At 51.4% G+C, this 141700-nt stretch overlaps 1 protein-coding gene across 5 annotated transcripts; it reads left to right on the top strand.

The window, feature by feature from the left end:
• The first annotated feature begins 61737 nt into the window (after positions 1-61737).
• Positions 61738-140351, top strand: CHST15 (carbohydrate sulfotransferase 15). Of its 5 annotated transcripts, none has more exons than XM_054508449.2 (8): positions 61738-61888; positions 105490-106568; positions 107262-107601; positions 109631-109777; positions 112835-112991; positions 127890-128046; positions 135720-135867; positions 137488-140351. In XM_054508449.2, the coding sequence occupies exons 2-8, from the start codon at positions 106023-106025 to the stop codon at positions 137676-137678; spliced, it is 1686 nt and encodes a 561-aa protein (XP_054364424.1). In that variant the 5' UTR covers positions 61738-61888; positions 105490-106022; the 3' UTR covers positions 137679-140351. The 5 variants fall into 5 exon arrangements, with proteins under 5 accessions (XP_054364424.1, XP_064451480.1, XP_054364425.1 ...); XM_064595410.1 differs by lacking the exon at positions 61738-61888 and adding an exon at positions 61966-62127; XM_054508450.2 differs by lacking the exon at positions 61738-61888 and adding an exon at positions 62477-62629.
• Positions 140352-141700: the final 1349 nt, after the last annotated feature.

Raw genomic sequence — 141700 nt, 5'->3', positions numbered from 1 at the left:
CCAAAGGACAGGTTCCCCCCGGGGATTGCTGCACAGAGAAAACACTCTGCTATAGCAACTCCAGCTGAGAGTGGAGAGAATGGGCAAAGGCTATTTGGAGGTGGGGTAGGGCTCCTGGAAGGCCGCACGGAAGCAGATGAAGGGAAGAAAACTGGGCAAGTTTGGATGTCTTGGCCCCTAAACTCCCACCCCCCCATCTTTCCCTTGTGGTGCAAAGAGAAGCCTTTGTAATGTCAACAGAGCCCTTTCTCTGCTCCATGTTTCCTTATTCCTTAAAACACCTCAAGGTCAACTGTTTCCAGATTGAAATTTGGACACCACTGGCGGACGCCAGCAGAATCCTGATTCTCCTGTCTTCCCTACCCCCCAGCATTGACCTTCACAGGCCTAGATGGTGTTAAGATTCTGGGGCTTCTCTCTGCTCTGCTACCAGGTGCGAAGAGCCCTCATTTGCTTATATCTTTTAAAAAGGGAGAAAAATGTTGCAGGACCATTTTAGAATTTCGTATGTAATCAAAATCTGCCTAATTGCATTTTCTCCTGGAAAAAGGAGAATTTCAGGGCTATTGAGTTACCTCCCTGCCGCATGTAAAGGTGGGTTTAATTTCCATAATATGGCCCTGCCTGGGTTTCCTGTCTGAGAGGTCACGATTGAGATACTGTCTGCCTCTTCTTCCGGGAGGGGTATCTTAGCTTGCCAGGAATTTGCCAGCTTAAATGTCATCGGGTTGACAGAAATGTATTTCACCAAGCGTCCAGAGGTGGCTTCTAGAAGATTAAAAGTTTGCAGGGCTGTTCCCCCAACAGAAGGTGAGACCTGGAAAGACAAGGGGGTTCCTTTCTCTCAGGTAGATAAACACTCCTCCCAGAGGGAGAGGACCGTGGAGATCCAACAACCGGGCTCCAGGTCTGGGGATCCAGAAAAGGCATCTCAGAAAGCGTTAAAAAAAAAAAAAAAAAAATTGTTCGCCAATTGTCAAAAAGCCAGGAGGGGCAAGAAACCTGTACACCAGGAGAGGGACAAAGAACACCTTCTGCCCTAAGCAAGGAGCAGGGTCCTGTGCTCAGTCCCACCCGGTTCTGTGCAGCAGCTAGAACAGGAGCACGAGAACCAGAGCGAGAGAAGCACTGAGAACGCAGGCCCCGGCCTCCTGCACTGTCTGGGAATTCAGAATTCACGTACAAACCTGGGTGCCAGGAAATGACTGCTCTGCCATGAGATGCGTGGGACACAGTAGGGTGGGATCTAGAAAATCATCCATAAAAGGACGCAAAGAAGCATCTGAACCAGCTTATGACCAAGAGGCTCCTTGAGGCCAGGCCTCCGGCAACGGGGCGGGGCATCTGTATCTCAAGGTCGCTGGGGGTTTCCAGGTGAGGGAATTCTCGGGAGACACTCTTGGCACATTCCAAGTCTGACTTGGTGGTCACCAGGCTAGGGAGTTTGCCAGCTCCGCTCCCCCCAAGCCATGCGGCCTCTCACCTCGCCGCGGAGCCTCACCCAGAAATGGGGGACATGGGGGCGCCTACCAGCGGCTGTGAGCACGACCTTAGATAAGGTGCGTTACCTGACTATGTGAGTGTGTGGTGTGTGATGGTGCCCTGAGAATCGCATCCCTTCTTCCTTGTTGTCACCAGCATCATCGGTGTTGTTGCTTTGAACTAATCCTTTGGTTGGTTTTATGAGGATCTGGTTAAAGAACCCCTTTGGGTGTTGTTAAGGAGAACTTTCTCCCTGTGATCCCCAACTGTGTTATTCGGAGCCCGCAGGTCCCCCGGGGAGTGAAGATGGTCCCAGTCCTGCAGCGCACCGCATTCCCGAAGTGGGTGTTTCTGGCCCCTTGATTCCAGACTCTCTCTTCCTCTGGGAAGGGAACACTCTGGCAAGCCCCCGCTCCTGGCTCACACGTAGCACAGAGCAGTGCGCTGCCGTGACATAGAACATGGGAACTATAAATGGGAGGCTGGCTCTATTTTTAGAAATGGCATTCACAAGTGTGCAGTGTTGTGAAGGGTCTGTAATTTCTCCTGGGTTGAGAAGAGTGTGGCTTGCACCAGCGCTGGGGGAACGTGCATCTAAAATGAAATTTGAGGGGGGTTAGAAAATAAGACGAAATCAGAGAGGGAGACAAACCATAAAAGACTCTTAACTCTAGGAAATAAACTGAGGGCTGCTGGAGGGGAGGTGGGGGGGGATGGGGCATTCAGGAGGGCACGTGATGTAATGAGCACTGGGTGTTATATACAACCCGATGAATCACTAAGCTCTACCTCTGAAGCTAATAATACACTACGTGTTAATTAACTGAATTTAAATAAAAAGAAAAAAAGAAAATGGAATTTGAGGCGACACGGTTGTCCAACTTCTTTGGTCTGTGACTAACCTCCCCGGGCAGTGGGGGCCCAGGGTGCCTGGGTCAGAGAATTGGACTCTGCTGGCCCCCAAGGTTTAGCCTGGGGGGCCTCTGGGTTGGCAGAGACATGGACACCACCAACATGGAGCCTCCCGGGTGTTGGGATTGAGGACCCTCCCGTGGGCAGCTTGGCAGGGGTAAAGGCACCCAGCATGCCTGGAACAGTCTTGTCCTCGGGGATGCTCAGGGAATGCCAGCTCTAAGTATGATGAGATTTTAGTTCGTTCCCATTCTGGCCCCTGCTGCCCGCCCCCCCCATCTGAATGTGCTCCTGGTTGTCATCGTCCCTCTTACGGGCAGCACCAGAACTGATCAGGAGGCCATGCGTGGGACACCATGCCTTGGGCTGTCATCACAGCCTGCGGCCCAGGTGAGGTGGCCAGCCACACAGGGCTGGGTGGGAATGTGAGCCTTTGGCCGTCAGGGACAGAACACGTGGCCCTCCATGGCCAGACACTGTGGGCTAGAAGGTCAGCACTCCGGCCTGGGTGGGGAACCTGGGATGCGGCTGGGGGCAGTGGGGTGAGGCAGAGAGAGGGCCCCCATCAGGCAGGAGGACTTAGAGCGCACCCGGTGTTATTCAAGCTGCCAGTTCATTCCTCTTAGCCCCAATTTCCTCTTCTGTAAAATGGGTGACTCTTTCTTCTGATGTGGTATCAATGGGCCTTCCCCGAGGGGCTGTGCTTTGTGGCAGAGGGGCTCAAACCTAAGTACCCCCGACATCGGAACCTTTCCTTAAACCCTCCAGGCACCTGTGAATCAGAGCCACCGAGCAGACACGGGCACAGAAGAAATTAAATGTAGGCCTGGGTTCCCCCCACAAACAGAAATAAGAAGTGTTGACCGAATGTCTCTTGCAGCTGTCCTGGTTTTCAGACTGCTGAGTTGGACATTTGGTTTCTAACCCATGTCAAAAATCCCACAGCAGGGGCGCCTGGGTGGCTCAGATGGTTAACTGTCTGCCTTCGGCTCAGGTCATGATCCCAGGGTCCTGGGATCGAGTCCCGCATCAGGCTCCCTGCTCCTTGGGAGCCTGCTTTTCCCTCTGCTTCTCTCTCTCTCTCTCTCTCTGTCTTTCATGAATAAATAAATAAAATCTTAAAAAAAAAAAAAAAATCCCACAGCAAACACACCAGGCTAGGGCCCAGGGAGTCGGGTGTCGGGGAAGTGTTCTGTTCTGGAAAGTCCAAGTTTGAGGCAAGAAAACTGGGGCAAAGGTGACAAGTCTGCAGGTGAGGCTCAGCCTGGCCAGGGCTGCTGGGACTGCACTCACCCCAAGACTATGGAGGGGAGACAGGGCCCCTCACGCTGGCTCCCTTCTAATCTGCCTGCCGCTTTACCCAGGCTCCCAGAGCAGGAGTAGGGGCCAGACTGGGTTTGGGGATCCCTCTTGAAATCAAAGCTCGGGAGGAGGAAAAAAGGAGAGAGAGGGAAAGCAGCAGACGCTGAGCAGAGCCGAGTGGCCACATGCATCGGCGTGCTCTGCATTCCACAGGTGCCGTGGCTCCACGGCCACGCTTCCCGGCAGTGGCCTGGCCAGCGCCTCCAACACAGGCCCCGTGGGTGTCCCTGGCTGGAGTGGAGGCCTTGGCACAGACACGCCCTGGGAGGCCCGCCCCTCCCTCTGTGGCTCTGGGAGAAGGAGGCTGCCACTCTCAGGGTGGTGAGTGCGCATGGAAGCGTGTGTATATGTGTGAGTGTGTATGTCATTGTGCATGAGTGTGTGTGCATGTGAGTAGTGTGTGTGTATGAGTATGTGCATGTGAATATGTGTGTATGAGTGTGTGCATATGAGTATGAGTGTGTGTGCGTGAAGACTTCCTACAGCACGGGTCCAGCTCTCTCCATCAACACCCTTCGTGGCTCCCCTGCTGAACTGCATTCCAGCCCACCTGCCTTCTGGTCCTTCCTGGTGTCCCCACCTCTCCTTTCTTCCTCATCTCCCTCAACCTGGGCATGTGCTCTGGCTCCCACCTCCGGTTCCCATCATGCTCCGGGGCTTGCCAGCTGTTTTACCCAGGCTCTACCCTTGGCCAATAATTCCCATTCCCTGCCTGTATGCAGCCATTGAGATGCTTTCCTATCCATCAATGCTACCTCCTCCAGGAAGCCTTCCCTGACTGGCTGAATCATTTCTCCTCTGAACCACTGCTGCACTTAGCACACTCCTCCTGCGTTGGGCACACCGAGGGCCACCTGTTCCGTACTGGGAAGGAGGTGGTGACAAGAGGGTGCCTTTGGAGTAGAATCCTGGTGCTGCCATGTTCCAGCTGGGTGACCTCAGGCAGATTACTCTGATGCCCTGAGCCTCAGGTAGAGACAGTAATTCTGCCCTCAGGCTGTGGGAAGGATTAGGGGAGAGAATGCCCACAGCACAGGGATGGGGAAGGCACTGAATGCTGGCTCCTTGCTCCTTCTGACCTTGAGGGCAGGAGCCACGACACTCATCTCCGGACCCGGCACCTGGCCCTCTGTGGGCGCTGGTGAACACATGAACCACTGAACTTAATTCACAGTCTGGGGGGGTCTCTCTGGGTGTCAGGGGTTCGGGGCAGGGAGCTGAGCAGGGTCAGGACTGGGCTTGAGTGTGGCTTCGCCTCTGACTGGCAGGGGCCTTGAGGCCCTTCTGTGGGGTAACCGTGCTGGCCTCGCAGTGACCGGGTAATGCCGTGCTGTGCCTGGCCTCACGCGAGGTGGACACTGAATGGATTCCCACCTAGGCCTCGTTTTCTGCCTTCACCCCACTTTCGTTGTGTTTCCTCTACTTTCGGCAAAGCAGTATGAGCTGTGAGGCCTTGGGAAGGACGCTCTGGGTCTTCCCAACATAAGACAAGGAGAGATGGCATTTTGGCAACGGGGGTGCCCCGGTTTGTGTTTCCGCTGGCGAGACCTCAGGGTGCCTCTCAAGGTCAGTCAGACTTCCTCCACCGTTAGCAACAGAAGTTCCAACTCGCATAAGCAGAGAAGGAATGTTCTGGAAGGATACCAGATAGCTTGCAGATGGGATGGCATAGCGGGAACGCTGCCCAGGCTCCCAAATCCGGGAAGAAAGCTCAGAGTGCCCTGGCTCAGGTCACCTGGCCACCCTTGACTGGCGGCCCCCACCGAGGCAGGGTCTCACTGGGAGGGCTGTTTCCCCCAGTCAGAGTCTGCCAGGCTCCTCACAAGGAAGGGCAGGCGAGTCACAGCGCCTGGGGCAGGACACTCACTGGCCCCGGGAAGGCAGGGCTGGGTGCTGACGTCCGGTTTCCTCAGGTCTGGGGCCAGTCATGGGAGAGAAGTCCAGCGTGCGCCCACAAGGCTGGCTTGGGGGTCACAAAGAGGCAGCCATGTCAGGAGATGGAAGCTCCCGGGCGTGGGGGGCTGAGGGCAGCTCTGGAGCCCTGGGTTCCTGAGAGGGTCTGTCCGTCCGGCTGTGAGCCTCCTCCAGGCACCTGAGCTCACGTTTCCAGGGACAGGCCCGGGAAGCCACCTCTCCTCCCTCTGCCTCGCCCTCATCCTTTCTGGGCCGTGAGGCCTGGGCTGCCCTCTGGTCCCTCCGGCCGCGAAGCGAGCGGAGCCGTCCCCAGTCGTGTCCTCGTTTCCACAGCTGCTCACACGGGGCTGGCTTATCAACAAGAGCATTTATCTCTCAGTCGATAAGCTCTGCTTTGCCGCAGTCCCACCTGCTCCGTGTTCGGCCAGAGCACCTGCAGGACTTCGGCAGCCGATTTCCCGACCTCGTGGAGCTGTGGGGTTGCTGAAGCTATTTCCCAGGCATATTGTGGGGATTTCAGGAGAAATGTCCGCATGACTCCAATGTAGCTGGACCCCTGTGAGCCCCTTGCCGGCTCGCTGGTCTGCAGAGAGCACCCCAGTGCACGTGAGACCCCAGAAGTGCTGAGAAAACGTTTACAAGGGGTTATTGGGGTTGCACATGATTACACAAGGGGAAGTTGGTCCAGTAGGACAGAGCTTCCCCAAATTCCCACTTGAGCCATTCTCTCTGCAAACCCCCCACCTGCCCTCTCCAGGCATCTGCCCATTAAGCTAAGCAATCTTTTTCTTTTTTTTAAGGAGATTTTATTTATTTTTTTGAGAGAGAGAGCGCACGAGCTTGGGGGAGCGTCAGGCAGAGGGAGAAGCAGACTCCCCGCTGAGCAGGGAGCCCAATGCAAGCTCGATCCAAGGATCCCGGGATCATGACCTGAGCAAAGGCAGACGCTTAACCGACTGAGCCACCCAGGCGCCCCTATAATTTGTTCAGTTCTAAACATGTGCAGAAATGAAGCGGTCAGGATATTGGAAGCAGAATCTTACTGCTCCATCTTGACCCATGTTCTTTTCTTTTGTTAAGCATACAAAATACAATAATAATAATAGCAATAAATTCCTATAAATGAGGAAGGGTGACTCCAGAATATGAAAGGGTTTACCCACAAGGTGAGGCCCCCTCTCACCCTGGGTCGCCAGTCCCCCTCTGCAGAGGTAATGCCCATCAAGAGTGTCTTATGTCCCTCAAGAGACACCATGCACATATAGATGCACCCCTTCTTCTACGAATCTTTCCTTTTGCAGACCACAACCTAGAGTTTCTCTGAGTGTGAAGAGACTATTGGGGCCACACAAAACCAACTACAAGATCCCAGTTCTTGCAGAGGAGCTTATAGAAAATGCTTCTTGAGCTTACTTCTGTTTTGAAGTTTAAATACAGAACGACAGGACCATCAGACGATTGCTCAACAGGAGGGCTTTGAGAATTTGGCTTTTATAACCTTGAATTACAGCAAAAGGCAGAGGTCGCCACTCCAACTTAGGCAGAGATTCATTTTCCTGGTTTGCTCAGCTCAGAGCTGTCAAACGGTTCTTGGGTCTCATGCAGGACATGCTTGGCCAGCCCCAGGTGGGTCCTCAGGGTGCCAGACCCTGCCCTGGGTATTTTCATATGCCATTTCACTTAATTGCCATGGACATATGTCCTCTTAGAGAAGAGTGATAAAAGCTCAGGATGGGTAAGTTCTGGAGCTCAGGGCCACGTGGGCAGTAAGTGATGTAGCAGGAATTTAAACTCAAGGCTGTAGGTAACAACATCCACGCACTCCCGTTCCACCATGTTGCTCTCATCACATAAGGCCAAATTTACCTTGGAGCCTGGTGAGGGCACTCTGGGTCTCTACCATCGACACAGACACAGTGATGGGCCATCCTGGCCACTTAGTGGAAGGGCGCTCTGTGCTCATCCCTGTGTGCAGAGCTGCAGGGCACTTGTCCACAGGCCCAGGTCCAGGATGACTTGTGGGTCAGCTCTGGTAAAGAAGCCACGGAGAGGAAAGGATGCACAGGGGTAGGGGGTACCCCACGCAAATGTTGCCTCTTTGGCTACAAACTGGCTGAGAAATGCCAAAGAGAGGAAGCGAAGTAGCAGAATTTGTCCATTCTTTTTTTTTTTTTTTAAGATTTTATTTATTTATTAGAGAAAGAATGAGCGCAAGCACAAGCAGGGGGAGCAGCAGAGGGGGAGGGAGAAGCAGGCTCCCCGCTGAGCAGAGAGCCCGATGTGGGGCTCAATCCCAGGACCCTGGGATCATGACCTGAGCTGAAGGCAGACACTTAACCGACTGAGCCACCTGGTGAACATCCTCACACATGCTTTCTTGGCATGTCTTTGAAAGTTTCTCTAGGGTTTAGGTATTCCAAAGCAGATGTAGCAATTTATTCTTCAATCAGTAGGGTGCAGATCCACAATTTTCCAGCATCCTCTTTTCTTCTCCCATTTGCATTTCCTCCAGAAATTGTCTGAACCGTACAAAAGATTCCTTTTCCTTGTTGGATGAGGAAGGGGTTCTTGAAAGCATTCATGATTTTATTTTATTTGTTCTTTGTCACATGTGTGAAGTTCCCCAGTAGTACATGGTCTCCTATGGAGGCCATGTAATCAATAGCACGTCCTGGTTCCCAGATCAAGGGGCCCCTCCCACCCCTGGGGAGAGGGATTGCTGCAGAGACAGAAGTTCGGTGCTGCTCAGAAGGTGCTGGCTTTCAGAGCCCAGCTGCCCTCTGATGTGAGGCTCCCTTCTGGGTCTGGAGTCTCTGCCCAGACCCAGAGATTCATTATGGGGCTGGATCTTCCTCGTGCCCATACAGTGCAGCGGGAATCAGGGCTCATCATGCTTGAATTACATGTTTCCAGTCCAGTTCATTTTGGAGAGTACATTGATACCAAGTGGGACTGAGATCTGGTCGTGCCTCTGCCTAGGGCCTTCACTGGCTCCCCAGCACTGTCAGGGCAAAGGCCCAGCTCTTTGGGACAGCATCTAGTGCCTTGGTGGTCTGGGCTGTGCTCACCTCTCAGCTGCCCCTGGCAGGTTCTTTGGACGTACCGCTTTCTGTCTGCAACAATCTTACCATGCGTCCCTTTTCTCCTTAGCTAGCTCTGACCCACACTCCTGGCTCTGCTTACCTCCTCAGCCTCGTATCCCTCCGCTCAGGAATGGGGGGCCCCTTCCAGTGTCAAGGACACCTGTCCTACCCCAGCAGAACACTCCTTGGCCTGGCTCAGAATCACCTGCTTTCTTCTCTGGAGTCCTTCCACCAGAGTCTGAGCTCTGTGAGGGCAGGAGTGTGCCCGTCTTGCTATCATTGTGTCCCCAGGACCCGGTATGTGGTGGGGACTCTGTATGAGGCTCAACACAATGAGTGAATGTTTTGTTGAGATGCTGCACTTTTAAGCAAAGAAATTCTCTGTTCTGGTTCACATGGATTCACTAGATATCCATCTTTTACATGATGTCATCATTGGCTTTAAGTCAATGTTTTAAAAAATTATAAACATTTTGCTTTTGGCTCTTGGTTCAACATAAAATAGGGTTTGTTGAGTTTTTGGAATCCTGGTTTTGTCTGGTTTCTGTAAAAAGTAAAGCTTCTCAGTCAAATTAGTGATTTGTTCATGGAAAAAAAACCACAGCCAGCGGTTTGATTAAATTAAATTCTCCCACCGCATCCCCTGCCCCTGCCCCAGATCTGGGGCTCCCCGGTGAGAGATTCCTGCATGGTCCGACATCAGCCCAGCCCCGGGGTGCGGGGGAAGAGCTCCCTGTGCCCGCTCCATTTTCTGTTTCACTTTCAGATGGTTTAATGGTCTGAGGGAGAGTGCTTCGAAAAGAGCACCCCCCCCTCTTCAGCAGGTTAGTTTAGCTTAGTAATTAGCAATCACAATATGAGCTGGGATAATTATCCCCAAAAGTCAAAAGAAAAACACAGATGTTTTTAAAGCTGCACAGTTGAGATTTTGCTTTTCGATTGTAATAATGTAGCATGGGAAATGAATTTGATGTTGGCTTTTCCTGGGACTTAATTTCCAAGGTAGGTTAAGGAAAGCCCTGCTAGTTTTGAAAAGAATGGTCTTGGATGGGGGGGAGAGTGGTGGGCAACTGGGGTTTGTGGGGACACATACAAGCATGACAGTTTTCAAAATCGAGAAAGAAGGAAGAGAGGCCAGATTGAATACATTAATGAGTTTTCTCCTCCTGGGATTTGAGTTAAAGCTTTCTCATAATTGAAAACTTGTGAGATGCTCCTCTTGTGCCGAAATACAAAACTACAGGTGTGCGCCCGGGGCCTGGCATGGCTGCCATGTGCCCGCACGGAGGTCAACAGTGAAATGGGTCTGGACAAAGGAATCTGTGGCCCGGGTCAGCTCTGAAAAAGGCCTGGGAACCGCTCTCTCTGGGCTCCAGACCTTTCCCTTGATTGCCTCTTCCAAGTACTCATTAGGATTTCTCCCTACTGATTGGAAGGTGTTTCCCAGGAGCGTCCTTAGCAGAACAAACAAGCCAACCCTGGTTTTGGAAATGGATAAACAGATCGGCTCTTTGGGAAAATAGAGACAGCACGGCCAAAGAGGGCGCCTGGTCAGGCGTTGCACCGGGCCCTTCCTGTGGCCTCCACCCATGGCACCTTGCGGGGCCTTTGGGAAGTTTTACTCCCCTGAGGATGCAGAACCAGGCGTCTTGGGTCAGGGAACTTGGGTTTGGGTTTCAGAGTTGTTATGGACTCACTTGTTTTTTGCAGGGTAGACCCTGTCGCCTTTCAGGGCCTTGGTTCCTTCAACTATGAAATGGAGGTTGGTTTTGAAGATCAATATTTTCCAAATTGTGTTCTGCAGAATTGTAATGCTAAGAGATGTTTAAAACAAACAAACAAACAAACCATGTGAGACGATGGACTCTGAGAAACAAACTGAAGGTTCTAGAGGGGAGGGCGGTGGAGGATGGGTTAGCCTGGTGATGGGTATTAAAGAGGGCACGTTCTGCATGGAGCACTGGGTGTTATGCACAAACAATGAATCATGGAACACTACATCAAAAACTAATGATGTAATGTATGGTGATTAACATAACAATAAAAAACCCCCGAAAAACAGAAAAACAGAAGAAAAAAACAAAAGGAGCTGGTAAAGTCACCTTGCCCCTAGGGCAATGGTTCTCAACCCCCTGGGGGGACATCTGGCAATGTCTGAAGCATTGTTTGGTTGCCATAAATTGGAGTGGGGGTTGAATAGGTAGAGGCCAGGGGTGCTGCTGACAGTCCTGCATGCTCCCAACAGCCCCCCCAAGAAAGACTGCTCTGGCCCCAAAGTCCACAGGGCTGAGGTGGAAAATGGCTGCCTTACGGTCCCAGAACCTATTTGAATATGAAAGATGAAGAGTAGCAAAGGGATCCTTTTAACTTTTAAGCCAGAATTTCTGAAATTTATGTGCAGGCAGAATCCCTTGTCCTTGCCCACCTAGCAATGAGATTGATGTTCCTTAGGACCCACTCCGGGAAATACGGAGCTCTATGTTGACTAAGGTTTCCTTCGGCTCTGGCCATCTTGGACAGTATATCTAATGAACAGAACTTCCAAGAATGATGCAGGGGCTTCTTCTTACCCGTGTCTGGGGTGGGGCATCGTTCAGAGGGAGTGTTCAGGAATTGCCGGGGAGTTAAATCAAAGCTGTTCTCAGCGTAGGTTCTCTGAAGCCGAGCCTGAAATAGAGATGCTCGTTCGAGTGGTTTGTTGGAAAAGAGCTCTCAGGAGAAGAGTGAAGGAAGCACACGGGGCAGGGGAAGGAGCTAAGCAAGGATGTGGTCTCTGCTGGAGACTTGCTTCCGCCCAATCCCACAGTGGTGGGGGGCAGCTCTGGGGCATGAATTGCATCTAGTGTTGGGGCCACCTGGAGTCAGGAGACTGGTCTGTTATTCACTCCACGGAGTGCCTCCAACATGGGCCTTGGTCTAGGGGAGAACATAGCCCCACAGGCAAAGGTCAGTTCTCTGGAGAAGGGGGGAGGCTGTGCATTGTGACTAGCCAGCCCTCACTGCTTCCGGGGCGGACTGCACCAGCCGGTGGGACAGAACCGAGTGAGGTCCCAACAGCACGGAGCTGCTGCGGTGTTGCCCAGACTTGCTCAGGACCCTCAAAGCAGGGAGCCCCTCAGGCTGGAGGAAAATACGATCTGTGCTTAAATAGCCTGCCTTTGCCACTCTCTTAGAATTGGGGAGGGATGTGGGGGTTAATCACACTGGCACGCCACTAAGTCAACGTTCCCTTCTGAAATGCACAGTGACTGAGAGGTGTGTGTGTGGGGGGGGCGGTCAGTGTTTTTCCCTCTTCTTTGAGCCAATATTTGACCTTTTGAAATTTCTCTTCCCCGGCATTCCAGCCGTCTCTGGATTTGCAGCTGAAAATCATGGGTGTCCACGCGAGTGGGATGGCTGGTGGGGAAGACTGCAGAAGGTGAACCAGCCCCCTGCACGTCAGCCACTTGGGGAGCACCTGCCTAGAGGTGGTCTTGGAGGAAGAGCGTGGTGTTCCAAGTGGTCCAAGGCCACGCAGTGGCAAGTGGCCCGGGAATCAGGACTTCCGCCTTCTCTTCATGCGGCTGTTCAAGTGGGCCACATGCCCTCTGCAGAGGGGCAGGGGGGGCAGGGGGGGCAGGGCTGGGGATGGAGTAAATAAGGGTGAAGTACACAAGACGCAATTATTTCATTAGCTTCCTATTTGAAAACATTGGCTTCAAACTGATGCCAGTGGAGCGCCCTGGCCCACATCCCCTAGTCTCCCGAGGCATCATGTCATGGGTGTTGGTTGCTGCCACCCCCCCCCCCCCGGAATCGCAGCCTTAGGAAGGAGGAGGCTCGTCCGGGGCCGGCTGGACAGGCAGCCGCCCCTCGTGGGAGAGCGTCAGACTCGGCGCCACAGATCCCATGGAATTTCCAACAGTGGCATTACATCTCTTCATGCGGACTTACTCTCATTTTCATGAGCAGTCGTTTATTGTCAGACACTTGGGGTGTTTTTCCAGACCGTTCAATATGATACGTAACAACTCATTGAATACCTTTGTATAGTCAGCTCTGCCTCCATCTTGACTAATTCCCTTGGGAGACCATCTTAAACTATTTACTGGGTCAAATTTACCCACATCTTAAAGTCCTCTTGTACACGCGGCCAGACCGCCCTTCAGAAAGACGGTGCCAATTTAAATGCCCAATGTCAGTGTAGGGAGGGCATGTTGCTTTGCTTCTTCACTGGGGCCAGGTATTATCTTTGTTAATCTATTAGGAGAAAAATAACATCTGGGGTTTTAATTTGCTTTTGGTTTGTGTACTGGTGAGACTGACCATTTTTTCCCCTATGCTACTTGATGGTTTCTGTCTCTTCCGTGAATTGCTGACTCACTGTGTTGCCCATTCTTCTCCTGATTGTCCATCTTGTGAGCCAGTTTCTTAAGGATATCAACTCTTTGTTGTGAATGTCCTACCTACTTTTCCTAGTTTGTTGTTTGCCTTGTTTTCATTTTGCTGGAATCCAACTTTGGATTCTCTGGAAACCTCGACCCTCTGGGCAGAGATGGTTCTTCAGGAAGTGGCAACTGTGAACACTTAGGTTAATGGATTATCTGCCCCCCACCAACCCCCCCCCATCCAAAAAAACCCAAAAGCTCAACTAGGGCCGGAGAGTTTGGTGGGGAAGAAGTTCAAGGGGTCAGAGCATATCCTGTTCTTCATTTCACAAATCATGCTAATTGCCCAATTTAGAGTGATTTAGCAGCAGGATGTGTGTTTCCTCACGCACAAGGACAGCCCAGGATGTTTTCCTTTTGTTGGGTGGCGTGTCCGGAAGTCCCATGGTGGCCTCTGGGGCCGAGTGATGAGAGCCCTGGTCGCGGAGTTGGAAAGATCTGGGACAGACCTGACTCGGTGTGACTGTGAGGAGTCATTTGACCCCTCTGAGCTTTCTGTGTCTCACAGACAGGCTCTAAGTCAGCCTGCAGGGTTGTTGGGACAATCCAGGGGTTGGCCGATGTGAAAATGATTCTCTGCTTGGCGAGTGGTGATCTGAGGGATTGGAAAGGGCTCCCTTTCACCCCCTGAGTTATGATCTGCAGGACGAGAAATGTTTATTTATGCATCTGTGTGCTGTGATTCCATTTCCTCTCCCCAGCTATACAACATGATTGGTTTTCACAGTGCTGAACAGACTGTGGCTACCATGTGCCCTGGGCTGATGGGGTCCTCTCTGAACACAATTGTGGGTCATGCACTTCACAGGAATCCCTGCAGGCTACAAAGTCCGTTCGTCCACTGGGGCTGCTGTATAGCAAAATGGCACCCACTGGGAGCAGAAATGGACTGCTCACTGTTCTGGAGGCTGGAAGTCTGAGGTCACGGTGCCCTGGAGGTCGGGTAAGAGCTCTTTTCCCGGCTCATAGCTGGGCCTTCTTGCTGTGTCCTTGCATGGAGGAGGGGGAGAGGGAGCGCTGTGGGGCCTCTTTTGTAAGAGTGCTAATCCTGTCACGAGGGCTCCACCCTCAGGACCTAATCCCCTCCCAAAGGCGCACCTACTAAGAACGTCACCTTTTGGGGTTAGAATTTCTACACACGAATTTGGGGGGACACAAACATTTAGCCCACAGCAGGGACCCACAAAGTCCCCACGTTGCCATCTCCCGTCCTAAGGAAATGCATAATCCTACACGGGGACCTTTGTCACGAGGCGGTGCCGGATCATATGCTGGTCTGTGACAACAGCAACGACCGAGTCTGCGGAGCACTTCCTGGGCGCCAGGCCCTGTGCTCGGGGCTCCCGAGGCAAAGTCCCTACACGCATGTGACTGTCACTGTGGAGGCCACTGCCGGCTCTCCCTCTGAGGCGCGTCTGGGAGAGGACTCAGAGACCCCACACAGACACGTGTGCACACAACACAAACACAACACACACAGACGCACACATTCATAGACACAACACACACACACTCACACACTCAGACGCAGACACACTCAGGCAATGGCATCGGAGCCCGTTCTGTGCCCGTGGACATGACCTGGAGAGCTGGGCTGGTTCTTGACCATCACACATGGAGAAGAACAAACACAGACTGAGGCCCAAACACAGAGGGTGGGCGATGTGGCCCCCGCGACCGTGGGGAAACCAGGAACGTGCTACAGGTGTCGGTCTGGGAGGAGAGAAAACTCAGAGGGGCCAGTGAGGGTCCTTCAAATAGTCCATGAACTTTCCGAAGAGAGTTGTTCGGTGAGGCCTAAAGAGCCACAGAAGGAGGATTGCGGGTGGGAGGGCATTTTAGAGGGGCAGATTTTGGCTCAAAAAGAGCGAATTATTTGTTAATTAAATCTACATGGAGCACCTATCCTGGGCCAGGCGCAGGGACAAAGTGGTGAAGAAGCAGATCGGGTACCTGCCTTCCTCAACTTCATGTTCTTCTGAAGAGGGATATCTGAGAGGATGAGTTAGCAGGGTGTCTGTGAGGGTTGAGGGAGATGTGCAGGGCTCTTGAGGTGTGCTATGGGCAGAGTTTGGCTGGCAGGAGTGAGCTCCCCGTCACGGGCCGTGGCCAAGCAGAAGCTGGGCAGCCTGTTGGCAGGGATGCTGGCCAGGCCATTGAGACCCAGATGGGGGTTTGAATCTCATGCTCTGCCAGATTGTGCTTATCCACGAAACTGCCAGTGTTTTATGTTTCACACTGGGTGGTTCTCACAGAAAAGAGATCAGGAAGAGGAAGTCAGAATAGTTTCATCACCTCCCGCACCCCTTGTCCCCTGTCCTCTTTAGGTGGCCAGCCCAGGTGACCATTGCCTAGCCAGAAAGAAAGAAAGAAAGAAAGAAAGAAAGAAAGAAAGAAAGAAAGAAAGAGAGAAAGAGAGAGAGAAGGAAGGAAGGAAAGAAAGAAGGAAGGAAGGAAAGAAGGAAGGAAGATGGATGGCAAGAGGTCCAACATGCTTCAGCAGGTGATCATTTCCGGCTGGAAGGGCCTAAGGTGCAGAGCAGAGAAAGAGAAGGAGTGTGGACGCTGGACCGGGAGGCAGGAAGACTGCTTGCAGTCCTCTGCTTTGCAACGTACTGCCGTGTGCCTTTAGGCAAAGTCGCTTGCCCTTTCTGGGCCTCTGCTATAATCTGAGGAAGTGGCACTGGTTGATTTTATGGCCACACCAGCCCCGAAGGACTGCAAGTAACCCTGTACTTACTGAGCCCACGACAGGCACCCACAAAGGGTGGGTGGGCCGGCCCGCCCCACAGCAGCTGCCGGGCTGAGATCAAACATCTAAACAGGGGTGTTTTGGGGAGTGATGCTATTTATTCCTTTCTGGGTTTCAGAACAAAACCCCAGAAGCAGAAACCACTTCTTGGCTCCCAGAGGTTTCTTTCCAAGGATGATATGTGCTAACCAAAGACAGACACATCAGAACTAGAGTTTTCTTTAAACTTTCCTCTGAAAAAGTCCATGCCCGACACACCATTTTTCTGCTGCAAATCTTGGACGGTAACTTTAAATAGATATCCTTAGGGCCTCACATTTCAACTGGGGCAAAATCCACAAAGAGCCAAAAGTAAGTGGGAAAATGAAAAGTTTCAGAAACTGTATTTCAAAATTTACCATGAGCATGCAACAAGTTTTATGAAATGACTCAGTGGTTCTCAGCCCTCCAAATCCTTGGATTAAATCGAGGCTGGTAACTCACCAGTCGATCAGCATGATTTTGCACAACTTCTCTAAAACTCGGGATGAAAGTGGACTTCCATCCCCTCAACCAGCCTTCACCCCAGGGAATCCACGTAAGACCTGCTTCATGGGAATGAGAATCCACGCAAAGGGCCCCGTGCTTACCAGGGTCCCGTGCTTGATTGAATGCCTGGCTCTACTGTCTTAAAAGTCTTGGTAATTTTTGAACAAGGGGCTCTGCATTTTCATTTTGAACTGGGCCCTACAAATGATGCAACCTGTCTAAACCCAAGCACGCTTTCCCTAGGCCATCACTCAATGGTGCTAATTTCTGGCCCACATCCATTTAGCTTTCAGAACTAAATGTGCAACTTTTGTCTGATTAGCACATGACTTAGCCAACGGACCTGTCCAGAATTAGTGTCAAACACAAAGGAAGGATGGGTCCTTTGGCTCAGAGAAATAAAATCAGATCTGTCTCACATATAATTGTTCTCATATGTAATTCTGAATATAATTGCCCAAACTTATACAAACTTGGTGGGGCACCTATAAACACCATAAGAAAGTGCTGACCTCCCAACACTCGACTTAGATGATCTAGATCCAGGTGAGCAAACTATGGCCTGTGGGCCAAATCTGGCTTGCCACCTGTTTTTGTAAATAAAGTTTTACTGAAACACGGCCACACCATTCACTTACATATTGTCTATGGCTGTTTTCATGCTACAGTGGTGGAGTTGAGAATTTGCAAGGGATGGTAGGTCCAGCAAAGCCTAAAATATTTACCATCTGGCCCTTTACAGAAAAAGTTTGCCAACACCTGTCTAGCTATTAGAATTGCTAAGTGTCTAGAATGCACTAGTAACCTTCTGAAAACACAGCTTTTAAGAATAATGTTGTACTCTTGGGATAGGAAATGATTACTTAGACATAAACCATAAGTGAGAAAGATTTATAAGTTTGGTTACATTAAAATAAAAACTTTTGCATGGCCAAAGCCACCATCAACAAGGTTAAAAACAAGCAGCTGGTTGGGGAGAAAATGTTTCCAAAACTTCAAACAGAATGCAGTTCAGATTATTTGAAGAAATCCTGAAAAGCCAAGAAAAGTAGAAAAAAGCAGGCAAAAGATATATAGAAAATTTTAGAAGAAATAAAAATGATCAAAAACATATTAAAAGATACTCTCATTTAGGGGCACCTGGGTGGCTCAGTCAGTTAAGCATCCAACTCTTGATTTTGGCTCAGGTCATGATCTCCAGGATTGTGAGATCAAGCCCTGTGTTGGGCTCTGTGCTGAGTGTGGAGCCTGCCTAAGATTCTCTCTCCTTCTCCCTCTCCCCCCTCCACCACTTGCATGCTGTCTCTTTAAAATAAATAAATAGATAAAGAAAAGAAAAGAAAAGAATAAAATAAAATTCACTACCTTGGGTAGTACTGCTAAAAAACAAAAGATACTCTCACTTAATAATTGGGAATATGCAAATTAAAACAAGATGCTGGTTTTCACCCATAAGATGGGCAAACAATGTTGAAGTCTGATAGTTTCACATAAACAAGGGTGCTGGAAAATTGTGGATCTGCACCCTACTGATTGAAGAATAAATTGGTACATCTGCTTTGGAATACTTAACTCTAGAGAAACTTTCAAAGACATGCCAAGAAAGCATGTGTGAGGATGTTCACCGGGTGGCTCAGTCGGTTAAGTGTCTGCCTTCAGCTCAGGTCATGATCCCAGGGTCCTGGGATTGAGCCCCACATCGGGCTCTCTGCTCAGCGGGGAGCCTGCTTCTCCCTCCCCCTCTGCTGCTCCCCCTGCTTGTGCTTGCGCTCATTCTTTCTCTAATAAATAAATAAAATCTTAAAAAAAAAAAAAAAGAATGGACAAATTCTGCTACTTCGCTTCCTCTCTTTGGCATTTCTCAGCCAGTTTGTAGCCAAAGAGGCAACATTTGCGTGGGGTACCCCCTACCCCTGTGCATCCTTTCCTCTCCGTGGCTTCTTTACCAGAGCTGACCCACAAGTCATCCTGGACCTGGGCCTGTGGACAAGTGCCCTGCAGCTCTGCACACAGGGATGAGCACAGAGCGCCCTTCCACTAAGTGGCCAGGATGGCCCATCACTGTGTCTGTGTGGATGGTAGAGACCCCGAGCGCCCTCACCGGGCTCCAAGGTAAATTTGGCCTTATGTGATGAGAGCAACATGGTGGAACGGGAGTGCATGGATGTTGTTACCTACAGCCTTGAGTTTAAATTCCTGCTACATTACTTACTGCCCACTTGGCCCTGAGCTCCAGAGCTTACCCATCCTGAGCTTTTATCACTCTTCTCTAAGAGGACATATGTCCATGGCAATTAAGTGAAATGCCATATGAAAATACCCAGGGCAGGGTCTGGCACCCTGAGAACCCACCTGGGGCTGGCCAAGCATGTCCTGCATGGGACCCAAGAACCGTTTGACAGCTCTGAGCTGAGCAAACCAGGAAAATGAATCTCTGCCTAAGTTGGAGTGGCGACCTCTGCCTTTTGCTGTAATTCAAGGTTATAAAAGCCAAATTCTCAAAGCCCTCCTGTTGAGCAATCGTCTGATGGTCCTGTCGTTCTGTATTTAAACTTCAAAACAGAAGTAAGCTCAAGAAGCATTTTCTATAAGCTCCTCTGCAAGAACTGGGATCTTGTAGTTGGTTTTGTGTGGCCCCAATAGTCTCTTCACACTCTAGGTTGGGGTCTGCAAAAGGGAAGATTCGCAAAAGAAGGGGTGCATCTGTGTGTGGGTGATGTCTCTCGAGGGACATAAGACACTCTTGATGGGCATTACCTCTGCAGAGGGGGACTGGCGACCCAGGGTGAGAGGGGGCCTCACCTTGTGGGTAAACCCTTTCATATTCTGGAGTCACCCTTCCTCATTTATAGGAATTTATTGCTATTATTATTATTGTATTTTGTATGCTTAACAAAAGAAAAGAACTTTGGGTCAAGATGGAACAGTAAGACTCTGCTTCCAGTACCTTGACTGCTTCATTTCTGTACATGTTTAGAACTGAACAAATATAGGGGCACCTGGGTGGCTCAGTCAGTTAAGTGTCTGCCTTCAGCTTAGGTCATGATCCCAGGGTCCTGGGATCAAGCCCTCTGTTGGGCTCCCTGCTCAGCAGGGAGTCTGCTTCTCCCTCTGCCTGATGCTCCCCCTGGCTTGTGCACTCTCTCTCGCTCACTCTCTCTCAAATAAATAAATAAAATATTTTTTTAAAAAAAGGACTGAGCAAAAACAAAAGAATGATACATGACAACTTGTGGGGTGTAGCAAAGGCAGCACGCAGAGGAAAACTTATAGCCTTAGCTCTAAATTAGTTCTGTGTTCAACTCAAGTATCTAGAAAGAACTTTGAAGTAAACCTACATCAAGGAAGAAGAGAATGACACCTCGAAGAGCAGAAGTTAATAAAATAGTGAACAAAGTAGTCAATTGTTTTGCTTGAAAAATACATGAGCAGGATTCTGGACTTTATTACTATTTTTTATTGGCATAAATAATTTCTTCACTAAATGTATCCTACACACTTACTTAATAATTGCGTGGTTATTTGTTTAACATCTGTCTTCCCTGAGACACTGTGTATTCTATGCTTGATTATCGCCACAGTCTGACACTTGATAGATGTTCATTAAATATTTCCAACTTGAATTAGTGAGAAGAACTCCAGCCCTGCCATCGACAGTATCCCTGGGCAAATTATTTCACTGACCTGAATCTCCCCTTCCTAATCTGTTAAATGGGGAGAACAAAGCCCCCCTCACAGGGCTGAGGGGAGAAACAAATGGTCTAATGTATTTGAAGTTCTGGTGCCATTCCTGGCACAGGCTGAATAGTCAACAAATGGAGGGAAGTATAATTATGAGTCCGAGAACTGGCTCAGTCATAGGAGTGTAATCTGCCTGCCCTGCAACCTCCAGCTCTCTGAAGGAAAGTACTCCGCGCTGCTGGAATGGACCAAAGAGGCAGACTTGAGTGGGAAGGGAAAATCTGGCAAAAGGGAATCATGAGAGGGGGTCAACCAGATGACCAGTGACAAGCCGGGACCGTGATGAGGAGGATGGTGCACCCATCCCTCCCCAGCTCACTCTGGATTCTGTTTGCTGGAATTCTCTTCCCCCAGAGTTTTGCATGGTTCTGTCTTTTCAACATATGGGTCTTGACTCGATGTTGCCTCCTGTTCTGGCCATTTGCCTATTTGCCCTAAGATCCAGCCCCTTCCTTTCCCTGCCCTGCTATATAGCACAGGACCCTGGGGGAAATGAGTTTTCCAGGCTTGTTTGCCCCCTGGCTCGTGGTTAGGTTCAGCCATTGGGAGGTGCTGGCAAGAGATTGGAGGACAGGAGAAAGGGAGAAGCCAGGGTGGGTCTAGCCCTTGTTCCTTGGTTCTGCTTCGGGACCATCTCCAGCGGCTGCTTTAGCTCCCTATAGTCCAGCCCTTCCCAGTATGGTGTCCATTCCCGGGCTCTGGGACATCACTTCTCTTTGTTTCCACTAGGGTTGGTAGTAGCTGCCTGTTACTGCTCATCTCTGGTTAGCCTCACCATCCCGTCTGTCCTTTCTGCCTACCCAGCACCTTTGTAACTAGTTTTCGATAGTGAAATCCTTCTCTTGGGCTGTCTAATGTGGAATCTGCTTTCTCCATGGGCTTGCTGTTAAATATCTAGTGTTAAATATGTGGGATTCCGTGACTTTGCTTTGCAATTACCATTGTAATTCAGCCAATTTGGAAATAACTCAAAATTTTGAATTTTCTCATCCAGGGTCATGAGACCAGTTAATAAAGGTCAGAAATCACTGATTCCTTAGAGTGCTCTGTTCTGCTTGAAGGCCAACTGTCCTGTGAGGCCACTGCTCTCTATTAAGTGCTCAAGTGTGTGTACTCATTAGGAAGAAATGGAACAGAGAGGCCATCACCCAGATTCAGCAATGACCTGTCAACATGGGCAGTGCACACAATCCATTCCAAATACCGATAAACACGTAATTATGGCGTCAGAGGCCAGCAGAACTTAGCCAAGTTGGTTGGAACCTACAGTTCTAAGCTGTCTCTAGGAACACATGGGAAGGCTGAAGGCTTTGTGTCTTGAACTTCAAGGCTGCCACATACTGAGCAGTCATTTCCATGTGGATGTGCCACAAGCATTAGAATTGTTTTGAAATATTCATCGGATACTTAATATTTAGGCAGCTTCTCCCCAGTGCCATTGCCTCTGTCTCAGGGCCCCTCACTTCTGGGCTGGACCGCTCCCAGCTTCCTACCGGGTCTCTAGCTGCCAGAATACCCCTCCTGTCGCCCAACCACCCCCCAAGCCACCCTCCACAGCATCAATGACAATGTCCTGTCCAAAATACTTAGAGGATTGAATCACTCACCCGCCTAATGCCCTTAAATAACTCCCCATTGCTCGCAGGATCATTTCCTTGCTCCTTAGCATTGCGTTCAAGATTACTGCCTGGTCTGCCCCCTGACGACGTCCTCAGTCAACCTTAACCACCCCCTCTCGACACGGGCTTGAAACACAACATTTCTCACGGTTCCGCCACTCCATCTGCCCAGTTACCCTCGGTCTCTTTGCTCGGGCTCTTCCTCCCTCCTAGACTGCCTTTTCCTTTCTTTTTCTTCTGATGCTAACTCATGCTTTGCCCCCCTCAATTTTAAAATAACGTATTTGGTGTCTAAGGGATATAAGGAATGTCCTGTCAAGCTTAAGAAACAAAGTATCCCAACACAGTCAAACCTCTCTGTACTTCCTGATCCCACGCCTCTTCCTCCAGAACTCCCCCCAGTAACAACCATTTTGAATTCAGTGTTTTATAATTTCTTTAAAGATCTATATACGTTTATGTACATATGCATCCCTAAGCCATAGGCATTGCTGCTTAGAATGTTTTAAAACCTTATATGGGGTGGGGGGATGGGTTAGCCCGGTGATGGGTATTAAAGAGGGTACGTTCTGCATGGAGCCCTGGGTGTTATATGCAAACAATGAATCATGGAACACGACATCAAAACCCAGTGATGTACTGTATGGTGATTAACATAACAATAAAAAACCTTATATAAAGGGTATCATACTCTATGTATTCTCCTACAACTTGCAATGTTTGCCTAATATCATATTTTTGAGATGTTCCATGTTGTAGCCTTAGTTAATTCATTTTCAGTACTGTACGGTATGTCAGTGTGTGTGTGTTTACGCTGGTTCTCTTGAGGGCATTTTGGTTGCTTCCAATTGCTCTTTCCCCTCCCTCCCTTCCCTCCCTCCCTCCTTCCTTCCCTCCCTGCCCCCTCTCTCCTTTCTTTCTTTCTTTCTTTCTTTCTTTCTTTCTTTCTTTCTTTCTTTCTTTCTCTTTCTTTCTTTCTCTCTTTCTTTCCTTTTCTTTCTTTCCTTCTTTCTTTCTTTCTCTCTTCCTTTCTTCTTTCTTTCTTTCTTTCTTTCTTTCTTTCTTTCTTTCTTTCTTTCTTTCTTTCTTTCTTTCTTTCTTTCTTTCTTTCTTTCTCTCTCTTTCATCACAAATCTTACTGCTGTCAGCACTACCAACACATCTCCTTTTGAACATGGGCAAGAGCTCTTCAAAGGTATCATGCAGAAATGGAATTACAAATCACAGGGCAAGTAAAATTTTTAATTTTACTGGGTATTGCCAAATAATTTGCCAAAATGGTTGAAGTAGTTTATATGGCTCGCCAGGGGCACATAAAGAAAATTCCCTTCAGTCTACATGGTTGTCTCAACTTTCTAATAACATATTTAAAAAAATTTTGGATAACAATCTGTGTGAAATGGAATCTTGTACTTTTGATTTGGCGTTCCTTGATTATAGGTGGACTGTCATGTTTCCCATTCTGTGAAATGCCTGTTGGTAACTTCTGCTCATATTTCCTTTATTCTTCTAATGATTTTTTTTTTTAAAGATTTTATTTACTTGACAGAGAGAGACCCAGTGAGAGAGGGAACACAAGCAGGGGGAGTGGGAGAGGGAGAAGCAGGCCTCCCACTGAGCAGGGAGCCCGATGCAGGGCTTGATCCCAGGACCCTGGGACCATGACCTGAGCCGAAGGCAGACGCTTAACGACTGAGCCACCCAGGCGCCCCTCTTCTAATGATTTTTAAAATGATTTGAAAAAATTCCAAAATATATTTTGGGTAATAATCTTTTTTTGGTTATATATGTTGCTAATATCTTTTCCCTGCTTGTGATAGGTCTTTTTCTGTTTATGCGATCTTTGATTAGCAGGATTGTTTTAAGTTTTGTCAAATTATTCCATTTTTTTCTCTTAGTATTAGTGCTTACGTCTTTTTTCCTCCATACCATCTGAGGCAAGGATCAAACTCCATTCCGTGTGGATAACCAATGTCCCCAGTGCCATGTACCTATCAGTTGATCCTTCACTTTATGTCAACTCTTCCAGTTGAATAAAAGCAGTGATCGTAGACATCCTTGTGTCATTCATTATTTTAAAAGGAATGCTTTGAATGCTTTGCCATCAACGATGATGTTTATATAGATTTTTAATTTATTCTATTAGGTTAAATAAATTGCTATCTTTTTTGAGATTGTTAAGATTTTTAACATAAATGTTCAATTTTGTTTGATGCCTTTTTCTGCTGTTAATGAGGTACCAATATAGTTCCTCTTTAATCTCTTAATATAATGAAATTATCGATAACTTACTAATAATAAACAATCTTCACCTTCCTAGGATAAACCCAACTTGATGATTATGCATGGTTATTTTATAGTCATGGATAGATTTGGATTGCTGATATCCTGTTAGGACTTCGCATGAAACTTGTGAACAATGTTAGCCAGTGATTTTCTTTCTCATACTGTCCTTCCCTGGTTTTATTATCAAGGTTATAGTCACCTCACAAAATGGTTTCTCTTTTTCTGTTTTCTGGAAGAGTTCACATAAGATCAGAAATGGGGGCGCACCTGGGTGGCTCAGTTGTTAAGCGTCTACCTTTGGCTCAGGTCATGATCCCAGGGTCCTGGGATCGAGCCCCGCATCGGGCTCCCTGCTCAGCGGGAAGCCTGCTTCTCCCTCTCCTACTCCCCCTGCCTGTCTTCTCTCTCTCGCTGTCTCTCTCTCTGTCAAATAAATTAATAAAATCTTAAAAAAAAAAAAAAGAAATGGGTGGCACCTGGGTGGCTCAGTCGGTTAAGCATCTGCCTTCGGCTCAGGTCACGATCCCAAGGTCCTGGGATGGAGCCCCTGTGTCACGTCGGGCTCTCTGTTCAGCGGGGAGTCTGCTTCTCCCTCTGCCCCTCACCCCAGCTTGTTCTCTCTCTCTCAAATAAATAAATAAAATCTTAAAAAAAAAAGATCGGAAATAGAATTTTGGTAGAATTCTCCTGTAAAACAATCTGGGCCTAGCAGATAGGTTTTAAGTGAGTATTTATCTACTTTATTTAGTGGTTGTAGAGCTACTCAGATTTACTCAGATTTTCTATTTCTTTCACATCACTTTTGGTGAGTTAATTCATGAAGATTTAAGACAAAGCTCAGGGGTCATAGTCTGCAGAAAGCCTTCTGTGATCACCCCTTGCCTATATGGATTAAATTATTCTCCTGTTAACTCCTACATAGCATTGACATTCATTCATTCAAAAAATATTTATTGAGTGTGTACTATGTGTACTCTTCTATATGCTGAGGAAACAACAGTGAACCAAACAGGCAAAAATCCTTGTTTGCACAAAATGTACATCTTAGTAGGGGTGGGCAGGCAATAAAGAAAACAAATGAATGAATTATGTGATATCCTGGAGAGAAAAACCCGAAACAAAAGGGTGCCAGGGCAACAATATTCTAATTGTTGTATATACAATTAGAAATGTCATTGTATGCATTCCTTCATATGAGAGTTCTTTATTTATGGGTGCTAGGTGCTGGGGTTACAGTAGAGGACTAAATAGACACATTTAGTTCTTGCCTTTGTGCTTATATTTTAGTGGGAGACAAGTAATAAACATGCAAAAATCAAATCAAAGTTATAGCTACTGATGCAGATCAGCAGGTGCTTTGACAGAGAGAAGAGGGGAAGCCTGCATTGAATGGGCTGTTTAGGGAAGACCCTTTGAGGGGTGGTCGTGAAACTGGCATCTGATGGAGGGAAGCTGGCAGTGGTGCAGGGGGCCGTCCTCAAATGACCTGGTCGCCTCCAGTCTCTTCCACTGGACTATGAGCTCCTCGAGGGAAGATATGAATTATTCACGTGCGAATCTCCAACCTAGCGTAGGGCCTGGCACATGGTAGATGCCCAACTACCGTGTGCTGAACTGTTAGGTTTGGGAAATCTAGGGTAGGCTTTTGAAAAGCTTACACTAGAATGGGCTAGAAGGGTTTTTTTTGAATGGGCTAGAAGAATCCATTTATAAAGGAAATAGCTATGGTCTACTCACCAAATGCTAATGGTGGCTGGCCCTGGGTTACAAGTGGTGAGGGAGACCTTCCCTCGAGGTGTCACAGTCTAGAAGGGGGACAGACAACAGACCGCAAGCAGCCCCAGCTCCGTGAGGCCGGTGAGCAGGGTGGCAGCAGGCCAGGGGCTGTGTCTCTACATAGCCCGTGTCTCAAAGTCTGGGTGAGCCAGCCCCGTGCAATGGAAGAGTGGACTTGGCGTTAGAGACAGCCTGGGTGCTCCTCAGCCCAGGGCCTTCAAGATGGATCTGAGCCGGGACCAGGCCACTGGGAGGTGAGCCCGCAGGACCCATCAGCTGGGCTCCTCGCCTATGACGGGGCACGACCCATCCCTGTTGAGAAGAGGGTATTGCAGACGCTGCCCGGGCATGCAAACCTGCACATTCAAAGTCACGGGGATGTCCCACGGGCCATCCAGTTGCCGCTGTTTAAATCACATAAGCATTTGCTTCCTTGTCTCAGGAAGCTTGGTAGGGCTAATGGGTTGATTTGCACTCCGAGAGGGAGAAGAATGCCCTCCTTGGAGATGCGCCATCAAAACTGGGACAGCAGCTGGAATTAACGGGGCAGCTCCATGTTTTCTTGGTTGAGTAGCAATGTCCCAGTGGCATTTTCCGCCGGTTCGCTTCGCACAGCTGTCCTCGGATGGGTCAGAAATGTGTTTATGTGCCTGGGCATCTGCATCATTTGGCTACTGCCTCGTGAGGGCAGTGGACATTTGGAGGAGTCAGAAAAGCAAGCTTTTAAAATACGCAAATAATAACAATGTCTTGTTTCAATATTTACTTATGCCTTGTAAACATGGGTTTCCGAGAACTTAGAACCCGCTAATTTCTCCCACATGCTCCTCAGTAGGGCTTATCTATACTGAGCATAACAGAACTCCCCTCTACTAAAACAACAATTAAAGAGAAGTCTCCAACTGCTATTAATAAAGAAAGTCATGGACAATGTAGGACAGAATCTAAAGAACTACAAATGTGCAGGATCAAGCAGGTACCTTCTCAAAACTCTCCAGTGATCAACCAGCAGTCTTTGGTCAAACCCAATCTTTGCACGCAAGCTATTTCCTGATTCCTACAGGAACCACTGGAGGCCACACGGGTGCCCCGGAATGCTGGGGTAAGAGCCCTGGTAGCAGCACGCGGCCCATCTGGGCTCCTCCTGCAGGAGGGACCGTCGCTGCCCACCCTGCCTTGGGCTACCGTAGGCATCCACACTGGCTCCCAGCGGCGCCCAGCATCTAGCACTCTCCTGGCTTGGCTGCTAGGGTAGTAAGTGAACAACAAGGTCATATAAGAGGCAGACTTCATAAAAACTAACAAGAGAGAATCTGGGACAGTTGCTTTTCTTATTTTTCCCCAGTTTTCTCCTTTTTACCTTGTAGGCAACACCAACCCTCTCTTGAGGAGACTTGCAACCCACCTTTTCTTCTACCTAAACTTAGCTGGAGTTTTTCCTCCTTAAATAGCTTTATAAACTAGGCCTTATGCATGAAAGTTAAGCAAAATCTGTCCTTCTAGGCAGAGTCAGGATTTCCTCTCCACTTCCGCACTGAGCTTGCCATTGCTGGGCACTGGGTATTTTGCAAACCCGTCTTTGCTTGTCACTCTTCTTCAGCGAGGTGTCCTGGTTAGGGCTTGTCAGATATTGTTACCCCATTGCTTTCATGGGGAAACTGAGGCCCCGCGAATCTGATTCCTCATCTAGTCCTGCTGCCTCCTTCTTCATCCCCACTGCTGTTGCCATAGATCACACGTCACCATGTGGTCACTGACCTTGGAATCCCCAGTGATCCCATCCCTCTGTGCTTCCAGCTTTATCTGTCCTGGTTCCTTTGTGGCCCAGGACAGCTGCAGAGCTGTCCTCGAGGCTGCTGTAACAGTAGCAGATGGGACTATCATCCCCCAGGGCCACGGGAGGGCAGGGACTGGGTCTCAGTTGTCTGCACCAGCCCGACACGGAGCAAGGGGCTCAGCGAATGGCTTTGAACTCACATGTAAGCAAATGCAGAAGAAAAAAAATCCAAAATTGGAACAAGGGTCTCAAGTTTATGTGGTTAGCTGGGAACAGAGCTGAGGGGAGAGGCCAGGCCCCTGACTCCTGGTTTAGGGTCCCTCCCATGCGTTGGGACCCCTCTTGGAGTTCCCTTCGAGCTGCCTTCTGCCATCTTGCTTTACTTTGCACGAAAGAGCATGGGTCAAATATGTGCTTTCTTCATTTTGCTTTTAAAACCCTGAGGTAGAATTATAAAAAAAAAATTTTTTTACAGCCATCGATTTACAGAAGGGTGTTTAAAAAGTAATCACTGGTAAGATCGTGATGTTCTGGGTGAAGGGAAAAACCCATCAAGTGCCCACCTCAGACCTTGCTTTTACCTGCGACTGGGAGATGCCCGTGTGTGTGTGTCGGGTAGGGGGGAGGACTCACCTCTTGCAGAGAAGCTCCCCACAAAGCTTCTGGAGGGTGACCCACTTGGCGTCCACCTGCCCTAGAAGCCAAGCCCTCCCTGGGACACCCTGCACCCCGGCCCTGGGCCGGCTTGATGCTCCAGTCAATGCTGTGTGTGATGCAATGCTGTGTGTTTTGGGGTCGCCAGACTGCGCTCCCAGCATGCAGCCCCTGTCCCTTGGCCCTGGGATCTGACATCCATAACTGCCGGAGGCCACAGCCCCACCCTCTCCTTTCCCGGCAACACTTTTATTACTTCTTCTGAGATGGCAAATTGTGCGATTAACCGGACTGCTGGTTTGGGAAGCAAATGAATGTTAAAAATATGTTGAAAATACTCAACCAGGTTTCAATGGTGCCATTACCTTCAAAACCAAGCCAGGAATGCAGTGGGCATTCCATAAACATCTGTGCAGCGAATGAATGAAAATGTCAAATCCTTGAACCAGAGGCAGGAAAAATGGATCACAAGACATCTGGAGTCTGAATTCTCTATTTTAGCTTGTTCTTGCTTTAAGAAAAGTGCATGTGCCACTGTTAATGTTTAATATCTAGGAACCTCCAAGTCTCAGCCCGAGGCTAGCTAGAAATATCAGTGACTCTGGAGAGATTTGTTGAAGTGACAGCAGAAAAAGGATAGGAATGGCTTCTGCCCAAGGGTCTTCAGGGAAATCCCAAGATGCTTCGTGAAATGCTATCAGCGATGTTATTTCAAAAGACTTTTTTTCTTATTTAATTTTTGGTGCCATTTTTAAAAATTTTATTATGTTACGTTAATCACCATACAGTCCATCATTAGTTTTTAATGTAGTGTTCCATGATTCATTGTTTGTGCAAAACACCCAGTGCTCCATGCAGAACGTGCCCTCTTTAATACCCATCACCAGGCTAACACATCCCCCCACCCCCTCCCCTCTAGAACCCTCAGTTTGTTTCTCAGAGTCCATAGTCTCTCATGGTAAGATGGCAAGATTTCACCTTTTTTGATGGCTGCATAATATTCCATTGTATATATATATATATACCACATCTTCTTTATCCATTCATCTGTCGATGGACATCTTGGCTCTTTCCACAGTTTGGCTATTGTGGACACTGCTGCTATAAACATCAGGGTGTTTGGTGCCATTTTGTTTCCTTCATTATCTTGTCAGGCCATTGCTTGCCACTTCCGGATTCCATCACCCTTCATTCCTTCCTATGTTCTGGGTTCATTGCAGTCCTCCAGGGACTAGACCATACAGTGCCTCTCTGGCTGGGATCTGAACTCTGGGGAGCACCAGGGAGGTTGAGAGAGGAGAGCAAGAAAAACCAGAAAGCCACAGAATGGAAGGAAAATAGGAAGAGGCACTTTCTACCTGCTCCACATGCCCCCTGCCCCACCACGCCAGTCACCGGGTCTCTCCCCCCAGCAGCTTCAGTCCTGCTGGAGATGGGGGCAGTAGCTGGGAGAATCTTACTCGCCTGGCATCTGATGTGCTGGCGGTGAGCCCTGGGGAGCCACGAACAGTCACACAGCCTTTCCACACCCTAAGGCATTGATGCGTGTTGCATTCCTGGGTAGCTGCCTCAGTTTCCCTGCTCAGTACTCCAGGTCTTAGCCCCGTCCTGAAACGTGTCCTGAGCTGCTGGAACCTTGACGGGTGACTTGGCATCCCTTAGGTTCTTCCCCATTCCTCCTGGCCAGCCCGGACAAAGCAGCCTCCTGCATTGCAGGGTTCTTTCCCAAAATCCCTTTGAGCGCCCTTCTGACCCCAGCAGGCTAGCCTCGAGTTCTGAGGTCCCTGTACATCTCAAAGCCCGGCCCATTGTGTGTGTGTGTGTGTGTGTGTGTGTGAGGGTGCGCGTGCGTGTGTGCACGGTTCCTAACCAATCTGGGGCTCAGAGCACACCTGTAAAACCACAGCGCTGCTGACAACCTGCTTCTCAAAGCTTCTGCGAGCTGCGAACAGCACTGCGTCAGTGTCTGCCTAGGAGGCGGGGCTCGGCACCGAAAACCAACCGGCTGCTTGTCTGTCCTCTGGATCGGGCAAGCTCGTTCCCAGCAGGCTCTCCTTGGGAGAGCGAGAACAGCTGTTTGTAAACAGCGGAGGCTGAGGATTGGTGGCCGGCACTCTGAGATGGGGGATGCAGGGGCTGTACCCCGCACTTTTATGCCCTGGCACAAGGCCCGGAACCCAGTGACGTGGGCCTCTTCCTTTAACGACAAAAGGAGCAGGTGCAAGTGGATGGAATTCCTTCGAGTTGACAGATACTTAAAGGCCTGGGTACTTCTGGAAACATCTAGGGAGGAATTGTAGGGAGTCAAAGTCGCAGCCAGAATCCGAATTGGAACGCCCTGTATTACATTAATTACCCCACTTGGAGACAGAGCTGTGCTTCCCAGGAAGCTTTTAACATCATGGCCCCAGACGCCTCGGGGCCGCACTCGGGGAGAATGGGGCTCGTCAATTATCCATGGCCCAGGCGTGCGAGCAGGGGAGTCAGCTCGGCCCTGAGTGGTCGGGAGTGGCGGCTGAGCCTCGGACCACGATCCCCCGGGAGAGGCAATGGGATGTGGCTCATCTCCAGGCTGCCCCTCCCCGCTTCGCCCCACCTAGGCTGTGCCTCCCCTCCCCTCGGGAGTGACTCAGAGTGAAGAAGAAATCATTTGAGTGGTAGAAGGTGAAAAGGGGAAAATAATCTTTGGGAGATCTGTGCATAACAGGGCTGGTTAACGTGTGACAGCGGAGCGGAAAAGCTGGTCTCTCCAGGTTTGCCAGGCCCCCAGCCTGCGGGTGCTGGACCCTGGGCTTGGATGTGCACAAGGTTTGTGTTGGAAAAGCCAAGGAGTGTCTACTCCATGCTGTCAAATTGTGGATGAGGTTGCACAGAGGGGGAATGTGACACCTCCCCCCGCCCCTGCGTGCACAAGGTCGCACAGCGGGTGCGTGGAAGGGTAAAACATGGTGGAACAGAGGGGGTGCTTGGGGAGAGCCCGGGAGGTTGGGTGGGGAGAGAAAATGCTTGCTCCTCCACATTTTATGGCATCTGAAACGCCTGCGGCTCGCTCCCCACCAGCCAGACCTTTAAGGGCAGTGGAACCCCCCACGCCTTGCCACCTATTCCCCACACTCCCCAGCCTGCCTTGAGGGTTTGGAGAAGGAAAGAGGGAGCAGAGGAGTGAGGAAGGAAGTGGACAGGTTGGGGGCAGCAGGGAGCAGAGATGGAAAAAGGGACGGGATGGGGCAGGCCTCAGCAGAGGGGGCCGTGCACCCTCAGCAAGGGGCAGGCTCTGACCTTGCTGAGCACTTTTCCCTCCCATTTGGGCAATGAAGGGTGTTGGACCCCTGGCATCTCAGACTTCCCTTGGGCAGATATTCACTGATTCTGTCTTCTCAGTGGGTTCCAGATGGTTCTCAGTCACCTCTTCTGTCCCACCCCTGCCCCTGGGAACTGGAGAGCTCAGTCCTGACCCTATCTCCATCCTCAAGTCCCCCACCTCCAAGAGGAGAAGACGAGGCCCTGCATCGGCTCTCTAGGCCAGCGTCAGAATGGTGATGTGCTTTCTCTCCACTCTGGGGATTGGCCTCAGGTTTATTTATTTATTTATTTATTATTTTTTTAAAGATTTTATTTACTTATTTGACAGGGAGAGAGAGAGAACAAGCAGGGGGAGTGGCAGGTAGAGGGAGAACCTGGCTCCCCACTGAGCAGGGAGACTGACCTGGGGCTCGGTCCCAGGATCCCAGGATCCTGACCTGAGCTGAAGGCAGACACTTACTCAACTGAGCCTCTCCTCTCCTCTCCTCTCTGGCCCAGCCCTCTGCATCTTGCTGGGAGGAGGGACAGAGCCCAGCAAAGGAGCACTCAGCTCAGGAGGAGCCTGAGAGCTCCCAGTGCCTGCCCTGCCGCATGGTCCTGAGGCTGGCTCTGCGGGGGTTTCCTCTTGGTCTTGCATGAGGCCAAGGTCCACACCCTTGAGTGCCCCAACCCTGTCTGGCCAAGGCCATAGATAAATCCCAGACACTGCAGCCCTGCCTGGTGAGGGGACAAGAAGGGCAGCTAGGGCCAGTAGGGAAGAGGACAAGATGAGGGCATGTGCTGATGGCTGATCAGTGCTAGAAGGAGAGGCTGGAGGGCTGAGTGGGAACCTTCTGGGGTTACAAAGGGACGGGGGGCATTGGGGCATATGACCATTCCAGGGCTGGAGCAGCTAGGGTGGTCTGCTGAATATCCACTGTGCAGATGGCGCTGGATGGATGAAAACGTGGTGGAGAAAGAACTCTGAAGTCCAGTCTAGGCTTGGCATCCAATTCACCCTCCAAGGCTGCCTCTGGGCCTCTGGATCCTTATCCTTCACCTGAAGCTGAACAAGGAGTTTTCTTAGGCTCCTTCCGGAGGTTCTAAACCCGGATGGCTGCATCCACTGCCATCCCAGAGCGCATGGCTGATGGAGGAGGCCCCCTCATGGACCTCGGCAGGAGGGCTGGGAGGGCTTGCCTCGCCCCATGAGCTCACTCCAGGGAAGAGGCTTTCCGGAAGGAAGCCAGGGCCTCTGTCGCTGGGAGGTCACACCGCCAAACTCAAAATGGGGATAGATTTGGTGTCTGGCAAGAATACTGTATTAAGGGGTAATTTTCCTCCTGTTATAAATCCATTAGGAAATTAAAAATCTAGGCTGTGACTTTAAAATAGGGAATGGAATTTTCTTCGGAGCCCCCGGGTATTTTTTTTTTTTTTCTGTAAATGAAGAAATCTGATGCCTCTAAATCTCCTCATTGAGGATAATGTTCCCAGAGGTGGCTGTCACTCCTCCATCCACAGACTTGCAGCTAGGATCATGTTTTCAGAAATGTTAGCAGAAAATCTGGCAATGTTTGCCCTGGGACAGAACTGATACCCGTGCTCGCGAGTGTTAAGGAGCACCTACTATGTGTCAGGACCCACCCCCTGCGGAGCCAGGGGTGCGGAGCGGGGGAGGGAAGGCCAGGGCGAGCAGCAGATGGTTGAGGTGTGCTCACATCCCACAGCTCACAGCTGCTCTGGGAGACGGAGACCATTTGACAAAGGTGCATGTCGAACAAGGCAAGGTAGGGTTCCACCAGGACTAGTTAGGCTCCCGACGAGAGAAGTTAACGTGCAACCAGGTTGAGTTAGTGTCCAGCCAGGGAAGTGGGTGTGTAACCCGTGTAGGACAAGGGCAAGTTACGGTGTTATACGATGTAAATGTTCTAATAGTCCACCGCGCAGAAATCGAACATGCAGCAAACCTGGGTCCAGAACGCACGTGAGACCGGAGCTCCCAGGTGAAGTGGGATCTGCCCAGGTAAGCACTTCACTCTGCGGTTCTTGCCTCGACATCTGTGCCCCTCGGGAGGCCCCGACTGAGGAACAGGAGCACATCTGCCATCGGAGAGCCACCCAAGAGCCCGGGGAAGAGCCCCCGAGGGGCCCGCAGCCAGGGGCCGCAGAGCCCGCCAGACGGCCGCGGACAGGAGAGGGAGCCGACGCGGCCGTGTGGACGCGGGCTCACCGGGATGATCTGAAATCAAGAAAACCATAGTTACCACGAGGGAAGAGCCCAAGAAGCACGTCAAAGTTTCATCGAGGCTTTTGACCAAAGTGGTTGAAACTCTAAAAACTCATGTCCTGAGGATGAATATCGTTGGCCTGGAATATTTGATTTAGTTTCACACACGTGCTCTAAGAATGCTGGATGAGTGTGACTGCGTGTGTGTGGTGCGTGTGAGGTTGTTGACCTCAGAGGAGGGGCAAGGGCCCTGGAGCGGGAAAGGCAGAAGCAATCGAACCGGCTGTTTGGACTCTCCCCGAATCAGATAACTGTTCTCTCAAAATATTTTCACGCGACTTGGTTGCATTTAGGCCCTGTCACCGAGGAGACATGTCCTTGGCGAAGGTCCCAGCAGTGGCGCTGCAGGTTTAAGAGCGTTACGAGGAACCTGGAGATGTGCTTCCTGAACAGAAAGGTCTGTCGTATGATCAATTAGGCATCAGGAGACTGAATTCTTGGTCCCGACTCGGCCCCCGACCAGCCGGGTGACCTGGTAGAGTCACCTCACTGGGTTTCATTTTCTGCAAAATCTGCAAGGTTTTGGGAGTCTCTCTAGACCCCGGTGGCTGTGAAGCCGAGTCCGTACCCGAATCACCCAGAATGCTTCCTCCTGACGTGCACGCCAGGTCGCACGGCAGGTCTACGGACCCAGGGCGTCCAGGGTGGAACCGGGCACTTCGATGTCAAATTAGCGCCACATGTGAATTGAGTCACGAGGCGCACTTGGGCACCGGTTGCTTGGATTATTCTAGCTCCTGTAACAGACAAGCCCCAGATGTCCCCGGGTCAACACGACCGTGTTTGTTCTCGGTCACGTCCCCCTCCATGTACGTGCAGTAGCAGCAACCCTGCAGTGGAGCTTCGGCCACGCTGACTCCCGTCTAGTGCCTCTGCCATTGTCACTGTCATCCTCGGGCTCCCTGGGGTGCCGTCTCCATTGCGGTGAGCTGGAAGGGGGAGAGGCTGGAGGATCCGCGGAGCGGGGACCCCTCCGGCGGAGCGCAGTCACAGGAGCACGCGGCCCCACCTTCCGCAGGGAGCTGAGGAAGCGGGTCTGGGCGTCAGCGCCGGGGTCTGCCACCGCGGCCGGCGTTGCTCAGGCTCCTTCCAGCAGCCGGGCTCCTGAATGGTGGTCCCCTCTTACTGCCACAATCACCGGGACAGACCTCTCTGCAGCGCTGGTGCAGTCGGCCTCCAGGCTCCTTTGCATCAATGTCCCCTGCCCCCCTGCCCATGCCACACACTCCCTGAGGCAAGTGCTACTCTGTATGCCTCATTCTTGCTGTCCCCCGAAGCATGTCGCTCACTATTCTGCAAAGATTAGGCACTCAAGTGCTCACTGACTGGATGACTTGTGTATGTGATTTTTTAACAAGCCCGTTAGCCCTGGGGGGAAAGGCAGGAGCCCTGGGATCTGCAGACCAAGATTCCATCCAGGTTCTTTTTTTTTTTTTTTTTAAGATTTTATTTATTTTTTAGAGAGCGAGCGAGAGAGAAACAGCATGAGAGGGGAGAGGGTCAGAGGGAGAAGCAGGCTCCCCACAGAGCAGGGAGCCCGATGTGGGACTTGATCCCAGGACCCTGGGATCATGACCTGAGCCGAAGGCAGACACTTAACCATCTGAGCCACCCAGGCGCCCCGTCCATCCAGGTTCTTTTACGAAACGGCAGCCCCTCCCCAAGCCTCGGTTTCAGTAAAATCAGCCCACGACAGTTAGCAAGCTCATAAAGCCGTGGCGAGGATGAATGAGGGAATGGTCATGAGATGCTGAGCGCACTATCTGGGTGCACAATTAATTGTACGTCCGTTGGTCTCGGTGAGGGTTCGTGCCATCTTGAGGCAGGCTCAGCGGAGGTCATACCCATGAGCAGCCGGGACCCGAACAGATTGGCTCCATTTACTTCTGCAAATGGCCTGGAAGTTTGGCGCCATGGAAAATAATACCTAGAATGTTCGGTACTTTAGCTGGGCGGTCCTGCCGCCTCTTGAAGTCCGGGCAGCATAATGTCCCTATATGATTCCTTACATGTATACAGTACTTTGTGGCACTCATCGGCTTTTGACATCTGTGGTCCTGGTTCAGGGCTCAGCTAACTTCTCTGTAAAGAGTCAGACAGTATGTAAAGAAATGAATGTGCCCATGCTCCAGGAAACCTTATTTCCGAGACAGGTTGCAGGCTGGATCTGGCCTGCTCCGAGCTCCACAGCAGGTTCAAGCTCAGGCATCATTCTGGTGTCATGTGACTCTTCCTGCTGTGGCTGATTGGACGGGATGACCGTAATCCAAGACCAGGGACCAACCCAATTATTTCGCTAGAGAAATGGAACGATGGGGTGGGCCCATGAGGGTCGATCTCCTTGCTCACCCGGTGCCTCGCAAACAAACGGTGGGCGCTTTATAGATATTTATGAAACGAAGCACTAGACCAAGCGACCTAGAAGCAGTCAGCATGTGGTGGACATTGAAACCATAAGACCATATATACTTGTAGCAGACCCAAAAAAAGAAGAAGAGGGAGAGAGAGAGAGAAAAGAGAGAAGGGGAGAGCAGAGAGAACACATGGCTCAGGGAAGAGAGAGAGAGAGATTCTGAGTCTTAATGACTTCCCAGCCCCACCTGAATTCTGCTCACCCTTAAGTCAACTCCCCTTCTGAGCTCTTTGCAGGTTCGTGCTCTGAACAAGGCACTGGTACGGCAAGGATTAGGATTCAGGCCACCTGAGGTGTCCCAGGACTTGTTCTACTAATCAACACTTCCCAACCCCTTTTATCCATCAAAAATCATACTGAAAACCCAGGGTCGCCCAGGAGAGAAAAAGAACCCGGGCTTCCTGAGAGAGCATTCCTGAGTCCTGGGTGCTCTGCCTGTTCTACAGAGCTCCTAACCCCCTACATCTCCCCTGGATCCACCTTCCCATCCTTGGGGGTTGCCCCCTCTGCCTGGAGAACTCCTGGGGATCAGAAAGCCCTCCGGGCTGCAGTGGCCTTGGTTCCATCCGCATCTGTGAATGGAGTGCATTCCACAGATAGTACACCAGTAAACACACACACATACACCATCACCACCACCACCATCGTTTCCTGTTTTTCTCACTATCAAGCCTCCTGGCTCCCGGGTCTCCTCTTCACACCCTTAACATCTTCAATGCACACCCCTAACATCTTCAATGCAATAGTTCCGCAATAGGCAGGCAGCATTCCCTGAGCTCTGTGCGGGTTTGTGCTCTGAACAAAGGACTGGTACGGCAAGGATTAGGATTCAGGCCTCTGTGTGGGTTTGTGCTCCGAATATAATTCCGCAATAGTCAGGCAGCATTCCCAGTTCCCCTCATTTCCTCCTATTGTTTGAAGGGACTGTGTTTGATGCTGGATGTGTGTGTGTGTGTGTGTGTGTGTGTAACCGAGGAAATGGCTGCAAGATGCTCTCTTTGTCAGGTTTATCAGTGAGAGGAAAGCAATTTTAAATTCTAATTCCTGGGGAAGAAACAGGGAGGGGAGGCAATCCTGTGTCCTCTCCTCCGGGGCATTTGTAATGCACTGAGCACATATTTGCCAAATGCCCACCATACTCAGCCCTTTACCAGGCACTGAGAAATGCTCAAGAGACAACAAAATGCTCAAGAGACCCAAGTCTGGGGGCAGCCGCCCATTTGCAGGTGTCGGAGGAGGAAAGACAACCAACGTTTGTCAAGCCCTTGCTGTGCATGTGGGATTGCCCCCAGTAAGCCCCTTCCTCCATGCCACCCGGAAGGTGGGTCCCGTTTTATAGATGAGGCAGCTGAAGCTCTGTTAGAACGTGACATAGAGGGGAAGCTCAGATTTGAGTCCAGGTCTGCCATGGCCAGGTCATCAGACCAGGCTGACTTTGGAAATAAACAAAACGGCAAAAGAAGCAGTCCCTGCCCACCAGACATGGGAGTGAGGCAGCTGCTGGACCTGCAGGTGCATGGAAGGATTCCAAGAGTAGCCAAGAGTGAAGACAGGGCTCCCGGGTAGAGAAAGCCCCCCGAGCGAGAAGTGTCTGGGTGGGAACACTCATCCCCACCCAGTGGCTTCCAGAAAGAGGTCCCAGTACAGGGGTGCGGGAGGCTGAGCAGACCCCGCCTTGAATTGGGGGCCTTCTCTATGGCCTGAAGGGGGCCTTGACCCAACACACACTGCTCCCTCTTCCCAGCCCTCTCCGCCCTGGGCCTCACCCTCCTTCCCTTCAGGCAAAGCTGGTAGAGACTGTGTGATGCTGGGTCTCCCCAGGTCTGGAATGACCCTTATAGGTGAATCTGTTTCCCTAGGAGCAGAAAATTGCATCTTTTACAATGTGACAAAGGGAGATTTAGCTTTCTCAAATTTGTGGGGCCCTGAATAATATACCCCAATGGGAAAGGAACATGGCTTTACATCATCCTTGAGAGAGTCAGCATGGCCGAAGGATGCACCCCTTGTTGGGAAGTTAAAAGGTCTCCGGTGGCTGGAATCCCAGCTTGGGCCACAGCTCAGGTACTGGAGGGAGTCAGAAGGTAGGCCGTCTCCGTGGGCACCGCACCCTGGTCCCACCAGCCCTGCATCAAGGCTGGCCTGGCCCAGGAATCTGGGGACCTGGGGTCCAGCTCAGGCTCTGAGATGAACTGTTACATGAGCAGGACAAACTGTCTTCTCCTCCCGCCCTCTGTCTCCCTGTAGTTCAGCGGGGCTGTGGGCGAGACAGTGGCTGCCCGTTAGAATCACAGCAGCTCCAGGCCCTGAGACTCGGACTTAATTTGCTGGAGGTGGGCCCTGGTTGTTGGCACTTCTAAAAATCTCCCCCAGCAGATTCTAATGCCCAGTATGGACTAGAGGACGCTAGGATTGTCCTCCAGGTCTCACACAGGGTCATGGGTCTTTGCCTCTGGAAGGAGAAACCAACCTACTGGAAAATCAAAATTGTTTTCACTTCTGACCGTTTGTTTTTTTATTTTGATGACCAGCTCAGAGAATCTGTAGGTACCTTACCGAGATAATGGCTAATGCTTTCCTAAAATTACAGAGTATCGGAGATGGAAGCTTAGGGCAGAGAGAATTACGCTGTCCCATGCGGTAGCCACCATCCATGTGGGCTGATTTAAATTCAAACTGAAAACAATGAACTAAAATAAAAAATTCTGTTCCTCAAGTGTTCAATACCCCCATGTGACTGGTGACCGCTGCCTTGAACAGCGTGGGTAAAGGACGTGTCCGTCATCACAGAAAGTTCTACTGGATGGTGCCAATCGACAGACAAGATTGTGGTCCAACCTCGTCATTTTGTAGATGGGGAAACTGAGGCCCACTGAGGCTCAGTGGCTTCCTCACGGTGGCAGAACTGAGTGAGGTGGGGGCGCTGGGCTCCTGACGTTCCAGGCCGGCTCCTCCCCTTGAAGAGAATTGAGGAAAGCCTTTAGGTTTTTGAGACTGAAGTCTTCCAGAGCCACATCTTTTCTTTCTGACTTTCTGCCTCGCCCACTAAGATGTAACACTCAATGTCTGGTCACCTCTGCCAATGCCTGGCACACACTGGGAGCTCAAATGTTTGTTGACTGACTACATGGAGATCAGGAAGGCAGATGGAATTGGGCAGGGAGCAGGCACAGAAGGGCTGCAGGAGAAATCTTTTAAAAAGCAGGTGGAGGGGGGCACCTGGGTGGCTCAGTTGTTAAGCATCTGCCTTCGGCTCGGGTCATGATCCCAGGGTCCTGGGATCGAGCCCCACATCGGGCTCCCTGTTCGGTGGGGAGCCTGCTTCTCCCTCTCCCATTCCCCCTGCTTGTGTTCCCTCTCTCGCGGTCTCTCTCTGTCAAATAAATAAAATCTTAAAAAAAATAAATAAAAAATAAATAAAAAAGCAGGTGGAGGATGAGCAGGAGGGAAGGAACGGCGGGAGCTGTAGGAGGCAAACCAAGGACAGTAACCACGAGCGCCTAATGCTGCCAAGAGCCCCAAATAGGGACCAAAGTGTAAGGGGACACTGGGGGACAGTCCATGGCATGGAGCCTGAGGGCTGTGAGGACAAAACTATTGGTTTGGTTCGGGTGGGCCGTGTTCAATACGTCCTCAAGTGTCCTCAGCTGGGCTGCATCCTGTCCTTCGGGACCTGTTACACCAGGATGTGTCCCAGAGGACATCTGAGTCCTTGCCCTGGGCCCTGGTGGCTAAAGGACACCCACTGTGCTGGTTGTGGGAAGCTGTGCTCCCCTGCGGCTTCTTTCTCTGCAGAGCCGGGGGTCTCAGACAGCGGAGGGCACCAGCTCCTTCTTGAGCTTCTTTGGAAACTGCCGCCATCGGGTGAGGAGGAAAATGGATCTTCCTCTGTGGCCCCCAGCTCTCGGCCACAGGACCTCAGTGCTCTCAAGCATCTTTCTGGAAGGGTGTTGATTCCATCACGTGTGGATTGGAGCCGGGTCTGTTATCTGAAGAGACACCTGAGCTGGGCTGCTGGGAGGCAACAGGCCCCTCGGGCACATCCTTGTCCTGCAGGCCCGGCCAGCCCTCCTCCCAGAGCCCCACGTCCTCAGCCCCGTCCGTCTTCAGACAGAGGTTACAGTTCAGATAGAAGGTGTTTCTGGGATAATGCCAGAAGGTTTTTTAAGAAGCATTCTGTTTTGGGCGCCTGGGTGGCTCAGTTGGTTGAGCAACTGCCTTCGGCTCAGGTCATGATCCTGGAGACCTGGGATCGAGTCCCGCATCAGGCTCCCTGCTCGGCAGGGAGTCTGCTTCTCCCTCTGACCCTCCCCCTTCTCATGCTCTCTCTCTCTTAAATAATAAAATAAAATCTTAAAAAAAAAAAAAGAAGCATTGTGTTTTTCTTTTTTCAAATTCTCATGGAACATGTGACTATTAGGGTTTTGTATCCAGGGGCTGAGGTAGGGACAATTAGAACAGTCACTTAAAATACTCCAGTTGTCCCCCAGGGCCCTGAAAGTGGCGTGGTGAAGGCATTATCGGGGCTAGCAGGGTTTCCGCTGGAAGGAGAGAGAAGGGCACAGCTTTGTGGTGCTGTGCTCTGGTCTGCAAGCTGGCTCGGAAGACCTCATGGTGGCAGGAAGGAGCCCTCACCCCTGTGACATGACACGGTTGCGATGTTACAAAATGTGTCCTCTCCCCTTCTATCCCTAGAGGTAGGTGGGAAGGAGGTCACGTTGCTGTCTGAGAAGCAAGCCCTCTCCATCCTTAGGAACACAGCCCCAAGCGCTGGCATGTGATGGAGGGACTAGGATTTGGACCTGGACTTCTGGCTCTAAATCGCGCGGGTTCCCACTCCAATGTGCTGCAGAAGTCATTCTTTGGGAAGCCTTCCTCATCTTTGAGACTGTTTTCCTATCTGGCAACTGGGTTTGTTGGGATAGATGAGTAGTTTGTCAACGTGGATCATCGCCTCAAAGCTGAGCAGGGGTCCCCAGGTGTGGAAAGGAGGTTGGGGAGTGGGTAAGAGTCTGGTACTGGAGTCACACTGTCTGGCCACAAATCCAGCTCTGAAACCCTCTCTGTGCTGGGGGGGGGGGGGGTGACAAATTGCTTAACCTCCCCAAGCCATAGTACCATAGAATCTATGGAATGGGAATGACGGCATTTTTTCTCTCTCCCTCCCTCTTTCTCCGATTGCTAGAATTAAGAAGGAGCATCCATGCACAGGATTTAGACCAGTGCCTGGCATGAGCAAATAGGGGCATAATCCCCAAGCACTACTTGTCAAAATCTCCAGGAACCTGAGTGGATTTGAAAAAATGCCCCGAGATTTTTTCTAGAGAGACCACAGGTGCCTGGAGGGTGGGGCGGCCCATCATGTTCTCTGTGCTGCCAATTGTACTTGATGAAATCTTAGCTGGGACGGTTAATTTTCAATTCCACTGGGCCACAGGGTGCCCAGCTATCTGGTTAAACATGATTTCTGGGTGTGTCTGTGAGGTGTTTCTAAAAGAGATTAGCATTTGAATCTGTAGCCTGAGCAGAGCAGATTACCCTCCCCAAGGTTGGCAGGCATCATCCCATCCATTGAGGGGCTGAATAGAACAAAAATGTGGAGAAAGGCTGCATTTTGTTTCTCTGCCTGACTACTGAGCTCGGAAATTAATCTCCTGCCCTTGGACGAGGACGTGCGGCATTGGCATTCCTGGTTCTCAGGCCTTTGGGCTTGTACTGAAATTTACACCACCAGCTTCCCTGGGTCTCCAGCGTGCAGATGACAGATCGTGAGACTTCTCGGCCTCCATAACGAGCCCGTTGCTCATAATAAATCGCAATCTCTCTTCCTCTATATCTATGCTTACACCTGTACCCGCACCCAACCTTTTACTTTGCCCTTGCCTGATTTGTTTTTTCTTCTTACACCTGTCACCAGTGTGCTACACATCTTACATGTTCCTCTGCTTGTCACCTGCAGTCCCCCAGAATTAATCTCACTGAGGGCAGGGATTCAGTCTCCTTTATTTATCCAGCTGTCACTTCAGGTCCTAGGTCCGTGCTGGTATAGAACAGGGGCTAAATAAGTATTTTTTAAATGAGTGAACGGATACATTCACAGATGACAACATACATCATTGAGTTGTTCTATTGGTTTTCACCGACCTCCCTGGGGTTGCTCTCAGTCAGTCTGATTTTGCAGAAGAGAGAGACAGAAACATAGGAGGTTGATTAGCTTCCCCAAGGTCACTGGGTCAGGATGGTGGCAGGTGCAGCTCATGGCTGATTCCTAGTTCAGGGCTCTATCCTTGTCCCCATGCTGGTGTCCTGGTGGGAGGGCTTCCTGTCCACCAGCTTTGCAAATGGGCCAGAGCCAGGGAGAAGGAAGCCAGGGCTCAAGCAGACGACCTGCTCTAACCCCATAGCCCAGGCCCCTAACAATCCCCTCCCCCCATCCAGGGCCAACCTTCCATTGCCTCTTGAATCTCCCTAGTCCAGCATGGCATCGATTGCGCGATGCGTTGGTTAAGATATTACATTTGGGGGTGTAATTATTTCAAAGGCAATTAGGTATTCAATATTTCTTATTCTGCCTGCCGGTAGGAATTAATAGAAAACCTTTCGATCAGGAACAACTGCAAAACAATTTCTGACCCCAAAGATAATCAATATTACCCAGCAGAACATTCTTCTGTCTTGGGAAGGCTGTTTGTTTCTGGTACTTTTTTTTTTTTTAAGATTTTATTTATTTATTTGAGAGAGAGAGAATGAGAGAGAGCACATGAGAGGGGTTAGGGTCAGAGGACGAAGCAGACTCCCCGACGAGCAGGGAGCCCGATGCAGGACTCGATCCCGGGACTCCAGGATCATGACCTGAGCCGAAGGCAGTCGCTTAACCGACTGAGCCACCCAGGCGCCCCTGTTTCTGGTACTTTTAAAACCAGAGGGGACCGTTCTATTTCCATCTTCATCAGAAGCCCCCACACGCATTCTTTACGTATAGTCTTTAAAAAGACATGGAAATCTATATGGCTTTTTCTTACTGCCTGTCTCCATGTCAGCTCCAGAGTCCTCCAGGACTCTGCCCAGTGGGACAGTGGGTGATGTTCACGTTGTGAGGAACCCTAGTTACCACCTTGCCCTGAGCCTCTGACCAGGTTTTCTGGGGTCTGTGGTGGGAATATGAGACCTTAACCTTGACACTAGGTGATGCATCCTGCAAGTCCCCAGAGCCCATGGACCTGGCACCCTCCCAGGAGCACCTCTGGAGTAGTTGGTGGGATCTTTCTTCCCCTCTGCTGTGCAAGTTCAGTTCCAGGGCTGGCCTCTGCCTCAGCTTCCCTGCTGTCACAAAGACTCATGTTCTGCCTGCTTGGCAAGGTCCCTGACGTCCGATCCAGCTCTTGCTGGGCTCCTCCTCAGGGTGGGAGCTGTAGGTATGGGCACTCAGAACAAAGCTTTGTTGTTGGCTCCTGTTCTCTCTATGCCCTCCCCCCACCATTTTTCTGTGTTCTGCTCTTGTCTGCAGGAATTATGAAGGGGACTCAAATAATGGCAATCAGTAGAACGGGACAATTTTTCATATGCTAATAGGAACAGCTGATCTCAGACCTTCATTTACATACAACAGGGTAAGGAAGACTGTAGGGCAGTGAGGTCATGGGGGAGATGCAGAGAATGTTCTAAAACAAAGACATCCTTCGCATTGGATTCTTGGATATGAAGATCCAATTTTCACTGGAACCAATGTAATTTCTACACTTGCAGCCTCTACCCTCTGAGAGAGGCTGAATGTCCCATACCTTCGGTTCATTGGCAATGCTGGCCACATAGGCTGCTGCCTTGGGGACGCTGTGGGAGTTCTGAAAGCTGATGGAAACACTACCACACAAGTACCTCTCAGGAAGGGAGAGGAGGGAACTAGGATCCTTAAAGGTTTGCTGTCAGGCGCAAATGGCGAGAGTGTCTCTATGACCAGCTGAACAGGAGGGTGCTGGGAATCCATCCGATCGCTCCCAGTCTCAGTTTGTGATGACAGGGATTCGGGAGGACTGCAGCTTAGCTGAGCCAACACAGAAAGCGTTGGAGAAACAACCCAGCTGAGCAGAAGCCCAAGGTGTTCTAGTGAATCTGTGGAAGAGAAGAAAATGCTAGGAAGGTACAAGGGACAGTGAGTGAACATTCATTTCTAACTACAGACCTGAGTCCCCTCCTCCAGCCTTCATGGCCACCCCATCTGAATGCTCTGCTTCCAATTCCTCTGAAGAGCCAGGCTCCTCCTCTCTGCCTGACGCCATCTCACAACCTCCCGCCTCCTCCACCATGTTACTGTCGGGGAAACTGAGGTGCAGAGACGTAAGGTGACCCCTACACAGTCATCTGGTCAGGAAACCGTAGAGCCTCGGTACCAGTTCAGGTTCTTGTGATGCCACGCGCTTCCCCCCGCAGAGACACCCAAGAGATTTTGAGATGACTCCACACAAGTGTCCCGTGAGGGCCCAGAACAGCCGGTGGTCCATTTAGCAAACATTTAATGTGCATTCAGGGTACAGCAGGTGGCCGCCTCGGGCTGCGTGGCTCCTCTGCATAGCGTGCACGAGACCAAATGTCCCAATATTGTGATCTGTTCTATTCTCTGAAGTCCCCATACTGGTCCTTCCTGGGCTTCGGGCTTCTGAGCTCTCCCCTGTTGTTCGCTGGTGAAGGGGATAAGGAAGGGATGGCTGTGATGATGTGCTCCTCTTTCCGATTAAGCAAGCTCTCCAATGACCGTGTGTTGACAAGTCAGGTGTGGTGCCATCTCCGAGGGCAGAGAGGGAAGGGACACTGTGCCTCTGGTGGGTGCCCTATTGTGTTGGATGTCTGATGTCCTTCCAGGCCGTGGTGCGATCTCAGAGGCTGGATGGACAGACTGCTCCATGGGTGGTTTCCCGCACCTGGTGAAGGTGGGGCACCTTGGCTACAGGCTACGGGCTTGAAGGTGAAGGAGGGGTGGCCTAGACTGGAGGGTCCTCAGCTCTTAACAGACTCTAGTCCTGCCTGCTCCTGACTCCTGAAGACCCCTTCTGAAGAGCCCTTTAGAGTAACCTCATGCGTTTTGACCAGGCAGTATTTCTTTGTCTCCCCGTCCATCCATCCATCCATCCATCCATCCATCCATCCATCCACCAGCACATTTTCTATCTGTTCTCCACTGCCCCAGCTCTGGGCAGACACAGACAAGACACTGTCCCAAGGAAGAAGAGGGGCCCACTCTTCTGTCTCTTTTGACAGCCTTTGGTTGTGGATTTTCCAATCCCTAGATTGGGAGCCACGAGCCAGTCATGAAAAGTGAATTCAAACCCAACTGGCTGTCTCAGGGGATCTCAAATCAGGCCAGGCTGGTGGAAAAAGACAAATACTACCTTCAGCTGATTCTTGGAGGTCTCGAGACCGGTCAGTTGAACAGTCATTACAACACAGTGGATGGCACTGTCTTTCTTCTTCTCCCCGGAGCCTGGCATCACACAGCCGGCCATTAAAGGACAAAATCCAAGCTGTCCGCTCACCTGGCAGCTCTCTTCCCTACATCCGTGCCCCTCCTGCGACTGGTCTCCCCATGTCTTTCACACAGTCTTCCCACTTGTTACTTTGGGTTTGCTTTTCTTTTTGCCCAGGAAGGAGGAGATTCGGCATAATGGCTCCCTTGTGCTGAATATGACGCCAGAAAGAGGCCACCAGAGCTGCTTGCAAGCTCCCCTCTTCGCTCTCACTCCTGGTGTCCGTGATGAGCAGCCCAACTTGCCTCCTCTACCCCCCAGCACAGAGGCAGCATGGGGTGGGGGGACCATGTCGGCCCTGATGCTAGAGAACCTGCAGCTTGGCCTCTTATGAGTTGGCCTATATGGCCCAACATCTCTGGCCCTGGATGTTCTCATTTAGGAGGGGGATAACCCCATATCTCAGAATTAAATAAAGTAAGGCATTTGAAAAGTGCTTTGCACACAGGAGAGGGCAGGAAGCTATTCTAGGACTGGAGGGACTGAAGCCTTGGAATCCTAGTGTTGAGGTGGAAGCATCAGATGAGGACTGTGACCATCCCATCCTTCTTTAGTATTCTTAAAAAAAAAGGGGGGGGGCTCATCACAAAAATCTTCTGCAAAATGAATCGAGAGGAAATGTCTAGAGCCAACTGCCCTGGAGGGAGAGGGACCTGAGGGACATCTTTCTGGGCATAACTTGCCACTTGTCCCTAGCACTCAGTATGCAGGCCCTCCTTTCCCCCTGAGGCTCTACTGCAGAAAAGGAAGGTCAGAAAGAGAGCATCATGTGTGCATACATTCAACAAACTTCACTGGGCACCTACTGTGTACTAGAGCCTGTGCTAAGTGTTGGGGATATGCAAGTGGGTAAGGGAGGGGTCCGGCAGGGGTGGGGCACCTTGGCTACAGGCTACAGGCTTGCACAGACTGCCCCTTAGCAGCTGGGCCACCAAACAAGCCTTGTAACCTCTCTGAGCCTCAGTTTCTTGGTCTGCAAAATGGGAACAGTAAAGAGTACAGACTAAGAGGGTGATTATCAGGATGAGATGAGATGTGGAATGTGCGTAGAACATTTAGACAGTAGTCAAGAAACGGGAGATGCTGAATGATGGTAATGACCGTGACCATGGTGAAGATGAGGACAAAGTTCCTCCCCTCGGAGAAATCCTAGGACACTCTGGAAGCACAGAGAGGGGCCCTGAGCTTCACTAGGGGCCTGGGTAGCAGGCCTCTGGAGGAGGTGGCTCTTGGTTGTGTGAAGGGAAGAGAGCCCACCAGGCTATCAGTCTGGATGGGCTGGGCCTCTCTGTAGTTGCCACAACCCTCAGATCTCGGCGATCTGACACGTATGATTTGTTCTTGTTCACACACAGGCCTTGTATGTCTAGAGACTCAACATCCAGCTGCCCTCCTTGTAATGACTCAGTCACTGAGGCTGCTGCCACTTGGGGTCCCCCACCTCACCAGCAAGCACACGGAGCTCCCACCACTCTTCTAGGCTTCAGCCAGAAATGTCATCCTGCTGCCTGTGCATTGGCCAGAAACTCATTCCTGTAGCCAGTCTAACTGCAAGGAGTGCTGGGAGCTGCAGGGGAGTGCGTGGATACTCAGCCAGCGATAAATGTTCGCCGCCCAGAGGGTGGGGCTGGAGAGAGCCTCCCAGACCAGAGGAGCAATATATTCAAAGGCCCAGGGACCTGAGGGAGAAGGGTGTCTGGGAAGCCGTGAGCAGCTCAGGGGTGCTGCAGGAATGAGAGCAAGGAAGGAAGGAGGGGCTGGGGCCTGGGTGGTGGTGAGGGTGTGACAGTGGGTCAGGCTAGAGAGCTTTGGCTGCAGAGGATCAGAGGACCAGAGCACAAACCTGCATGAGGGGCGTAGAGGCCTGAGTTGGGGCCGAGGCAACGGGGCAAGAGAGGAGGGGACCAATCCTTGAGCTGTGTCAACAGGTGGAATCGAGAGACCAGCTAAAACTTGGGGTGGGGGGAGGAGTCAGGGCATTTCCCAGCCTCTGCACTTGGGAGACGGGCATCAGGGAGGCAGCTTTAGGGGGAAGATGAGGGGCTCAGTGGTGCATCTGCCCAGGATGCAGTGGGAGACAACATTCTATTCGGCTCAGGAGTGGACGACCCACAGAACACAGCCCTCCCTGGCAGAGCCCCGCTAGGCACCTCTGGGGGGAGGCAGAGCCGCCCCCCAGTCCTGCGAGAACAAGAGGGAGGCTGACAGATTAAAAAGCACCATCTGTTATCTCAGCCACTGAAGTTCTGATCCATTTCCAGTCTGCGAATTTCCAATGTGGGGGGTGGGGGAGTGGCAGGGCCAGAGGGAGGACAAAAAGTTGAGGTGCTAACTACGGCAAGGGGAAGTAAAAGGGGAAGTACACTTTTCACACAGGGGACACCCGGGGCACAGCCGGGCTGGCACGTCAATCTCCTGCTTTGTAATTGTCGAGGTAATTGAAACATGATTAGCCCCTCTGGTCTCTGGTCTTTGGGACGTGGACTGCAATATATTGTGAAGGGCTCGCTCCTGGAAGTAGCTCTCTCAGCGTGACCTCCGCAGACAGGAGCTATTCACATAAGCATCATAAAAAGCCTCGTGCATTATTAAGTAGCGAGGTACTCTCCAGTGCCCTGAAGTCCTTTGCCAATTTCTTGCTTGCACTCTGGCATTTCCAAGGCTCCTTTCAAGTCAGCAGAGACCCATGGATCGGCCTCTAGGGAGGAGTCCCGGGGCCCTGCACAGGGAAGCTATCTGAGGATGAATCAGAAGTGGGCAGTTTACAATGCAATCAGTACTTGCATTTGATTCTAGCCATTTTGCAGACGGGTAAACGGAGGTGCAGAGGCGTTAAGCCATTTGCCTGGTTCACGTATGAGGGGGAAGCTAGGGACCAGAGTGAGGCTCTGGCTTATGTAAATCAAGGCCGCAGGTGGGAAGGAGGGAAGACAGAAGCCTTGCTAGAAGAGCAGAGAACTCCACCCGCATAATCCCGCCCAGAAGCGGCAGACGTGGGAAATACAGCCACACTTGTCTGAGCCTCTCTGCCCCCTAGAAAGGCCCGGGTGCCTTTTATTAAACAGAGGACTATTCAACAATAAATATTTCTCACACAGGGCCAGGGAAGTTACCACGGTTGGCTCCTGCCCAGCCTGGCTGAGTCAGAGGAAGTTAGCCAAGGTGCAGAAAACCTTGCGTTCTGTGGTTTGGGGGTGTTATTTTTTAAATACTGGGCTGGAAAGCAACAACGACTGAAAAACACGCGTGAATGCCACCACCTCTGTGGGTCCCGGATCCCGGGAAAAATGGGTCAGGAGCCTGGGGTGCCAGGAACGTCCAGTGGGTGGAAGGCTGGGTGCATGAGCGTTACAGGGGACTTGGAAAGTTTTCCAAAACAGAGCTTCCTCAACTTCAGTTTTTTATCTATAGAATGGGTCGAAGAATGTCTACTCCTCGGGGCTGGAGGGAGGTTGAGATTTTCCTTAAAGTAAAGAGGGTTTTACGGGGAGAGCATTAGCCTGGGAGTCAATCCTCCCCGTTACACTTCTTAGCTGAGTCTAAGCAAGACCGGTCCTCTTTCAGAGGTTACCGCTTCATTTATAAATGGTGCGTTCATATTTCCCATATGGATCTTGATTTTATTTTTTTTAAAAGACTATTTATTTACTTGAGAGAGAGAGAGAGCCAGCACACGAGGTGGGGAGGGGAAGAGGGAGAGGGAGAAGCAGAGTCCATGCTGAGCAGGGAGCCCAATGGGGGACTCGATCCCAGGACCCTGAGATCATGACCTGAGCCGAGGGAGATGTTTCACTGACCGAACCAGCTAGGGATGGGGGCTCAAAGAACTGGACCAATATGACAGTTTGTAAATTGTGAAGCCCTAGGCATACTCCAAGTAATGGTTTTTTGGTACTGCTGAGACTGTAAGCACTTCGCCTGGAGCAGGTCCTGCCTGGGGGTCCAGCTACAGGTGGGACCTCGTCTACTTGTGTGAGGCTTTTAGCCCAGACTGGGGACAGCTCCTTGGTGGGGGCTTCACAGGAAAGGAATGGTCCCTTCACATAATATTCCAACTAAGAATTATACAGTCGCTTCTATGAATATTTGATTCCTCGAATCTTCAAATATCAGCTCAGCTCTTGGGCTGAAGTCAAAGGAGGAATAATTGTTTTTACAACGACTGGAGCCAGGGAGGCAGCTCTAGGTCCCGGTCACAGCCTGAAAACTAATGCCTCAGTCTGGTGGCCGAGATGTGTGATGTAAACGTTGTCGGTGGCTCCAGGAGAGGGAGAGAAGCACCACTCAGCTCCTTTGGAGGCAGACATTGAAGGCACTGGCTCCTCAGCCCTGAGCCCCCGAGAGGCAGGAGGGAGGCCCCGTGTGAAGGCTGCGTCCAGGTGAGCTCCCCATCCAGGACTTGCAGAGGCCCAGCCCCCCGGGGTGGGAGAGGGTGACTCTAGGCTTCATGTCCAGTGCAGCCCCCCGGTGGGCACTGGTGGGAGGCAGGCAAGGACCAGGACTCAGGATGAATAGCACCCCCTCCTCTTGGTGCAAAGACAGTCGGTCTTTCTGGTCCTGGAAAGAGGGACTTCAGGCCCGGAGGCCTCTTGGCCCAGGAGAGGTCCTTCTTGCTTCTTGGCTTCTTGGGTCCTGGGCTCCTCCCTCCCGAGGGGCCAACCTGAGGCCAGATACATCACATTTACCGTGATACAGGCTGGCGTGGGCCAGGCAATAAAAGGAGTAAACAAGAGATGACGAATGGCTCAGAGGGGTTGTAAGAGTAATGTCCTCATCTGAAAATGCTCACTCGTGCACGTGCTCCCTGTGTAAAAATGTGTGAATCAGGAGAAGGGTGGCCCCTCAGGCTCCTGGAAGAGACTCCTGACGGAGTGCTCTTGCCCTTCCACTGCTTACCTGCTGGGGTAGGACTCTCGGGTGACATGTGGCCCATTTCTGGGTTGGGGAGTACCTCGAACAGAGCACTGATTCAAGGGGCAATGGGCCCTACCTGTCTCCTGCTCTGCCATTGGCAAAGCTGTGTGCCTTTGGCCAACTACATGAGCCTTAATGTTCTCACCTGTAAAATGGGGCAATATCCTCTTACCCTCACCCAGGTCGTCACAGCTTAGCTGGTGTCTGGAAGTCACTGGTACAGAGTTCCAGTGATGTGGCCCATGGGTTTAAGTCCCCAAGTCATGCCTTGGCTGAGTACCTCCCATTTAGCCTCCTCAGGGCTCGGGATGCCTTAGACTTAGAAGGTGACAAAGCAGGGCACCTGGGTGGTTCAGTTGGTTAAGCAGCTGACTGGATTTTAGCTTGGGTTGTGATCTTGGGGTCGTGGGATCGAGCCCTGCGTTGGGCTCTGTACTTGTCATGGAGTTTGTTTGTCCCTCTCCCTCTACTCCTCCCCACGTTCATGCACACGCAATCTCTCTTTCTCTAAGGTTAATAAAGTAAATAAACAAACCAACAAACAAATAAATAAAATCTAAAAAAAAAAAAAAAGTAGGTGACAAAGCCACCTGCAGTCTCTTCTTAGATCTGGGAGGGGAGGTGGTGGGACAGGAGGAGAAAGGTCTTTACTGGTCATTCAGTGAAGGTGGAGGGCTCAGGGCTCTTTCCCAGGGCCAGCTTGCAGCTGAGGGTGGGGGCGTGAGAAGTACTTGGGGTCTCGAATCTTGAGGGGTGGCGGGAGGGCAGTTTAGAGAAGAAGGTCAGGTGCCCAGGTAAGGGGAGAGGTGTCAAAGGTAGACTTAGAACCGAAGCTTTTCTTGCCTAAGGGGTTCTCCCAGTTGCTCTGGGCTGTCCCTCTTCACTCCCTGGCCCCTCCCCCTTGCCCCCAGACAGCACACTCACATTCACAGACGGGGACACTGCAGCCTCAGAAGGTGACTCAGAGCTCCTCCAACCACAGGGGCTATTAGGGAAGCATGGATCCGGCATTAAATACAACTTACTGAGTTGCTTACTGCTTTGTGCTTACTGAGAAAGATTTAAGGAAAACTGATAAGTCTTCTTAAAAATTTATGCCAGTGAGGGTCACCTGGGTGGCTCAGTCAGTTAAGCATCTGCCTTCTGCTCAGGTCATGATCCCAGGGTCCTGGGATCGAGTCCCGCATCGGGCTCCCTGATCACTGGGGAGCCTGCTTCTCCCTCTCCCTCTGCCTCTCCTCCCCTCACCCTCACTCGTGCGTGCGCTCTCTCTCTCCCTCTCAAATAAATAAATAAAATCTTAAAAAACAAAAAAACTTATGCCAGGGAGAAAGCCCACTGAGCCCTGTCCTTAAACTCTGATACTTGCTAATCTCCTTGTTAACAAGGAGAAAACACCCATCAGTACCTGGCTGGGATTGAACCACTTTCTTTTCTTTTAATTATATTTACTTTTTGATGATTACTTTTGGCAAATGATAGTGGCTTTTCCATTTATGAGGAAAAGAAATGATCCCTTTAAAAAATGCATTTTAAAAACTCTTTTTATTGTGGACATTTCCACACTCAGACCAGAAACTGAGATGAGTGCCTGACGTCCGTCCCACCTGCCACCATCAACCACCGTTGGCCTGTGGCCAATGTCATTTCTCTATTCCCCAGACTCTTCCCACACTTCATTATCGAAGCAACTCCCAACTTTGTCAGTATATGTTTCAGGATGTAAATTGCTTCTCGGTGAGTGTGCTGAAAGTAAATCATCGAACAGGGAGATCCAGATAAAGCGAAAGCTCAGAGTGGCTGGAATACCTGGAGGGTTGGGACCCTTGCTGGGCCAACTTCTTACTGAGTGCATGAGACACCTGCCGCCAGTGGGCTCTGGACCAAAGGCCAGGCCCAGGCATGGCACCTTGTTCTTCCCATCTGTATCCTTTCTGACTGGAGGCTTCTAGAAGGCAGGGCTGCTGTCTTGGAGGCTCAGGTAGAGTGTCCCCGACCCCACTCAGGAATTGTTTGCTGAAGAAATGGTGCCCAGGAGAAACCGGCCTAGTGCACATCCTAACACAGATGTGTTAAATAACCTCCATCCTCACCTTTGCCCCCAGTGTCCTGCCTGTGAGTGTGTAGGTCACATGACAAAAAGGACCTCCCATATGTAGTCAAAGTCAACCTTAAGAGAGGGAGATCACCCTGCATTACTAACATCCTGGATACTCCTTGGCCGACTCAATGTAGCCACCGGAGCCCTTAGAAGCAAGCAGAAGAGAAAGGCAGAGGAGTTCCAAGAGGGAGAAGGACTTGAATGTTGTTGCTGTTTTGAAGGCATAGGATGCCCTGTGAGAAGACAAGCAGGTGGCCCCTGAGAGGAGCCAGAGAAGCCCCGCTGATACCCATCAAGGAAATGGGCACCTCAGGGACCACAAAGAAATGAATTCTACCAGCAACCTGAATGAGCTCGGAGGTGGTTTCCTCCCCAGGACCTGCGCACAAGAGCCCAGCCCAGCTGGCCCCTTGACTTCATTCTCGCGAGACCTGGAGCAGACAGCCCGCCGGCCTTCTGACCTCTAGAGCTTCGAGGCAACAGATGGATATTGTCTTAAGCCGCTAAGTTTGGGGTAATTTGTTTCTCAGCAGAAGACTGATAACAGATAGTAAACACTTTCTATCACTTCTCATGGATGCGTAATCAAGAACGACCCTTTGGCCAGAGCACAGTCCCAAGAGATAATCCAGTTCCACCCTGAGTGTCAGGAGCAGGGATGTGAGGCCCAGAGAGAGGAAGGGGCCCACCCAGGGTCTCGGAGCAAACCAGGAGGGTCACTGAGGTGCAGGACCTGAGCCTGGAGACTTGCAGCCTGTCCACCAAGTACCTGAGCGCACCAAGCAAGGTTCAGCCGGGTTGGATGGGAGGCCCCCGAACAGTGTTCACACCCTTCTAGCACCCCACACCACACCATAACTGTAGCCACACTCTCTCTGGGCTTTGCTCAGGGCTTTGGTTTTGCGTAGACAACAGAAGTTTGTTTTCTCTCGGTTCTGGAGGCCGGGAAGTCAAAGATCAAGGTGCCAGCCAGGTGGATTTCATACGGATGCCTCTTCTTGGGGCTTGTAGGTGGCTGCCTTCCCACCATGTGCTCACATGACCTCTTCTTTGTGCATGCTTGGAGAGAGAGATCTCTCTCTCTCCCTTTTCTCATCAGGCCACCAACCCTATAGGATTAAAGCAACAACAAAAGTAGATCTAATTGGTCACCACTGGAGGATGCTGGAGAACCAAGCCATGCTTTTGAAAACAATAAATGAAAGAATTAGGCATTTATCTTGCCTTCTCTTTACTAACTGTACCACAAGGTGAAAACAATAATAAACAAGGAAAACTTCACTTTTATAGAAGTATTCCATCTGATAAATGTAGAAAAAATAGTGGATTTTGAATATTATAATTTTGGATTTAGAAGCGTTGTTAGCTATTAACATCATTAGAAGAAAGACAACCAGAAGTTATATGCTCCTGACAGAAACACACACCACCATCCACCAAGCCTTCTTGCCAAAAATATCTACCCTGAGTCTGCCTGAGCCTGTATGACATCTTCTTTTATTTTTTTTAAAGATTTATTTATTTATTAGAGAGAGAGGGTGCACACAGGGGTGAGAGGTGGGGATGGGGAGGCTAGGGGTGGGGAGGGGCAGAGGGAGAGGGAGAGAGAGAGACTCCCCAGCAGGCTCCCCACTGAGCTCGTAGCCTGATGCGGGGCTCGATCTCACAACCCTGAAATCATAACCTGAACTGAAATCAAGAGTTGGATGCTTAGGGCGCCTGGGTGGCTCAGTCAGTTAAGTGTCTGCCTTTGGCTCAGGTCATGATCGCAGGGTCCGGATTGAGCCCCAAGTCGGGCTCCCTGCTCAGTGGGAAGCCTGCTTCTCCCACTCCCCCTGCTTGTGCTCTCTCTCTCTCTCTCTCTGTCAAAATAAGTAAATAATATCTTTTTTAAAAAAAGAGTTGACGCTTAACCACCGAGACGCCCCTGTATCATGTCTTCTTTACCCATTCATCCAACAGTGGCCACTGAGCTTGCTTCCGTGTCTTGTCTATTGTAGATACCGTTGCAATGAACATAGGGGCACACACATCTTTTCAAATTAGAGTTTTCATTGGTTTTCAAATAATAAACAATCAGAAGTGGAATTGCTGGATCATAGGGTAGCTCTATTTTTAATTTTTTGAGGAATCTCCATACTGTTTTTCACAGTGGCTGCTCCAGTTTGCCTTTCCACCAGCAGTGTAAGAGGGGTCCCCTTTCTCCACATCCTCGACAACACTTGTTATTTCTGGTCGTTTTGATACTAGCCATTCTGACAGGTGTGAGGCGATATCTCATTGTGTTTTGATTTGCATTTCCCTAGTGATTAGGGATGTTGAGCATCTTTTCATGTGCCTCTTGGCATCTGTATGTCTTCTTTGAAAAAATATGTGTATTCAGAACTTCTGCCCATTTTTAATCAGATTGGCTTTTTTTTTTGCTATTGAGTTGTATGAGTTCTTCATATATTTTGACTATGGGGAATCCCTTATCGGATATATGATTTGCAAATATTTTCTTCCATTCAGTAGGTTACCTTTTATTTTGTTGATTTCTTTCGTTGTGCAGAAGCTTTTTAGTTGGACGTAGTCCCACTTGCTTATTTCTTGCTTTTGGAGTCAGATCCAAAAAGTCATCACCAAGACCAGCGTTAAGGAGCTTACCATCTTTATTTTCTTCTGGGAATTTTATGGTTTCAGGTCTTCCACTCAAGTCTGTAATCCATTTTGAGTTCATTTTTGGGTAGGGTGTAAGGTAGTGGTCTAGTTTCATTCTTTGGCACGTGGCTGTGCAGTTTTCCCAACACCAGTTACTGAAGAGACACACTGGGTTTTAATGTCATCAAAGCAACTTCTACGGAGCTGCCTTTTCTCTAGTTTCCACCCAAGAGCAGATAGTCCCTAGAAATGATCACCGATGTTCTGTGATGCTGGCGTCCAGAGCCCCCATGTCTGTTGTCCGTGGGAAGCCACTTTGGGAAGCAGTGTTACGGAGCACGAGTGTGCAAGAGCCAGGGAGGGAGGTGGGCCCGGAGAAAAGGCAGGACTACAGTGGCACGGCCTTGGACCCTGTCTAGCAGTGTGGACATGAGCCACTTTGCAGGTGCCATGGAGGCATCCCAGGTGTTTAATTATGGGGCTGGCCTGATCAGATCTGTGTGTCGGAAAGATCCCGGCAGCATATGTAGAAAGAACCAGTTACTGAAGGTCAAGGAGAGGAGGCAGGGAGAGTAGCTAGGGGCCATTGCAGCAGTCCCAAGGGAGAGATGAAATGGGTCCAAACTAGCAGTTCTCAAACTTCAAGGGGCAGGGGGTGGGGGAGCTTGTTAACTATATAGAAGCCTAGGCATCACGCCAGAGATTCAGCTTCCTGGGCCCCACCCTAGACCTACGGAAATGGAGTCTCTGGTATTGAAGCCCAGGAATCCGAATTTTTAAAAGATTTGTTTCTTTACTTATTTGAGAGGGAGAGAGAAAAAAGTGCGTGCACACGAGTGCGGGGAGGGGCAGAGGGAGAGAATAGCAAGCAGACTCCCTACTGAGCACGGAGCCTGATGCACGGCTTGATCCCACGACCCATGAGATCATGACCTGAGCCGAAATCACTAGTCGGACCCTTAACCGACCGAGCCAACCAGGCGCCCCAGGAATCTGAATTTTTTTGAAACCTCCCAGGCCTCTAAGGTGAGCCAGGCTCAGGAAGGGGATGGTGGCTAACTGGAGGTAAAAGAGCTAAGGATGACACTGGGGCTTCTACGTCAGGCACCTGGGCAGGTGTGGGGGGGACATTCACAGAAATGGCTGTTGCAGATCGTGAAGCGGGTCTGGGTTGGACCCAGCAGTGAAGCTGGGCAGGGAGGGAGTGCAAATCACGAACAGCCGCTCAGAGCCTCTGCGTGTGGGCGTCATTCCCATTATCCTCCCCAGCACTGCTTTGTAACATTTGACTGCATTAAATGCTCAGCCAGGAAAATGAAATTTATTTAGAAGGCTCAGGTATTTCACATCTAGGGCAGGCAATGCTTCTCTAAATGTACCAAGTCAACAGCTCATTTTTGCTGTTGGGTGGCTTGTAGATCTTATGACAGAAGCAAGTGAAAATGCTATGGGCTATAAACTTTCACCTTATTGGCAAAACGTCTATTATGCAGCTAAAAACATCTAGTTAATAGGCACTGCCCTTCAGCAATTGGTAGCAACAGAGTCTCAGGAGGTGATGGCAATGACATTATGTCTCTTTCATGACGCGCACGTTCTTTGTATCGCCAATTACTGGCCCTACATTCACTCCTGGCCTCAGATACCGCAGAATAAAGAGGTTCTTCCCATGGTGCTGTCGTCGCTCCAATCACCTGGGGTCCTCAGCTGATTTCCCTCCAGAGGTTTCTGCCTGTGCTTTTAGGATCCCCAGCCTTCATTGGTGGGGAAGACATCTGATTCTAGGAAATAGGGAAAATCATAGGAAGTTAAATCTGGGGGACAAGGCACTAATCAAGCCAGGAGATTCCAGCTGGGTCATTCACCAGATATTTGCTGGACGTGTCTGCAGGCCAGGCTCTGAGCTGGGGGCTGGAAATGCCGACACTCACAGGACCTCGTTCCTGCCCTCCCAGGACTTACAGCCCTTCAGAGAAGACTTCTCAGGTGGGAACTCTGAGACAGAGCTGTAATGCCTATGAGCTGTGGCAGCATTTTAGGACTAAGGGAGATGCCCCCCTGGGGGGGGGAGGGGGGATGTGGGCAGCCCTCAGGTGCATACACAGGTTCTGATGTTTGTTTCAAACTGGCCCTGTTCCTCTCTTCAGGCAAGTTTCGATGCAGACCTAAGTCTGCAGCTTTAAGGAACCACAATTTGTTATTACCCTAAATCCGGTAGAGGTTTCGGATCGGGTGTAGGAAATTTTCACAAGAACCTAAATTTCATGTCGATTTGTGATGGATTAGCATACCAAAATTGGCATAAAGTGCACTTAATGGATGCATTACTGCAGAAGGGATCTAACCAGAGCATTTCTAAATTTATGAAATTGAAATGCACTTCAGGTTACCGAGCAGGCTAAATTTGTCAAAGTCACAGGGCTGGAGGCAGGTCGTTGCTGGTGGCAGAGCCCCTGAAACACATTCGAGAATCTGTACACTGGTCCCCACGGGCCCCTCACACCCAGGTGCAGCCCCTCCCCACACAGGCAACTCCCAGCAGCCCTCCACCCCTGCAGTCCCCTTGGAAACCACCTCAAATGTGGGAACAAGGTGAAAGTGAATTGAAACTTCATCCCCGTCTCTGCTAAAGTGCTAATTGAAAAAGGAGGCATTAGCTGATAACTAGGGCCTCAGGCATCGAAAATGGTTTCTCTTTCAGGGGCTTTTGCACTCTAGGAGGACGCACTTGGAAGACCCCACATGCTCCCGTCTTCAGTGCTCTAACGGTGGAATGATCATTGGCGAGGTTGCTGTTGTTGAGCTGGGGCCTAACGTGAGCAGTGCTCAAGGCCTGGCCTTGTCTCCTTTCCTCCCAAGTAGCCCGCTATTCCCACTTTCAAATCACTGGGCCAGTTCCCAGAACTGTGATTCTCATCCCTTAGTCCCCGGACAAGGGACTTCCCACAGCAATTCCTTTAGAGTTCATAGCTCTGGAAAATGCCAGGCTGTAGTTTTCAAGGTCCTTCTCCCTCCAGTTGGAGACACTGAAGGCCAGAGAAGGGGTCCAGGTCCCACAGACAGCTGGTGGCAGGAGCAGGAGCTGGGTCTTCTGAGCCTCAGTATTTCCCAAGTGCTTAGCACATCCCTGGCATGGAGACTGGCCCAAGCTGTATTCACCCCTCTACTTGGTTCTCACTTCACTTTCCCATCAGGTGTGCCTTCCATTAACTTGAATTCATCGGCGTTAGCTCACACGAATGGTGGAGGAGATTTTGGTCCTTTTCCTATGTTGTTTGGTTTCTGAACCTCTGTCTCCTTGTCTGAGAAAAGAGGATAAGTAATGTTGGCTCACATTTGGCTCACGAGGCTGTTGTGAGGGTCAAATGATATAGCCTGGGAATGTGCTTAGCAGAGCGCTTATCACATGGTGGGGCTCCGTAGTTCCCCATCCCAAGGAGGGGATGGAGACTTGGCCATCTTAGTGGCTCCAGCACTCACTCCAGTGTGTGGCAAAGAGCAGGTGTTCACGGGATGACTGCTGAATGGATGAGGGAGTGAATGAATGTGACTTGGTCACCATGGCAGGTGCCTGGCCTTCCAGTTCCTGATGCCCTTGCACTGTCTTGTATATAAAATCTTTATTCGAGCAATACTTGTTCACTGATTCAATTTATCAGTTAAAAAAGTTATTATGTGATTGTTACGCACAAAATTAGCTTTCAATAATGCTGATGGCTAATCACAGCGAATATTTCTGAGCTCTTACGATGTCCCAAGAATTGTGCTTCGTGTTTTACAAACATTTTGTCGTGAATCTTCACACAAGCCCACTGAGGGAATGTATCAGTCAGCTACGTAACAACCTCTGGCATTCAGTGGCTTACAACGGGCATTCCCCCCCTTGCTCGTGTGTGTGTAGGTTGGCTGAGCCAGTGCGGCGTCCGGCTGTAGGTGGGGTGAGTTCAGGTCTGCTCCCTGTGTGTTCGTTCTGGAGCTGTGAGGCAAGAGGCTGCGGCTTCTTGTGATATCTTCTCATTATGAGCCACCAGAGCCCAAGAGAGCAAGCCCAGCCCCGCACCATGTTTCAATCTTCTCATTCAGTAACATTCTCTAAAATCTCATTGTCTAAAGCAAGGCATATGGCCGAGTCCGAAATCAAGGAATGGAGAAAAATACTGCATGCTCTTTGAGGCTGTGACAAGGGTGTAGAAGTCTGATACCCCCTTGGGATCAGTAATTCGACTGACCACTAGTAGGTGCTATCATCAGTCCCAACTGAGGCACGGAAAGTGACAGGCACTCCGAGTGCTAGTTGGGTGTCAGATGAGGTATGGTTTGAACCAGGGCAATTTAACTCCAGGATTATGGAGGGGTGAACACACGGGGGAGGGGATATTTGTTTTCTTAAATGATCTTCATTTTTCCACCCATTAGCTGCCGGTATCTGTGGGCCCCAACCTCTCTCACACATGCAACCGTCTATCCATCTGCTCATTCACACACATCCGGCATTTGGGCGTTCTCTCAACCCTCCAGAATAACAGGTGAAGTGCAATTCTTGGGCAATTTTGTGAAATGAACGTTAAGGGCGAAAATTGCCCTCCAGTTAATCTCAGACACGTGTATAAATACCTTTGGAAAGTCCCTGGTGGAATTAGTATCAAAGTGGTACCGTGATTTTACTTAAAAACAATTTGCTCCGTGTCAGCCATGATTTCTGACACCTGAATTTGAAAGTGATCCGGGTGGGCCCAGCGCCATCTCCATAACAGGGTCATGTGTTTACTTGGAGGGAGGAGAGGAAAGATCGAGGTATGTGTGGCCGTGGAATAATGTTCCACACAGCCTTACAGGAGGGGATTTCCTCCTCCGTGTTTCCATAGAACCTTCCCTGTGTTTGTTTAAGCCCATTGCACACTCCGGTCTGACAGCTGCCTGGCCCAGGGCCTCCCTGTACAACTAACCCTCTTTAATAGCACCCTGCACTGTGTCCCCTGATGCAATTACTTGAGTATATAAACTTCACTGAAAGGCAGGCTTTTCTTGGGAGCTCATAAATAAGCCACAAAGCCACAACATGTATAAGACCTTGAAAAATGGCATCATCATCTATTGGGAATTGTGAACCCTGCAAAAAGCAGCTCATTGTATTTTCAGAAAAAGGTTTTTGTTTAAAAAAATAATAATGAACACAAGTCACCAAGTGGAGTCTATATGGAAAGAGCAATGCCGTCTGAGATTCTGAGGCTGGTCTCTTGCATCAATCTCTCTTCGTAGATTTTATGTAAGGGGCATTTATTTGCAGGAAAACAAGACACAGTTTTGAAGAACCCCCGACTCGTCCAGCTTCCCATCTGCAGTTATAATCCTCTGATTGTGACCTCTGCATTAGCTGCCATGGACGCTGAACAGAAGTTTATGACCTCAGGGCAGGCTATAGTTTCGGGGGGGTTTGATGAAGCCTCCGGCAATATAGGTCGGATTTTCAGAACCAGAGGAAAGAGGGGAAAGGCAGGCTCAGGAAGCCCCCCTCTGCCGAAGGCCACCACCCTGCAGCACTTAGGAAACATTTTCAGCTTCACTTCTGGCTGCTCTGAGCACGAGGATGCTGGACCGTGGCCATGGGGGACATGGGCAGGCAAAAGGTTGTGTGATTGAAGACAAAGATTTTTTTTTTTTCCTGTCCCTTGGACGCATTTCCTGAGAGGCTGGGCTTAGCGCTCCAAGCGCCCCTTGAGCTGAGTCTTCCAAAATCCAGTGTCTTTTCTTTAACTGATGGCATCTTTGGTCAAGAGGCAGGGAGTCGACCACTGGTGTCATTTCCTTGGCCTCGGACAGCCCAGGTGGTTTTCTGGAGCGGGCGCCTCCGGGCCACTGCGGCAGGGCCCCGGGTCCCGCGGAGCCTTCCCCTCCCGGCAGAAGCAAACAGGCCGGGCCAGAGAGCCGGGCAGAGCCTTCGCGGGCTGCAAAAACAAAACAGAGATCGCAGAACCCACCAGCGCCGTGGCCTTGCATATCAATGTATGGGCTGGCTGCAGACCGCCAAGTTCGTTAAAAATGTCTCCGGCAGAGCGTCACTGGCAGACTTTAGGGGTTTCGGTTTGCTTTCTATTTAGAATCACCGCATCACCCAAACCTTGTTTACTTGCAAGGGGAGGGGGCGGGGACCAAACCCACCGCGCGGCGCACACGCCTTGATCTCACATTCCAGACTCGAGCTGCTGTGTGTCAGCGCGACATGGGGCGGAGGGGGCGGGGGGGGGGTTCTCTTCGGAGGTTTCATTCGCCATCTGCACGTCACTCCCAAACTTTTCCTCCCTGCGCTCGGGGAGTCAGGTTGACGCGCCCTGGATGCGGGGCTTGAGGCGCGGGGCTGGGCGCGCTCCCGCGGAGCCGGAGCCGCAGAGGCTCCGGGGTTGGACTCGGGCTTCTCAGGTACAAGTTGGGTGCCAGGCGCGGGGGTGGGGGCGGCGAGGAGCGGCGGCTGGAGGTCTGGCTCGGGGCTCCGGCGCCCCTCCGCGTTCCGGCCGGGCAGCGCGGGCAGCGGCGGGGCTGGCGTAGGGAGTCCGGGCCGGCGGAGGCTGCGCACAGCCTCACTCCCCGCGGCGCTCCCGGCTCTGTGGCGGCGGCGGCGGCCCAGGCAGACAATGAACTTGCGAGCGCGCCGAGCCGAGGCAGGTTTGAGCTCCGCGTCGCTCGGCCCAGCCTCCCCGAGGCCCCCGCGGACACCAGCGGGGGCGGCCCCTCGCCACCGGTCCCGGCCACCTCCGGGCGCCGCGCGCGCCGGGGACCCCGCGAGAAGGGCTGCCCGTCAGCGGCGCCGGGGCTCGCATGCTCCCTCCCTGGCTCGAGAGAATGCAGCGGGATCTCGGGGACAGGGGACCAGGAGAAGGGGTGGTGGCGCTGCGGCCAGCCGGAGGCCGGCGGGGGGCGCACGCCGCGGGGCACGCACGGGCCGGCTGCCCAGAAGAAATGGCCCCAGGAGTCGAAATCGGGGCGCCCCCGTGCCGCCCCGCTCTGGAAGCTGCAGGCGGAGGACGGACGGACGGACAGACACACCGGTGCTTTCACCGTGTGAGCGCGCCTTGGGGGTTTGGGGAGGGCGGGAATTCCCCCAGCCAGATGCTTTGCTTCCCCGCGCACTTCGGGGAAGTTTCCAGGAGCAGCCCCGGGCAGGTAAGGGGGCATCCGTCTCTCTCTCTCTCCGACTCCGGCTGGGAGCCACCTCCCGACCTCCCGCTCCGGTCCCGCGGCCGCTTTGGGTGGAGGAGGCGGGGGGCGGGGCGGGGGCAGGCACCGACGCCGGTGGGACCCGGTTCCGGGAGGGGACCCCGCGGGGGCGGGCGTGGGAGGAGACGGGGGCGCGGCCGGGCCCGGAGGAGCCTGAACTTTTGCTCCCCGCCCCCTCCTCCTTCCTCTCGGCCCTCCGCGCCCTGCTCCCTCCCGGCTGCCGGCCGTGGCTCCGGAGGCGGCGGGACTCGGGAGTTGCCGGCGCTTCTCGGCGGTGGCGTCCCCGGCGGGCTGGGCGCGGCGAGCGGCGCGCGGCAGGTCTGAGCGGCGCGGCGGCGGCGACAGCGGCGGCGGGGAGCAGGGGCTGCGGGGCGGCGAAGCTGTGCGGAGCCGGGGAGGCAGCGGCCCCCGTGCGGGGGCGACGCTGGCGATCGTGCTGGAGCGCGAGGGTGTCGGGGTGTGTGCAGGTGGAGAGGACGCGTGGCGCAGTTGGCCCTCTTGGAGCCTCCTGGGATGGCGGGATGGAGGCGCCCGGGTGAAGGGAACCTCGCCTTTGGGGAATGAATGAAGAGCTGTGAAAGCGCCTTCCGACTCCTCCGGGCGAACGGATTGGCCGGCGTGCGCGCGCGTGTGTGCGTGTGTGTTTAGGTTTCGGAGGCGCCTGGGTCCTGGGCGCGGCTGCTTGGCCGCCCCGTCGCGGCCCTGGTGCCCACGCTGCCCGCCCGCCCCGCGCCCGGGCTCGGCCCTCGCGGCTGGAGAGGCCGGCGGAGACACTGAAGGCTGGGGCTCGGTTGCCGGCTGCTGGCGGCTGGACGTATGCGCCGCGCGTAGGGAGGTTCGAGAAGCAGGCGGCAAGGCTGGGGCTGAGGCTAGCTCCAGGGCGGCGGGGGGCATTTTCCCGTTCCCCGCCTACGTTGGGTGAGTTAATGGCACGGAGTTTGGGGAATGAAGTTGTATTCTCAGGAAGCCCCAGGACGCCCCGTGAAGGGATTTGGCACACCGTTCAGTGAAATTGAGCAGGGGGCTCTGGTTCTAGGCTCCTTGGTAGTGCCCCCAGCCCCTCTTTATCAGCCGCGGTTGCTGTGAGGGCAGCCACCCAGCGACGGAGCAGAAAGCCACCTGGAGGGCATCTGCACCCCCTGCGTGGCCCAGGAGGAAACTGAGGTGTGGAGATTTGCCGGAAGTTCCTCTAGGACCTTCCCGCGCGGCTCTCCCTCCGAGCTTTCCCGCCCACCCCTTGCAGAATAAGGAATCCTCCCTTATAGAACATGGTACTTATTAATTTTACAAACTGCATGTTGAATCAGGATGTTTTAATTGGTACCTAAATGTGTACAAGTCATGCATGATTTTGCTTAAAATAGCATGTGAATAAAAAATATCTTTTAATTAGGTAGTTTTATCAAATAAGTTTTTCTCTACAATACTCCTGGAAGATTGGCAGGAAAATGTTCTTCTTGCTTCCTCCTGGATGGGGAGCGTGAGCCAGCAAGGTGAGACCGCTTGCCATGGTCTCTGTCTCAGTGTATAATTTGATCCAGAAGTGGAGCTTCAGGTCTGGACATCCCTTCAAGGTCTAGCTCCCCAGGAGAACCATCTCTAGGGGCCTGGGAAGGAAATTCAACAAGGTCTGTCTTTTCTCTTCGGATCATTGCATGACTGCAGTGAGCTAGCTTGTGGCTGAAGCAAGCAGCATTAATTCACCTAGGATATGGGGGGGTGGGGGGTGGGAGGGGGTCAGGTCTGTCCAGAGTGGGTTACACCTAGGCCTTGCTTTTCTTTGATGACTAGAGCTTGTGATGCCTGAACTGCGGTCTTGGCCACGGATCCCAGCACTGTCACCGTGGCGTCTCTGTGGGCTGCTTTCTGTACCTTTCTCTCCTCTGTTGCTGCTGGCCCTGGCCAGGAGAGGAGAAGCATTCGGTTTTCCAATGCCAAAAAGAGAGATTAATCTCTGCATCTGGAAGAGGCAACGTTTGCAGGAGAGGTTGGGAAGTGGATTGTGCTTATTTGGCGTTTGGAGAAGAGCATTAAAGAAACTCCAGATTAACCAGTTGGGCCACGGGAACCTCAGGCCCTTTGAACCTGCACTGTCAGAAGCTTTAGATTAGTACTGGGTTGTGATTAGACTGTGGTTGTCCAAGGCCATCTAAGGCCCAGCTGGAAATCGCCCTTGCAAGCATAGGGAGAGAGGGAGGGGAGGGAGAGTCTGGAGCTACCCTGAATAGGTGAACCCATGCCCCACCTATAAGGGGCAACTCTTAGTCAGCCTCAGCCAGTTGGAGAAAAACAGACTTGCAGGTCTTGTAAATTTTCAAGAGAATTCTCAAGCGTGGATATTCAAGTGGGGGCTCAAATGTTAGAAGTGGAGTAAAAGGTTGGGGTGGGTGCAGCACCAGGAGGCTTGAGGCTTGTCATCTGGCCCTGTGTCTGTTTAATGGGAGGAGTCTCCCACGGTCAGGGAGATGTGGCACATGATAGGACATGTGGATCACACCCCCAGGGGCTCAGGGACTAAGAATTGGTGGGTGCCCACGTGCCAGGCTCCTTCACATGCTCGTGGGTCGTGCGTTCATTGGGTAGCTACTTGATGAATTCCCATCACGTGGAAAGAGACTCTGTGCTCAAACTTTTCGTATAATTTCATTGACCAAATAGATGCCCTGGTGGAGCATCTGGGGATGGTACAGTGATAAGACAGGCCTAGTCCCAGGCCTCGCAGGAGGGGAGCAGACAGAAAGGCCTGTAGCAGCTTTTCAAATAAACCTCGAGCTGGGAAGGACAATATGGCAAGAATAGTGCTGGAGGGGGTGGGTTGGTGGCGAGGAGTCTCCTTTTATAGATGTGGACATTGAGGCTCAGAGCAGTTGGCTGACTTGCCCAAGGTTGCACAGCTGGAAAGTGGAAAGTCCATTCAGGTCGCCGATCCCCAGCTCCCGGGCCTGCTCTCATCCTACCACGCTGTGCTGGAGCCTCTTGGAGGCTTCCAGGTGAACGCACACCCCCTGTGGTGGGCAGCTCTCCCCTTTCCTTTCCGCTTGGTTGGACCCCAGCCCCTTGCCTGGACCTTCGTAGGTCCAGGATTGCAAAGATGCCATTTGCAACCGTGTGTCAGAGAGAGGAATTTTCTTAAATTCTAAAAGCGGAAACTATGTTTAAAAGTAGTAGTTGGCGCGGGAGTGTCATTTACGTGAGCAGCCAACCGGCGGGCACCTCTTTAGCAGCGTGTCATTTAGAAGTGATGCTTTCAGTCATTGTTGAGAATAATGCAACTTGTCTTCCCTTCCGCTCTGTGCGCTGGGAGGCTCGGGAGTGATACTCACTTACTGCCATGGGTGATTTTGTTCCTGTCGTGCGACTCAGGAGGTTGTGTTACTTAGCCGACCAGCTATTTGGGAGACGGAATGTTTTGACACGCACAATGTATTTCTTTATTGTTCTCAAGTGCTAAGGTCTGATTTCCTTCCTGAGACGCCCCCGGGGAGAAGATGACCTGTGTTTTCACAGCATGAAACAAAGCATAAAGGGGGCAGTTACCCAGTTAGTGTATCCCAGCCAGGAGAGCTGGGAAGAAGAGTAAAGGTTTTGTGTTGATTTGGGCCAATACGGATTTTTTTTTTTTAAACCTATGGGGGTTGGGGAGGGAGATATTTGGTCATGACAGCTGTCATTTGTTGGGTCCCTACTGGTTCCCACCTGGCCCTGTGCCAGGCAGGTCAGGCAGGTACCCCCCTTTGTCTCAATTAGAGGCAGGGAGGCTGTTTGAGATCACACAGACCAAGTTTTCAGCCATCCCGATGTACAGGAGGGAGGATGAAGAAATGACAGTGGAGGAAGGAGGGAAAGGAGAGCCGGGGGAGACGAAAACTGTGGCTTCCCCAGAAGGGGAAGGCGGGTGTGAATCAGCAAGTGGTTAAGTTAGGGGGAGGTGGCCCCGGACAGCAGGTTCTCGGTCTCGGCTGGTTTCAAAAGGGATGCGCGGAACCTTGAGCGGCGTCTCTTCCATCCGTGGCCGCGATGTGCAGCATGTATGCCCGGCCCCAGGAGTGGGCCCTGCGCGGGGCCAAGAGAGCGGGCCAGGACCCGGTTAGCGGCTCTGCGCTCCGAGTGGTCCAGGGGGGACTCCATGCCCTGGCCTGACGCCTGCTATCTTATATGTGCGTTGACACCTGCCAGGTGCTTGGAGCATGCCTGGAACCCAGTAGGCACTCAAGAAGCACTGGCTCTTGGGGTATTCTTGAGCTCTCATAACCAGGGGCAGAGGATGTGTCCGGACTCCCTGAAATTGCATGGACAGCTTTGGATGAAGATGGGAGATGTATCTGTTTCTGGGGGGCGGGGCATCATTTCTAGCAAATTCGACCTCAGAGGGCTTCTCTGACACCTCATAAGGCCAGGAGCCCCAGGAGACCTAGATCCTATTTGGGTTTTCTTTGATGGGTTGCTTCACCTCCTGGCGCTGTTTCTTCATGTGTGCGAGGAGGGGCCGGATAAACAGCTGCTTTCTGACCCTTCCAGCTCGCTCCGTGGGCAGGCTTCGGATCAGTTTGGCTGTGTTTCCACTTGTCACAATTAAGCAGGGGGCAGATCGGGCAGGTCTCGCCGGAAACATGCTGGAGTAGCTTGCTTTTGAATGTTACGTCTTGAGCCCCACTCTGAGCTTAAAGGAGTCCTGAGCAGGCTTGCAGGGGCCGCCTTGCTGGGGCAGGCTCTCTCTCCTTGATACCTATATTACATTTCTAGAACCCGTCCTGGTCCAGGCCTTTCAGGGCTCAGAAGAAAGCGAGGTTGGCAGATCCTCAGAAGCAGAGGGTGTCATTATAATGGAAACTTGGACGCTTTCCAGAATTGTGTTTGTGATGAAAATATTGAAGCAGGCAGCCTAGTCACCCAGGTGCCTGGAAAATACCCCACCATGGGCAAATAATTAGATGCAGACCGGGTGCAGTTATTTTTTCCTGCAGTGTGCTGGAACCTGGTTGTTTCACATTTTCTCTTAAAATGGAATATGCTCCTCCCGATCCATTTGCTCCCCGGGGCAAAAATGTCAGTGGTGGTCTGGGTGCAGGAGGCAGGGCCCTGAGGGGTGGTGGTTTGGTCCCTCCCAGGGCAGCCCTGGGTCTCAGCGGAAGTTCTGTCCTGTCTGCTGTGCCCTTGAGGGGACCTGTCCCAAGGGCCTGGGCCTGTGGCATCTTTGCTGTGAGCTTGGAAGGTTCCAAACATTCCAGACTCTGACAGGTCTGGGAAGGTGGATTATTGTGTCCTCCCCTTGCCCAAAGGGGCTGGGTAGCTCTGTCTGCCCCTCATGCCACGTTCAGCCAGCACCTTCATATTTGCAGTGAACCAGGAGCTTGGTGCCTCCACGCAAACATGCTTTTAGCCTGGGTGTTGAATCCCTTGGAGACCCTTGCAGAGACAGCACAGGTGGTGGGTGAGCCCTGGCACCACATTGACCAGGGCTGGAGTCCCTCCTCTGTTTCTTTGTTCCATTACCGTGACCCTGGGCAAGTGGCTTAACCTGCTTGTGCCTCAGTTTGCCCCTCGTAAAAGGGGGTTAATAATTTCTCCCTCATATTGTGTTTTGAGAATTAGAAGTCGTACAACTTCGGGCTCAAGGGGTCTCCCCAAGTTGAGCTCCTCTTCCTGGTATAAAAGAATCCCCAAGTTGGTAGCATATTGCAGGAGTTCTGAAACCTCTGGCGAGAGAGAGGGGAGGAGGAAGATGGATGGAGTTAAAAATGGGGTGTTTGTCTCCAACTGAAGCAGACATTGGAGAAGGTGGCTGGACTGGTGGGCAAGGGGGCATCATAGTCTGAACTGGAGAGCACTGGGCAGTCGGGTCAATGGCCCCCCGTGCCCGCCGGTCCCAGCAGAGTGGGAAAGGTGCAGCTTTCCTCCTCCACGGGCAGCTAGCAGGGTGGAAGGCCTCCTCTGGGTGCGAAAAGGCGCGACTGGGCTCATGTCCAGGTCCTCCTTCCACACCTTCTGGCATAGTTTGGACACTGCCGGGTGTAGACACACAGGCCGAATGCTCTTCACGTGGAAGGAAAGATCAGGAGTGGGCAAGAAGAGTCCCTTGCTGCCGGTGAATAGTAAGTGCTGAACCCAGGGCCTGGCCCTTGGTGGGGGTTGACACATGGGGCCCATGAGGACAGGGGGGCATCGAGGTTAGGCAGCAAGGCCTGTTAGCTCTCTGTTGTTTTCTGCAGCACGTGGGAGTGATCGCAATAGTGAGGTAATGATTAGCCGTGGACCCCAAGGTTGCCTCCTTACTGGAAGGCAGTTCACATGCAGTGGAGGGGCAGGCTGACCAAGAGCCTGGCCAGGAGACCCTTGTCTGCTTCCTCTTGCCCACCCCCCACACCGGGGCCCCACGGCCCCCATCACCTTCAGGAAACCTTTGCCAGTAACGCATCCCATGTCTGCCTCATCGCCCCTGTGTCCCTTCGTCCCCCATCCAAATGTTAATTTCCTCCTCTGAGCTTCTGCATTCTACTCTGCTGAGCTCAGCCTTGAACCCATCCCACTAGTTTCCTGGGTGCGGTCTGCCTGCCCTAGCCCGGGGAGCCTCTCAAGGGTGAGGAGGGTGTCTGGGAGACCCGCTCCTAGCTAGGTCCACACAGAGTTGGGAGAGACTGCCATTTATTGAACTAATGCATCAGTTAAAAGTGATTCTTTCAAAAGCCCATTTTTCCTGGACTGTTAACGGACTTTACGTGGGCCCCTGGGTGTGCACCCAGAAGACATAAAAGAATCCCCCAATTTGTTAGCCCGGTACAGGAGTTAACGCTTGCCACTAAATTTTTGAAGGAGTCAAGAGCCTAACGTAATAACCTTGGATTTCCTGGCATTAGGTTTTTGGGCCATTAAACAAGTTTTTTTGTGTGTGTCTTGAGAGTCTTGGGGAGAAATGTTATGGAAATTTGGTTGGTGTTTCAGAAATATAAACAGGAGCCATCTACTCAGGGAAGAAATGTGGGGGCTGTTAGTATTTCTTATAGCTGGCATAAATAGCTTGTCTTTAAGTTCCGTGCGCCTTTGTTTGGAATGTAAATATTTGCATTAAAAATATAAAGTATATCCTGGCATGTATTTATTGGGATCATAAATTCCAAGCCCCAAATCAGACTATTGGTCTACAGAGGATTTTGTGAACCTGTTTATATAGAGTCTTCCAAATGTATACACAGAGAACCATATCTGCTTGTGCACGTAAGGGATCTCCAGGATTATAAGAGAGCGGGGTTGCCCTGGCGAAGCTGGACCCAGTGCTTCTGCTTCCCAACACCCATTTCTGATCACGCGGTCTGTTCCGTTGCAGCCATTCTGAGGATGGCCAAGTGTTGGCCCAGGTCCCATGAGATTGTCTGGCTGCTCTGTCCTCAGGTTCCTGGACATCCAGGTGGGGCGTTGGCTGCAGCTGGCTCATCTTTGGATCCCGTAACCAGACGCTGTGTTTCAGAACCACTGTTGCTTTATTAGGACAATGTGGAGAAGAATGGGCGCTTGGTGTCCGTTCTGTGGTCTGGTGGAAGGAACCGGAAGTTCTCATTTCTGGTTCATGGTTGAACTCTGAGGGCCTCTGTCGGATGTCATCCTTGACTAGATTCTTGGGGACAGTTTGGCTTTCTCATTTTACTGTGAAGAACAGCCCTACTTTGTCAGATACTTTTGGAGATGGAATATTACCACGTAGCTGGTCTCTGTGCTCTTCTCCTGAGTGAGAGGGTGAGGGCTGCCGTTGGGCTGGGCCAGGACCTCTGTTCCTGGTGTGTGTGTGTGTGTGTGTGTGTGTGTGTTGGAGTGTGGGGGGAGTTGTTCTCAAAACCCTCTGTGGCAGCCCTGGATAGAAACCCCGTCTCCCAGAGTCTCAACAAATGGAGAAGTCGAGGTTAGCTGGCCTGTTGGAGACCGCCAACCTGGGTGATAGACCAGCCCCAAATCTAGGTGTGGCCCCCACCTGGCAACCTCTCCATCATCCCAGAGTGGAGGACAGAGGAGAAGGGGACATGGGCATCTCCCAGGGCCCGTTTGTGCCTGCTTCCCAGACGTCCAGGGTCTTTTCCTTGGGTGGGGCCCCCTCCTCCTCGGACGCTGCACCTGTTACCTGAGCCCCGGACTTGGTTGAGGTAGCAGGAATCCTCTATCTTGCCTTCCCCATCTCCACCTTGCAAAGGACCTAGTGTCCTGACTATAGGAATGTCAGTCATCCCTGGGGTTGGGAACTTTTCCTTTCTTGGGCTCCCTGGATGCTGAGCCCCACGTGGGAGAGGAAGTGAGGGAGGGAGGTAGTCTGAGGGGGAGAGGCATGCAGAGCCGGGGTTCAAGCTCCCACACTGCCCCGATGGGCTATCCAGTTGGTTCTTACTTTGACCCATCAGTGAACATTCCTTATTGTCCAGGCTTAGAAATGGTGAGCGCTTAGGAAGGACCACTTCCTGTGTGTCTGGGTGTTCTTGAACTGCGGGAAACTCACGGTTGCCTTTTCTGTGGTCATCTTTAACCTGAACCACAATTTTGTGATCCTCCCTGATTCTCTGTCGCAGTTCTTAATAAAGATCGTACAATCCCGGCATGGCCCTGTGCGGCCCCATAGTGGGCCAGGAATCCAAGTGCACTGTTCCAAAAGTCAGAGGAAATAGTTGCTTTTAGGACATGCTGAACTTGCCTAAGCAAGTTATCAGTCAGAATAAATAAGAGGAGGAAGGGACGCTCCGATTAATGAGAGTGGGGGCAGCCTGACATTTGTGTCATCCTAACTTTAAAAAGCTATTTGTACCCACTCCAGCAGTCTCTGGGAGAAATGAGATGCGGAGGGATGTACGGAGGAGAAGAGTGGGCACTCAATGTGACCTCCTCAGAAGCACCTTCCAGGCAAAAAAGCAAAAAAACAAAAACAAAACCCCACCTGCCCACAGGTCGACTGTGGCAAATCCACAGATCCTTTACTTTGGACAAAATTTGGCTCGGAGAATAAAAATGATGTATTAAAAGCTAGGTGAAATCTCGGTTGCCATTTGGGTGGTAGAAAGGAAATTTGCTTTCGGCTGTTAAAACTGAAATAAATTGGTAGAAAAAAATGCAGGCCTGCCCACGTTTGAGTCAGCAGTATTTTGGTTTATGGGAGAAGGAGATTTGCTCACTGAAAATCAGCTCTGTACCTTTTGGACCAGCCGTGAGGCTGCAGAACTCTTTAGGGAAGGGGTGTGTGTGCGTATTTATCTTACAAAGTTCTCATCTGATTTATTTTTAAGAATTATGCAACAGACTTTTTTTTGGTCCATTCAACCTAATCTTTTTTTGAACAGCTTTATTGAGATATAGTTTGCATACCACACGTTTAAATTAAATCCACCCATTTAAAGTATATAATTCAGTAGTTTTGAGTATATTTACAGATATGTGCAAGCAGCACCACATTCAGTTTTAGAACATTTCATCATCTCGGATGGAAAGCCTCTACCCATTAGCTCTTAGCCCCCTCTGTGCTCACGCGCAGCCGAGGAATCTACTTTCTGCCTCTGTCAGTTTCTCTGTTCTGGACTTTTGTATGACTGGAATCGTTTAACGCATGTTTTTTGTGACTGGCTCTTGCACTCGGCGTCCTGTCTTCAGGATTACCCATGTTGTAGCATATGTATGAGTAATACAGCCCTTTTGATGCTCGAATCGGATGCCGTTGTATGGATAGACCACATTTTATAGACATATTTATAGACGTTGTCTCCATTTGGTGTCTTAAGAATAATGCTGCTATAAACATTCATGTACAAGTTTTTATGTGGACACGTGTCCACATTTCTAGGTTTATAGTTTATGAGATCTATTTACTTGCTCTTTTTTTTTTACTTGCTCTTAAGAATAAGATTCATTTACTTTTTTACTTTTTTCCCTGGCCCTCGTGAAGGCTTCATTCTCAGATGGGTTTCTTTTTTTTTTTTTAAGATTTTATTTATTTATTTGACAGAGAGATAGACAGAAGAGCACAAGCAGAGGGAGTGGCAGAGGGAGAGGGAGAAGCAGGCTCTGCACTGAGCAGGGAACCCGATGCGGGACTCGATCCCAGGACCCTGAGATCATGACCTGAGCCAAAGGCAGACGCTTAACCATATGAGCCACCCAGGCGCCCTCAGATGGGTTTCTCTTCCCCCTCTGAATTGTCTGAATTTTAGAGCTTGGAAGGGCCTTCAGGGAATAGCCCCATTTTATAGATGGGGAAACTGAGGCCCCAAGAGACCACACGGGGTCAGGATTGAATCCTGGTTTTCAGAGCCCGTCCACTTGCCCTGAATGTTCTTCCTAAGCTCTTGGTAAAACCCCGGGGCATCCTCTTGCATGGCTTGGGGCGGACCATTGGTGACCACCTTGCCCAAGCCCACTGTTGTATCCCGCCCTCCCCCCGCCAATCCGACAGGGGCCGAAGAGGGGCTCATCCGCCCCCAGCTGCCAAACCAGGACTACAACTCATGGCGCCAGCGCCTTCTCGTTCTTCCCTGCGGCAACAGGAGGCCAGTGCTTATCCGGGGAATAATTAAATTAGGAACCAATTCAGAGAATGAAATTTTATCTGATCTGGCTGAGCCCATAAACAAGGGGCTGTGGCTGTGACTTCAGGATACATTATGAAGTTGTTTTTAAAGCATTACAGTGGGCCAGAGCATTGACTGAGTTGTGTGGGCCAGTGGGGGCACCTCCCGGGGCGGGTGGGTGGCTGGCGTGGCTGGGGGTTCATCCTGGAGTGTCTAGGTGTCACCAGACCAGGTTTTCACACACTTGATTCCAGGTGCTCTTAAAGTTCTGATGCCATAGATAGAAGTGTGTTAGGGCTGGAATGTTCTGGATGCTTCGGAAAGTCCCATCTGTCAAGAGCCTCATGGATGCGTTCCATGTCGTTGTGACTGACATTGCCATGCACCTCTACACTGTAGTGAGGAGTGAACTTTGCAGGAAGCTCATGGGCTCTAAAGCAAGGTGCTGCATCAGAACCCCCATGGAGCTTTTCAAAAGAGATACACACGCTCCGGTCCTTCATCAGGCCTTTCGGGGTGGGCCCTGGGCATCTGTGCGTGCATGTGTGGGCGCCATGTTAAGCTTTTTAGCTGAGAACAATTGATGGAACTTAACAGTGATTATAATCATTCTTCTAATGAGAATTTCGAGTTCTTCCGTGGCAAAGAGGGGGACAGATAATCCCGACGGTGATCCTCAGGAATGAGCCTTTTTAGTCCTCAATCTGTGTTGGGACTTGGACGGTGACTCTCTTTGAGTTTCTTAACCAGATTCCCTGGATGTGACCACCGCACATTTTCCATCACTCTGCTGCTTCTGTGGATTGTAGATCTGTCTTCCTTCCCTGTGAACTGCCCCACGACCATTTTTACAGTGGCCCAGCCGGAGACTCCAGGGTCTTCTGTGGCACTTAGCTGGTCAGTGCAGGAGTTGCTTCCTTTCCACATGCTGCTAAAGGTTATTTATCCCTCTAAGACAGGAAGTATGTCTTACTCAAGGTTATCTTCCCAGGGCCTAGCCTATAGGAAAGATGGTTGGATGGATGGATGGATGGATGGATGGATGGATGGATGGACGGACAGATGGATAGACACATGGGGGAAGGGGAGAAAGGCAAGAGTACACTGGATAATTGAAGACCTTGACCCAGTGTGGGGATGGCAAAGGTCTCACAGATTTCCTGGTTCATTTTCCCATCCTGCTCACAGCCCTTTTACAGCTGGGGAAGCTGTGACCCGCGGAGGTGAAGCGACTTGCCCCTGATCGTTCAGCGCCATTAATGAAGAATATTTGGGAGCCTGACTCTTCTACTTCCCCAGCTCTTCTGACTCAGGCTCTGTACCTTCCCTTAAGAGTCACTCTCCTGACTGAGGAATTGCTTTGTGCCTGACACTGTCCTAGGAGCTGGGAATGCAGCAGTAGCTGGACAGACCGGGTCCCTGTGCTCACGGAGCGTATATTCTCCTGGGGAAAGACAGACAGCGGACAGGTTCACAGGTATCAGAGAACAGATAGTAGTAAGTGCCCTCGACGGGCAGTGGCTGACTGGGTGATCAGGGAAGGCCTTTCCAAGGAGGGGACATCTGGGCTGATCCTTGAATAAGAAGGCACGGCCACCTGAAGCTCCAGAAGAGTGTCCCAGGCAGAGGGAGCAGCGAGGGCCAAGACCCCAAGAGGGGACCAGTTGTTGGGACCGGAGAGCTGGTCAGAGGACCTGGTTTCTAGCACCCATTCTTCTGTCTTCCTCCAAATTATCATCTCCTGCCCGGCCTTCTCACTCGCTGTACATCTCGGGGTGAGGCACACTTGTCCGATGCTGGCTGGCCCCAGCTGCTGCAGAGTTTCGGAAACAAGGCTAGCGGGAAACCGAGAGAAACCCCATCCTCCTTGTCCTCTCACTTAGGGTTTGGCTCGTGAGCAGAGGTTATTTTTATGTAAGCACATGCTTGAGGGCAAAGTCTTAGGGCGGGCAGCTGAAACCACACTCATCCGAACAAGACGGAAATAGTACCACGAGATCCCCAAGGTGAGCGCGCGGCTGATGACTTGAATTTGGGACAGCTCCGAGCAGCCCTCTTGTGAGAGAGGGGACCCTTTGGCGGGGCAGTGGGGCAGAGCAAATTCCTGTGCTGGTGCGGCCCCTTCCTTGAGTGTTGCCTGTCCACCTGGCCTTGACCAAGGCCTGGGCCCTCCCTTAGGACTTGACTTCCTCTTGAACACTCTCAGATGGAGGCTCTGCCTCCCTCCCCGTGCTACCCTCCTGAGGTCCCTTCCCATCATCTGTTGCAACCTTGTTCCTTGAGGGCCCTGTCATTTCTGGTCCCTTTCTTGCAATCTTCTCCCTCCCCAGCCCAGGTTCCGCCATCGTCCAGGTACCCGTGAGCTCCATGGGAACGGCCTATTTGGTGCTCTGGTCCCCTGGATCTTCCACTTCTTCTCTTTCAGGATACCCTGGGCCTTGTGCACACCTGGAGCACTCCACGCAGCCTACAGTCAGTCCATGCTAGTGACAAGTTAATGACAGCCTTTCTTTTGTGGGAACCATGCCCCAGGACCCACTGGCCAACCTGACACATAGTAGGCCTCAACAGACTATTTCTATCAGTTATTTTCGTAGACTTTAAGTCTCTCTCTGGTCTTCCCTGGACATCCTTAAGGGTGTAACATTACAGAGTTTTCCTATAAATGTTTATCAGGAGTTGTAGTAGATGTACAGCTCCATTTTATATTGTTTGTGATTAGTTTTTAAACTCTGACAAAACCTAAATTTCCCTGAGTTTTAGTAAATGGAAAAATAACAGAAACAATTTTTTTTTTCCTGAATAGCTTGATTTAGAATCATTCCAGATGTTCACTCAGTGTCTCTTCCCAAGTCCGCGTGGGGCTATCCCGCCTGGAAACTGTGACTGTATTGACATGTTGAAAACTTGCCGAGAATCCCCCTAACCTTTTGGCGTTCCTAGATGCTGCCTCATAATTTTATTGTAGCTTTTATTTTGAAATAATTTTAGACTCACAAGAAGATGCAGAAAATAGTACCGAGTTCCTGCGTACTACTCTTCACTCAGCTTTCCGCAGCAATACCATCTTGTGTAACCACAGAACATTATCAAAACCAGGAGATCGACGTTGGTAAAATACTGTCACTAAGCTACAGACCACATTCTGCTGCCACTTAATTTTATTAAATCTAGGGATCCATAGCACTTTAGAATTTCGTAAACTTCAGTGTTGTCATTTATCTTTTAGACCGTCTTTGGATCTCTTCCAATTGGCTGTCAATTAAAATTAGTTTCCATTGGTCAACCGATACCGGAAGACCCGTGATGTGTGCATTTCACGTCCTCCATACGCCCATACGGTGCTCTGTGGGAGCATCACCCTTGGTGCATGCATGTATGCAGCTTTGGTCCCCAGATCTTAGAGATAAGGGGCCCTACAGAACAGTGTGTGATAGAGCCCAGAACAGGGAATCGGGAAGCTTGCGTTCAGATAATGGTAACCAGTTGTTGGGTGCTTGTGCTAGCCTTTATCTTTATTCTCAGCAATCTTTGATATAGACACGCTTAACACCCCCACTTACAGATGGGAAAACTGAGGCCAGAGAGGTTCACCCTGCCCACCTTCTGGCAGCTGGTGAAAGGTAGAGTGGGACTTGACGCCAGGCGGTCTGACTTCAGAGGTTGCCTGCTCTTACCTTGTAGGGCTGCCTTCCTTGTTCAGGCCTTGACACTTCTGGTCCCAATTCTCACTGAGTGCTCTGTGTCTTGGGGCTGCTTACTTGACCTCTCTGAACCTCTTTCCTCAACTGTAGCATGAGGGGTTTGGCTGTGAAGATCTATCATGTCCCTTCAATTCCTCCCTCCCTCCCTCCCTTTCTTCCTCCCTCCCTCCCTTCCATGTCCTTTCAGTTTCTGAGTACAGTTGGTACTTTTAAGGTTGGGAAGATTCCTGCTGCCTAATTTGGTTTGATGGAAGCCTCAATTCCAAATGAATTATGCTCTAGTGTATTTTAATTAAACCATCTACAAGCCGATTTCTTAAAAATGCAAACTCCCCGTGCGGCATGCTGTGTCTGAACCCCCCACGCTCAGCTGTGGGTCAGAGTGATGCTCGAAATAACCAGAAGGCATATGTGAGGCTGCTCACTGTCAGCCTCATGGGCAGCATTAATTGTGAGATGCCACCAAAACGAGATACGGGGGCATTATCAGCAGATACTTCATTGATTTCGCATTCTCCACAAAGGAAGGTTAAAATGAAGCTTGTTTGTAGATGGTGTTTAAACCTTGCAGTCCTGGGGACCGTTTTTGTAAAAACTGACAGAGCAGGGCCCTTGTCGAAGGGCTTCATTTTCTTTGCAGGTTGTGGAAGGAGCCCATTGCCCAACTAAGGTAAAGATTTTCCCATTTAAAGGGGCCAGAAGAGTGTAAGCTTCCGCCGTAAATTTCACAGAAGGGGCCTCCACTTGAGTGCACGGTGGCTGGACTCTGGGATGGGTGTGTAATCGTATTAGTGTGATAAATTAAAGGGCCCGTATTGTTTAAATTGTCAGGCAGAACGGTATTAGAGGAGGTGGTGCTATAGATCAGAGTTATGATAAACGGGCTCCTGGAGGCGCCTTGTGCTAATCTCATTGCTGGTGTAGGATGCCAGAGGCTGATTCCGAAGCGCTCTGGGAAAGGTCCTTACTCAGACTCACGATGAGCTTAAACCCGAGGTGTAATGCCATTTCTAGGTATTTGCTCTTTCGTGGTTATGTGTACCAGGAATAAGAGAAGCTCTTCGGGCGTGATTTCTCTTCTCTTTGAATCCTGATTATATAACTTGTAAGATAGCTCCACAAGCGGCCATATAATTTACAGGGCCCAGGGGCTCAGTGCAATATGAAATCGTGAGCCCCATCCTAAAAGATTCCTGAGAATTTCAAAATGGGGACAGCAGAGCATGAAACCCAGTGCAGGGCCCTGGTGAGCCTGGGGCCTGGGTGACTGCGTGGGTTGCAGTCTGGGGAGCCGGCCCTGGGTATCTTGTAGGATGCTCATCCTAGACCGACTTGACTTAGAGCCACTTGCATGAACGGTTGATTGTGAGTGGCTGGAGGGCAGGCCTGCAGCTGTATTACCTCCGTGGGCTCTGTGGGGTCTAGCGGGGTGCCTGACCCCTGTGCACGCTCAGGAGGGACTTGCTGGGCTGAGTTGGTTCATGGAGCGACTGTCCTGGTCTGCTGGTGGGATCTCCTGTGGCTTTCTTGGGTTCTGAGTGTCCGGAATCTGGAAGCATCTAGTGCTGTGCTCTTCAGAATGGACAGGCACAAGGGGCCAAGATCCTTTAAGGAAACTCACTGTCAGAAGCTCAGCTTACAGAAGAGACAACCTGAATGTAAAACCCTTCTAGATTGTGTGTGTGTGTGTTTGTGTGTGTGTGTGTGTCTAAAGCTAAAATCCTGGTAGTTTTTCATTGCACAGTATAAAAGGCTGACAAACGGTGATTATCCAGCGCACCTTAATGGATAATGTGTATTTGTTTGTGGCCCTGTGTCTCAGTCCCTAGAGGGGCGGCTGCCCCCTCTTGGCTTTTCATCTCTGGCATCCACTGCTTGGGTTCTGCCCTCTGGGTTGCATGGAAGGCGCCTGGAATGTGTCCAGGCTTTCAGGGCCACCCTACCGCAGGGCACTCTGGTCACTCTCCCATGTGCGAAGGAGGGGGGCGTTCCAGTGCACCTCAGCTAGGGGACTCCGGTGCCCGACCAGAGCATCCTTCTCTGTGGCGAGTGGCCCCAGGGCTTGGAAGGGCCAGCTCTCCTTTGTGTGAAGTCTTTGTTCTCTCCCAGCACAGCCAGGCAGGACTTGCGCTCGTTCAGTGGGTCCTTTTTTCTCTTAGGAGCTGGTGGAGAAGCAGAAACTAGCATCCGGGGCTGGCTGCCAAAGAGAGGGGAGGCTCCAGCAAAGGAGAAGCTGGACTTCGTGGGTCTTAAATCGGAACTGGGGCTCTGGGCTGAGGATTAAAGTGATTTTGTACCAGAAGGGAGTGTAGGGGTCGGTGCTGGGCTCAGAATATGTAGGGATAGCTGCCCAGGTCAGCTCTTCAGAGCCTCGTCCCGTGGGAGTTGCTGTGTGATGGGGTTTCCTCCTTTTGTCCTCGATCTGTACAGAGGTCATTGGAGGCATGAGCTCAAAGCAGCCGGAGCTGAGCTCTCCTTTGTCGTTACAAGGTGAAGGGTCTGCATGGGGCTCTGAGCTCGAGGAAGGAAGAAGGAGCTGTCTCTTTTGCGTCCTGGCTGGGGAGAGGTAGCAAGCCAGGGATTCCGCCCTTCCGGAACCACAGCTGCCCTGTTCAGCTCTAGACCCTCTGTTGCACCTGCTGTTCTAGAATCAGCTCCTCCCTTTCAAGGGAGCACTCGGCCTGTGCGTAACTTCTTCAGTCAATAACAAGAACAGCACCGTCCTTTTTTTTTTTTTTTTTAAGATTTTATTTATTTGAGAGAGAGAGAGTGAGAGAGAGCATGAGAAGGGAGAGGGTCAGAGGGAGAAGCAGACTCCCCACTGAGCAGGGAGCCCGACGTGGGACTCGATCCCGGGACTTCAGGATCATGACCTGAGCCGAAGGCAGTCGCTTAACCAACTGAGCCACCCAGGCGCCCAGAACAGCACCGTCCTTTGCGAGCAAACGCTGGTTTCTTTATTTTCCCTGGGAAGACATCCACAGTCATTGTTTTTATTTTGAAAAGAAAAATAATCGGAGAAAAGCCCACAATATTTTTATTACCTGGTGTGGGAGTCAGAGATCACCTAAATCATACTTCTGGGTTAAAACTATGGGGGAAGAAAATCTCAATGCACCAGCGAAAAATGAGAGAGTGAGAGAGAGGGAGAGTGAGATGAAAAGATGAATGTGCTAGAATAGTCTTTCCCTTCTGCAAACCCCATAACCTCCAAAGGGGTGGGGACCTTGTTCGTCTGGCCTGCCCGCTGTGTCCCACGCCACACTTAGCACAGCCACGCTTAGTGGAATCTGTTAATGGATGAATGAACCAGAGACTGGGTTCCTGTTGGGCCTGTGAGCCAGCATTCTTGGACAGTGGTCTCAAATGAAAGGAAACTATAAAGATACAAGAAAAGTATTCTGTCCTGTTGGAGACATCATGGTCAGTACTTCCCATAACTCAGTTAATCTCCCCTTTGGCCCTGAGAGGTAGATGACATGAGATTTGTTTTGTAGAGGGGCAGGTCAAGCACAGAGAGGTTCAGTAACTTGCCTGGGGTCAACCAGCTGGGAGGGGCTGGGCTGAGATTTGGTTCTAGGACGTGCCGCACGGCTGTGCTGCAGGAGATGTTAGGGAGGGAGAAAAGTAACATTTACGGCCAGCCAGATGTTGGGGATGCCTTGGGTGTTCCCACTCGGTGAGCCCTAACCCACAGAAGACCACAGGCAAGGAAGTAAATGCTGACTGCTGGGGAATCATGGTGGCTAAGTCGTGTCCGGGCCCTGCAGACTCGGAGCTCAGAGTCCGGTGGACGGACTAGACATAAGCACTTAGTCAAATGGTCATTTAATTGCAGTGGTGATGAGTGTGTCACAGGGGAGACCTTAGGGGCAGGAGTGGTGCATGAATGTGCTTGTTGTTGCATTGGGTCTTCTAGCCCAGGGTACAGGGGGTGTCGGAGACTTCCAGGCCACGATGGATGAAGCTGGAGGAGGGTGGGCAGAAGGAAGTGCTGGGCCCAGGGCAGAGGGAGGGAAGGCCCCAGCAGGCCTCCGGAGGGGCAGAGTCTGCAGCTGCTGGTTAAATGACAAGGCGGTCCTGGTGGGCGTGAGGGTGGGGGGTACACAAACCCCAGTGAGGTGCTAGGACCTGCGGTTCTCTCTGTAAGGTTCAGAGAGCATGGAGCCCTTGTTCCTGGAGACTGGGTTCCTGGAGAGAGCCACCGCTCCAGCATCGTGCCCCTGCGGGCGGGGTGGCCCACCCTGTCTAGTGCCCCCTGCCTTCTGTCTAGAGGGAAGCTGGGCTTCCTCTGGGGACAGTTAGGGCTCCTGGGACCTCTTTGTCTTCTTGCTCCTTTGGGAGATTTGAGAAATTCTCTGGAAGTAACTTGCAGGGAGGAAAATGTCCAAGGCCAAGGTGAGGACTCAGTGTCTTCCCTTCCTGGGGGTAGTGGCCCCCTTAGCCATGAAGTGGGACACTCAGGACCCAATGGCGAGTTCCCTTCCCTGGCGGTGCGGCAGGAAGCCTCGGGCCTGCTGTTGACCGTGCAGCCTGTGCCCCAGGAAGTCTTCTATGGAAAGAGGCCGAAAGAACATGTGAGCCCGCCTTTTTAAAGCCCGCACCTCGGACCTCACCCCTGCCGTGTGCCTGGCCAGGCCCCCAAGGTGAGCAGGCCCCCGATGCGGCCGAGGAGGGCCCAGGGCTCGCAACCTCCTGGCCACATCCACCCCGGAGAAGCCATTTAAGACCCTGGAAACCCATCAAACCTGGCAACGGGAGGTCATTAGCCGCCTGACTACGAGCTGGGTCATAAAATAAACCCTAAGTGGTTACGAGCTCTGTTAACCATTCTGAAATGCACAAGCAGGGGAGGCTTGGGTTTGGCGCCTCTGAATGGAAATGGTGTCCACCTGATGGGAGGACATTCACCTTCCTCAGGGCGACAGGACCGGATTGCCTTGGTGCGTCCGCACTGTGTCGAACTGCTGCGTGCCCTTTGCTTCTCTCTTGGTTTCGTTCGGGGCAGAAACTGAGCACCACCCGTTCTAACTTCCTTTTTGTATGAACTCTTTTCTTCTCAGAGTATGCTACCCACTACAGAGCACCTCCCAGACTCATACTGCTCTAGGGATTTGCACGAACAGAACTCATCTGTGCAACCAGTGCTGAGGGTAAGAATAGGAACAGCACCCAGAACCCCTGGTTCCATTTTGCTCCCTAATCAAGCCCCCAACCCCCGGCCGGGGGGAACCACCGTCCTGACCTCCGTAGCCTTGGCTGGTTTCCCCTCGTCTGTGGGCTTGACATACACAGGGCCATGCAGTGCGTTCTCCTTCTTTCTGAATCCGTGTGCCTAACACTGCGTGTGTGAGCTTCTTCCCAGGTGTAGCTTGCAGCTGTAGTTGGTTCTTATCTGTAGCTGAATTAGAGTTACCCACTCCACTGCGGGGAGACACTGCCCTTTCCAGTCTGTGGCTTTACATCTAGCGCTCCGAGCTTTCTAGCGTGTCTTTGATGAGCCTCTGGACATGGTGCCGTGGAGCACCTACCTGGTGGTAGAACTGTGCGTCTTTGGGAATGAGCATGTTCAGCTGTCGTAGACGCTGCCAGTTTTCCAGATGATTGTACCAAATACAAGTCCCACCAGCTGTGTACGAGTTTCCTGAAGGAAGAGCCTGGAACGACCATACCATGAGACCGACTCCCCTTTGCCCCCCACCCCAAACAGGAAGGCCCCAGGGGGATAACCGCTGGTCCTTCTGCGGGTTGGTGTTGCATGGATGTGTGGGAACTGGTAGAGAGCAGGTCTTTATGATGCCCCATGAAGACACCCCTGTCCTTACCAGGGCTCTGCATCCCACGGTTGCCTGTCACTGGAAGCCTATCTTTGTACCTGAACTTGGGGATGGGGATTTGTTGGTCTCTGAAAAGAGCACAGAATCCAGCATCTTAGTTGTCACCCTTTGGGTGTCTGCTTGCCTTGGAATAAAGCCTGGGATGCCTCTCTCCTAAGGGGCGTGGGTGGCCGTAGTCACCACTTCATGGCTCTGTCTGGAAAGGTTTTATTTGCAAATTGATCCAGTCCCAGAAAGAGCTGGTTCTGTGCAGGGCCTTCTTTTGTGCAGCTTGACCAGCCGAACCTTCCCATCCCATGTTCAAGGTGGGCAAGGAACTCTTCCTTCCCCCATGGCCGCTGTTCAGTGTGACCAGGGGTCCAAAGCAGGGGGAGAAGGCAGTCGGCATTTCCAGAGGGTCCCTGTGTGTTGACAAGCGCTCTGAGCACAGGTGGGCTGCTCTCCTGTCGCTGACTGAAAACTGAAGGGGAGAGGCTATGGCACCGTCCCTGAGGCAGTGTCCCCGAGGCACAGTCCCCCAGTGCAGAGCCCCGCTGGGGCGCTGGGTGAGTTCCAAGGGGGGTGCTCCGCCCTGGCTCCACGAATTCCTAACTTACAACAGTTTTGGCTGGATGTGGGAGACTCAGAAGGAAGGAAACTCTGTGGCTATTAGCTGGAGGCTTAAAAGTCCCCTGGGGTGATTGCCCACCTGCCTCCCCCTGTCCCCAGTAGATTCAGGAGATCTGGGGCAGGGCCAGGCAGCTGTGTTTTTATCTAGTGCCCTAGGTGAGTCTTAACATCAATTGTGGGAAACAGTGACTTCCCAGTGTCTTTGCTGGGAGGCTGGGTAAGGAGGGGAATAAGGATATATGGAACGGACCTGGTTGTTAAGGAGCTCAGGGTCCTGGGCAGCTCCGTGCAGTAGAACTTTCTGTGACAACGGAGGGGCACTGTATCTGCTCCACCCATATGGTTACACCAGCCACACGTGGCCAGTGGGCACACGGGATGCGGCCGGTGTCCCTGAGGAACTGCATTTAATTTTAATTAATTTAAATTTAAAAAGATATTCAGTTCAGTTATTGGACAACTTTTAAGAAAGTTTGGGGCAACTTGGGCATGTCACACTCCGTTTTAACTGTATATTTTATGAAATCTGAATACGGATCAGGTCCTTCTGGTGAAAATTTAGCATCCAAATTGAGATGTGCCCTAAGTGCAAAAATACACCCTGGATTTTGAAGACTCAGTATGAAAAAAATACTGCAAACAATTTCATTAATTGCTTCGATAGTGCATTCATGCTGAAATGGTAAGGTTTTGGATATGTCAGGTTGACTAAGATATGTGAGAATGAACTTCATGTGGAACATTTAAACGTGGGTGTGTGGCTCCCATTCTCTCTCTCTAGGACATGCTGCTCTGAGGATTCTCTCTCTTCCTTGCTTGGGGGTTGAGCCAGAGCGCCGGGTCTTGGGAGGAGGGGAGAGCTGCTTGCTGTCTCCTGTTGTTTTGCTCACCTGGAAGTGGGGTTTGGGGCTGATTACACACCTGGCCCTTCACATGGCCTCATCTAAGGTGGCAGGGAGAACCCTCAGTGAGCTGCCCGAGTGCCCTGCCCTACCGGCCACGTCTGTCCGGGGCCGCCTTTGGAAACGAGCATTGCTCTGGTGCCCCGCCCTAGAAGATAGTACTCCGAACACTGGGCGACAGAAGTGTGTCCCAGAAAGTGAAACGGATTTCATTTCTGCCTGGTCTTGGCCCCTGTGTTTTTGGAGGGGAGTGGGAGGCCTGGAGGAGCCCTGGGCAGGTGTGGCGGGCCGTGGGGCTCAGGGGAGCACATCCGTGTGCCAGGGGGCACCGGGTTCAGCAGCTCGTTCTCACCCCCGTGCCCAGCCCATCTGTCTGATTACCTCCTTTGTGGGATTCTCGATGTCTCCGCCACCTGGCCTGGGAGCCCACCGCACAGGCCTTGTGTGGCTCACTGCGGTGGCCCTGGCTCGACACTTGGGCCCGGCCCACAGTAGGGTTTCATGGTCTTTGTCAAATGGGTTAATTTGGAGCATGCTGTCTGAAGATCCAATAAGGCCCTCGGGGGTGGAGGATTGGTCTCCCTGAAGTTATACCCCAGTGGGTGGGCTGGGGGGCCCTGACTTGGGAGTAGTTAGGAAACACAGACCACCGTTGTGCTTTATTCTAAGCAGGTTTTTTTTTTTTTCCTTCTAAAAACTGTTTCTTGGACAACACCATAGCCATGACATTGAAAGAGAAAGCTTCCCACCTGTGCAGAGTTCTGTTTGTCTGCTTGACCTTCCTCTGCTGTTTGCTTCTGACAGCACCCTGGGCCACCTCTGCATTCTCTTGTCACCCCAGGAAGCAGGTGGGGCCATGTGTCCAAAGTTGGAACGGTCCCATGTTAGTGGGAAGGCAGAGTGAGAGAAATCTGTGCCTCTCTGAGGGGAGGATTAGGGACTGGCTGAGCAGGGACAAGCTGGCTGGCTGGGGAGGGCCGCAGGCTGGCCTCTGTCTCAGGTGTCCCTCAGTGGGAGCTTGTGGATGACTTGGGTCCTGGTTCATGGGTCCTCTGCTTGGCTGTTTAAAGTCAGTGACTCAAATTTCTACACCTGAAACCATAGACTTCCCGATAAATACCTGCCCTCTTCGGCTGTCACCAGGCCATAGGCTCTGCTGTCTGCTGGTTCGAGTTTCTGTACTGGTTGACTTTGATGGTGACATCACCGCGTGGGGGTGGGGCACCAGGTGACTTGCCAGGGACCCTGGGCGCCCCGGCAGCAGCCTCCCGAGGACCAGACCCAGGGACTTGTGCCGTGTGATACCGTTCACACAGCCTCTGCCCATTGTCATCCATTCCAGCTGGCTGATGGGGTCCAAAAACAGCGGGGATGAACTTGAACCTCACTAGACTCTTGTGTCTCCTGGCTGTATTTATGGTCTGTGTGGCATTGATCTGTACGAGAGCCAAGCTTGCGGAATTCGGTCGACCCCAATTCTTCCTACATTTGGGAGTTTTAAGGGATGTGGGAAATCAAATGGGATTTTGGTTGGCGGGAGTTTGCACCTTTGCCGGGTGAAACTCAGTCCCATGGCTTCCAAGGGAGGGCCCTCTGGGGCATGGTGCTAAGCTGGATGTCTGTGCAGGGACGGGCCACCTCCCCACCTCTGAGAGGCAGGGTCCCCACCCTGACTGGTCGCGTCGCACTCATGTCTGACTGCAGTTTAGCCCAGAGAGGGACTTGCTCGTACCTGTTTGGATACTTTCTTCCTAGATGGGATTATCTCTTTGCTATGTTTTCTTTGTGGGCTTGAGGCCCAGAATCAGACCTACCATTCTAAGATAGAAATGATACTGCTTTAATCACTTGAATTTGTGTTTTTTATTAACATGGAACACTTTGCAGTTATTCACAAGGTCTTACTTTTAAAAGATCTATTTCCTCTGTCTTTCTGGCTTTCTTTTTTTTTTAATTTTAAGACTATGGCCATCAAGGCATGGATATGAAAGAAGAATTTTTTGTAAGAGCACAGCAATTCTTTTTAAACTGACTTAGAAGACATTAAAATGTATGTGTTTTGATCTTCTTTTCCTGGATTAGAATATGAAAGATCAGTTGTTGCAACAGACAGCAAAGCAAAGTAATTCATTTCTGATGCATTTCAGTGAACCAGCCTTCTAGAAGAGGCCAGAATGAAACACGGAGCTGAGTGAGACAGAGCAGAACAGACCAGAGACCCACCTGACATGTCAACAAAACACAGACCCAAAGAGCAGGAATAATAATAGGAATGGGAGGGGCGCCTGGGTGGCTCAGTTGGTTAAGCGACTGCCTTCGGCTCGGGTCATGATCCCGGAGTCCTGGGATCGAGTCCCGCATCGGGCTCCCAGCTCAGCGGGGAGCCTGCTTCTCCCTCTGACCCTTTCCCCTCTCATGCTGTTTCTCTCTCTCTCTCAAATAAATAAAATCTTTAAAAAAAAAAAAAAAACTTGGGACGCCTGGGTGGCTCAGTCGGTTAAGCATCTGCCTTTGGCTCAGGTCATGATCCCAGCGTCCTGAGATCGAGTCCCGCATCGGGCTCCCTGCTCCGCGGGGAGCCTGCTTCTCCCTCTGCCTCTGTCTCTCTCTCTGTCTCTCATGAATAAATAAATAAAATCTTAAAAAAAAAAAAAACTTAAAAAAAAAGGAATGGGAATAATAGTTCTGGTGAGGATACACATAATTAGGCTGGCTGCCATCTAGTCAAGGACTTAGGGGGTGTCAGGCTCCTTGCTCAGCACCGCCCATGGGTTATCTCAGTCCTCCTTGCAGTTCGTTTGGTTCGACTAGACATTATCATTATCTCTAGTTCTCAGATGGGGAACTGAGGTGGGGTTGGGGTCAGGCCTTGGAGCCAGAATGTGAACCCCAGCCGGCTGGATGAGCCATGTGCTCATAACCTCCACCCTGCATCTGAGCCCTTGGCACGCGGAACCGCTCATCCGTGGAGCCTCCTCTCCACCACCCGCCCCGGCTCTGCCTGTGACCCCCGGAGCAGGTGAGGACGGGAGGCAGTGACCCCTGGAATTAGCCAGATGCTCATTTTTTGCTTCCATTATTCTAATAGCTCAGGCAAAGGTTCTGGGAGCTTTGACATTAAGTATCTGGCTAACTGCTTCATTTTACATGTTTGGACGCAACTTGTAATGAAATTTGAAAACCTGACTCTACGTGGGGAAAATGATGTTAACGTATTTCTAACTTTGTTTCCCCAAATTCCTGATGGCTGAGGCTTCCAGTTAGGAGCTTAATTGCCCAATATGTCACATCCTCCCACTGCCCTGCTTGTCAGACTTGAAAGTCAGCTTGGGTTTTGGGCCGACTGATTGACCTCTCCTTACTTGTGAAATGAGAGCTTTGAACCAGATGGTCTCTCCGGTGTCTGGCTCTGTGGCTGGTGGCTTCCGTGCCCAACAGCGGGGTAGGTCTGAGAAGGTCAGCACAGATGTCGGCTCTCGTCTGCGTCCCTCCTCACGGCCCAGCCCTGGTGACGGAGCAGCTGGGTCTGAACGAGATGCCGCAGGTTCGCTCACGTGAAGGGAAGTGACCGGCCAGAAAATATCCACGAAAGATAAGTATCTAAGAGCTTCATGCTACGTTTGAGCAAGGTTCCTAATTTCTTCTTTGAAATCCCCCAAGGGGATTTTAAAGAGGCTTGAAGTATGCTGCTCGCAGGAGTCCTGGCACGCTATCGGATCCTCCAGCGTGAGTGCAGAATGCGGTGTCTGGAGGGCGGCTGTCGTGTCGCCCGGGCTGGGGGCCCGCATGCCCAGCGATGCTCACAGAAGGCCAGCCGGTGACTCTAGGATATGCAGACAGCTCTTTTGCTCCAGCTGCAAAGCCCCTTTGACCCAAAGATCCAAGCAGGGGTGGGGGCGAATGGGGCAAAAGCAGGAGCCTGAAGCCAAGTTGTGTGCTAAATAAAGCAGGCTCTGTGGCCAGAGGCCCTGTGCGGTCCCAGAAAGTTTTGTGGGGAGCACAGGGGGGCCGGGGGCAGCCACCCTGAGAAGGAGGGAGGTGATCCGCTGTCTAGGCAGGGTGCCACCCTGTCCGAGCTGAAATGGCTCCGTCTCTTTTCCAGACTGTGAAGTGAATGCTTTTGGCCATTCCTAGCATCTTGGGGATTTGTTCCCCATCCTTCACTTTCGTCTCAGGTTTTACGACGGCAAAATGGGTGTGAAAACCTCAGAAAACCCGAGTCAGCCAAAGACGGTCCAGCCAGGTCCAAACTGTTTGTCATCAGAAGGTGAAGGTCATCCCAGTGCAGGGACGTTTAGAAAAAAGATCAGCCCCCATTGCTGTGTGAAATTGTCGAGTTGTTTCTCCTAGTTGGCGTGGTGAGAGGAGGCGTGGGTACGGCCTGGGAACAGAGGCAGAAGCAGGGACGGACATATCCCGGAGGCCGTGGTGGGAGAGAGCCCCGGGTTCGAGCCCCAGGTCGTGTGAAGCGGCCGGGTTCATCCCGCACGCCTGCCCCTCTGCGGAGCAGAGCCAGCCCATGCTCGCAGCCCTGCCCGCCCCAGCCCTGTGCCATGCCACCAAGAAGCCTTTAACCCTGAGCTAGTTTTCCCCACCCGTAAAACCCAGTAAATCCCTCAAATTCATGAAATGGAGGAGCGCACTGAATTACAGAGGGAATTGGTATTTTATCTCTTCTGAAGTAGAGAAGAGGGGAGAGGAACAGAGGGGCCGCAGAAGAAAAAGGGAAAGAAAGAAGGACAAAGAAAGGTACTTTGGATTTTTAGTCCACTCTCCACACTTGATGTTTTTGAAACATTTCCAAACCCTTTACAGGAAGGGAATGAAAACGATCCGAAGGGCGGAGGGGTCTTTCTTTTCCCTTTTGTTGTGAACTCAGTCCTGGGATTTGTGGCCTTGTGTGGAGAGACACGGCGTTTGAGCGCATTCAGAAATTTGCCAGAAAGGGGTGGGGGGTGGGGGTGTAGGAACTGAAGATGGGTAAAAACAGAACGGAAAAAACAAACCTCTGGCCACAGATAAGAATCATATAATTTACTAAGACATACCATTTTGTGTCTTCTTAAGCATGAAAGCTAATTTAGACGAGGGGTGCGCTTGACATTGGCAGGAATGAGGCGCAGCCACGGGCCCCAGCGCCCCAGGCTTCTGCTTCCACAGAACTGGGGCGGTGGGGGCGGCTCTCGGAAGCGTCAGGAACCTGAGGCCGAGGGGGCCCCGGGCCAGCCCACGGTCCTGTGGTGGAGGCCAGTGCCAGCTCTAGGCCCAGCAGACACCAGGAAGTGGGTTTTCAGTGCCAGAAGGACTAATCCTAGAGAGGCAGAATTTCACCATGGCAGAATTTTAAGTTCTATTTTAAATACCACCACCCCCTGCATTTATTGGGAATTCTCTATTTGCGATGGGCTATATTTTTATATGTGTTGCCTGCCGCCTCTCTTCTTTATTTTCTTCCTTTAGGAAGTAGTGGTAAAAGTGAATGGAAGAGGCACTGTGGCCACCGTGGAGATCACAGTACATGGTCAGGGCGGGGACCAGCCCAGGAAGCACACACACAGATGGGAGCTCAAAGGGGTTGGACGGATGAGCGTGGGGCCCGACTTGGTGTGGGGTTCAGGGGGGCCCTTGGCTGACATCTGAAGGGTGACAGGAGTTCATGAGCCAAGCCAGGCCAGTGGTGTCGGGGAAGGTGGTAGGTGGCCAGGGGAGTTGGGGGGTGGCAGTGGGATAGACAGTAGAGGGGGCACCCAGGGCCTCTGTTTCTCCCTTCATCTTCCTATAGTATGGCGGGAGAGTGGATAATGTCCCCCCCCCCCCCCCCCATTTACAGCCCAGTGGCCCAGAGCTCAGAGGTTAGGTGGCCTGCCCAAAGTCTTATAGTGGGTGTGGTGGTTTCAGAATCCGGTAGTGTCCCTGGACTGCAGTTGCCACCAAGCCTGCTGGGTGTTTCTGCCCCGCTCACCATGCATTCCTGTGGACTCTAAGTCCAATGCTTGGGCTTTGGTTCCACAGCCTCTGCTGGATCTTTGGAGGGATGAGGAAAGCATCACGTAGGCACTCGGGTTGTGTAGAAGAAGAATTCTTACTGACTGCGAGCTGACTTGAGGTCTGAACAACTGTGTGCTTTAGCCAAATATTTATTTTGCTGAAACAGAGACCAGAGCAGTTCTTGATAGCAAGTCAGCTATAAGGACTTCGTTAAAGTCAATTGTTTTTTTAAGTTGAGACTTTTTTTTTAAGCTCTCTGCAGACAAATCCCAACCTTTATAATGAGGCCTGAAGGCTTTCCAGATCTTTATGAAAAAGATTCCACTTTTCTGTGGCTAGTTTGAAGAGGTTGCTTTGTTGACGTGTTGACACAGACCTGAGGATCCAGAACAGCTCTTGCAACTCAGCTGTCCGATCTCATACGCTGGATAGCTTCCTCCTATCTCCCCACTCTGCTTTACCTACTTGCAAAAAAAGGGGCTCTCTCTCCTGGGCGAGCGGCAGCCCCTGTTCATCAGCAAGACGGGCAGAGTGGTGCTGGAGAGACGCGGAGGCATTCTTGGAGAACGTAACCTTTGCTATGATACTTCAAGTATTGAAACTTGGAGAGGTTTTTTGAAAAATAGAGGCCACTCCACACTTCAAGAATGTCTCCACTTCATGGAGAGGAGAATTCCTTTTCCAGAGCCTGGCCATATCCACATCCCATGTCTGGGGCCGGGGGTGGGGGCGCGGGGGAGCGGATACTCGTCTATAAATAATACTTGCTTGACCTATTTCTTTTACAGAGTTGTGACTGTGGTTGCCGGAGTTGAGTGAGGTTATCAGAAACTGGGTTTGTTTTCTTAAACATCTAAAGGAGGCTTTGAAATCGCTATCTTGTAACTGGGTTCCTTCTGATGGAAGGAGAGACCTTCCATTTGAAAAGCAGCACTTGGCTCCAGGTGTCCTGGTGGCACTGGAGTCTTCGTCACCGTGTCACCACAGGGAGGTCTCTCCAGACCTGGCCCATATGATGGAGCCTTTGCAGCTTTCCTCCTTCCTGCCTTGCAGCCAGACTTGGCTGGGTCTTCATACACAGGCGGGCATCCCTCCCGCTGAGCCGAGATCCCCGCGGCAGCGGTGGGTGGGAGACGAGGAGGAGAAATGAGGACGGTGGTTCAGTTGCTGCTTCTTGGACGCTCGGCGCCGGCGGCCAGCATCACACAGGCGCACAAGCATCTCGCGTGGATTACCCCACTGAGCACCTGCGGCGATGCGGTAGGTGTAGCCGGGCTCCCCATTCTGCAGGTGAGCAGACTGAGGCGCAGAAGTGGAACGCAGTGTGTCGGGGCGCACCAACCAGATGGGCACGTGTGCACTCACATACTTCTCACTTCGGGTTTTCGTCTTTTTTCTCCGCCACCACATTCCTCTTTCCACGAGGGCAATGTGCCCGTTCCTATGCCTGCGAACCCATAGGACGCTGGATCCTGGGTTGTCATCGTCAGAGTCTCATTTGGCATCAGTGACCAGCACAGGACACTGTCCTCCAGGGTCCCCTTTTGCTCAGGGGCCCTTGGTGCTCTTTTGACCAGTGCGCGTGCACGATTATTAACAAGCACGCCCACTCTGGCGTTTCCATGGCAGCGGCAGGAAGGCAGGGTGCACTCCCAGGCACACATCATTCCTAGTGAAATGGGGATGGGATTTTTTTTTAAATGACAGTTGAGCATTAGGGTATGGCCGGGGGAAGATGGGGTCAATGCAAAGGTTACTTGAGAAATAAGGGGATGAAGTGAGGCTTCCGTGTAATGTCCCGTTTGTACTTTGCACAAAGCCCTTTAGCGCCACCAGCCCCTGCCTCGAGGGGCCCTGTGGCCTCAGTGCCATCCCCCCAGGCCACCCGAGCTGGGGACGGGGACAAGAGTGCACTCATTTCCCACAGAAGGGGAAACCGAGGCTCAGAGATGAGAACTCCTGTGTGGGGGGTCTTGGCCTGGTCCGTTTTCCACTCGTCACACCCTTTTATTCAATATTTATTATTATTATTTCATCTTTACTGTCTTTGTGGTGACGAAAGGAATACTTGCTCTATGTGAGGAGACTCAGAAGTCAGATGGAGACTGTAAGTGGAGAGCAGATCCCTCTGCGGCCCCCCCCGACGGCTGGTGTGTCCGAGTGCGTGTGTGGGGACGGGCAGTTTGGGTTCAGCTTGTGTTTAAATCCAGCTCTGAGTCTTACTTGCTGTGCAGTTTAGGACAAGAGACCTCACTGCCCAGAGTCTCGGTTTTCTTACCTGCAAAATGGAGCAATTACATGTGCCTTTAGCGTGACCTCATCATCGAGGCAGACGGGAGGCAGCACGGTGCCCGCCCCAGAACAGGAGCTCAGGTCCTGTGGGTTCTCCTCGCCCTGCCCCATAGCAGCATTTCTCAAACTCACCTCCAGGGCATCCTGAAGGCAGAAGACCGTTCCCACTGGGGTGCCCCCAGCTGGCCCCAAGCACTGTGCAGATGGCAAGGCAAGATTCTGGGCAGATTTTGTATCACTTAGTGATATATCCGAGCTTAACTTTACTTAAAAACAATGCTTGTTATGTTGGAAGTGTTTACATATTTTGAACATGGAAGCTTCAAATTGTCTTGTAGTTTCCTGCAGCCCTTGGCGCACCTGCCCACACCCCTGGGGAGCTGGTGCACCTGCCTAAACCCTGGGGGGCCGGTGAACCTCCCCACACCCCTGGGAGGCTGGCGCACCTGCCCAACCCCCGGGGGGCTGGCAAACCCTGGGGGTCTGGCACACCTCCCCATATCCCTGGAGGGGCTGATGAACCTCCCCACACCCCTGGGGAGCTGGTGCACCTGCCTAAACCCTGGGGGGCTGGTGAACCTCCCCACACCCCTGGGAGGCTGGCGCACCTGCCTAAACCCTGGGGGGCCGGTGAACCTCCCCACACCGCTGGGGGGCTGACGCACCTGCTCACACCCCCGGGAGGCTGGCGCACCTGCCCACACCCCCGGGGGGCTGGCAAACCCTGGGGGTCTGGCACACCTCCCCATATCCCTGGAGGGGCTGATGAACCTCCCCACACCCCTGGGAGGCTGGCGCACCTGCCTAAACCCTGGGGGGCCGGTGAACCTCCCCACACCGCTGGGGGGCTGACGCACCTGCCCACACCCCTGGGAGGCTGGCGCACCTGCCCACACCCCTGGGGGGCTGGCAAACCCTGGGGGTCTGGCACACCTCCCCATATCCCTGGAGGGGCTGATGAACCTCCCCACACCCCTGGGGAGCTGGTGCACCTGCCTAAACCCTGGGGGGCCGGGGAACCTCCCCACACCGCTGGGGGGCTGACGCACCTGCCCACACCCCTGGGAGGCTGGCGCACCTGCCCACACCCCCGGGGGGCTGGCAAACCCTGGGGGTCTGGCACACCTCCCCATATCCCTGGAGGGGCTGATGAACCTCCCCACACCCCTGGGGAGCTGGTGCACCTGCCTAAACCCTGGGGGGCCGGTGAACCTCCCCACACCGCTGGGGGGCTGACGCACCTGCCCACACCCCTGGGGTCTATACACCCAAGCTGGGGTTGGTGCTGGAGTGGTCCTTGCCTCTTGCCACACCTAGTAAGGGCCAGGCCTGTGGACCGACAGTGAATGTTCATCGCCTGCAGACGACACCCTGGAGAAATCCCATTTCACCTTGTTCTGAAACCCTCCCACGGACATGGTGATTCCAGCAGATTGTTCACTCTCTCCATCAAAAAGAAAGAATTCCAAAGAAGTGTTTCAGGAGGTTCTTCTTATTCAAGGGTTAACTGGCTTCTTATTTTGCTTATCTTTGGAAATAAAACAATGTTGAAAACTATTCAGACCAGCAAAGCCATCTGGTGGGGAGTACACGGCTGGCTCTCCATTCAATTGTGCCGCCTTTAATTTATTCACTGAAGGGCACTGCTGTACATCTGCAAAGGCATTATTCGCACTTGGTTTTGAACATGTGAGCTGTGTGTCTATGCAAGACCTCTCTTCTTCGCCCGAACTGAAGGACATCTGGGTTGGGCTTCCTCTGCTCTTTGACGGCTTCTACTCTTCCTGAATTCCTATCTGAGCAGGCGGGAGGGTTCAGGGGACTCCGCCGGGCGGGGAGAGCTGCCTTCCTCCTTTGGCCCTTAGATGTCATCTCTGTGCCTTATACTTGGAGCTGCTGCTACTTTGTATTCACTTTGCTATTTGTGTTAAGGGAACACTGTGAAAGGGCAGCCAGAATCTGCCTCTCATCTTTGCGGGCTACTGGTACAAGAGCCACAATGGCCCCTCGGCCCACACCGTGTCACTTTTTCCTGGTAGTCAGCGTTTGTCGTGGCAGGTGTTGGAACCCTTGAAAGCACGCATAAAGAATAGTAACAGATTGTATCCCATAGCTGGGTTCCTGAGATCACTGGACCATGTGATGTGTCTGCTTTGGGAAGAAGAGGATGAGGGTCTGAGTGGTGCTGGGGTTTGCCTCCAGTCACGTGGCTGGTTAAGGGGGGCGGCAGGTGCTCCGCCCAGGCCTGTTGATCCCCAGGTCTGCTCTCTCTCTACTCGAAGTCATATGGAGGAGGAGGGGTAGAGCATTCTCTGGGCCACAGTTTCCCCATCTGTGAAGTGGAAATGCTCATTGGGCTTTTCCTCTTAGATTGTCAGGATGTATAAACAGGGTAATCCAAAAAGTCCCAGCCTGGTGTCTGGGCACAAGAAAGCCCTGATAAATCTGAGCCTATGCCACTTTTATTGTTGTCACTAAGTGGCCAAAGCTTTGTTTTGGATATCTGCTGGGAGTTTGCTCCTTCACTCATTAATTAAAAAAAAAAAGATTGGGCGCCTGGGTGGCTCAGTCGTTAAGCGTCTGCCTTCTGCTCAGGTCATGATCCCAGGGTCCTGGGATCGAGTCCCACATCGGGCTCCCTGCTTGGCAGGAAGCCTGCTTCTCCCTCTCCCACTCCCCCTGCTTGTGTTCTTGCTCTCGCTATCTCTCTCTGTGTCAAATAAATAAAATCTTTAAAAAAAAAAAAAAAGATTTAGTGGGTACCTACCCGGCGCCAGGCATGGTAGATATCGAAGCTAGTGTGGGGGATCTAGTGCCTGTACTGATTGGAATTCGGGGCTGAGTGTCACTGACTGCCCTCGAAGAGCTTACAGGGAGACATGGCTGGTGGGCTGGGTGATGGTTGCTCTTGCCATCCTGGGAACCTTGATTTCTGAGCCTGTTTCTCCCAGAGCCACTGTCTTACCTGATGGTGTGGTGTGGGAGAGAGGTCATGGGCTTTGCAGCCAAACAGGCCTTCAGTTGCATATTGGTCCTGCCATTGGCTAGCCATGGCGGGGGCTCTGAGTATGTGTTCACCCTAGCTGTGCCTCAGTCTCCCACATGTAACGCACAGGGGTCGCAGTGCTGACCTCAGAAGGTTGTCATCAAGAAGGGAACTCACATCAGGGCGCCTGGGTGGCTCAGTTGGTTGAGCATCTGATTCTTGATTTTGGCTCAGGTCATGATCTCAGGGTTGTGAGATCGAGCCCTGCACTGGGCTCCGCGCTCAGTGCAGAGTCTACTTGAGATTCTCTCCCTCTCCCTCTCCCTCTGCCCCTCCCCACCCACTCTTTCTCTCTCTCAAAAAAAAAAGAAAAAAAAGGAAGGGACCTCACATGGTGCGCTCATCTTCTGGGGTCCCTGAAAACTGTATTTTGGGTCTGCACAAAGGGTGATATTTAAGTTTGAATTTTGAATGCCTTAAAACAGACCGGACATTGCTTCCTTGAAATGTGTTACCTTATGCGACTGTTGTTGCTTCCTTGCCAAGAGGCATTAGGTGGGCAGGTTTCACAGCAAATCGTGAAAGCTTGTCTCCAGTAGGTTCTACCTTAATAGAAAACCACCGTCGATAGATCTATAAGCTTGAGTGGAAAATCTAGTACCTAAATCTAGTATGGATTTGCATTACCCCTGGCAATAATAAAGTGAGCCATCAGGAATCGTTTTTCCCCCCAACTGGTTTCAGAAACAGAAAATTGTTGGCCGAGTCACAGAGACCTTTCGCGTCTCAGCTCCATGAACCAGTGCTGGTTCTCCCGGGGTCTGCAGACTCTCGGGGCCAGTGGGGGGCCAGGGGCGGCTTTGTGGTCTGCCCTTGAAACGGGATATGTGATTCTGAGTGTGGCCATGTTTCTGGAGCCTCTGGAGACTTTGTTCTGGAGTTCGTGGGAATGTTCCAGAGGGCCTGGGCTGTGTTTTTCATATTTGTTGTCTCAGCAAATGCAGTGGGTGCTTGATAAACATGTGCTTAAGGGTGTGGGCTAAGGAAAAAACACTTTTGTGTCTTTTGGGCTAATCGTGCGGCTTCTTTTTTTTTTGCCTAGCCTAAAGGAGGTATGCACTGGCTTGTCCGTGCTTGCTGCAACGTTACCGGCTTCTTAGCAGCCTTACGAGACATAGAGATGATGGCAGTGGGTTTGTAACAGGGAAACCTTCCCTTCAAGTCATACACCGCGAGTGCTCAGGCTGAAAGAGGTAGTGCCGGCTCCAGGTTTTACCTGCAAGGAAACAGGCGCAGAGATGCGGTGACTTGCCCTGCGTGACCAGCCAGGTTAGTGAGCAGGTCCGGATTGAGAACACCCTGTGTTCTCAGGGGCCTCGTGCAGTAGCTTGCTGCCTCGTCCGGAAGGTGCTACTTTTGTGGCTAGAAAGTTTCTTTCAAAGCACGGAGTTGAGGAAGTCGCCACCTCAGCCGTCTAGCTTCCAGGCTTTTCCCTTTGATGCATAAGAACAAAAGGGGCACAGGGCTTCTTCGTCTGCCTCCCCCCACGGGGCCCTTTCCATTCCTCCCTGCTGTCCTCGCTTCAGCATTCCGAGAATGGATCAGCCCCCACCTCTGTCCCCTGCCGCACACTTGGCGCACCAGGCCAGCCTCTGCAAACCTTGTCCCTATCCTGGTCCCCCCCACAACCCCCGCCACCGCCCGTTGTACCCATCATACTTTGCAGCTGGAGCAGATGCCCCTGCATGACGAACAGAGTCTGAATTGAGACAGATTAAGACTCGGTGACCCAGGCCGACAAGGTGAATGAAGGAGGTACCTGCCTTTCTCCCTGTGTCCACCTCCTGCATGTCCAGGGTCCCCTGTCCTATATCTCTGTGCAAATCTGTTCTTTAGGAGAGAATTTCTGGAGGGATGGGAAGGGACTGGGAGGAACTATTGGACTGTCTGCGGCCAGGCCAGGATGATGGGGTGGAGGGGAGGGGAGGATGGGCTCCCCGTTGATGATGTGTTTGGGGGGGGAGACAGGGATCAGGACACTGGATCTTTATGATGAGCTGCACATCCTTGAGGAAGTACAGAATCCCATCGGGCCTCGGTTTCCTCATCTGTGAAATGCAGGCCTGAATGAACAGGTACCCGCAGGTTGGATTCACTGGAGCCTGCCCAGGTGTTGACCTGGGCCCTGACTGCACATCATCATTCTTGAGATGTTCCAGGTCTGTCATAGGATGAAGGACTTTACAGTAGAAGTCCCCAGGAATCCTCCCTGAGTTCCTTTCTGCTCTTACCTCTCATCTGTAAAGAAGCGGCTTGCTTAGCCCAGACTTTTAGACCTTTGGCGACGGGCACATTTCTGGATAACTGACCCTCCGTGGCAAGCACTGAGCAGGTTATGGATGGATGATCATTCTGAAGGGGCTCAGCTCTTCCCAAGTTGCACCCCCAGCTGTCTCAGACTCTCCAGGGCTCCCCACCCTTGTTACCGGGGCACCCGAATAATCCCAGTCGGCTCTGCTCATTAGCATCTTATTTCTGCTGTAAAACTTGGCTCTTCCTTCCTCCTTCTCTGTGCTGCCCCTCGCTGCCACCTGCCTCTTCTCACTCATTACTTCAGATTAGTGGCAGAGAGGAAAATTGGACACCTGTGCCTAGAATTATGTATACATGGCAAGCAAGTAGGCCTGAAGTGAGGGCCTGAGGGCTTCCCCTGAAGAATGCAAAGAACACCTGTCACATATTGAGGCTTGCTAGGTGCCAGATGCCGGATGAACCATTTTGTATCTATTATCTCATTTCCCCTTCATATCCATGCTAGGCAACTCAGATGGTTTTACTCCCACTTCACAGATGAGGGAATAAAGTCACAGAATGGTCAGGGCAGTTGCCTGAGATCATACAGCTGGCAGGGAGATGAGTCGGACCAAAATGCGGGTCTGCCTGACTCCAAAGCCTGCAACGCTTGGTTTGGATTGCTCAGAAAACATTTTTTGCTACATCCCAACTTTCTACCTAGTTGGAAATCATCGGGCCTCTAGACCAGATGCCAGGGAGGCGCTGGCTGCATCCTGTGCAGATCCGATCACAGAGGAAACACCTGTTTCTTAAGGATGTATTTTATGGGATGTAAGAGTAGTTGGGAATGTATTTTCTGTACTGTAAGGCATGGGAAGTAGTCATTATGAACGACTATGTTGATGATGAACTTACTATACAGTCAAGTATGCTTTAAAAATAATTTTTAAAAACTGCCTGTGTTTCGGATGACACACATTTTGGGCCCTCCGGGAAGACCCTGCAGGTTGCACAGTGTGAAAACCCCTGTTTTAGACAAAGCACAGATGAGGGGTCTCCGTCATCAGGAAAGGTGCAATCTGGCAAAGATGAGGCTACAGGAAGGGCTTGCTCAAGGAAGCACCGAAGAAATCACAGTGGCCCCAGAGCGAGGCAAGGAGGAAGGTGTCTTTATCAGGAAGTGGGGAGAATGGGGTCAGTTGTCCAGAGAGCAAAGCAGAACAGCTGCGGTTGTCATAAACACACGTTTTGCCAGAAAGTAACCTGGTGCGTGACGTTTGGGCCATTATGTCTTGTTCGAGAACAGGTGACATCTGGGTCTTCAGCACTGTTTTGGCATATCTGTTTCTGGCGTTAGCCAAGGGGTTCTGTTAGGCAAAAGCATTGATTCAGTTGGTGCACTGGGTCTTTGGATGAATTGCTTTGGCCTGAATTGCTCATGATTTGCTTTGCTCATATAAACACACTTTTTGGAACTTAATAAACGTAAAATTATACCGGTTTAACTTAGTAGCACCTAGTGTTTATAGCCTGTGAAAGAGTATATCAGTTACCTTCTATCACATACCAAACCACCCCAAGCACTGCCAAGCCGCCATGTTCTTCCCATGGTGACGGCAAAGGTGCAGAGGGCGAGTGGGTACACATGACGTGTCTTAAGGCCTGGGCTTGGGACTGGCACCTTGTCACTTCTGCCTCATTCTGTTGGCCAAAGCCAGTCTCCACACTCAAGCCAAAGGAAGGAGACATGTATTCCACTCCTGTCCTTGAAGGAGCTGCACAGTCATTCATGTGATGGAAGGTAGAATACAGGGCAGGATGATAAACGAACCAATAATGCAATCTACCATAAATAGTAATCAACTGCTACTTACCAAATACTTCTCGTGGGCTGGGACTATGTCTATATAAAAAGAGCCAACTTTTTTTTTTTAAGATTTTATTTATTTATTTGAGATAGAGCGAGAGTGAGAGAGAGAGAGAGAGAGAGCACGAGCGGGGTGGGGGGGGGGCAGAGGGAGAGGGAGAAGTAGGCTCTCCACTGAGCAAGGAGCCCAACACAGGGCCTGATCCCAGGACCCTGGGATCATGACCTGAGCTGAAGGCAGACGCTTAACAGACTGAGCCACCCAGGTGCCCCCCAAGAGAGCTAAGATTTATTTAGCACTTACTATGGGCTGCTCTTCTAAGCACTTTATATGAATTGACCACTTTGCTCACAGCAATGCTATGGTGTAGGTCCTGTAAGTATTCCCCGTTTACATGCAGGGAAACAGGAGGAGAGGAGTATAATGACTTGCTCAATGTCAAAGCCTCGTATCCTGGCCCCAGGACCCAGGCTCCAGTGCTGTATGTGATTTGTTACTCTCAAGGATTTCTTCTGAGAATCCAGAGGCCCAGATCACTTAAGTGACTCAGCTAAAGTCACCAGGTGGACACTGCTTTGGTATCCTGGCCCACAGGACTGCTGACTGGCTTCCTGCTGCTATGCTGTAGCCAGTGAGTGATCGTCGAGGGTCGTAGCTTTATTCTGTTGATTGACTGCATTGTGATCAAAAGCATAAAACTCCAGATATAAGGTTGAATCTGGTAATCTATTGTTAGTACAGGACTCTCCAGGCTTACTGCTTCTCGGTCTCAGAGACGATCTTCCATCTTTGAGTTAAATATGAAAAATATTCCTTCTTGTACTTGTTGATGAATGTTCCTTGAAGAAATGTATTTCCATATACATAGCCCAAAGAGAAATGTCAGCAGTTAGACATGCTAATCAGAAGAAAGCCTTGTGTTTTAGTAGAGGTTACTTAAGACCCATCAAAATTTTTTTTTTCCTTAAAACATTCAAGTAAAATAATGTAATTAGCTATTTTTTCCTCTCTCCTCCCAGAGGGCAGTTGTAAATGGTCTGCCTAAATGAAGCTATTTATTTAAATCCGTCCAGATTTCTTTTGAAGTTTTGTACATCTTTCTTCTGCTGTATCAGCTCATAGCTACAATAATTTAATAAGTTTTTCCTAGGGTGAAATTGGATGCCCTTTATCGATCTTACACTGAGGGGGCATTCAATTACTTACTCTAAAGTGGTATTTCTGGGTCTCTCAATTACAATTTTGTTATAAATGGCTTGCTAATGATGCTTGGGGTGCACAGGTTAATAGGGGGCATCCTAGCCAGGGCTGGGTAATTGAACGCTTTCTATTTTGGGACCAGTGATCTGATCTCGCACAGGGGTATGGGTTCCCACACTTGCTGTCTGCCTCCGTCAGGCCCAGCACTGAGCCCAGGCTGGGAAGCGATCTCACTGAAATGTATACCTGAGTACTTTGGTTTAGTATCTGCATGGGAGTGCCAAGGGTCCTGACTCACCTGAGTCGACTGGCACCAAAACGGGAACATTCCAGACAGGTAAAGTGCAAGGGACATGCGTTGCTTATTTTTTTAAGGAAGAACCACCTGAGTGTGAGGTTTCTGCGGGACTGTTCTCAGGATGATTTGTGGCATATGGAAAAGGCCAATTCAGGAGTAGAACAGCAATGCTTTTCGCTTCGATACAGTCACATTAATTTGATTTTTCTTCACTGCGTTACATTAGTTGATAGTTGTACATCTTGTAAAGATCCTTTTGAGAGATTATTTGACGTGCATCCTTTTTTGCACTCGGACAAATCTCAGCCCAATACTCCTGATCTCCATGTGGCTGGCTTCTTTCTCGTCATTCAGGCATTCCCTCCCAACTACTCTTCTCTGGACATCCTGCTGCTGGACCTCCTTTCCTGTCAGGCTGCAAGTCTCACCTGGGGGTGGAGGTCAGCGCACAGAACAGCCCCTGACCATGAAGAATGATCTGGCCCTAGTGCTGCATTAGAGAATGCCTGTTGTCATGGTTTCATTGTATTCTCCTTTTGTATTTTCTTCATAGCCTTTATTGGTGTCTGAGATGATCTTATTCCTTTGTCACATTCATTGTCTGTTGCCCTGTAGCCCCTAAATCCTGGCGGGATATAAGCTCCAGGTGGGGAAAAGCCTCCCTGTCGTGGTTTCTTCTGTACCACTACCGTCCAGTCAGCCAGGGCTTGGTCTGGAAGCCTCAAAGCTCCAGGCCCTGCACTGACAAGGGCCCTGGTTGTGTATGGGATATGGTCATAGGACTTATTTTTAATCGACATCATCAAGGCGTATTTTACATACTAGATACTGGTCATATGTTTTGGTAAAACTTATAAGATAGTTTTATATTGTTTCCCCATGCAAACAAGCCCCAGCTCTCCAGACACCAGCTGAATTGCCCTACAATTCAGTTCAGTTCCCGTAGGAAATACCCTGAGCTTGCACAGACCCCACAAGTTAAGGGCTCAGTCCCCCAAGACTGCCCCAACTTCAGATGCCAGTTACAAGTATGGGGTCCCAAGGCTACCCAACTTCTGTCTGATCTGGCTACAAATTTCGAGGTTCTCACAAGGCCCTCCCCAGGTCTGATAATTCCCAAGAACTCAGGGAAGTGCCTTATTTACTATTACCAGTTTGTTATAAAGGATACAGCTCAGGAATAACCAGATGAAAAACATGCCTGGGGTAAGACATGGGGGGAGGGGAGGGGAGTCACCCTTCGAGCCCCTCCATGCGTTCACCAACTAGAAAACTCTCCGATTCCTGTCACTTCGGGGCTTTTGATGGAGGTTCCATTACATAGGCATGATTAATAAATCATTGGCCCTTGATGATTAACTCACTCACCTCCCTGGAGGTTGGGGAAGTGGGGCTGTAAGTTCCAACCTTCTGTCTAATAGAGGCTTAGGCTTTCTGGGCACCAGCCCCATCCTGAAGCTATCAGGGGTTCCCCCAAGAGTCATCTCATTAGCATAAATTCAGCTGTGGTTGAATGAGGCTTGTCATGAAGAACAAAAAAGATGCTCCTCTCACCCCTTCACTTAGGAAATTCCAAGGGTTTTAGAAGCTGTTTGCCAGGAACTGGGGACAAAGACCACGTTTATTTTTTATTCTGTTACCTGCCCCCCCATCTTCTGTTGGCTTTGGGTCTCCACAACCCCACTGCATCTACAGCAGTGCCTGCTCCAAGCTCCCCTTCTGAAGAGATCTGCCCAACAAAGGAACAAACAGGTGAATGAGTTGTCGCCCCAGGTCTCGGCTCCCGAGCTGTTTTATGTTTCAGAAGCAAGACTGGAGTAGAGGTCTGGCTGGAGGGTGCAGCCTGCCCAGGGGTATAAATGCTTGGGCTCACCATGTCCCGGAGCCTCCCTGTTGAGCCTGTCAGCTTCCCTGACGACCCACATCTCTTTACTTACTTGGCTTGTAAGAAGAAAGCTTTGTTTTTGTTTAGGAATATTTTGCCCATTCTGTTGGGTCCAGATTTTGTACATTCTTGTCTTGGAGCTTCAAAGACTCTGTTTAAAAAAAAAAAAATCTAATTAGACTTTCTGCAGCCAGAGACACAGAAGGGTGTGAACACACTCCCCACTGAGATCCTGGTTGGAGCCTTCTTTTAGCCTCGCCTGGCCTTGTCTTTTTAACATGTAAAAAAATGTTTTCTTGGCTTAGCGATAGGATTTCCAAGTAGGGGATCTTGCCCTTTTGTTTCTTTGGTTTGGAAGAATTGTTTGTACCAAGTGATGGGTCAAGGGTGGTTGAGTGAATGGGAGGCAGGGATTTGAGCCTTGAGGCTCCTGTCACGTCCCTCCAACTGCTCTCAAGAGATGTGCGGGCGGCGGAGCCCTGGGTGTTGGCCTGGTTCCAGAACAGTTTGCTCCCGCATGCCCCCACTCCTCTGCTCTTCCCAGAACTGCCCTGACCCCAATATTGGCCTCCCCTAACTAGCATTTCACAAGCTGGTTCCTTGCGACATTAGTGAGAATTCCGTGGCCATTTATGTTTTGGAAATTTTGCATCTTACATTCCTCTCCTGTGGATTCACAGGGCTCATGAGCATATTAAAGGCCCCCAAAAGTCCTGTTGTAAAGAAGTCTGTTTGCCTCCATCTTACTTTTCTCCGAGTAATTTAAGCACAGAACACATAACAACAATGTGCAGAACACTCAGTGGGAGACACCTTAGGAAGCACTGCTTGGCTATTTCTTGATCAGTGTATTTTGATAAAGCACAGGCCTTTCTGTCCAAGGGAAGGGAAGTTTCCTGCTGGTGAGTCCTCATTATTCAGCCTTCCAGCCAATACAAGGAGGCTTTAACTCAGGGTAGGTTAATTCCATCTTCTCTGGGGACAGGTAGGATTATTTGAGGGCTATGTGTGTGTGTCAAGTTGGAGGTGAGTCTACTGCCTTTGGGTAACTCTCAAGCCCTAAGGAAAAATAATGTGATAGGATCTCCCATCTTTCATTCCACTTGCAACATTCTTGGCATTCACCGACAATTAAAAATCATAATCGTAATGGTCATTGATGATGCTATTATTAATGTTGCCTACATTTTAGGGGACACTAATAACTATGTGTAGGCATTAAGCAAACTCTTTATGTGTGCTAACTAATTTAGTACTTGCTGCAAGCTTATAAGGGAGGTAGTTTTACCCTAATTTTACTGGGCAGGGAGGAAAAGCTCAGAGACGTTATATGGCCCACTGGAGGTCACACAGCTAGTTAGTGGTGGTCTGCCATTATTGGAAACTAAGTCTCCTTTTTTGCCGTTTTTACAACATCTAAAAATAAGTGTCATCATTTGGGCAACAATACATTTTATAACCACAGAATTCTGTTAATGGATTTTTAAGAATCATGTTTTCCCCAGGATGATGAAAGTGAAAAATGATTTCAGGGTCTGAGTGTTATGTTACTCAGGGGAATACTGCACGTTGGGTTTAATTGCTTAATAACTTAAAGTCAAATGGGTTTTTTTATATGATGCACTCTACTGAAGGAGAGAATCATTCCAGTGTTTCTAAATTTTCATTAACTTTTTCCTCGTAAACTGATAATAAAGGTTAGTTCTCGTAAGAGACTATGGGTGCTGAGAGACTATGGACTCTGAGAAACAAACTGAGGGTTCTAGAGGGGAGGGGGGTGGGGGGATGGGTTAGCCTGGTGATGGGTATTAAAGAGGGCACGTACTGAATGGAGCACTGGGTGTTATATGCAAACAATGAATCATGGATTGTTACATCAAAAACTAATGATGTCATGTATGGTGATTAACATAATAAAATAAAATAAAAATAAAAAGAGACTATGGGTGCTATTGGGAGAGACAAAACATTTTCTCTGCATGCTCCTACCCTAACCAGGCTGCTTTTTGGATATTAAGCGCAGATGCTTCAGTTCATCTCTCAACTTACAGTCACTGACCATTCATGCATCTGGGAATGACTATGAAGTCTTGAGACTCGGGGATTCGGTACTTAGCTTTGGCATGGCTGGGACATTTGAGGATATATGGGCTGTGCAAAATATGAGGTGTTTGACGTGGTGCTGGTGGGGCTGGTGCTGGAGCCACATTTGGTGGCAGAGACTGAACCCCAAAGCCAAGCACCAAGGACCAGAAAGCTCTCCTTTTATCCCATGTGATTTTCTATGACTTGCTTGTGACCCAGCAGACTGAAACCTAGGAGTGGAAAAGAGAGCTTCTCTCCTGGGAAGGTGATCCCAGGGTTATGGCTATCATCACATCATGTAATAAAACCTCTTTTCTTTGTTGTTCAGGTAATCTGACATTTTAAAGATTTTGCTCCCCTTGAAGAGGAAACATTTTAAAGGAGCACGGGATGTAGAAAAAGAAATCTTCACGGGGGCCTCTCCAAGGATGGCAGGCCGACCCATCCCTTGCTGAGATCATGATCTCTTCTAATCTCCTGGGTGTCTCCATGTTCTCCAGCGAGAATTCTTCCATTTCATTTTGTGCCATGGGAAAAACCTGAAGGACAGGCAGAATTGCTCCCACACATGTGGGCTTTTTCCCCCTAAGATTGCAGTAGCTCTTACAGAACATGACAGTTGGAGATCACTTCTTTTTGCTGTCTTTTGGAGTTGAACCAAAGAAGGCCCTTCCTCATTCTCCAGGGCTTTGGTGCCTGCTCATTTTTATATTCTATTTGTTTCCATTGCTTGTGCCTTAAAACCATCTTATCTAATCGAAAGACATCCTTAAATAAGTTTTTCCAGCACAACTTGCATGCATCCGGGCTCCTCAGGGCCTCGCCCATGGCTCTGTGGGCCAGCCGTCCAAGGGCATTACCATGAGGCACTGCATTAATTGCTGCATACAGTTGTTGCCCAACAACGAGCACAAACAGCAGGTCGGCTGCGGAGGAGGCCCCCTTCACGGTCACCCGGAGTGCCCTGCGTGCAAAGGAGAGAACAAAATTGTGCTACGGGTGGACGGTAAACAGATGAACTTGCTTGCTGTTCTCGAGGTAAGGGCCGAGGGGAATGAGAGCTGGGGCAGGTTTCTGCGCTTCAAGAAGGGGAAGCGATGTAGCCTCGTGTTTGGATTGATGATCATGACCTTGGTGATGGCATCGTACATCCTTTCTGGGGCCCACCAAGAGCTTCTGATCTCCTCGCCTTTCCATTATGGAGCTTTCCCCAGCAATCCCAGCTTGATGGACGGAGAAAACCCTAGTGACGTGAAAGAGCATCATCACCAACCCGCTGTAAATAATATTTCATACGTGAAAGACTACCCAAGCATTAAATTAATTATCAACAGCATCACAGCCAGGATAGAATTCACGACCAGGCAGCTCCCAGACATAGAAGATCTCAAGAAGCAGGAATTGCACGTGAGTAGCCTTGTGCTAATCTCAGCTGACTGACAGATTGAATTTTAAAAATAGATGCTTCCTTTTCTGTCACCGTCTTTGGGAACACAGTAAAGAGAAATGACCAAAAAATGTCTCAGGTGTAACAAGGATAATTTGACAGCCTCACAGCTCAGAAGGCCCCGGAAGAGGGCTGTCTGTTCACCATGTTTACACCAAGGAGGAAATTCGAGGTACTGAATGGCGAAGCTAGACCTACCCAGGGACCGCCCTTCTCGTAATTCCACTGGAGGCCTTGAAACGCCGCCATGGTGGTTAAACTTGTGTTTGTAGATCACCATCATCCTGTTTCTATTGTGTCCTAATTAGTATTTTTGTCTCTGATGGTCGTCTAAATACGCAACTAGTAAAAAGATTCCAACTGTGAAATTTAATTAGATTGCTGTGTGCGCTGGCGTGTGCATGTAGGATGGATTTTGAGTAAGCTTTTATCTTCATTCTCTCCAAATTTCGGTTTTATTTTGGGCTAAGGAAAAACATGGTCTTGGCCATGTGCCACGTTTTGCTTTATGTTAGTGTTTAGCCCTTGTCAAATAAAACTTCACATGTGAGCGCTCTAGCGAGGATCAGGGCATGACCGCGTCACGGTTAGAACGTGATTTTGCTCACTTCCCCCCTCCGTGTGTCTCTCCCTCTCTTTCTCTTTCGTCGCAGATGTTTTCAGTAATCCCCAAGAAGTTTCTTCCAAATAGCAAGAGCCCCTGTTGGTACGAGGAGTTCACGGGCAGGAACACCACCGACCCGTACCTGACCAACTCCTACGTGCTCTACTCCAAGCGCTTCCGCTCCACCTTTGACGCCCTGCGCAAGGCCTTCTGGGGCCACCTGTCCCACGCCAGCGGGAAGCACTTCCGCCTCCGCTGCCTGCCGCGCTTCTACATCATCGGGCAGCCTAAGTGCGGCACCACCGACCTCTACGACCGCCTGCGGCTGCACCCGGAAGTCAAGTTCTCCGCCATCAAGGAGCCCCACTGGTGGACACGGAAGCGCTTTGGTGAGCGCGGGGGGGGGGGGGGGGGGGAGGGGAGGGGAGGTCGCTGGGAGGGGTCGCCGCGAGGGGCGGGGCGTGCGTGCGTGCGCGCGCAGCGCCTCTTCCTGTCCCGCCTCCTGCCTCAGTCCTTTGGTCCTTAAGCCCCGCTTGGCCGCCGCAGCGCGTCTGGGGAGGCCAGCGCCGGGCGCGGTGCTCAGGGCCTTCCCGGAGGCAGGGCAGAAGGTGAGGAAACACCCTGAGACAGAGAAAGCAGGCAGTTCTTTAGTCCGCCGCCCCCCCCCCCCCGCCGCCCGCACAAACATCCACGGGGCTGGACCCCGCTCCCAGCCACCCAGAGAGCATTTATTAAGTGCCAGCTGTATGCAGGGCAAGGGGAAGGGTGCAGAATGGCAGCCGTTCTTGTCCTGAAGAGCTCTGGTACACGGGCCGGCGGTGACTGGTAAGTGCCAGTGCCAGGTGCCAGGTGGGCGTTTTCCTGGGGCTGCCCCCCCCCAGCTCTGCACAGTGGCTTCCTGAGCATCCCCCCGCCCCAGGGGGGACACTGTAGGAAGAGAGGCTGCCACACGGGGTGAGGTTCGAGCTTCTGGCTGGCTCCTCCGAGGGCTGTGAACACATCTTCGAGCTGCTTTGGGCCTCATTTTTTTCTCTGACCTGCTTCGTCCCTCTGCCTCAAGCTCAGAAGGAAGATCCCATGGACATGGTTCTGGGCGACCTTGCTCACAGCACCCCTTGCTCACAGGGGCGACTGTGGACATGGCCCCCACCCAGCCCGAGCCACCCCACAGCCCTCAGGCCACTGTTTCCTCCTCTTAACCTTTTCCCTTCTGCCAGGGGACGTTTGGTCACTTGGACAAATGCCAAAGCTGGGGCGGGACTCGAGGGCGTGTTTTCATGTAAAGGACCAGGTTGCTTGAAGGGCATCTTAAAAGTTTGCCTTCATAGAGCCTAAGTTTAGACCAAGCCCTGTTTGTTTCCTGACAAATTGACTTAATCCTTTTGATGTTCTTCCTGGAGTGAACGAACAGGAGTGTAAATGTGTCTTTTGTGGTTTGGCAGAGGCAGCTGTGGGAGCCATGGTTTAACGTGGGGTGCTCTCCCTGCACAGCTCACCATTTGCCCTAATGAGAACCAGCCTCCCGCTGGCGGGGACGAGGGAAGCTCGGGGGCGTGCTTCTGGGATCCGGTACTCAGAGTCTCTTCGAACCTCTTGCTCTTCTGCACGTGGACGTTTTCTCTCCACTTTCCATTAACCGTGGCGGCTGTGGTTTGGGGTAGTGTGCTGTTAATAGAGTTGCATGCAAAATTGACCCATTTTTAAGGCAAGGGGCAAATTTCGGCTGCATCGGTCAAAGGCAGAATAACTAGTGAGTTCAACCGTTTGTCTCGGGATTCCGGGACAATTCCCCTTGTTTGGACAGACAAGCTGCTTGCTCAAACAGGCCAGAGATAGAAGCTCAGATAAAAACTCCCTTTTCTGGGGCACCTGGATGGTTCAGTTGGTTAAGCGTCTGCCTTTGGCTCAGGGTCCTGGGATGGAGCCCCATGTCGGGTTCCCCACTGAGCGGGGAGCCTGCTTCTCCCTCTGCCCCTCTCCTGCTCGGTCTCTCTCTCTCAAATAAGTAAAATCTTAAAAAAAGAACCTCCCCTTCCTGTTTGATACAGTGTGTGCATTCTGGATGCTGTTGCTGCTCAGCCACTTCAGGGCCCCACCTGGTGCACCTCTCAGCCAGCCCCAAAGTCTGGCCCTCCAAGCAGATGCGTTGATCGTTCTTGAACAGGTGTGCCATCCTGGAAGCCGCCACTTGCACCTGAATAGTGGTCTTCCACCCTTTGAAGTGAGCAGGTTAGCGAGGACAGCCAATTTGCAAACATTCTCTCTGCGAGCCCCTTCCGGCAGCTCACTTGGGTGGAGCCTCGGCTGCTGCATCTGGGCCCCTGGGCCTTTACATCCCTCTCGGTCACTCCCCAGGAGGCCACCCCCCCAGCAGTGGCCGCTTCGTCCTCAGTAACTCCTGCTTCTTGGTTCTTGTAGGGATTGTCCGCCTGAGAGATGGGCTTCGGGACCGCTACCCCGTGGAAGATTACCTGGACCTCTTTGACCTGGCCGCACACCAGATTCATCAAGGCCTGCAGGCTGGCTCTGCAAAGGAGCAGAGCAGGATGACTAGAATCATTATTGGTACGGCTTCTGTGTGATTCCCCATTGGGGCCGCTCCTGCCCTGGGCCCGGCCCCCACTCCCACGGGGACCCTTCTGCTCTGGGGCTGGCCCGGCTTTTGCTCTGGCCTGCGGAACATTTGCAGGATGCCTGCCACCTTCCCGACCTGGCCGTCGCTCTCACCCCTGTGTAAAGCGTTCACATCACTGACACAATTTCTGTAAAGCAGAAATGTTTAGCAGACTTTTTAGGTCTGTGGAGACTCCCATGTACCTGTAATGGTTTTTTTCTAAAAGTTGACATTTCTTTGTTTTTATTTAAATTAAGCACACGTGCTTGGTTTCTTTTTATGACATACTGATCTAAGTTTGGATGGGGGATCATAAGCACAGGTAACCAATTAGTCATTGATTTAATACTGTGGCTTTTGGAATCCCTGGCCCCAGGGCCCTGTGAAGACAGAGGCAATTACTCCAGAAACAGATACAGCCCTAATGCATTGTTGGCGACTAATTGCTGTTGAAAAAGCCTAGCCACCGTCAAGTTAATGCCTTTAGACATTCAAAATGAGGTGGCTTGATTAATAATCTTTTTTTTTTTTAATTCGTAAGAACGTTTTTTATTAAAAAACCTAACTATTCACTCTTTGTATTGGATTCAGCTTAGGAGAAGACATTTGTCTACTTATACCTTCTGAAAGAGAGAAATCTGGCCACATAGTTTCCTTAAATTGGTTACCTGAGGCAGCAGTCTGTATTTTTATTTTCCTAAATCTATTATATTTTGATTCTCCAAATTCAATGACTCTGTTAGCAACTAAGAGGAATTGTAATCAAAAGATGGCTCTTTGCTTTTGACTCTTCTTCTCCTAGGAGATAGGCTTACATGCCTAAACCCTGAGTTATTTATTGTTTTGTTTTTTAACTCAAAGAAATCAAGTTCTGAGAGCCAGATGAGATTAGACATCACTCCCACCCCGGTGTGAATTGGCTACTAGCTATTTTCTTGCAGCCTTGGGTCCACACACTTCAGATCATAAGTCTAATTAATATTTGACTGTGACTCCCACACCGTATGCTTCTGAGAGAATCTCATGTTCTTATGAAAGAGCTAAAAATATACATCCTCGGGCTAGGAAATAGAGCCTAAGATAATGAATGAAAAAGGAAAGCCTTAGTTTGGTTTTCTAATTTTACCTACTTCCAGATTTAAAAAGGAAAAAGAAAACATTCGCTGCTCTGATATTTACCTAAAGCAGAGTTTGGGGAGTTTTATGTAGTGGAGAGGCGTAGGGAAAGGCTGCAGCTAGCCCCGCCCATGCCACCAGCCAGCTCTGTGCCACGTGTCTCTCTTCCTGTTCCTGAACTCAGCCTGCACATCTGTACATTGGGCTTGTCGGACCACCTCCATTCTTGCCCTGGAATGTGATTCAGCTCTGCTTCAGCTTCCTCTGGTTAGATCTTTGGTACAGCGTAAGGGTCGGTCTTCATCTCGGCCCAGGGGTCAGAGAGAGCCTTTCCTCAGTGGTGGGCTAATGACTGGAGTCCCGAAGGATTCGAGTGGCCAGGTTCTCAGAGATGGGGCTCTAGACACACTGAAAGGCCCCTGCCTCTGCTTTCATGGCACCTTGCTCTGCCCTAAGTGCTCATCTGGGGAGCTGATTGTTTATGGAGTTGTCAGCCTCCCCTAGATTGTGAGGTCGGAGAGGAGACGGGATAGTCTGTCTTATTTCCCTCCTCTATCCCTAATGCCAAGCACGGTGCCAGGCACCTAGTAGACACTAGATGAATGCTTTCTGGATGGATGGATATGAAATGAACAGAGGGTGAATGAATGGCTGGCTGGATGGATGGATGGACAGATGGACAGATGGACTAGCAGATGGACAAATATTTCTATGGTTGTAGAAGTACTTTGTTTATGAGATTTGACAGAATTGTGCCTTCATTTTAGATACTTCTCTTGTTCTAATATTCTTATATTCATTGTGAGTAGAATTTTCAAAGGACTTCTGATTGACTTGTCTTTCTTGTATCCTAAGGTATTATCTTTTAAAAAAAAAAGAAAAAACGAAAGACCAGAACAGAAATGCTCACCTGAATGTGATTGCACATCAACAGAATAGATAAGGCCCTGCCAACTCCCTGCATTATTGTGATGCACTCATCACTGATCAAAGACACGAGTCTTTTGGCTCAGATTTTCCCTGAATAAGTGGGTTTGAGATGTATCAAATACCCATGTAAAATGTCGGGAAATTGAATTTGTATGTAATTGATTGATTTACCTTTCTTTCTAAATCTCTGAAAAGTCTTCTAAAAAAAATAGGGAATTGGTTCAAGTATCTGAGCAAGAGATGTTGAAACGTATATATCTTGGCCTCATGGCTGTCCTAGAATGTGTATTTAACATTTCATCCTTCATTCATACAGACCATGATAAGAAAGGGCTGGACCCACTCCCTGTCCACCCAGGCAGCACAGAGTGAGTGCCAGCTGTGTACAGGGCCATGGGGTGGGCAGGCACGCAGGACACAGCACCCTCCAGACTGAGGTCCTGTGAACCCTCCCATAAACTCTTCCTCTCGTTTGGTCTCAGAGTGTGCCCGGGACCAGCCATGGGTTGTGATTTCATGGAAAATCTGATGCAGATTGCATCTAATTTCCTGAGGAGTGTCAGCTACCCCAAACTACTCCCTCATCCCTGGTGCTTTTTGAAGGGAACCATCTAGTACGTTCTCAGTGGGCCTTTAAAATGCCATAGATCTGTGCACCATGAGCAATGTCAAATATCATGAAATTGGGAGGCCAGATGCTGGGAGAGCGTTGTTTTTTTTTTTTTAATCCTGGAGAGGAGCTGGGAGGAAGCAGATGCTCAGTGTTGCCTGGATCACTTTGATTTCCAGACAGAGACCTCTGGGTGGGAGTGGGGAAGGTCACTGTGGCAGAGGGGCCTTGTCAGCTTCCCTTCCTGGAGTCCCGTGTGCCCCCGGTGGAGCCGGGTTTGGTCCCTAGCACAGGCTGCCCCGTGGGAGCGCGTAACTCAGCGCTGCTCATCTGCAGTGTTCTGTGTTTCTAGGGGAGGCCAGCGCCTCCACCATGTGGGACAATAACGCCTGGACCTTCTTCTATGACAACAGCACAGATGGAGAGCCGCCCTTTCTGACCCAGGACTTCATCCACGCCTTTCAGCCAGACGCAAAACTGATCGTCATGCTCAGGGACCCTGTGGAGAGGTGAGCACTTTGGATTTCTTGTATTTGGGGCGAAAAGGCAGTTTTGAAGAACAGCCTGCCTTCTCATCATGAACAAGATCTTCCCTCTTTTTTTTTTTAAATAAACAAGCTTAATTTGCAATGTTACTGCTATTTCTTATGTAAATGTTATTGTTGGTGCAATCTTCACTGGGTCTAAACAAATTGTGGATTGTTTTCTTAGATCTTCTGACCGTGGCCTGTGGGCCTTCAGCCTCCGGCCTGTTTGACCTGGGGACCTCTTTGGGTACTGTGAGGGTGCATGAAACCCCCTTGGAATCGGGATGTCAGGGTTTGCCAAGGGGTTTGGCTCCCACGATTCCTTCTGTCCCGACCTGAGTGAGGCCTTTGTCCCTGTCAGCTCTGAGAGTTCGGTCTCCTGCTTGAAAGACCAAAAGGAGGAGAGATGATGGGCAGGGCTGCTTTGTCGTAAAAAAGCAGGGGTCACCCACTGAGCTGAGGCACTGAGCATGGGGGTGGCTGGGCCAGCACTGGCGAGGCTTGAGTCATGATGAAGCCAGCGGGGATCACAGAAGCTGGGGACTTCCGGGACCTGAAAATCACTTAGTGCAACAATCTGCGTGATACCATCCCATCAGAGAGAGGGGCCCTCAGCCTGCTCCAGGACCCTCGAGTGGGAGTCCCCCACCCAAGGTGACCAGTCCAGCTCTGTGACAGTACTCTTCCTGTTTTGAAATCAAGTCTGTCTTTTGGGAGCATCCACCCTGGATCCGTTTTGTCCCCGTAGAGCCACATAGACCCAAGGGACACTCTCCGCATGCGGGAGAGGCTGCCCGATGTTGAAGCAGACCCAACCCTCTGTGTCTCCCTTTTCTGCCTGCCTCTTGTTACGGGTTGAATTAGGCCCTTCACAAGGGTATGTTGAAGTTCTAGCCCACCCCCCCCATACATGTGAGTGTGATCTTATTTGAAAACAAGGGTCTATGCAGATGGACTCAAGTTAAGAAGAGGTCCTGTTGGATTAGGGTGACCCCTGATCTGGTGGTTGGTGTCCTTGTGAGAAGAGGAAATTTGGACACAGGGAGAGCACCATGTGATGGTGGAGGCAGAGATTGGAGTGACGTGTCTGCAGGCCAAGGAATACCTAGGGTTGTCAGCTAGCATTGGCAGCTGGAGACAAGCCTAGGATGGACCCTGCCTTGGAACCCCCAGTAGGAGCCCACCCTGCTGACACCAGGATTGCAGACTTGCATCTTTCAGAAGTGTCAGAGAGTAAATTCCTGCAGTGACAAGCCATGAGATAGTGGTAGTTTGTTACAGCAGCCCTAGGAATCTAATAGACTCTGTGAGTACCTTCCTTGGATGGGCATGCATTCCTGGCCTCACATCCTTGCCAATGATGATAATAAGACATGTTTGTTATAGAAATTTTAGGAAGTACACTGGAAAGCTATAAATGAAAACTATTATAAAAAGCACCTACAATCTCCCACCAGATAGCTGTTATTTATATTGGATGTATTTTCTTCCAGACTGCTTACCTGTGCAGCTAAGTGGTGTGTTTGTGTGTGTGTGTACACACACAATTGTAAGTACATAGAGTCTTACATCTTGCTTCGTTTGTTTCACATTGTTGTCCCCGGAAGGACATGCCTCAAAGTCCTGCCCTGCTCGCTCCTCCCTGAATTTATCTCTGTGTCCCTTCCGTGGAGTTCTCAAAGTGGCCCCTGCGGCCCTCAGTGTGACCTGGTCAGAGGGGAGCTGGATTATCCCCCTCCGTCTCCATCCCAGCAGCCCTCTTGGTGCTACACCATAAGGCACATCTATATGCCCCAGATGGTTCCACTCTGGTTCTGTTCTCCTCTCAGCCTCCGGAATCCATCTGGTCCAGTTCTGAGGCAGACACTGACCTTGGAGCAGCTCGCCTCATCCTACCTGCTAGTTCCCATGCTTTGGAGGCAGGAGTTTGGCCCTTCTGCTCACGGAGTGGGCGGGTCCCCCTCAGTCTGAGAATAGTTGACACAAACCAGTGGTGCTCTTGTGTAGACATGATTATGTAACTGTCAGCCTTGAAAGGAAAGGCTCAGTGACTAAGTGACCCCTCGCCGCCCACTGAGGTGTTTTCACAGCTGCTCTGCCTCCCTCCCCCAGAGAGCCCCCAGCTGCAGTTCACAAGGTTGGAACATTCTCTCATGAGTGCACTTTCTGCTCACCGAATGTCTTCCTGTCACATCTCCCTACTTCCTCATTCTGAAGAAGGTCACACTGCGCCTCAACCTCAGGGGGCCAAGAGAGCGAAAACTGCGACATTTTGTCACTCCCTGGGTATAGAGCAGTGGGAACCGGTCTGTGTCTGGGCTTGTTTGGTGTGTGTCAGCCGTGTTCTAGGCCCCGGGCATGGGGAACTCACGGCTGGTTGCAAGACAGGAATTGCTGTGGTTGTTACGGTCTGTGGATTCAGCTGGAACAAGAGGGAAGATGAGAAGTGGCTCAGAAGAGGGAATGAGCTTCAGGTGGGGAAAAGCTATGGTGGAGGAGCTGAAGCCAGGCTGGGTTTTGAAGGACAAGTAAGAGTTTGCCAAGTCAACAAAGAAGGAACGTGGTTGAAAGGAAGAAGCATTCTGGACAGGGAGATCAGTGAAGACAAAGGTAAAGACCATGGGTTCTCTTGTTGGAGAGTGGAGTCAACTTCCCTACATGTGTCCCTCTCTTCCTGCAGTCCTGATTCTACCTCTGAGGACATAAGCGCCATCAGGCAAGCCTTTGAATGGGGAGGGTCATGGTGCCGCCCAGGTTAAGATAGCGAGCCAGGAGCTGGACCTGTCAAAGTCTGCCTTCCTTTAGGAGGATCAAGGGCCACAAGATAGCACTTCCAAGTAGTCACCATGTTTTGTTTTGTTTGCTTGCTTTTTGGAACAAATACTTTGTCTTATAGGAACTGAAAGTGAAGATTTCTTACCTTTCTGGTCCTCAACAGAGCTAGTTCATCAATTCAGATATTGAGTCCTGACCACATGTTGGGCACTGTGCTGGGTGCTGAGCATATACATATCCCTGAAGGATGAAGGCCCACCCAGTGCCTACCCTCTGGGACCTGGCACTTTTACCTAGAAGTGAGGCCCTTACTCTCTAATGGTGGATGTCATGGTGCCGAGGAGGGTATGGCAGGATGCCATGGTGACAGCCTGCATCAGGAGGCTAACCCAGTTGTTGGGTTGCCTGCTATGTTAGTCATCTACTGCTGCATAACAAATCACCCCAAAATTCAGCAGCTTAAAACACCACACATCTAGTATTGCACAGTTTCTGTGGGTCAGAATCTGGCACAGTTTACTGCATCTTCTCCTTCAGGATCTCTCCCAGGGCTGTAGTCAAGGCTTCACCACAGTGGGGTCTCATCCAAAGGCTTGACTGGGGAAGGCTCTGCTTCCGCACTCACATGCTTTTAAGCTCATTGGCAAAATTCAGTTCCTCAGTGGCTGTTGGAAGGAGGGTGTCCATTCTTTGCTGGCCGTTGGCTAGAGGCTACCCTCAATGCCTTGCTTCTGGGTCTTGCCAACATGGCTGCTTGCTTCATCAGAGCCGCCAGGGAGAGAATCAGCGGGCAGGTCAGAAGGCACGATCTTTTGTAATCTGATCACTGGAGTGTCAGCCCATCACCTTGACCACATTCTGTTGGTTAGAAGCAACTTACGAGGGCCAGGCCACACTTAAGGGGAGGAGGTGGCAGGGTCTGCATGCCAGGGAACAGGGATGATTGCCTACCACACCTGCTCCCCATTTCCCTGTCTGATCGTCCAGGAACCTGGGCCCCAGCGGTGTGACCAGGAGCAGAGAAGCTGCCGGTGCATCACCATGTCCAGACAGCGCCTGCGCATGTGCAGCGGAGGGTGTGTGTTCATGTGCACATTTTCTGTGTAGGTTACTGACAGCAACAGCTGTTCCATTGCTTTTTAAACGTTGATAAAAAGTATGCAACAATAGGAATTTCTTTTTTGAAACCCGTGACTCATGGCCTGTCTTAAATGTCTGGCTTATTCGCCATTCCAGCCGGAAAGGATGATAGATATCAATGTTTAGATTTTTTGAAGAAACAAACACTTGGAACCCCTGTTTCCATTAGTCTAACTGGGTCCCAGGCCATCAGCCCACTTGGTTCATTCCGTGACCTTGCTTTTCTGCAGGGGAAGGATCTAGGGGTTGCTTGCTGCCAATGGGATTAGGCTAAACTGTTCTTTCCATCTACAAATTGGTGAGGGCAGGGGTGGAGTTTATTTTTAGTTTCAGATTCACATTTAGCCTTTATTTCTAGAATTGATCTGAGGTAGAGGGTTTTTAAAACGTTGGGATTGCACACAGAATCAAATCAATCACTTTTACATTTCAGAGAAAGGTGCAAATGGTACGTTCGTTGTTCCCTGCTCTGGAGGAGAACAGAGGAATAGTGGAAGGCGGGTAGGCTGGTTCTTGTGGCCAGAAGGGCCAGCCAAGTTTCACGCTGCAAGTTTCTCTACGTAAGAGATAATGACAATTTAAAAAAGTGAAGCATTTCTAGGCCAAATTGGCGTAATTAAAAAGCAGAATTTTTCTTCCTTTAATTTGATTCTAAAGTGGGAAAGACTGTTCTTTTCAGCACATCTCCCGTTAGCTTCCCACCTCTTCATTTGTGAGTGGTTGACAGAGTTCGCCTCGTAATTCAGAGGCCGCCTTCATTAACTGGGACAAATGGCTGGAAGGTGCTGAGCCCTCTTACGTAGTTTGTTCAGGGGACCCTTGGAGTGGGGTCACATGCCATCTGTTAAGGATTTTACCGTGTCTGTGTTTTGGGTTTAGTTCTGTGCATAATATTAATGCCAGGCATGGCGGTGACCAGCACAGGATGCTTGGTGCTCACGTTTTATGACGGGTGGGTCAGACGGGAAGGAGAAGTGAGCTCAGTTAAGAGTGAGAAGTTGATTTTGACCCGGGCACCTTGAGCCTTGACTCCTGGGGCTTTGTTTTCTTTATCTGCTTGTAGAAACTGACTTTTTAATCCACTAGACTGGGTCAATAATTAATCTATGTATGACGATGCACTAGGAAGGGAGGGGATGAAGCATTTAATGAAATGCATCCATTTAAATGCATTTGGTCATTTGGACAGAGTAATGAGCAAAGCTAAGCCTTTGGACAGGAGTCCTGGTTTCATGGATTTTACTCCATTTGCAAAGGGGAAGGTAGGGCATGTGTGTAGTAAGTGGCAAACCAGGGTCACCTTGATAGAGTCATAGCCTTGGGGGACCAGACAGTCCCAGCTCTGTCGCTGACCTTTGGCAAGCTGCTTGACCTCTCTGTGTCTCATTCCTTATTGGTGAGATGGAAGGAAAATAGTCCTGCTTTTAGGGTTGGGAGAATAACTTAATATATGTAATGTATTTAAACAGTGCTGGACAAACACAAAATATTATGTAATCATTAGCTATTATTATTAGGTCACAGTAGTAGTAAATAATAATAGTAACCAGGGTGAGCACTCCTTTTTACTCACTGAACAATTATTGGACACTTTTGAAGTGATAGATGTGGGACATACACTGGAGGGCAAAATCCTTGTCTGCCCTCCTGGAGCCTATGTCCAGTGGAAGTGGGGACAGCCCTCAATTAAGTGACCTCAGGGTTAACTCCAGGCTGCCTCTCTGCTAAGCCCTGTTCAGGCATTGCCTCACTTACACTTGGCAAGTAGGTGTGTGGGCTCAGTGGGGCTAAGTCACCTACTTGCCGTCACCTGGTTAGTAGTGGCCAGGCTGGATTTGAGCCCGTGTTGGTTTGACTGAGGAGTCGAGCTGTCCTCCTTATCAGAGGCTGGTCCTTGGATGCAAATGTGGAGACAGCAGTGTGTGTGCAGGAGGTTTATGGGGCCCATCGTGGGACAAGCCAGGCAGTGCAAAGGGTCAGGCCGTGACGCAGTCACCCAGAGGTCTCCCTCACACCATCGGGAGCCGTGTGGCTGGGATGGCTCTTCCAAGCTGTCGCCAGTGAGGCCTCTCCCATCCAGCAGCCACTGTGCGCAGTCTGCCCTGGGGAGGCTTCACCGTGGGTGGAGCAGGTCTTTCCAGCTGAGGGCAGATGCTGGGTGGGACGGGACAGTGAGCCATCAGCAGGATGACTCCCCACTTTTGCAAAGCTCTGTGAGCGGTAAGGACCCCTGTCTTCCTGGGTGGCTAAATGTGGACTCCGCATCAGCAAGAGCCAGATGCCGATCCCAGGGCGACATCGTGCTCAGATGGCAGGAAGCCGTGCCGACCGAAGCTTCTGAATCGCTGTAGACCTCTGACCTGCGGCAGGAATTTCTCTCGTCGCTCAGCCTGTGCTGAGGATCTTCTCCAAACAGCTCAACTTCTCTAGGTCCCTGGAAGCACTGACGTCTCACCACAGACATGTTCTGCGGCAGGAGAGGGGTGCTGGCACGCCAGCGTCCTGTGCCATATTCTCTTTCACACGTTTGCACGAGGATTAGAGGGCAGGCTGTTCCTCAGCGCTGATGGATCGGTCATTAACGTCCGTGATCTTCAAGGGAAATTCGGAGAACTCTGTGGGCAGGAGCTGGAGTAGGGGGAGAGGCCGTGGAGCGTAGAGGTCATGACGGCCATGGATCAAGTCCATGCCCTGCCTCCCTCCCTCCGGCTCCTACTCTCACCTTTGTGTTTACGACCCTGGAGGATAAAGGATCAGTGGCAGCCTGCAGGAGACTATAGTCGAGTGTCTCTCAGCAGCCTGTTTCCTGGCAAACTGAGACATTTCGCGTCTCAGAAGCAGTCTGTCTGGGTGTCACTGGCATGCCTGTAATGAGCCCTAAAAGTGGCATGAGGGCACGTTCATAGGGCTGAACTGGGAGCCACCCTAGGGCCAGGAGGTTGGCCTGAGACATCAGAGAGGGGAGGGTGAGCCGGCCAGGCCCCGGCCAGGACAGCGCGGGCCCTTGTGAAGGTGCTCCGATGGTCATTCGGGAGTAACGCCTGGTGAGGGGCCAGATCTTGTTACTGGGGAGAGAAAAATAGTCATGCTGAAGATTCCCGTGTGTCTGACACAGTTTATTTTTTTGGGAAATGCTTACAAAGTCATCGGCAGTCCTGAGTATTCCCAAACGGATTGTTTGCGGAGGGCGAGGCACACCGGGGAGAGGGCCACCTCGTTGCTCCGTCTGCAGAGGCTGTGAGCTGTGGGTCCACCAGGCCAGCATGGGGGAGGGCGCTCAGTCCACTCTGGACCACCAGGTCACTTCAGGGACCTCGATTAGTGAGGTTGGCGAGTTAAAGCTGTTCAAGGGAGGGGGTGGGACAGTGGCCACACTCTGTGGTGGGGTCCCACAGCCTGGGATCCAGACCTGGCTTTGCTGCTGCTTTACCCAGGGGTAGCTTAGTGATCCTGTGCACTTCCTTTTCTTCTCTACCAGAAGACACCTGCTATCAGGATCACCAGGAAACTGTGTGAAAGTGCTTTGTAAACGATGCCAGGCTTGTAGAGCAAAGGGATGTTTGGTATCGTCTCTGAGAGGTTCTACCCTTTGTTCCATGAACGTTGACCAAGGACCCATGATTGGATGCTCTGGAAGAAACAAAGGTGAACCCAGAACCCTACTCCTGCTCAGGGGGAAGAGACGACCCAGCCCAAATGAGCTCAGTGAGCTGGAGATGTTGCATCCTTGTGGACATGTTTAGGTCCAAACCTGGATGTTCTTCTCTGGCAGAAAATGAGCCTCATCAGTGTTACCCATGTGTAGGGCTTGGGTGGCTCTCGACTTTGCCTCCAAGTGAGCTAGCCCAGCCAGTCCTGCTTCATTGTTCCTCATGATGAGAAATTCACAGCTTATGATTCAGTGAGACAGAAGGGCCTCCTTCCTGGCCATGTTAAATGGCCTTATTTCCTTGTAGGGAAGAATATACATAATCATTATTGATGGCACCATATCAGAGGTCAGGGAGTTATTGATCAGTGATTTGAATGTGGATGCCAGCAAATGGAGAATGATGAGGGGGCTCTCTGGGTTTCATTTTTTTTTTTTTTTAAAGATTTTATTTATTTATTTGAGAGAGAGAGAATGAGAGAGAGCACATGAGAGGGGGGAGGGTCAGAGGGAGAAGCAGGCTCCCCGCCGAGCAGGGAGCCCGATGCGGGACTCAATCCCGGGACTCCAGGATCATGACCTGAGCCGAAAGCAGTCGCTTAACCAACTGAGCCACCCAGGCGCCCTGGGTTTCATTTTTGTAATCACCCTTCAGGTGGCTGCAGGACAGTGGAGATGTCATGGAGTGGGGGGCTGAAGCGGAAGACAAGAGCGTGCCCACCTCTTGGGGGCTCCTGGTGGAGGAAATAGGCCGTTCACATGCGTGTCATTGAGAAGCTGGCTGGCGGGGGCTCTGGGCGCTCAGCGAAGTCGGGGCCAGCACAGCCTGCAGTGAGCCCCTCCAGGAGCTGTCGGCTGCTCCCCGCCGCCCACCACCTCAGCGTCCGCCCCCAATCTTTTCTCAGAGCCCGGCTCTGAGACGTCTGATGCACGGAGCAGTAGCTGGAGAGAAGGCATTGCTTAGGCTCTCTGGACAGAGCTGATGTAATCGAACCGTCCATGTGCCCTGTGGGCGTGGGATCTCCGTGACTTCTCCCGTGAGCCTCCCTGCGAACTGACAGGTTAAAACGGACAGCGACTTTCTGGGGTGATGAAAATCTTCTGGAATTGGCTGGTCTACTGAATTTGTGCGTCTGCTAAAAACTACTGAATTGTTGGTATGTGGATTACATCCCAATTTTAAAATGGTATGAACACAACCATGACAAAAGGAGGAGAAACCAGCTTCCCTAACAGGTGACGTTTGAGCTAGAACCTGCCTGGGTCTCCTCATTGCGGGAAGGCCGACCGACAAGCGCATCATCATTTAAGTGCTAAAATCGTTGAAACAGCCAGTGACTATCAGCTTATGCAGGTGCCCAAAGGTCACTCTGGGAGCTCTGAAATTCTAATAAGTACCTGAATCCTGTTTGTTGTTGCTATCATTTTCTGGATGCCCAATGCGGTGCTCTGTAACCACATCGGCTTTTCCTGATTGTGGCAGTGAGGCCCGTCGTGTTTATCCTGAGCGTTTGTTTGCTGTTCTGTTACGCGTCGTGATTGCTTTCTGTCTCCTGTAACTTATTAACTAGTTTTCTAACAGCCTTCCAAATCACTGTGCACCTCAAACAATCAGAACATCAAAACAAAACCCCAAACCCATCGGCTCAGATGGCTAACACCCTGCTCTCGTCAGCTGTTGATTTGGCTCAGTCCCTAAACTTGGAGGCCAGGGGCTGAGGCCTGTTGGGTCACAGGGCTTTGGGCTCAGGCAGACCTGGGTTGGTTTGGGCCCCAGCCGCAAAGTCTCCCGGGCTGTATAACCTTGGGAAGCTCCCTAATCTCTCCAGAAGCCAGTCTTCTCCTCTTAAGACAGGGCGACGACACTCAGCCTGTGTCTCGGGTTGCGGGGCAGGTTGTGAACACAGAACGAGGACATGCGTGCAGTACCCAGCACAGGGCCTGGTGAGGGGCAGCCCCATCAGGGATGGAAGCCGTGAGGACCGAGGCAGCTGAAGCCCACAGCACTTGCACAAGCCTGGCCTGCAGGGGCAGACCACGGAGTCATGGCTGCCCCCGTTGTTGTGGCGATCGGTACCCCCTCCCCGCTCACGGAGGTTCAGTGTCGTTGAAGAGATTCACTATTGGCCTTGGTATAACTGTCTCGATTTTACATGGTGGGGCCTACAGTGATGGCCCTGATGGCCACTCCTCTGTCCCCATGGGAGAGATGTGGTCCCTTCTAGAGGCACCAGGTTGAGGGAGCCACCCCTTGCACACACATTCTCTCCCGCTCCCCCTCGCAGCAGTGCTGGGTCCCAGGATCCCCGCACTGTCCAGGCAGGAGCTGAGCCGCACCTCCACAAGGGCCGACCCCCCCCGTCACGGGGCTGCCCAGGAGCCTTCTAAAATAGCCATAGCACAGAAGGCCCGGAATGTATTTGGACTTATATTTGGAATTGCTCTTGGAAACAGTCCTGGCCAAATGTAACACCCATCTGGGATGGTTGAAGAGGAAGAAAATTAGGTGGTTCAGCAGAAGGGGGCTTGGCAGCCCCTAAGCTGCCAGGGGGCTGGCTGGGTTTCAGGGTCAGCTGGCTCTCACTCAGCCCCACCAGCCATGATTGCTCCTGCTGCCGGGGCCCCTTGCTTCATGCTGGACTGTCCCAGCTGGAGACTTTTTCCCTTCAAACTAGTTCCTGAACCTTCTACTCATCGGTCAGTCCTTCAGGAGTATGGTTCAGGTCTCCTTCCAGCCCAGGACAGCCGTATAGCCATTGAAACTTATTCTTCCTTCTAAGTCTTGCTTCTTCAGATGGAACAGCTCCTTCCCCCCAACATTCGGTACCCAGCACTGAAGCAAGCAAGCATCTTTTGGGGTCCCAATGTGCCAGGGTGGAGCAGAGCGACACCCTTCCTCATTCCCAGTGCCCTACCTTTGTTAATGCATCCCGAGATTTGCATAAGTGTCCAGGCAGTTCTGTGGTGATTCGTTATGAGCTTATGTCAGCTTAAACCTGTTGTGTATTATCCCTGCTGGCTTCTCTCCCCTACTTCATCTTCTATAGTTGATTTTAAAAACAAAAACGTGGATGTTTAGATTTATCTCTTGTTACATGGGTGTGCCTACTCCAGCTTTTGGATCCTTACTCTTGATACATTTCCTGCTCTTCTCAACATTTTCTGAATGACTTTAAACTATCCAAGTGGCTTTCAGTCATCCTTGGTCACTACCTGGTCCTTTCCCCCCAAGAGAGTAGCTGCGGGGAAATCATAGCAGTGAGTATTGCTGACGTTCTTATGAAGCATGAGCCTCATTCTTCAGGGGACCCAAATAGCACTCCCCCAAAAGCGAGAGCTCATGCTTCTCCTTTGCCTTCCTTCTTGTATCTCTGTGGGAAAGCGACCCTGTGCCCCCCATCCAGCTGCGCACTCAGGACTCCGCCAGGGTTGCAGGGTAGGAGGGAGGTGCTGGCAGAAATGACTCCTCAGCCTTCCTGGCAACGGGAGGTTAAAACCCACACACATTGCCTGGGGCTGTTGCAACAAATTTCCATAAACCTGGTGGCTTAAAGCAACAGAAATCTATTCTCTGGCAGTTCTGAAGACTAGATATCTAAAGGCCAGGTGTCAGCAGGGTAGGTTCCTTCTGGGACTTCTGAGGAAGGGACTGTCCCAGGCCTGTGTCCAGCTGCTGCTGGTGGCTGACAGCCCGGGGTGGTCCCCGGCTTGTGGCGGTGTCACCCCTTCCTCTCCCTCCGCCTTCGTGTGGCCTTCTCCCCTGTGTCTCTGTCTCCTTTGTAAGGACACCAGTCATCGGATTTACAACCCACCCTATATCCACGATGATCTCATCTCAGGATCTTCAACATAATTTCGTCTGCAAAGACCCTGCTTCCAAATAAGATCCTATTCACAGTTACTCGGGACATATTTTGGGGGGATTTACAGAATCCACACAGAAGGGATGGCCGTTCGTTGTGATGAATAAAGTCTCTGCTCAGATGTTTTTGACAAAGAGGAGCGTGAAGGACGTATAGTTAAAGATCTACATCCTGACATGCACGTGGGCTCAAGGGAGTCCCGAGGCCCAGCGCACATTCTGTGGGCAGATCCAGGGTTCCTGGAGGGTCTGAGAGGCCAGGGACACCCCCTCCGCTCTACTGAGGAAGTGAGCCTGGCCTGTTTGTAAAAGGCCTTGAACCTGCCTCATAGAAGGTGGGATCCTGAGTTCATTTCACCTCACCTCAAACAGATGAAAATCCGTAGTCCTCCTGCCCCCTATCAGGGCTGGCCTGGCCTGGCCTGGTTGGAACATCAGCCGTGTTCCAGTTTATGCTCGGTGATTACTTCCTGATCTCTAAAGAATTGTATGGAATCAGCATGAAGTTACTTGGTGTTTAAAATTGAGGCAGGTTTCGGGGCTCTTGTTTTATTTATGAGCCAGACATCCACAGGAAATGTTCTTACTACAAAATCAACTCTCAGTATGGAAAGCTTGGCCCAGAGGTTGGGTTTTTAGATAGTAATTTATGTGATAGAATTCCAGTTCGACCAGAGAATGTGGATAGTCCTGTAGGAGTCCTTGGTAAGAACTTTGGTCTTGGATTTACTATTAAACACAGATTTTGATGACAGTTTCAAAGGTGTCACTTTTCATGGATATGGTTTCATGGCCTGGGCCATAATATCAGTGGGACTGATAAGAAATGTGTGAGCTGGGAAAGGCACCCCATCAGACTCATGGCCACATGGTATGTGTGGCACATAAACTGAATTGTTTTTTGAGGCCCATGCAAATCTGATTTTGGCCTTTACCCATCAGCCTCTAGCTTATACTACGACCAGCCTGCAGTGATGGGTGCTGCGATGGACAGGTGATGTTGGGGGACACTGTAACAGGTGGATGTAGTGTTATCCTGGGTAATGTGCCCGGGTGGGCACAGATCTGGGGGGCATGGACTCACCGGTCACTGAGCATCACAATGACGGGTCTGGAAACAGGGTCTTTTGAAGAGTTAACCGAACAGGCTGAGGTCTACAAAACTCTCCCATTCAGGGGTGTGTGTAGACTTTAGGCCATCTGTGGGCAGATCCCAGGCATCTCCAGACTTCTCACAGGTGTCCTCTGTAGACACTGGCTGTAGATGGATTCTGAAGGGGTCAAAGGCCCTGTGCCAAATGTCTGAGGTGAAGCAGCTCTGGTCCCTGAGAAGCCATGCTCGTGTTATCCATATATCTGCATACCCTCCCGTTAGAGGGAGGGGCGTGGGAGGAACATCTGCAGTGGGCCTGGGCCATGGGGGCCCTGTGGTTTCCGCCCCAGTGGGTGTGCTGAGCGCTCGGGTCGGCCGGAGCGTAGAGAGTAGCTGGCAGGACAGATGTGTACTCCTCAGACATTTGGTACGGAGTAAAGATTTACTGACTTGCCTTCACTGGAATAAGTGAAGCCACGTTGGAGAAGTTGGGGTGGGGGGGAAGAAAGTGTGGTGTTAGCAGGTGAGAGAACGTGAGTCCTTGGAGCCCGGGGGCCGCCCCGCGTCAGCCCCATGTTCCCACAGGCAGGCAGAGGATGGTGTATGAGGGAAAGGTGCAGCAGGGAGGTCATGTCGGAGTGGGCATTGGAAACGCACCAGGCAGAAATGAAGAAGGGATTTTTGAAAAACAAAAGATGAAGACTCACCCTCTCTGCAAGCAGAAAGCAGGAAGATTCAGTGTGGGAATTCACAACTCAGTTGTGTTAAAGAAAGAAGTTATGGGGTGACAGTGGAATCACGGGCCTGTCAAGCTGCAGTGTACCATCTCACCTGCTTTTATGGGTGCTCAGAATCCTCCAAATGAGGTGATTGGAAAAGTGCCACTGTGGTAGGTCTGTGACCTGACTCCATCCGATACAACTTGATGCCATCTTTGTTTTCGAAAATATAAAATATGCAGATATGTGCTTGAGTAGGCACAGAAAATTCCTGGAAGGCTATTTCAGCAACTGATAACGAAGGTCATCTTTGGGGAGCAGGACTTCCAGTTAGGACCACCAGAGAAACTGGGCAGGAAGACTCTCCATGCTGCATTTATTGTGGTGTTACGGTTCATCTTGTCTTATTGGTTGTTTATGTGATATAAGAAAAGAAATATCCCATGCTTTAGAAAATCTATCTGTAATGCAAAGAGTCCAGTAAAATATATTTGCAGAGGATTTATTGAAGGGAGGAAGGTTAGAAAGAAAGAGAAAGCAAGCAAGGAAGCAGACCCTTATCCTGATGCTTGTTCAAGGCTGGAAGGCAGGCATCATTCAGGACCATTGGAGGGGGGTCAGGACATGGCGTGGGGACAAAGACTGGCCTCAACTCCGGGTATAGTGGGGAAAAGTGGGGACTTATAGCCAAGGAGGAGTGGGGGTCAGGGGGTTGGAAATTACTGAGAAGACACATCGGGGTAAGTAGGTCGGGGTTTTGACCAACCGGACCTAGCAGGATTCTGGCTGAAGACAGGCTGGGGGGATTAGACATCTCCTGGGGGGCGGTGGGGGACCAGGAACCCACCACATATTGAGGGTGATCAGATAACAGAGGGTGGGGGATTCTGGCTAAACTGACCTAGCAGGATTCTTGCTGAAATTGGGCAATTTGGGGATGGATGTGGTCATCTACAAGGTGAGGCCTACTTGGGAAGAAGATTTAGAGGAGCCCCAGTAAAGTTTGGTCAAGGAGTGGCACCGCAGGAAGACATGGCACATCCATGTGGTGGGATCTGTGTGAACAGACCTATGGACAAACAGGGTTACAGGTGACTGCATGCATATGTGGGGGTGGTTTTTATATTGTGTTAAAAAATAAGTCCCTACTAATCTAGAAAGATACATCTTATAGTTTTTTTTTTTTAATGTTTGGAACGTCTGTGGAATGGGCAGGAATTTTTATGAGGAACTGTAATGTTGTAAGAGCAACAGATGTTCTTGTTGCCTCGGATGGGAGGGAGAGAGATATGAAGGAGCATAACATTTTCATGGCCTGTCTTCGCTCTTATACAGTTTCTGAGCTTTCAGGGAAAGCAGGGCAGCATGGTCAAGAGGCTGGAAAGAATAAAGAAAGTACTGGTGGCTTGTCTGGGGCCAGTGTAGACAAGTCTGAGTCCAAGAGATTGTGTGTGGCCCTGGCAGAGGTGGGGAGGTGTGAGAGGCGGTAGGAAGTGGCCCATCTACAAGGGAACAAAGAGAAATGGCAGGGTCCTGATGTACAAGATGAGATCGAGTGATTGCATGTTGATTGTAATTGTCATCCAAGGAGCATGATTTCTCATTCTCAGGTGGTAAAAATATCTATTTATTTTATTTACAGGTTATACTCTGACTATCTCTACTTCGCAAGTTCGAATAAATCTGCCGATGACTTTCATGAAAAAGTGACGGAAGCTCTGCAGCTGTTTGAAAATTGCATGCTCGATTATTCCTTGCGTGCCTGCGTCTACAACAACACGCTCAACAATGCCATGCCTGTGCGTATCCTGGAAGCCCGGCCCCCCTCAGAACAGGCGCCTTGGTGCTTATTATGCAGGTGGCATGGTGGATGGGATGGGAGCATAGAAACACAGAGAAGCATTTGAATGTGCAGACGCCTCTCCCCACGCCCCTGAGTGGTGGCTAATGCACACACAAACATGCACGGACGTAAAAACTGTAAAGGGATGGGCCCTTCCAGCTGGCACCAGGCTTTCTTCCCTGCTGATCTCCCTGGTACAATACTCTCTCCTCCCTCTGCAGGGAATGAGGGTGCATTTAGGAAGATTACCATGTAATGAGGCTCAGAAAACGCACCCTGCAATTAGGATTGGCAGACATGGGGACCCAACTCTCAAACAGTCTTAAGCATGTTCTCCAGTGGTGGATTGTTCTGGTGGTTTAAAATATTGCCCACTGGTGACTTCCAGTGTCTTCGGCAGAGCCTGAATGGAAAAATATTTTCCCTTGATCTCTTTTCTTTCCTCTTGTTTGCCTTCCGGAATATAGCTATACATTCTTGCCTTGTTTTATGCAAAAGAAGCAGCTGGTGGTGAATTCAGCACACTTTGGCTAAGGGTGGTTTTCTGCTGCACAGCTCTGGGTTGTGTGAGTGCCTTTACAGTACGTTTGTGCAGCAAGAAAGCCTTTCTGTCCCGGGGTGTGGTTCACGAGCGCTGCTCTGTGGAGCGCATCATGTGGTAAGGCAGACAGATGTGCTGGAGGTAGAGGCTGGGAACCCCCTGGGCGTGGGGAGTTCAAGGTCAGGGGGTTTCATACCCTTTCTTTTTTTTTTTTTTAAATCTTATTTATTTATTTATTCATGAAAGTCAGAGAGAGAGGCAGAGGCAGAGGGAGAGAAGCAGGCTCCCCGCCTAGCAGGGAGCCCGATGCGGGACTCGATCCCAGGATCCTGGGATCATGACCTGAGCCGAAGGCAGACGCTTAACCGTCTGAGCCACCCAGGCGCCCCGGTTTCATACCCTTTCTTGTTATCGAGGTCATCCTCTCTGGAAGGCAGGGTACTAGTTCTGGCAGGATGCATCGGGCAACGAGTTGGATTGAGGCTCTCCTGCCAGAGTTTTTAGTTTGTCAGAGAAGCTGCAGACAAGGGCACAGATCCGTACAGAATCTGGCGGGGGGTGTAGGGTAGAGGAGTGGCCTGTGGAGCCAGACAGTGCAGTTCCCAGCCTGGGCATTTACTAGCCGCATGACTCGGAGCAGTTGTTTCAGCTTCTCTGAGACTCAATGGCTTCTTCATAAAATGGAGTGATACCACTGCTTTACCAGGCTTTTGTAAGGATCAGAGCGATAGTTCATTCACATGGAGGGGAGAAATAAATAATCCTTTTCTTCTAGCCATCATAGAGTCATTGGTTGGGGCCCCATAAATTAGACTGACAAAAGACATTCACAAGAGAAAAAAACCCCACAAGTTTATTAACGTGTGTGTTGCAGATACACACATCCCTGACGAGTAACTCAGAGGGATGGTTAGAACTCAGGCTTATATAATGTCTTAACAGGAGAACAATATATTTGTAGAGAGGTGACCAGACAAAGGGAAAGGACTTTGAGTTTCTAGGGCAACAAATTGTGAGAAGGCGAATAAACGTATGAGGAACTAATGGCTGGTAAGGGCGAGTTTTAGTGAGGTTTGTTACGTCAGATCCTTGGTGCTATTTTAAGGCTGACAAAGGTCTAGAGTTGTCTGCAGTGATAAACTTTGGTCCATCCTGGTGGAGAGAGGGGTACCCTTACAAATTTAGGTACTGCTTGTAGGCAAATGGGGTGAGGGCAGAGAGATTTTCTTATATCTGTGTTTCTTCTCAGTTGCTTTCAGCTCAAAACAATCCTTATACCAAAGTGGTATATTTCAGGGCAGCGTATTCTGCCACCCTTCACGTGCATTCATTGTCTCGCTGTGTCTGTGCCTGGCACCTGGGCTGGGACTGCAGCCGTGGCAGGACAGGCATGTCCTTGGGTCCCGGTGCAGCCCCAGCTCTAGCAGCGTGAGTGACATAGAGGCTGGGATAGAAGCTGTGGCCCCCAGCAGAGGCCACCTGGACACGGCATCAGGGGGACTTCCTAAGAGAGGTAACGTTTGAGCTGAGGCCTAAAGGATAAGTCTCCCGGGGACATGGAGATAGTGAGATGTCCAGGTGAGGGGAGCAGGATGTGCAAAGGCCGAGGGGTGAGCATGGAGGGTATTTGCTACAGCCACTACAGCACGTGGTTGTGTGGGTGGTGGGGTGATGGCATGATCCTGCATCACCGAGGATGTGGTGAGCCTTGGAGGTCTGGACTTCATCCTGAGGGAGAGATGAGGGAGATGGGTCCCCAGAAGGGCTTAAGGAAAGGATAGTTGTAGCAGTTCTGCATTTGAGAAAGATGCCTGGTGTCCGGGGTCCTCAAGGGTGGGAGGGGGCCTGTCTCCCAGAGACAGGGAGGCCAGGGTTGGGGTGGGATGGGATTTCTAGAAGAGAACTGGTGGCGGAGTCAGGGTAGGAGAGGATGGAGCTTTCTAGAAACAATTAGGAACAGTGGAAAGGATGTGCAGATGGATTAGATGAGGTGGTGGGATCAGAGGGGAAACCACGTGTTTTCTGGCTGACGTGCCAAGTACACTATTTGCTTCAAGATGGCTCTGGCCCTTAGCTGTTGCTTTTTATTATGATTATTTATGACCATGAGGGTCATCCATGCAGGGCCTGCTGGAGAGAAGAGCCACTTCCCAGAGACATTTCCTGAAAACTCGTAGGCGTGGAGTGAAATGGGGACTGACCTCACTCACAGCTGAGACTCGACTCGTCTCCAAGGGCATACACTGGGTGCCCATTCTGTGCTCAACACCGTGCTCAGTGCTAAGAAACCCCAGCCAGGGCGTGGCCTGGAAGGGAGGGAGGGCACGAGGCAGGACAGGGAGAGTAGAGGTGACTCATCCAGCCAGCGTGTTTCAGAGAAGGTGCTGGAACCATCCTGTCCCAGTGCCGTGTAGCACACTATCGAGAGACTAGATGGTTACTCAGAGTCCAGTAATTTGGAACAGAGAGGCCCGAAGGGGCTGCACGGCCTGACACCAGCAAGAAGTGCAGGTAGACTCTTGGTTTTATTATTGTTATCGTAGAATGTAAAGTATGCGGAAGCAGGGAGGGAAAAACAACTCAAGAAAGCTGTCACGTGAGGGGCAGCCGGGAACCGTGTATAAGACTGTTAGCATGGATTCTAGTGAGGTCTTAAAGGGGGCTGTGGCGGTTGGGAGAACTGAGCTCAGCAAGCCTCTGGGTCTTCTTGTCATCACTGTTCTCAGCGCAGACCGATGACGGGAAGAATTGGCTTTTGCCACACGCATAGAGCTGTTGTCATTTATGTGTGTTCCTGTTCTTATTGTCTCTTTTGCCCACTGAGGTCTTGTGCTCCCACGTCCCAGGCTGCGTGACTACTGAGTTCTCTCTTGAGGAGATTATCTAGCAGACACTCTGAAAGGGAGGCATAGGTGTGGGCTTTACTTCCAGGGCCTTCTACGAGGAAGCGCTTATGCATGCTGGATTTGGATGGGCAAGGCCAGGCAGTGCCAGGTGGAGCTCCTGACTGGAGGTACAGCTTATTTCAGGGGCTTCACATTGTGTGTCTCTCACGGAAGAATGAGCGTCTGACATAAATGTGATACAAAGTGGACGTCTGTGCTGCCGGGCACTCTGCACGCCACCGCCCCCCCTCCCCCCCCCCCCCGAGCTTGCCGGGCCTCCAGCCCCTTGGCACCTTTGCCAGTGAGATCGGGATGATGGATCTCACTTTGGTTCACTCCCAATGCTGCACCAGGTGCTGTCTTGAGCTTTTCTGGTACATCATGTTCTGTCCTCCATGCTGCCCTGAAATCCATGCCCATTTTACAGATGAGGACACTGAGGCTCACAGACATTAACTCTCCCACCCAGAGACTTAGAGCTGGTAACAGGCCTCGTGTTCGTCCCAGGTCCTGTGGCCTTGCAGACTCGAGGCATGTCCACCTTAGCTGGCTATCTGCAAAAGCAAAGGTCTGAACTGGCTTTTTTCATTTAGTCTCAGGTTTTGCTGAGGTTGACGAGATGATGGCTTAACAGACACCTCTGGTCAGAGAGAGATGCCCAGGGGCAGGATGGGTAGATAGGACGGGGGTGGTGGGCGTCACAGATCGCAGATTCGGCCCCTGGCCAGTTCCTGCTTAGCAGGAAGAGCCAGGCTGTCAGGAGCAGTGGGAAACCCTGCTTTGAGGGGGGAATCATCAATTCTGGGATGAGGGAAGCAGATTTCCCTCCAGCTGTGAGTCCCAGCTCAACCACAGCACAGGCAGGACGATCTTTTTCAAACATAGGTGGACCTTGGTACTACCCTTCTGCAGACGTTCACTGCCTTCCCATGGCACCAGAAGGCATGAGCCAGCCCGGCCTCCTCCCCACCTGCCCCCCCACACACTGTTCTGCAGCCACACACTCTCCTCCTAGGTCTTCAGGCCAGCTTCTTGCCTCAGAGCCGGGGTTTGCAAAGCATGTTCCTGGACCAGCAGCATCAGCGTCCCCTGGGAACTTGTCAGAAATGCAAACTGGTCAGGCTGACCCTAGACCCCAGAAACGAGCACCTTGGGGGTGGGCCCATCAATATATCTAACAGCCCCCTCCAGGCAGATCTGTTGTCCCCTTGGGTTGGAGAAACAGGTTCTAGTGCCTTTTCCCACTTCCTTCTCCTGGGTGTGGCAGGGCTTCTCATTCTTCGGGTCTTACTTTCCTCTGACCTCTGTTCTCTGTCCCCACCCTGCTTGTTTCCCTGTAGCATGGGCCACAGCCGGTGGTTCCAGATGTTGGTTTCTTCAGCAGCTTAGCTCTGTGTCCCCCACGAGCCTCCAGGCTCCAGGAGGCCAGGAGCCATGTCGGTTACATGGCAGTACATCTCCATTGGCTTGGGGGGCACCTGGCATGCCACACGCACTCGATTATTTGCAGAATGAACAAACGAGTTTTCGACACTAGCAGATAGTAGATGGGTTGGGTGGGGAGCTCCACCTGAACCCCCGATTGGGAACGGAGAGGCTTGGCATGGCGCCTGTCTGGGAAGAGCCCTGTACCCACCCTTCCTTTGCTCTGTCCCCACGTGGGGGAAAAGTCCCGGTGGCAGGGACCCTGGCACCAGCTTCTCCTACGTGTGGTGCTCCCAGCTGACCCCGGGCCGGCCCCACCCCTTCCTGGGCTTCCCTTTCTCCATCAAGAGTCGGCTGGGGCAGATCACTGCAAAGAATTCTCTCAGCTCTGATGTTTTGTAATTTTAAATCTATCAGACTCTTCTCCTAAATACCGTTTTTATCTTTAGTCCATTTTGATTCTCCGGCCTCTGCGGGGGGAAGGCAAAGAAGAACAGTTCTGAGGGGGACTGTCCTAGGTGTGTCTTAATGGCTCCCAGCTGTGGTAGTGATGTTGCGTGCACCAGAGAGCGTCACTTGGGGCGGCCAGAGTTTTCCTGCAGTGGTAAGAGGGCAGGCGAGTCAGAAGAGGGGGTGTTCAAGGGGACCCGGGAGCCTGCAGCTGTGGGAGCCAGCCTACCTCCCTTCCCCAGACCCCCCTCCCCCGCTGGGGCCATCGCCGCCTGTGAGGGAAGACCCCACTGCAGGAGGGCCTCGGCCAGCAGGTCTTCCTCTTCCTGGGAGCAGGGGGGGGCCCTGCCCACAATGGGCACAAACAGGCTTGCAGAGAAATAGTCTGTCACCTGTGGCCAGGTCAGGAGTGGGTTCCCAGTGATGATACAGGGCCCCGCCCTGTCACCAACACCAGTTTCTTTAATTCTAGGAAGTTCTCAAGCCCCAAAGGCAGGTTCTCTAGAAGAGATGACCTTCATTAGGCTGAGGGAGGCGGTGAGCCTGACAGAGAATTGAAATGCCCTGTGAGGCTGATGGCTCGGGAAGGCCTGCTCATAACAGTCTGTCTGTGTTAGAGGCGACACACACAGGATTTCTGAGGCTGGCACATACTCATTTTCTCCGTGGCTTTGGCCCAGCTTGCAGTCTTCTTTACGGGTTGGTGCACAAGGAAGCGACAACCTGGGGGCTTGTGGCAGCTCATGAGTTTTGGAGACAGCTTATCCCCCTCACTGTTTTTCTTCCTCCGCATCCTCCCACATGATTAGAAAAATAATGAAATGGGAAAAGAATAGCGGGAGAGGAAATGAGGTAGTCGGAGCCTGGCTGGCCTTGTGCGGCAGGGGATGACGGAGGGGTCCGAGCCCTCGGCTTAAGGAGCGAGGCTCGGAGGGGGCACCTGGGGGCTGAACACACGCCAGACTTCGAACTTTCCACGCTGGGACAGCGGGCGGGCTGGGCATGGGACGGCATGGCCAGGCCACTGGCGGGGACACTTGGCACTGGTGGCAGGCGAGGGCTGGCTGCTCGGAGGCTGGACCGCAGCACAGGAGGCCGTGACAGGGGGCCTGCCGGGGGGGCTGGCGTGAAGCGAGGCAGAGGCAGCAGAGGGAAACATTTGGGAAGGCCACAGAGACAGAGCAGCAGACAGGAAGGGGAGCAGGGTCCCTAGGACTTGGGGAGGGTGGGAGAAGGAGCCTCAGGGCAGAAGGGGAGAGGGCTGTTCTCTCCTGAAACTCTGAAGAGCTTAGCAGCAACTGTGAAGTTAGCTGGGATGTGCCAAGACCGCTCTCACTTCGTTTGTAAGTCAGGGGTTCCCCAAAACACTTCTGGGGTTCAGTAAGTCACTGGAAGGAGTCATGGGGCACACTGAAGACTGTGGTACTTATGGTTACAATTTACAGCAGGGAAGGGGTACCTGTTAAAACCCGCGCAGGGAAGAAGCACACGATCTGCACGGAGCCTTGCCAACGAGGGAAGCCCAGCCAAGCCTTGGTGGCTAGACTATTTCCTGGGGCTCAGTCACATACCACCTTTACTGTCCAGCCCCTGCCGTAGGTCACACTGATCCTGTGTCACCCAAAGTCCCCGTCATAACTCATGCTGTTTACCGTGGGGTAGCCTGATGCCCTAGGCAAGCAAAGATACTTATCAGGTAGGACATCCTAGGGGACCTAGAGGTCACCTCCCAGGAGCCGAGGACAGGGGCCAGACTTGCCTCTGGGTAAGGTTAATTCTTCAGTGTGCAATCTTGCAGCTGGGTGTGAGAGAAGGCACAGGAGGATGGGGACCCCGGACATGTAGTGGCCACATCGTACACTGCTGTTTGGGTGTCCACACGGGCACCTGGTCACGGGTGTTAGGGTGGCCCCAGGCACTCGGCAGGTCACTCACCTGGCTCGTGCCCGAGGCATTTTGCATGGCCGTCGTGTGCTGGGGTAGGATCCGAAACAGCCAGGTCATTGTGCAAAGAATGTTCGCACTGTTCATGTGTGCGGTCTTGGCTTCTTCCTTCGCCCAAGTCTTCGTTCCAAAACGGGTCACGCCGCTAGCAACAGGGTCGTCAGGAGGATTCCATGCAACTCTGAGTAGGAACCTTTGGTGTGGGGAGCTCAGAACCCTCCATGAGGACTCAAGAATGCATGGTGTTTAAAATTCGTCCTTTGAAGGCAGCTGTTCACTCGGATAGCTCTTTTGGTGTTGGCTCGTGCGCATGCCGTAATACTTGGGGAAAAGTATTGGGGGGATAACTCCTGAAGTAACGCCTGCCTTCTTCTTTGGTTCTAGGTGAGGCTCCAGGTCGGTTTGTATGCTGTGTACCTTTTGGACTGGCTCACTGTCTTTAACAAAGAACAGTTCCTCATTCTTCGCTTGGAAGACCATGCATCCAACGTCAAATACACCATGCACAGGGTCTTCCAGTTTCTCAACCTCGGTAGGAATACCACGCGGGAGACAATGGAGCTGCCATGGGCCCTGTGCACCCGGGCCGCCCGAGGTGCTTGCTGAGTCACGTGCAGACTCCGTGCACTGGGCCGGGCCAGGCTGAGCTGGGCAGCTAGTTCAGTAGCTGTTTGCCAGGCACAGGGCCTGGTGCCGAGGTGGTGAGGGGGTCCCTCATCGGGGAGCTTTGAGTCCAGCAGAGGGAGAGGGGAAAGGCACAGCTCAAGTAACCAAGGAATGTGGGGGAAGGATAGTGCCCTCACCATAGGTTCGTACACATGACTTGGGGTCCCAGCTGCTGAAGGTTGGAATGGAAGGCTTCATGGAAGGAATGGTCTGTGAGCTGAGCCTTGGGGAGGGGTGAGATGTCAGTGTGTGGCTGGAACAATCCTGCGGAGGCCCAGGCTTGGAGGAGGGAATGGACTGGTCATCGCATCGTTTCAGGTTTTTAGGGACCCCTGGAGTCGGGGCCACGTAGCTGAGTGGCACGTTGGGGTAGGTCTGCTGCTCCTGGGCATGGCGATGGCCAGTAGGGGTGGGAATGTGGACATGGAGTGCTGCCCATGTGGATGGGCACCCCTGGACTGCTTGTTGAAAGTCTAGAGCAGAGTTCAGATTCCTTCCCAGGACTCCTCCCATGGCCCCGTCTAATGATCTGGCCTGGGAATTTTGTTGGTGGAATATTTTTTGAAGTATATTTGCCCGCCACTGGTCTTGGACCCTTTTGTCATGGGTGAGCTGGTGATATGAGGGAGTGTGATTACTTTTCCCTTTGAGGGCCCAGAACCATTTTTCTTTGATTTGGCCACTGGTGGATTCTGTTGGATTGATGAGCTTGTCTTTAGTCCCTGAGACAGTGAAGACCAGTTCTGTTCCTTCTATTACATCTAACCCAAGGACACTGGAATAGGGTTTTCTGTGTAAAGGCTCAGGACTTTGGCCAAATCCCGAGAGCCTGAGCAGTGATCCGGTTGGTTAAGCCAATGAGAGGCCTGTGGTTCAGAGGGCTGGGATAGGGGTGGCTGGCTTGTTTCCGGCCCTCTCTCCCCACTGATCCCCTTGCTGCAGGCGGAGGTTCAGCTCATGGGGTCTCTGAGCATAGGTGGCCTCCCCCTGGCCCCCATGGCCACCATACAGCACAATACGGAAGGTGAAATATGGCCCAGCCACAGGCCCTTTGCGTCAGCAGCCTGAAGCAGAAATGACACTGGCAGAATTCCAGCAGGCTGGTTAGCAGGAAAATCTAAGCACACGGACCGTGTCAGGCAGGTCGGACGGTTATCCAGGGACAGGCTGACGGCCACGAGAGCCAGCCCTTTGTGGCGATGTGGCCACAAAAGCAGGACGTGAGGCTTGGGTGAGGCTGCATCCCCCAGGTCCTGCCGCACTTCCGAGGGCAGGTGTGCAACCCCAGGCTGGAGAGTCCCTGCTCGTTCATGAGGGCACTTCCGCTTTCCACCCCCAGCAATTCCAGGAGGGGTCCAGCCAAAGAATTTTCATCTCCCAGCACTTCAGGGGAGCTCCTATCTCAACACGAAGCATGACTGGGAGTTTCGCACAGTTCCTTCCTGCCATGCCTCCGGCCTCATGGGAGTTTTTCTCTGTGTTCCAGGGCCCTTAGGTGAGAAACAAGAGACCCTGATGACAAAGAGCCCCGCATCCAACGCGCGGCGCCCCGAGGACCGGAACCTGGGGCCCATGTGGCCGGTCACCCAGAGGATCCTGCAGGACTTCTATGGGCCCTTCAACACTAGGCTGGCGCAGGTGCTCGCCGACGAGGCATTCGCCTGGAGGAAGACCTGAGGGCCGAGCTCCTGCGGCGGGTTCCACTGTACCATGATGGAAGAGTCTCTTTGGGGGTGGGGGGCCCTTTTACTCACAGCGTGGAGAAAACCCTGAGATTCTTCTTCCCCTCCCAGGCACGTGTTTAGTATAAGCATTTGTGGTGTGAAATAACCTGGCAACTGACCCTTCACGGAGCTCCCCAATCCAAGGCCACTGGAAACTCCACTTGGGAAACTGATCCCTCCTACACCAGAGCAGCCAGGCTGCAGGGGTGAGGCGGGCGGCGCCAGGCACGGGGGTTCAGGGGAGGCGTGGCTGGGGGCTGATGATGCTGGGATCCGATTGAGCACACTGGAGGTCACGCTACGATGTTGGAGGTCATGTCACCATGCCGGAGGTCACGTCACCACGCTGGAGGTCATGCTACCACATCAGAGGTCACGTCACCATGCTGGAGGTCATGCCACCATGCCAAAGCTCATGTCACCACGCTGGAGGTCATGTCACCATGTCGGAGGTCATGCTACCACGTCAGAGGTCACATCACCACACTGGAGATCATGTCACGATGCTAGAGGTCATGCCCCCATGCCAGCGGTCACGTCACCATGCTAGAGGTCATGTCACCACGCTGGAGGTCATGTCACCACGCTGGAGGTCAAGTCACCACGCTAGAGGTCACGTCACCACGCTGGAGGTCACGTCACCATGCTAGAGGTCATGTCACCACACTGGAAGTCATGCCCCCATGCTGGAGGTCATGCCCCCATGCTAGAGGTCACGCCACCATTCTAGAGGTCATGTCACCATTCTAGAGGTCATGCCACATGCTGGAGTCACGTCACCGTGCTGGAGGTCATGCCCCATGCTAGAGGTCACTTATACTTCCATTCAGTTCTGAAACACAATTCAGATCAATACCTTCATTTGGGCAGAGAATGGAGGCTCTTTCCTTTCTTCCTTTTACTCCGAAGTCCACCCTTTATTCTCTTCAGATGTAAACCCTGTTCACTTCACTTGTATGAGAGAGAAAAAACAGTCGAATTTTGGCAGCCCATTGGTTTCTCGGACCGTCTCCCATTCTGTCCTTGCTTTTCTTAGGTTTAACTAGAAAATGGATGTTTAAAACCGCTTTCTGCATTTCGTTAGGCATAGCTCTCTCTTCTGCCTCTTAACGTGTTTCCTCCAGAGCTTATTCAGTTTATAATTGGAAGGGAAGTTTTTGCTGTTAATGCCAGACTGAGCGACTTCCAGGAACTGAACTCTTCATGGGAAATCTGGGTATCTTGGACCCTCCTCATGCACTCAAGGTCACTACCAGGCCTGGAGGGTGTTTTAAGTTTTAGTTCTGGCCACAGACACATTCCGGTGCTCTGCCTTCCCACATTCTCCACCACGTGTGGCCAGAGGCCCTTACTGTGTTCACAGACTACAAGATGCTTGTGTTCTGTTTCAGAAACACAGTGAGTGAGCTATACATGGGCCATGCATGGTATGCTGGGATTCTTAATGGAAATTTCTAGGCTCCTCTGCAACTTGGTTTCCCAATAGATGGACTAAAGGTCTCATCATTTCTTGGAAGTGAAGGGGAGAGATTGAAGAGGACAGTGGAGCACACTCGGCACCCAGCCCCAGGTGGGACCTCGATGAGACTTCGCCCTGGAGGGTTTCCAAGGGAAGCTTCCTGCGAACCAGAGCCCTCCGGTCAAGGTCCCTTAACGCCAAAGTCAGAAAGTGCAGGTGTCTTCGTGTCCAGCCATCGCTCGCAGACGTGCAGGTTCGCTCAGCTGTCCAGCCCTGGCACCACTATCTTTCTGCCATCAGGAGGTGGGACGCGCAGCCCGTCTGACGGCATGCAGAGGGCCATCGGTATGGACGGCTGAGCCGTCTCTGCTCCCAAAGGGGCTGTGTGCCCTGAGACCCGCTTTGTGAGACAGTGCCCCCTTTCCCTTTCCCTCAAGCCAGCAGGTGGAGCGGGGCCGGCGGGGGAGTCTGGCCTGAGCCCGGGGGCTGCAGGGAGATACCACTCCGCGTGCATGTGTACCTATCTGCAGTGGATGGTGTGTGCGTGCGCGTGGGTGCCTTTTCTGAGTGGGCTCCCTTCCGGGTCTGTTGCTGATGAGGCGCCTCCGCTCCGGACACAGCCTTCTTGTGGATTAATTTCTCTGCCTACGAACTTGTCATTTCCAGTACACATTTTGCTATTCTACTCCAACCATGACGACGACAAAGGATTTTTCCTACGCACTCCTATGCATGTGAATAACGTGTAGTGTAATTCTGCTTCTTACAGAAGTATTACCGGAGGTGTTATTTCCAATATTATTTGGTTTATTCTACAAATCTTTTTGTATATGCAGGCCCAGCCCTTCGTGCCCATCCGTGCCATCCAGTTCCTCTCAAGGGGCCTTTCTCTGGAGGGCGTATCTGTCACCTCTGCCTTGTCGCGTTCAGGCCCGGTTCTCGTTGGCGGCCCGGGCACCGTTCCAGACGGCGGCCCTCGAACCTGTCGTCCAAAACCAAAGTGAAAGGGAGCATTTCTCATGACCTGGTATTGAAGTGACTTTGTGTCCCCAAAGCCGCGTGTCGGACTGTATTCCGTTGTACACCCTAAGTAGTAGCAGGGGTGTTCGTGAGCCGTGGGCACGCTGTATTTGTATTCATATTTAACAGTAAATGTGGACCCTGTGACCCGTCCCGGGAGCGCATGCCATTCCTCGCCCTCCTGAGCACCTGTGGTAGGTTCCGCATGGCGTCTGCCACGTACAAATGAGTCTGGGAAATCGTTCAGGGTCTAACCTGTGGGCTCTCTGCGTGCACTGGGTGAGGGGGCCTCCTGCATATGGGGACGGAGAGAGAAGAGCAGAGAAAAAAGGGCTCTGACGTGACCAGTGACTCCCCACGAGCGGCCTGCCTCACATGGGTGTGTGCGTGTGAAGATGGACTTCTGTGAAGAAGGTTGGGGTGACTGATCACAGGCCCTGCTCCTCCCAGAGGCTGCGCTCAGCCTGGCTGCTTCCCTCATTCCTGGGGCCAGGCCTGGCCCCGGGGGCAGTGAGTTGGAGACTTCTGGTGTCACTGGGTGTGTGTCACTGTCCTAGATACTCGGGGTCCCCTGGCTGCACTGGGATGGAGGAGATGGGGTCTCAAGTTTGGGGTTCTGGAGGCCTGGGTGATCCTGGGGCCACTGTGGCCCATGGTTTGGTCCCCTAGTTCTGCAAAGAACCCCCCTGGGGAGAGTCTCTCTCCCAGCACTGCCCCCCCCATAGTGGTGTGTTGTGTAGGGGGCCAGTGAGTCCAGGCCTGGAAAGAGGAGGAACCCCATCTCTTGATGAGGGAGCCAGGAACAGCTTGGCTCAGCAGAAAAAATGGGCCTGAGAGGAGAAAGGGGGGTGGGTGGGACATGAGGGGCAGATTGGACGGGTGAGTCTGGAGGGTTGTTTGAGTCCCTGTCCCAGGAGACTTTCCGGAAACCCTCTCTCCTGTGTGGACACCCACCCCTACTCAGGAACCAGCTCGTAGGGAACATACTGATGCAGGTCATCTGCATCTTAACGTGAACCTCCCTTTGGAACGACCTCTTCCCAAGCGCCCCTATTTGGGAACCAAAGCAAAGGCTGTGCTCTGGAGGAATTTCGGGCCTCAGCCAGCAGGGAGGGAGAGAGGTCTCAGGTGTAGGCGGGTATTACCCTGTTGCTCCAGAAATCTCACCCTCTGGGTAGCCACTCTGCTTGTGGGTGAGGCAGATCCTGTTAAGACTTGCAAGAAGAATCACCTTCCCAGGACCCCCCAGGGCCAGGCTCCTGCCCAGCAGCCGGGAGAGGGCAGGGCCCCAGCAGCATGAGCAGCAGAGGCCCTGGGGACCTGGATTAGTACCCCTCCTCTGCTGGAGCACATTATGCCAGATTTAGCGCCTTAAAACAACACAAGTTGATCATCTGGCAATGCTGGAGATCAGAAATCCAAAATCAGTCTCATGGGGCTAAGGCCAAGGTGTGGGCTCTGATCCTTCTGCAGATGCTTCTGGGGGCCTCCCCTTT

The sequence above is a fragment of the Mirounga angustirostris genome, unplaced genomic scaffold (genome assembly GCF_029215605.1).
Source record: "Mirounga angustirostris isolate CCGP_5_RB_7025 unplaced genomic scaffold, mMirAng1.0.hap1 SCAF_6, whole genome shotgun sequence".
NCBI classification, from domain to species: Eukaryota; Metazoa; Chordata; class Mammalia; order Carnivora; family Phocidae; genus Mirounga; species Mirounga angustirostris.
The sequence above is the reverse complement of the archived record's forward strand: the minus strand, read 5'-3'. Positions and strand labels throughout refer to the sequence as shown.

Excerpts from the sequence above, each read along its gene's own strand:
- CHST15 (XM_054508449.2), top strand. The coding sequence starts at position 106,023 with ATGAGGCACTGCATTAATTGCTGCATACAGTTGTTGCCCAACAACGAG. Across the intron at positions 106,569-107,261 it reads TCAAGAAGCAGGAATTGCAC|ATGTTTTCAGTAATCCCCAA; the intron begins GTGAGTAGCCTT and ends CTTTCGTCGCAG. Across the intron at positions 135,868-137,487 it reads CTTCCAGTTTCTCAACCTCG|GGCCCTTAGGTGAGAAACAA; the intron begins GTAGGAATACCA and ends TCTGTGTTCCAG.